The sequence below is a fragment of the Arvicanthis niloticus genome, chromosome 3 (genome assembly GCF_011762505.2).
Source record: "Arvicanthis niloticus isolate mArvNil1 chromosome 3, mArvNil1.pat.X, whole genome shotgun sequence".
Taxonomy (NCBI): Eukaryota; Metazoa; Chordata; class Mammalia; order Rodentia; family Muridae; genus Arvicanthis; species Arvicanthis niloticus.
This window is the reverse complement of record NC_047660.1, coordinates 105,643,136-105,787,314: the sequence shown is the minus strand read 5'-3', so window position 1 is coordinate 105,787,314 and position 144,179 is coordinate 105,643,136. Positions and strand designations below refer to the sequence as shown.

The 144,179-nt window shown below is 43.7% G+C and overlaps 1 protein-coding gene across 1 annotated transcript; it reads left to right on the top strand.

The window, feature by feature from the left end:
- Window positions 1–31,068: 31,068 nt before the first annotated feature.
- Sgpp2 (sphingosine-1-phosphate phosphatase 2) lies at window positions 31,069–141,327 on the top strand. The gene is made up of 5 exons (XM_034497645.2): window positions 31,069–31,297; window positions 77,541–77,699; window positions 109,763–109,942; window positions 112,640–112,729; window positions 136,496–141,327. Exons 1-5 carry the CDS (start codon window positions 31,214–31,216, stop codon window positions 137,045–137,047), a joined length of 1,065 nt encoding a protein of 354 aa, XP_034353536.1. The 5' UTR covers window positions 31,069–31,213; the 3' UTR covers window positions 137,048–141,327.
- Window positions 141,328–144,179: the final 2,852 nt, after the last annotated feature.

The following is a 144,179-nucleotide window of genomic DNA, read 5'->3' as shown; positions in this document are numbered from 1 at the left end:
GTTTTGGTTGGAAGTGAGTCACTGAGGAGAGGGATACAGCCTGGCCCTGCTTTACCTGAATCCCCACTTCTTCCTGACTACTGCATCTAACCAGTCACTGTGGCCTGCACAGTCTCACTTACAAACCCGAAAGCTCACCCAGCACCATGTTTTCACAGCCATGATGGACAGTAGCTCCTGACCCCTGAGCCGGAGTGCATTCTTCCCAGAGGTTGTTTCTGTCTAGTAGTTTGTCCATTGACAACAAATGTAACTAATACAGAGTTAAATCCTCACCTCAGGATTAATCTGGAATTTCAGATAAATTTCAGTCGAATTGATACCAAGATTAAAAAAACCGGACTCTAAAAATGTTAGAAGAAAAGATACATGGATTTTTAAAATGCAGCATAAGCCTATGGAGTACTTTTTTATACACACACACACACATATATAATATAACACATAATCATATAGATTTATGTTATATACATATTACACATATGATTATATAATTATACATTATTTATATTATATGTATAATAATATATATAAAGTAATATATAATAGTATAATATATAATGTATATATATGTATGTATTAAGCAAGGTGACCCAAACTCAGAAAGAAAAACATTGCATATTTCTCTTATATGTGCATTCTAGCATGTAATCTATACATTTACATATGTAAACAGGTATAGGTGTAGGTATGATATAAAATTTAGAAGGGAGATCAAGAGAGAGTGGTATTAGGTGATGAGGAAGAATAAAATGTAAGCAAAAGAGCAAACAAGTCATGAAGGGGATAAAGCTTTTTGTTTGCTTGTTTGTTTCAACTCCATCATAATTTTCTCCCGTCTCTCCCCACTCGTGTGTGTGTGTGTGTATGTGTGTGTGTGCATGTCTTTCCCTCTCTCCCCCGTCCTCCCTCCCTCCCCCCTGCATGTATATTTCCATCTCTCCATCCATTTCTCTCCCTCCCTTACTCCCTCCCTTTCTCAGTAATGGGTAAGTGAATCTAAGATGAAGCAACAAGATCCATTTTGCATTCTATAAGAACCCAACATGTGTCATTCCTCTGAAACAGTGATTGTGACTTGAGTGTTTTCTCTTTCACACCATCAGCCACTACTGCAACAGCAATTAGGCATAACTGGTCAATGAAGACATATGACATATTGCTCCACTGTGGTGATTTGAATGAGATGTCTTCAGTGTCCAGGCATTTGAACACTTGGTCCCTGGTTGGTGGCTGCTTAAGGAAGTTTAGGAGGCATGGCCTCGGTGGAGATAGCACATCACTGATGGTGGCCTTTGAGGTTTCAAGAACATCTCATTTTGCATTTGCATTTTCTGCTTCTTGTTTCTTGCTCAAGATGTGAGCCTGTAGCTCTCAGATTCCGCTCTGTCTTCCATGTTTGCGTGCTGCCACACTTTCCTGTCATGATGATACACATCTTCCAGACTAGGAATCCAGAATCCTCTGGATGAGCAAGTGCACTCTAAGGACCTTATACAGAAAGGCAGACTGAGGTTTGGGTCAAGATGGATGCATCTCTACCAGACAAGTGTCATGTCCCTCTAACCCCATATTGTGATATGTGTGTTTACGAGTGTGTTTTAATTTGAATACAGAATATTCCTCAAGGGCTCAGATGGTAAAGGTCTGGTCCCCAACTGATGGTATCAACTGAAGATGGTGAAACCTAGCTGGAAGAAGTCAGCCAGTGAACACTGTGACACGGACATGACCTCTTTGTTCTCTTTCTGCTTCCTGGCTACCAAGAGGTAAGCATCTCCAACCACCACATGCTTCGGCCTTATGTTCTGTCTCACCACAGGCCCAAAGCAATGCAGCAAGTGACCACGATGGAAATCTCTGAAACCAGAAGTAAATGTACTCTCCTTTAAGTTGATTTTAGTATTTTATTTTTATTCTTTAATCTTTTTTACAGTCCAGCCTTTATCTCCCTCCCAGTCCACCCTCTGACTGTTCCACATCCCATACCTCCTCCCCTCATCTCCAAAACAATGTTCCCACCCCTTACCCCCATCCCACCAGACCTCCCCACTCCCTGGGGCCTCAAGTCTGTTGACAGTTAGGTGCATCATCTCTCATTGAGTCAAGACCCAGCAGTCCTCTGCTGTATATATGTTGGGGGGGCCTCATATCAGCTGGTGTATGCTGCCTGGTTGGTGGCTCAGTGTGGGGGGCAGGTTAGCTGAGACTGCTGTCTTCCTATAGGGTTGCCCTCCTCCTCAGCTTCTTTCAGCCTTTCCCTAATTCAACCACAGAATCACCAGCTTCTGTCCATTGGTTGCATGTAAATATCTGCATCTGACTCTTTCAGCTGCTTGTTAGGATTTTCGGAGGGCAGTCATGATAGGCTCCTGTTTGTAAGCATTCCGTAATATCAGTAATAGTGTCAGGCCTTGAGGCCTCCCCTTGAGCTAGAATGTTTTATTTTAATGACAGACTCTAACATAAATGTATAGATGGACTAAAATTCATCAAACGCTGTATTTCAGACAGATGAATTTTCTGTTATATCAATAAAGTCTCTAAATTCAAAAACCAAATCTAGTTCAGTACTGTTTCAAAATAGAAAGTTCAAGTACTTAAAGCTAACAAGGTGGGTGGAACAGGAGGAACTTGAGGGCTTGGAATGTTCAGGAACCTGACAACTACAGTCACCGGAACCCACAGCAAGGCTCATGGAGGCCAGTGTCTAAAAGGTCTGTAGCAGAAGTTGTGTGGCTCGAACCTTGGTTTCTCTGGGAACTGAATGTTGTTATGTGAATGTGTTTTGTTTTGGTTGCAGGTATGGGATATGGGGCTGCCTTGGACTAGCCAGGTCTGACTATCACGTCTCATGAAATAGGAGGGGTGTTATTTTATCAGCTGCAGATAGTTGGGGTATAGTCTGGAAAGAGTATAAATGGTACAGCCTGGGGTAGGGGCCTGCAACTGCCCTCTGCTGCTCCCCTTCACTTCCCCCCTGCTGATGCCCACCCCTTTGTGGCTGCCCCAGCTACTTCTGGTTCCTGCTGCTGCTTTTACTTATTGCTGGATTGCTGGTCTGCTGTTTTTCTAGATTGCTGTTTGGAGAGTTCCTGATGATGCAGATTGGACTTGTCCCAAAGAGCCTGACTCCCGTACTCAACAAGAAGCAGTCTAAAGAGGTTTAGTCTCCTTTCCCCTCTAACCTTCTTTCTCTCCTACATAGTGATGGGTGGTTGGAAGGGATTGGGGTGGAATAAGGGTTGCAAGGGTAGTAGATAAGAGCACAATAAAGTAGACCAAAAAGGTCATGACCCCTTAGCGGGCTCCACGGGGGCTGTATATTAGATACATATCAGGTGTTTATATTAAAATTCATAACAGTAGCAAAACTGCAGTTATGAAGTAGCAGCAAAAAAAAGTTTATGGTTGGGGGTCACCACGACATGAGGTCTCGGCATTAGGGAAGTTGAGAACCACCACTTTACAGGAACCAACAGCTACTTAGGGTCAGTACTCATGAGCCTTCCTGGAGGCCTAAAGAGTAAACCAGGCTTAGCAATGGTGGAAAAGCTGGGTGAAAATGAAAGATGGTCCATGCAACATCATCCAGGTATTATGCTCAGATAGTTGAAGACGTGATTTTTAGTCTTTAACATTTCTTCCAAAGGCATCATTTCTTGGAAAAGCACACTAGCATTATTCTTACCACACTCCATCTTTAGAAATCCTGGGTGCTGGAACTTTCCAGTAAGTCCACCAGAAGTCTCACTGTCAGGCCCATCAAGTACTAGAGCCTATATTTGTCTCTTACACAGAGCCACACCCATGCATCTGAGTGGGACCTAAACAAAGCTCCTTTAGTATTTCCTGCTAAATTGTGATTTTTTTTTATTTGTTTGTTGGCTTGCTTATTTATTTTGGTTTCTCAAAACAGGGTTTCTCTGTGTAGCCCTGGCGGTCCTGGAACTCATTCTGTAGATCAGGCTGTCCTCAGACTCACAGAGAATGAGAACGGCCTGCTTCTGCCTCACAAGTATTAGAATTAAAGGCATGCACCACCACTGCCCAGTGACTTGTTTTGTTTTTCAAGACAGGGTTTCTCGGTGTAGCCCTGGCTCTCCTGGAACTAGCTCTATAGACCAGGCTGGCTTCAACCTCATAGAGACACTTGCGTCTGTCTCCTGGATGCTGGGACTGGTGAATCAAAGCTACTTCTATGTCCCTAGCTGCATATGAACATGGGTGAACTCAGTATTCGGTTTCTGTTATTTAGGCATTGTGAGGAACAACTCTTGCCCAGATTTAGTTCAAGACATTGATCAATAATTTAATATTTCCTAGAAGTTTATTCTGAGTATCTTTCCTACCAGTTAAAACATTTTCTCTTTTCTAAAAGAACAAATCAATATCTGTTTTCTTAGGACCTGTTATTGATGTTTTTTGTGACTCATCTACTATGACTGTGGTAAGAAATATATTGTGGTCAACACATGTATTTGTGTATGAGGGGCACACAGATAGGATATCATATGTGGAGACCAGACTCTCCACCTTATTTTTGGAGATAGGATGTTCCAGTAAACCTAGAGCTTGAGTTTCAACTAGCATCAGAGACCTACCTGACTATTCTGCCTCCAGCTCTGGAGTTATAGGCACTGACCCTGATCCTGGGATCTGAACTCAGATCCTCATGCTTGCCCAGCAAACACTGTACCCATTGACCACCTTTCTAGCCCCAAGTAGAGACTTTTTGGGGAGACATAAAGCAATCCTTACTAATATTATTTGTACTTCTGTGTAGTCCTCCATTTCTAGCATACACACACACACACATGCAGTGATACAAACCTATGTTTATAATCCTCAGGCCATAGCCTGATTGGTGCTCAACACACATTTGTTGGATCAATGACAATAAATGTTCTTTCCGACTGTGGAGAAAGCCATCTGTCATCTAGTCAATAGCCACTCTTATAGAAAAAGGACACTCTAGCCTCTCTCTATTCTAGGAAACGACCTTGAGGTTTTTTTTTTTTTTTTTTTTTTTTTCATTTCAAGAGAGGGATCTATACCAGCTCCTGGCAGCAAACTGCAATCATGTCAAACGGCCCTTGCAAGCTGATTCCCCAAGGTACTGAACCATAAATACCCAGAGAGAGCAGTTAGTTCTAGCACTGAGTTTCTAAGCTCCTTTCACTTTCTCATACAAAAGATCAGACTCAGTAGGCAAGGCCCTTTGCCCGCCCTCTTTGTTCTCAGCTTTAATTTGTGGAATCCCAGCCATCTTATGATCACAACATATGGAAACAAAACCCAACACATTGAAAATGGAAGAGTCAGAAAATAGAATCCACAGCAACATTATTCAACAACTGCACCAGCTGATGCTGCTGTAAGCTGGTCTTCTCTTACTTGTAGCCAAAGGTGTCCATTACTGAGCCCGCCCTTCAAGAGGCATAATAGAAAATATACCTATCTGGTTATAGGAAAGGCCATTGCTGGCTCTTTCTATCTACCCTCTCATTCTCCACAGCCCAGTTCCTATGCTGGATTTCCTATCTTCTTACGTTCCCTTCTGCTTTAGTTTTCTCCTGCAGCATAAATTTCTCCGAGCTGAGCAGTTTAAAACACCATCAACTCATTCCAAGTTCCCATAGGGTAGGAGTCTAAGAAGAGCTGAACTGGGTTCTCTGCTTAGGCTCCAGTCAAAAGAAGGCAAGGCTGAGACCCTTCTTGAAGTTTAGGGTCCTCTTTCGGGGTCATATGGTTGTAGCAAGTCTGGTTCTCATAGTTCTAAGGTCCCCATTTCCACCTTACCAGGGATGGCCAGCATTTCTGGAGCCCTTTGTTTTTAACCTAGAAGTGAAATTCCACATCAAACTCTTGCCCCACTTCAAATCTCTGGCTTTGTTTATTGCTGGACACTGATTTAAAGGGGGCATTTGTCCTTAGGTTAAACACTCCAGGATAATCAACTCTGTTTCAAGTTCAGGTGACTTGGGACCTTAATTACATCTATAAAATCCCTTCCCAGGGGTACTAACTTAGGATTTAATTGACGAAATGGAAAGCAGTTTAGGATACAACAGGGCTGGGGATCTGAAAGTTATCGTGGAATTCTGCCATCCATGCGTCTGTCTCTCTCTCTCTCTCTCTCTCTCTCTATATATATATATATATATATATATATATATATATATATGTGTGTGTGTGTGTGTGTGTGTGTGTGTGTGTGTGTGTGTGTAAGAGAGAGAGAGAGAGAGAGAGAGAGAGAGAGAGAGAGAGAGAGAGAGACACAGACAGACACATGTGAATGTGGATGTTTGTGAAGCCAGAAGACAACCTTGGATGATGTTCTTTTTTTAAGATTTATTTATTTTATGCATATGAGTACACTATAGCTGTCTTCAGACACCAGAAGAGGCCATTGGATCCCATTACAGATGGTTGTGAGCCACCATGTGGTTGCTGGGAATTGAACTCAGGACCTCTGGAAGAGCAGTCAGTGCTCTTAACCACTGAGCCATCTCTCCAGCCCCCTTGGATGATGTTCTTTAAGGGAACTCAATCTTTTTTTTCTCTCAATGGGGTCTCTTTATTGGCTTGGAACTTATCAAGTAGGCTAAGTTGACTAGCCAATGAATCTTAGTGATCCATTTGTCTCTGCCTACCCAGATTACAAACATACAGCACCACCCCTGGCTTTTCAAATGTGGGTTCTGGGTACTGCACTCAGGTCCTTATGCTTACAAGGCAAGCACTTGCCATCTCTTTCAGAAGACAAAGGAGGGCCTTATGCATCTTCCCTAACTTCCTGTCTTTCTTCCCACTGTATCCTTGGGATGTTGCCCTACTGATAGAAGCTTTGTTAATACTTAAATTACATCAGTGATTTGGGGTCATGTCTTGAAAGCATTATAAAGCACAGGTACCTTTATGAGCTATCCTTGTAAGATATTATTAGCCAGTGACTTGCTTCTAGAAGTTGTCATTTGGCAAATATAAGCAGATGCCAAGAATTTGTGATATATATTTTTTTAATTTTAATTTTATTTCATCTATATGAGTGTTTTGCCTGCATGTATGTTCCTGTACCATGTATGTACCTGGTGCCCACAGTGGGCGTTATATCCTCTGAAACTGGAGTGACAGATGGTTATGAGCCACTGTGTGGATGCTGGGAATTGAACCCAGGTCCTCTGAAAGAGTAGACAATGATCTTTAACAGTTGAGCCATCTCTCCAGCCCAATAATTTCTGATATTCTTAAACAGTACCATTTGAGAGTTACAAGGTAGGAGGTGCCTGGGCCACATGAATCATTTCTCTCCTGCAGAAGGACTACATCAAGCTAACCAGTATGGCCTTTCCAGAGGCAGCCTGTGCCTAGTAATTGAGCTGAGGCCATCTCAACTCAAAAAGAGTCTGAAAAAAGATGCTCTGTGGAACAAGCCATGTCTGTCTCAGTCTCCACAGGCCTGGCTGCAAGGTACCCAGGCTGCATGACAGCCTGACCTCCCCATCTGCCCAGTCCTGCAAAATAAATCACAAAAAACAAATCCATAAACTGATTGGCTGGTCTGAAATTACATGATGAATTAATGAATAAAATCATATGGCTAAAAACATTCGAGACCTGATGCAGAAGAATGAGTTTGGTCACGGGGAGACCCACTGGGCTCATTCCTCTAGTAAACACTCCCAGTGCAATCAGAACCCAAGATACAAACCACATGCAAAGTGCCTGATGGTCAGAGCAACTGCAGTTGAAATCTCAAAAGCTCTTATCATGGTCAGCACCAAAGTTATAACACCTAGGATTTCCTATTGACTGCAAGAGGATTCTCTTATCCGGGAATAATTAAACATTTTATTTTAGAATAAGAAAAACACTAAATTGTATGAATCATAGACAAGTATTTGCAACAAATTACTTGTTTTACACTAAGCTCAATGTAGATTCAAGATTTAAAAGGATAAGCCTAATTTCATTCAACCCTAGGCTAGGTCTCAGAATCATGATGGAGACTTATTCTCTAGGCAGGTAATTCAGCTACTATGATCCTTTGATACTGAATTTTCTTTGTGTGATCACTGGGATGTTCCCCAGGTCTCAATGGATGTCCTCACATACCATACATACATAGGTATAATTAATTGGCCTGAATGAGTTAAAAATACACACACATGCACACACACACACACACACACATGAACACACATACACAAACACACACACGTGTACACACACACACACACACACACACGCACACACATATGCATGCACATGCATACTAACACACACCTGCACACATGTACACACACACACACACACACACACAGACTGGGAGGGGACTATGATAAGGGATCCTAGGGAGCAATGGAGGAATGGCTGAGTGTGGATATAACACGTTGTATATACATGATGACATTTCAAAGAATAAATTTAAAGCTAAAATTAAAAAAGATATAGTGGCTGGTATTTGAGTATGAAGTGACAATAAATCATAGTCAATTGCATCTGGTTTTTTCTGTATCAAGATAAATGCTCCTAGTTACAGTTATCTATTTTGAGGATGAAAAGCTGTCTAAGGTGTCATCTGTCTTCCCAGATTATCAGGTCCCTAATGCCATGAGCATTTTCTCCCACTGTCCCATTGGTGGCTTTGTGTTTATTCCTCTGATGTCATTAGCAAGTGGGAAAGCCATGAGTGCTATTTTAATTTTGTCAAGGGGGGATCTGACAGCCAGATCTGACAGTGGTCTGCTATTCTGACTATCCGAGGGCACCTTGTCACAGCGACTGTGTGAGGTATTATCAGCCTCATGCATATGCTCCTGTGTCAGCCCGTTTGCTATCCAAGAGCCAAATGCTGGTGTGTATTTTTAACAATGTGATGATGCTTCTCCCCTTATCTTCAGAAGCCTATCTCATTGCCATTAGCTGATCAGCTGCTGTAAGAGCTTTGCTCTGTCGCTAGATACTTTTCTTTAAACAATGCAAGTCCTGCCAAGCTATACAGAGATAAATGATTTGCCCATATAACCTTTATTAACCTCATTAAAGTTGATATAGTGAAGGGGGTATTTTCCTGTATATTTTAACATTAATTTTCTCAGATTGGTCATGAGCAAAAGGCTATGATTTGGATGTGAAGTGACCCCCAAAACTCATATGCAGCTTGGTCCTCGATGTTAACAGTATAGAGAGGTAGGGCTTTCAGGAAGGGGCTGGATCCTGGAGACAGGATCCTTGCATTTGTCAGTGAATTAACCCACTGGATAGGCTGTTGTGAGAAAGGAGAAATCTGGAAGATGAGGCTGAGTTAGGGAAACAGGTCACAGGAGGCCTATGGCATCTTTGAAGGTCTTTGCCCTGCCCTTGTCCTGGTATACAGTCTTGGCTTGCTAGTGCAGTGATATTTCCTCTACACCATTTTTTCCCCATGACCATTCTGCCTCATCAGAGGTGCAGTGAAGCTAAGTGACGAAGCACAGTGTCTGTGAATCTGTTAGCTCAAATATAAACCTTCCTTTAAAAATGTTCAAATTCAAACCATCTGAGTAAAAGAACTGATATCTACTCACTTAACGGTGTCATGTGGATTAAATACATGACTATTTTGCTCAAAGTCCTTTGTGTGGGCCTAGAGAGACAGCCCAGCCAGTAAATTGCTTGCTATGCAAGCCCAAATACCTGAGTTCAAGCTCCAAACCCATGTGAAAAGACCCGTGTTTAGATCAACTCTGGGGAGGTAGAGATGGAGGATCCACCACATTAGCAAGTGAGAGATTCTGCTTCAAAACTTAGTTGGAAAGTGATTGAAGAAGCTATCTAACATGAAGCTTTGGCCTCCACACATGTATGCATGTGAAACCATACACAGAGGACATCCATCTATAAATATGCACATACATAAAGAAAATAAAAAAATAACTGAAGACTAAGCATTCCATGGTGTGGCCATCATCCATTGCTGGAGGTTGAACTAAGGCCAAACATAAGAGAATTATTCTTTAACACAGACTAGAGTTATGTATGGTGGCTCATGCCAATGGTCGTAGCTCTCTGGAAACTGAGGAATTACAGTTGTGAATTTAAGACTACACAGCAAGACCCTGTCACAAAAAGAAGAAAAATAGGGTTGGAGAGATGGTTCAGCAATTATGAGCATTTGCTGCTCTTTCAAAGGACCCAAGTTAGATCCCAGCATCCGCATGAAAGATCACAGCTATCGATAACTCTAGTTTCAGGAGATCTAACTCCCTCTTTTGGTATCTGTGTGTACCAGACCGGGTACCACACTGGGTGCACAGACATACATGCAGGCTAAACATAAATTTTTTTTTTCTTTAAAAAGATACTCTATTGGTACATGCCCATGTCGTCTGGCTTTCCAGGTCATAACTGCGTTTACTTTCACTTTTTAAAAACTGATACATGTAGTCTAGTGACTGCACTCTTGTTGAAAACCTTTGTCCTCCGGAATTAATACTTCGTAAAGAGCTAGGAAAGTCTTTCTTCAAAAAATTTGCTAAATATTTGAGAAAAATATTTGAATTATTGGATACAAGAAAATAATTTACTATTTTGACTTCATCTGCATCACCTTCCACTGAGCGCCGACCTTGTACTGGGTGGTGTTCTAACAGCCCTAGCATGGATGGCTTTTCTGCATGCGAGGGAGATGACGGAGTGGACACAAGTAAGAGTGTCTCTAATCATCATGGCAACTGAAAAGTTAGCAAGAAGAACTATTATTACCCTATCTGATAGATGAGAAAACTGAAACTTGAAAAGGCTAAAATGAATGCTATAAAATATAATTTCAACCCATTATTGGCCATCTTCAACTCACTTGCGGCTTAGGCATTAAAGAACACTCATGTACTTTAGAATAGAAATAGCCTTTCTTCCATTAGGCTGTTATTTAAAGGTCCCCCTTTTGGTCTTCTTATTTAGCAATCACCTATGAAATCGTGGAAAGGCCAATGGTATATGCTGGGATAGTGAGTAACTTTGGAAATGAAGTGACGTTGTAGGCTGCAACTGGTCCAATCTGAATGGATGTAGGCTGATGGTCTTTTCTGGTTGCCTCCCTGGCTGGTATCAAATCCCTTCAGGATGCAGGGTCATCTCAGTCCATTTAGTGAGCCTGCTCTCACCTGGTAAGACATTCTCCCAGTGTTTTAAAATGCTATTTTAGCCTGGTGGCAGAGAATTTGTCTAGCACACATGAGGCCCCAGGTTCAATCCCCATGGACACAAAAAGTAAGATAAGATAAAATAAATTCCATTATGATTGCAGGGCTTAAAAAGCCATATAATGGAATTCTAATTTTCTGCTAATGGTTTAAGGGTAGAAAGTCAAAAGAAATCAGAAAAGACATTGGCAACTATGAGCAGTCTGTTTGAGAATGTAGGGAGATAACACAATGACCGGAAGTCTATCTCTGATCTAAGATGCTATAATGGGGAGATAAGACAGGAGACCTAGAATAGTGTAGAAGAGTCTGCCAGGAGTGGAAGACCAAGATACAAGACCAAACAATGTGGTGTAAGACAGCAAGGGCTGTGAAGAAAAAACATGACAGACAATGAGAGGTAAGATGATAGTCAGGCAGTGCCACACACCTTCAACCCCTGAGGTAGGCAGATCTCTGAGTTCAAGGCCAGCCTGGTCTACAAAGTGAGAGCCAACACAGCCAGGGCTACACACAGAAACTCTGTCTGGAAAAAAAACCAAAGATAATAATAAGGTGGTCTCATTAAGGTCTTTTGTCAAGTATGATTAGTGGCTTCAGTAATTCAATCTTTCATTAAACTTAGGCATTAAGTAGATCTACAGGGGACTGGGAGTGAGAGACCATCTTCCTCATTGCAAGGCACATACACACACACACACACACACACACGGACATGTGTTCACATATACAGCATCATCTTCCTGAGGCCTAAAAGTATCAGTGGTTGAACAGAGATAAATCATCATGCTTGCCTCTTATAATCTTAGAATTTTTATATATAATTTGTCAGGTTGTAATAATTTCCTAAAAGACCATTGCCTGGGGCTGGAGAGATGGCTCTGTGGTTAAGAGCACTTATTGCTCTTGTAGAGGATCAGAGTTCAATTCCCAGCACCCCACAATAGGCAGCTCACAATTGACTACAACTCCAGCTCCAGTGAATCTACAAACTTTGTTGGCCTCATGTGCACACACCACACACAGACACACACAGATAAACACATACACACACAGACACAGACACACACACACACACACACACACACACAGACACACACACACACACACACAGAGAGAGAGAGAGAGAGAGAGAGAGAGAGAGAGAGAGAGAGAGACTGAGTTAAAAATAAAAACATTCTTTAAAATAATGTGAAGACCATGTGTGATGTATAATCACTAAGGTCTAGCCTGAGTCCCAGACACTGTATTCTAGATGCAAACTCCCCTTGACTCTGTAGATAGGGCGGTAGCCACAAACTCCCTACAGTAGAGACTAAAAACACTCTGGAGGGGACTCTCTTTTGCAATGTCCAAAAATACATGGTAGGAATTAGGAGAGATAGCATGATAAAGCATATAATTCAAGTGCCACTCTGTGACTGTTGTACATGAATCCAGTCCTGTTTAGTCCCTAACAAAGAGCTTTTTTTTCTTCGGCTTTTTACAAAGAGATGTCCCAAGAACACAGGCAACAGGAAAGAAGGATGCTTAGAATGTAGCTATCCCATTCTCTACTTCCAGGTTCTACCTCAGAACAGGTGTGGTAGATATGTCCTTAGCTTACAAAGGATGCTACATGGACCACATAGGCATACACCTCTCACTGACTTGAGGATGTTAAGGAAGAGAAAAGGTAAGTACGTGTCATGGGTTTTAATGGCTTGGATGGTTCTGTGGTCCTTTAGAAGAAAACTGGCTGGGCATAGTGGCACACACCTTTAATCACAGCATTTGGGAGGCAGGGGCAGGTAGATTTCTGCGAGTTCAAGGCCAGCCTGGTCTACGTGGGGAGTTATGGGACAGTCAGAGCTACATAGTGAGATACGGTCTTGAAAATCCCAAAAGAAGGAGCAGAAGGAGAAGGAGGGAGAGAGAGAGGTGGTGGTGGTGGTGGTGGTGGTGGTGGTGGAAGAGGAGGAGGAAGTGGAGGAGGAGGAGGAAGAGGAGGAAGAGAAGGAAGAGGAAGAAGAGGAGGAAGAGGAGGGGAGGAGGAATACACTGTTCATTAGTGCTTACACATCCCTACTCTCCTTCATCTTTTACTCCTATATAAAATCAATTATTTGTGTTTTTTTTAAAAGTCCTCAGAAATCAAATGTGAGCATCCATGGTAAAGCAAAGAGTTGATTCTAGGTAGGAGGGTGGCTTATCTGTGTGGTACATGAGAAAAGCACCAACCACAGACAGGCCCACATCAGAATCTACTGGAGATAGTTAATCTTATGTGCCAACTTGACTGAACTGCAGGGTCATATTGAGTCAAACTGTTCTGGGTATTTCTGTGTGTATGTTCTATGAATAGGATTGGCTTTTAAATTAATAGACTGAATTAAGGGATTATCCTTCCTCAGGTGGGTGGGGCTCACCCACTCAGTTAAACAACTGAATGAAACAAAGCAACTGCCTCTCTACCTGACTACCTTTAAACCGGTGCCTCTGCTTTTTCCCTTTACCGAGTCACAGGTTTTCCTGGGTCCCACACCCGTTATCCCCCACACTGAAGCTGCAGGTCCCAGCTCTCTGAGCTCAAGGCTTTTGCAGGGTGGTCTAGCACTATGCTTTATGCCCTCCGGAGTCACTGGCTCACTAATTCACCTTGCAGGTGTTGGAACTTGGCAGTCTCCTCCAAAATGGTTAGGGTCAATTTCTTATCACAAACCTCCTTCTAAATACAAACTGCTTCTCCGTGGGCTGTTCCTCTGACTAATAGACCACTCTGGGTATTTGAAATAGAAGCTCGACATGGGGATTAGGCACTCATTATACATTAAGAGGGTGTGGAGAACATCAGTTATGGAATCCACCCCTAATTGCTGCACCATCAGAAAGAAAGGAAATAGGATCGTGGTGAGTCACAGGGAGTGAGTGAGAGAGTTACAAGATGCCAGAAAGCTGCTGGCCAAGCCCCATGTGCCTGTTTCTGCAGAAGCCAAACACATAGCTGGATGTGCAACAGAAGCAGTGTCTTGTTTCCTCTTTCTTTTTAAGTGATTTGTTTATTCTTTTATCTGAATCTGTATTTTTCCTGCATGTATGAGTGAGAGTGTTGGATCTCCTGAAGCTGGAGTTATAGACAGTTGTGAGCTGCCGTGTGGGTGCTGGGGAACGAACCCAGGTCCTCTGGAGGAACAGCCAGTGCTCTGAACCACTGAGCCAGCTCTCCAGCCCTGTCTTGTTTCCTCTTGAATTTGAACTTCAAAACAGCATCTCTATTGGGGGAAATCTAAACCAGAAAATTTGAATAACAGAGCTTCTAGGCCTCCAGGATGTGCAATAAAAAGGACAAGTTTGAAAGGATCATAAACAATAAATGAGAGAAAACACACATGGGACAGTTCAACACAATGTTCTTCATCACTGGACACACATGATTTTAGAAGTGATGATACTGGCAGGTATAATGGAGACCTATTGTCTGTGATGTATCTACATGAATCCAGGAGCCCAACACTGTTCGTGCCCTGTCTGAGGAAAACAGCAAGTTGTTCATGATCAATATTAGACCAGTGGTTCTCAACCTCTGGATCATGACTCCTTTGAGGGCCAATGACTCTTTCACAGGGTCACCTAAGACCGTTGGAAAACACAGATATTTACATTGTGATTCATAACAGTAGCAAAATGGCAGTTTATGAAGTAGCAGTGAAAATATTTTATGGTTGGGCATCACCACAACACAGAGAACTGTATTAAAGGGTCACAGTATCAGGAAGGTTGAGAACCACTGGGTTAGACCAGGCAGCCAATGCAAGCATATAGCTCTCTGTTTTATATAAGCTCATCTCATGTGTTTGTTTATTTTTAAAGATTTATTTTATTATTTTATTTAATTTTATGTATAGAGGCCAGAGTGTGTTTATATGCACCATAAATGTGCTGGTTAGCCATAGAGGCCAAAAGAGGATGTTGGATCCCTTGGAAGTGGAGTTTTAGGCGGTTGTGAGCTCCCTGATATGGGTTCTGGGAAACAAACTCAGGTGCTCTTCAAGAAGAGCAAGTGTTCTTAACCACCGAACCATCTCTCCAGACCCAGCTTCTGATTATCTTTTAATTTCCCAAAAATTAAAAAATGTAAATATATATTAAAATAAATATATTTTATATATTTAACTATATATATTTTATATTTTTGTTTTCTATTTTATATACAATAATTACATATGATATATAAATTATATATATAAATTATATATAAAAAATACACATGATTTAAAATATATATAATATGGAATAGCTAAATCAAGTTAATTAAAATGTGTTCATATATATACATATATTATTATAATATATATGTACATATATAATAATACATGTACATATATACACATATATTATTATATATGTAAAAATATATATATATGATACACACATATATTTTTTTGAGACAGGGTTTTCCTGTAGAGCCCTGGCTGTCTTAGAACTCATTCTGTAGACCAGGTTTGCCTCAGACTCATAGAGATCCATCTGCCTCTACCGCTCCAGAGCTGGGATTAAAGGTGTGCATCACCACTGGCCAGCATCTCATATATATTTATTGTTTTGTAGTGAGCATATTTGAATACATCTTCAGCATTTTTCAAAGCATATACTGTGTCACCGGGAGCCATAGCCATGCGATGTACTCATGAGTACAAACCGTTACTCATGGTTTCAAAGGATTTCAATCTGCTAGAGTAGGGAACTCATGGCAAAGCTGCTCTCTTGTGGGAGCTTGAAGTAGCCGCTGATCACATGATGGCGGACTGGGACTGCAAACAGCACCAAAACTAGAAACCTAGCTACGGTTTCAAAGGCATCCCCAGTGTGACTTAACTCTGTTGTAGTGCATTTTCTGTTGCTGTGATAAACAACGTGACCAAGAGTAACTTAGAGAGAAAAGGGCTTATTTCAACTTCCGGGTTACACACAGTCTAACTGTGAGGGAAGCCAGGGCAGAAACTAAAGCTGAAACTGAGGTTCCCTCTTCAAAGGTGGCCCTAGTGTGTGTCACGTTGACAAAAACTAACCAGCACAGGTCCCATCTGCCAAAGGTTCCACACTCTCCCCGAGTCAGTGCCACCAACCAACATGAGTCTGGGAACACATTTCAGGTCCAATCCAGGACAGGATGTGAAGTGGAAACTCAAGGGTTCTTTGGAAAGTCAGTTGTGTTGGCTGGTGTTTTGCTGGGACAAACACATGAAGAAGTGTTTTTCTAAAGTGGACACAGGTGAAAGGCTAAGGCAGATCCGTGAAGAAACATTTTACTGAAGCAGATACAAGTGAAAGGATGTGCTGCTAAGCAAGTATGTGAATGGGCATGGGATGAAGGATTCCTTGCTAAGGACAGGCATGCATTGGTCCACCCTACATTGTATAGTTGAGCTCCATTAGTCAGGACTCCACAGAGAGAAATGCACCAAAATACTTCTGGTGATGTCCTGAAGTTTCCTTGCCACTTCCCTGGGCTCAGGGATCTTCTCCTGGTGTTCCTCCTGGTCCCTCCTACTGACCTGTGCTAAGGCCTGGCTGCCTCTCCTCTGCTAAGTAGTGCTACCACTGCTGATCTGTGTTTCTATCCTGACTCTACTGTACTGGACTGCTGGTACATACATGAAGTGTTTGCAAGTGGATTGAGCTGCCGCTGCTGACCTGTGAACTGAACTGCCGATTCCCTTACAATGCAGATGGGATTTGTTCCAAAGAACCATTTCTAAACAGGTCCACTTCCCCCATATCCTCTGGTGGGTGGTGGGCTAGAAGGGAGGTTAAAGCGTTTAAGAACCATCATTAAAAATAAAGATTGAAAAAATTAAAGTTACAAGAATGTCTGCCCATCAGCTTCTTGCTTCTAAGGCCTTTGCACTACAGGTCACATTTCCTTTTTATAGATCAGTGACATTGGAACAGGTTTGATTTCTGTTGTTTCCGTTAACACTAACCACCAAAGCCAAGAGTTAACTATGCAGAGAAAAGGATGGTACTTTTAGTCATGTGAGGATGATTTTTACAATCACTGAAAACTAGAACAAGCTTCTGGTTTTTGTGAGCTCTTGGGTTATTTCAGTGAATGTAATCTGAGAGATAACTAGACCTCTCCAGCATTCAGTCTAGGGGTTAACAAATCTGGACTCCAGTTGCTACATGGAGGCTGATGATATTTACAGTGGCGAGTACGCTCAACTCATGACTACAGTGTAGCTTTACTCAGCTCCATAGTGTTTAGTAATGAATCAATACAGTGGTATTTTAATAGGGCATATTGTTAACACTAAAATACCCATAAACCCCACAAACATTAATGAGCATGGTGGTGCGTGGCTTTTATCCCTGAACTCTGGGGGCTGAAGCAGGCAGATTTCCATGGGTTTGAAGCCAGTCTGACCTAATATAGCTATTTCTAAGCCAGCAAAAAAAAAAAAAAAAAGAAAAAGAAAAAGAAAACATAATCATTTAAGATATGCAGTTCAGAAATAGAAGTATATTTCGTTGTCCTGCTAGCCTCTCGATATCACTCTGCTAATTATCATGATGTTATTTTGTCCTGGCTCACATGCTGACCACAAATTTGGTGGCATTCAGCTGAAGCCTTTTATCTAACAGAGTGGCTTTGACTATCAACCTAATGATGTAGATTAAACTGTGTCTATGATGCTGGTGCAAACTGGTAAAAGTTGTTACAGTTACAACAAGGACGAGGCTGAGGATGTAACCCAGTGGTACAGCACTTGAGTAGCATGCACAGGGCCTTGGGTTCATTCCCAGAACCACAGAAGAAAGTGAAAAGAAGAAAAAAAAAGCATCTAATGAACTCAGTGGAATGGTCCTCAAAGTATAGGCTCTGCATTTAATCCAACCTTGTTGGTGGATAAATAGGCACAGAGAAGTACAGAGAATTGCCCAGGGTCCACACACGAGACCTGCTTTGTTTTGTTTTTTGTTTGTTTGTTTTGTGTTTTGTGTTTCAAGACAGGGTTTCTCTGTGTAGCCCTGGCTGTCCTGGAACTCACTCTATAGACCAGGCTGGCCTCGAACTCAGAAATCCACCTGCCTCTGCCTTCCAAGTGCTGGGATTAAAGGCATGTGCCACCACTGCCCGGCAAGACCTGCTTTTGAGTCTCCCTGACTCAAGCCTACAGTGTCAGAGCTTCCAACTCTCAGGATCACTAGTCATAGAAAGGCATTGTTTTGCAATAGAGAAAGTTATTATAGGTAATGAGAAATGAAAAGTACAAAATTACAATACAGAATTCTGTTCATTATCCATTCTGGAGGGTAAATATTTGTTATTTAGGTCAGACAATGTATCTCAATATATATGCTCATAGGTGCTGCAAATAAGTAGATTTAAACACCTTTAAGGAAATTCAAAAACAGAATCATTTACTAACCAACACCAAGCTATGAAAAGCAAGAACACTTGGGTTCACACTATGTTGAATGATATACATCCATGTTCTCTCTCCACTAGGGCCTTCTAGATTCCTAAAGGAGATATCTGTGATTTAGTTTTGGACTGAACATTAAGCATTTCAGATAGACAGCATAGCATGATCTTCTATGCATTAGAATTATACTTTGTAAGTGTTTCTGGGGGCAAGAAGACAGTGTAGTGCAACAGATCGTGAACTAATAGAGAATTGAGGACTTCAGAAAAGCCTGGAGAAAAGCATCATGGAATACAACAGGCACTCAGAGATGCATACAGATTATAACAGGTGCTCAGCTGCAGGTGTTGTTCATGATGAACATTAGCCCAGTGCTGTAGACCTTCCGGCTTCTACAGGATATGAATGTTCACCCACAAAACCATCTCAAGTATTTCACTGGCAAAATCATATACATATATGTGGTATACAGCATGTTTCAAAATATGCATATGTGTGAAGTGGATGAACTAAGCTAATTAATATATACATTGTTTCATATACTTAGCAGTTGTGTGTGAAATGAAAACACTTAAAATCCATGTTACATGCATGTAACATACAACAGACTCTTAGAATTCATTATTTTCATAGAATCAAACTTATTTTGAAGCTAGCCCTTTCATCTTTGTGTGTGTGTGTGTGTGTGTGTGTGTGTGTGTGTGTGTGTGTGTTTCTCTCCTTCCACTGTATGGGTCTATAGATTGAACTCAATTCATCAAGCTTGGCAGCAGGTGCCTTTACTTGATGAGTCTGACTGAGCCATCTAAGTGAAATTTGGCAGGCTTTCATCCCTGTCTTTGCAACCCATCTCTGCCCCAAAGGCTCGTCTGGTAGTTACCACTCTACTATGACTTTAACTTTTTCAGGCTTGACATAAAGTAAAATATGTGATACTTGCCCTTCTGGGTCTAATTCACTCACCACAGTGTCCTCTGAGGTCATTCATGCTGTGGCAAATGACAGGATTTCTCTCTTTTTTAACAGCGAAAGTGTATTCCAGCTTCCTGGATTCCAGTAAAGACCAGAAAGCCTCTCAGTCCAGCAGGAAGTATAAAATACTATCCACAGATGTGCTGAGTTCCAGGGTCTTTCAGGAACTCAGGATTGTGCAGCCTACTGTAACTCTATAAAGGCTGGAGTCACAAAGACTTGGGAATTGCCGTGGTAAACAAAAGAGGGCTTAGTACTGGAAAGGTGGCTCAGCTCTTGCAAAGATTGGAGATTGAGTCTAGCACCCACATCTCAGCTACCTACTGTATCTCCAGGGGCTCTGATTGCCTCTACTGACCCTCATAGGCTCTGCACTCACTCAGCATAAAGGACAACAGAAGACTTAGAGCAAGATCTAAGAAGGGCTTTTGAGTCCAACGTGTGTGGGGAAGGTGGGAAGTGGCTCTGCTTTGAGCCTTACAGTTTCATTTTCAAATTTCTGCCACTTCCTGGATGACTGACTTGGGCCTGCTCATGTCACAAAGAACATAAACTTGTAATTTAGTTTTACATGGACTTAGAGGTAGCTCAGGAAATCCAGGGGAAGGGAGAGCCTCATGGTGACTGGAACCGGATACCTGGAAGTCTTCCCACAGGGGTAGCTTGCTGGCCTTTTTGACATTCTTGTGTTCCTGCCTTACTTCTCCCTTGCTAGCACATGGTAGTCACCTGACTGACAGCACAACCTCTAGTGCTTGTATAATCTTCTGGTTATTACTTCAGTAGATACTGATTGGAGTCTATAAATCCAAACTCTCCAAGAAGCAGCGCTTATGATCTCAACATTGGTCAAGTGTGCAGTGGAACATCAATCAGCTCGGGCCAGGGGTTCATGGCTGAAGCCTGGTGGTCAATGTCCTCTCTGAATGCCTTTCCCTACTAAGGGAAACATTACCTTATAAAACTGATAGAAGGATAAAACATGACTAAATAAATTATGATATGAGAATGTTGATAAATCAGTTCAGCATGTATAATGTTATTTAATTTAGCTTGTGCTGTGGAGAATAGTCATACACAGTTTCCTTCAGTGAGAGGGCTCTCCACAGCTCTGAGGTCAGCCTCACGAAGTCCACCTGGAGCTGGAGCAGGTTTCCACACCAGGTTTGGTCCCTCATCTAACACCCAAAGTTGACGTGTGGCTCTGGAAGCATTGATCCTGACACCTTGGTAAACAATGGAGTAAAGCTTCCTGGCATAGCTGGGTAAATGTGGCATTCCAATCAAGGAATGGGAGTTCTAATGAATTCCTTGCCACTGATTAAACAAAGGTGATGTTCTCATATGTCATCTCAGATATGTCATTCAGAGATAAGAACAGAGCCAATGTTTCTGTGTTGCTATACCACCTCTCTCTTTCTCTCCACTCCTCCCTCTGCCTCTCCTTCCCTCCCCCTCTCTCTTACACACACACACACCCCACACCACACAATAGTCAGCTTTGTATGGTTCCTAACACTTGTAATTACCAGCACTTAGGCTGTAAGTATAAGAAGAACATGGGTTCAGAGACAGCCTGGACTACATTACATGCAAGATCTAGGCCAGACCAGGCACTACACAGCCAGACACTGTTACAGGAAAAGAGAGGTGGGCAAAGTATATGTAGGGGAGGAGGGCCTTGTTGGGCATAGGCAGGAGAGGAAAGCCTTGGTCCCATGAAGGCTGGATGCCCCAGTGTGGGGGAATTCGAGAGTGGGGAAGTAGGAGTGGGCGGGGGTGGGGCACATCCTCATAGAAGCAGGAGGAGGGGGATGGGATAGGGGGTTCCTGGGTGGGTGGGGGAAATGGGGAAAGGGGAATTTTTATTTACATTTACATCTGAAACGTAAATAAAATATCCAATAAAAAATATAAAAAAAAGAAAGAAAGAAAAAGAAAGGGAAGAGGAAAAGAAGCAGGGAAAGGAGAAGAAGGGAAAAGAAAGAAGGAAGAGGATACAAAGAAGGGGGAGGGGAGAAAACCTCAACCTGGCCATCTTCGCTCACAATAAAAGATGTAAAATTTAAGCTACCTTTAGATGCTACACGTAACTTATCCAGCTGGCAAAGCGATAAAGCTGGAACGTATGGTCAAGACCTTAGAAGAATAGGTGGCTTCTCAGAGGAAACTTGACCCACATTGCTGCTGCCCGAGGTACCCACGCTTGGGGGCCAAAATGTTCTGGACCCCTCTATTAGTGTTGGAACCCACACTGCCAAAAGCCTTGGGGGCTAAACTGTTAGAGCCTGCACTGCCCCAAGCTGCTCAGGTCCGAGGGTCGGGGTTCAGCAAGAGAGAGAGTGAGGATGCACTTGAAGAATGGAGACCAGACAGAGTGTGATTCAATCCCGTTTATTCTTCAGTCTCTCTTCTTCTCTCCAAGTCCCTAGTCTTGAGTTCCTAGTCCCTAGTTCCTAGTTTCTTCTTCCAAGTTTTCTGTCTCAAGTCTCATCCAAGTACAAGTGTCTAATCCTAGTTGCCTTTCCAAGTTCTTCCTCCAAGTGCCAAGTGCCTAATACCCAATAACTAACTCCAAGTTGTACTGCCTAATGTCTAATAACTAACTCCAAGTTGTTCTCAACTCTTCTGTCTGCCTCTCACCTTTTATATGTCTCACTTCTAAGCCATGCCCTTAAGTCACACACCTTTAAGTCTCACACACCCAAGGGAAGATCCTGGGTATCTAAAGCAAGATGTTATCAGAGTGTGCTCAGCTGTTGTAGGCTGATGTAATCAAATCTCTTATCAGGGTATATGGCTCAAGATGACTGAAAGGATGATAGCCGCCTTCTGTCGGCTCCCCACACCTCATATCACTCCTAAGGGCCAATTGCCTAGCAAATGTCTAACATTGAAAAATGCTATGCTACATGCTAACATAGCTAAAACAGTAAAACAAACAAACAAACAAACAAACAACACCACACTATGTGCCTACTGACCCAGCAGTCCCAGTTCATGGTACAGTATAGTATACACTAGAGATTCGGGTGAGAACAAAACTTAGTGTGCACTGTTTGAAAAGAGTACATTGGGCAATACCCAAATGTACATTAGGAAAATAAATTTCAGTATGCAGAATGGAATGGCATGCAGCCATAAGAATCATACTTACATGGACCAACCTCTGTGATGAAAGCAAGACAGTGTCCTGTGTAAAGAATATTATTATCTGTTCTATCATGTATGTATGTATGTATGTATGTATGTATCTATCTATCTATCTATCTATCTATCTATCTATCTATCTATCTATCTATCTATCTTTGTGTTGAGTCACGGTTTCTCTGTGTAGCCCTGGCCGCCTGGGAACTTACTTTGCAGTCCAGGTTGGCCTCCAACTGACAGAGATCCACCTGCCTCTGCCTCTGCCTCTCTGCCTCTCCTCTGCCTCTCTGCCTCTCTGCCTCTGCCTCTGCCTCTGCCTCTGCCTCTGCCTCTGCCTCTGCCTCCCCCTCTGCCTCCCCCTCTGCCTCCCCCTCTGCCTCCCGAGTGCTGGGATCAAAGGTGTGTACCACCACTGCTTTGCTTGTTTTTTGTATTTTCTTTTAAAGATTTATTTCTTTATTTTATGTATATGAGTACACTGTCTTCAGACACACCAGAAGAGGGCATCAGCTCCCATTACAGATGGTTGTGACCCACCACCACATTGTTGCTGGGAATTGAACTCAAGACCTCTGGGAGAGCAACCCTGAGCCATCTCTCCAGCCCTTATTATCTGTTTCTTAAAAAGAAGGAAGAAAAAGGAGATACCCATATATCTGCATTTGCTTGTATGTTAAATTTTTTTATTTTGAAATTTCATTTATTCGTCTTGAAATGAGTCCAGACCTGTTGCTTTCACCTGCTTCCAGATACCTTTTACCCCAAAGGAAACATCCCAGTTACTTTTCTGAAAACATTGTTTTCCTTGTGTGTTTTACTTGCTTGCCAGTACCTCATTACCTCAAACATATAGATATATGAACATGGTAAACTTCATAACCAGAATATTAGTATGTACAATTGTGATGACAGGACAGATCTCCCCACACTATCTTTCATTATTCAAATACAGAAACTCCCTACTCAACCCAAGAACATCTGGTTTCAGACACACCAAACACTCCTATTTTACTGAATTATTATTATTATTATTATTATTATTTGCATGTGTTCTACCTGCATGTATGTATGTGCTCCACATATGTGCTTGATGCCTACTGAGGTCAGAAGAAGGTATTGAATCCCGTGTAACTTTAATTAACCAATGGCTGTGAGCCACCATGTGGGTGCTGGAAATCAAACTCTGGTTCTCTGCAAGAGCAGCCAGGGATCTTGACCTCTGAGCCATCTCTCCATGCCCCAAGGAGTTTTAACAAGAACGAGTGGGAAGTTTTTCCAAATGACTTTTCTACATCTATAGAGCGATGATGCATTCATTTCTTAGAGCTACTGTGATAAAGTGCACAAGCAGCTTAGAATGACAGAAACGTGCTGTATCTTACAGCTCGGGAGGATGAAAATCTGAAATAAAGTACCACAGTCCTTCTGGATCCTGGATGGGCATCTGTCCTAGCCTTCTCCAACCTCCTGGCACTTTGCTGGGACTTTTTGGGAGGCGGCATTCTTTAACTTACAAAAATGGCAATCTGATTCCATTACCACACAAGCTCTCAGTCCTGCCTTCCTACAGCTGTCAAAACACCTTAGCACATAGGTCATAATGGACTAAGGGTCCCAACACCCATCTTTTTCTTTTCTTTTCTTTCTTTTTTTTTTTTTTGGTTTTTCGAGACAGGGTTTCTCTGTATAGCCCGGGCTGTCCTGGAACTCACTCTGTAGACCAGGCTGGCCTCGAACTCAGAAATCCGCCTGCCTCTGCCTCCCAAGTGCTGGGATTAAAGGCGTGCGCCACCACCCGGCCATCTTTTTCTTTTTAATTTAATTTTATTTTTATACTTATTCACTTTACATCCCACTCACTACCCTCCTCCCAGTCACCCCTTCCCACAATCCTTCCCCCATACCTCCTTGCCTTCTCTTCTGAGCAGGTGGGGGTCCCCCTGGGTATGCCCCCACCCAGGCACTTCAAGTCTCTGTGAGGCTAGGTGCTTCCTCTCCCACTGAGGTTAGACAAGGCAACCCAGCTAGTAGAACATATCCCACATATAGGTAACAGTTTTTGGGATAGCTCTCATTCCATTTGACCCACTTGAAGACCAAGCTGCACATCTGCTACATAAGAGTGGGGGTGCTTAGGTCTAGCCCGTGTATGTTCTTTGGTTGGTAGTTCAGACTCTGAGAGCCCAAGGGTCCAGGTTAGTTGGTCTTCCTGTGGAATTTCTATCCCCTTTGGGCTGCAATCCTTCCTCCTATTCTTCCATAAGAATCCCCAAGCTTCATTTGCTATTTGACTATGGATGTCTATATCGGTCTGAGTCAGCTGCTGGGTGGGGTCAACATGTTCCTGTTTGCAAGCATAACAGAGTATCATTAATAATTGGTACTTTGCATGGGATGGGTCTCCAGTTGGACCAGTTGTTGCTTGGCCACTCCCTCAGTCTGCTCCACCCGCCCCTCCCCCCCCCTTGCCTGCATTTCTTGTAGACAGGATAAATTTTGGGTTGAAAGTTTTGTGGGTGGGTTGCTCCACTGGGGTTCCTGATAGGCGACAGGAGGTGGCCTCTTTAGGTTCCACGTCTCCAATGTAGTGAGTTACAGCTAAAGTCATCCACATTGATTCTTGAGTGCCTCCATTATCGCAGGCCTCTGTCTCATCCTGGAGATCCCCACCACCCCTCCGCCCCATCTCCTCACTTTGTCAGTTGCAGATTTCCATTCATTTTCATGGTCATCTACCCATCTTTCCTGTTCCTCCCCCCCCCACACCTGATCATGAACCCTCATTCCCCTCCCCCACTTTTCCTCCCAGATCCTTCCCTCCATCTGCTTCTAATGCCTATTTTATTTGCCCTTCTTAACCACTGAGCCACGGCTTCACCTTTTTTATTTGCCCTTCTAAGTGAGATTCAAGCTTCCTTGCTTGAGCCTTCCTCCTTGTTTAGCTTCTTTGGGTCTGTGGAGCCAACACTCCCATCTTAACTAACTGCATTGGCAGCAGCCCTGTTTCCAAATAAGGTGACATTCTGAGGCATTGATTTTAGAATTACACATTATTTTTTAAAAAATATTTACAATTTTTTGGAACGTTTTATTGGTTCCTTGTGAACTTCATATAATGCACCCCAATCCTACTCAACCCCATGCCCTTGTCCCTGCCCTGCCTCCATCCTTAGTCTACCCTTTCGTCTACACTTCTTTGTTTGCAATGACTCATTGCAATGACTCATTGGTCTGATATGAGGCCTCTGGCTTTTGCTACTCTATCAATACTGAAACCTCACTGGGACTCCTCTCCAATATCCTGTTGTTGTCCTGTGCCATGGAGCTTCTGTAGTTTTGAATCTGTAGGACCTGTCTCTTCATGCACTCCAGTAATTCATCAGTGGGGTAGATGTTGGGATGAGCCAATGCAAAGCCCTGGACCTGGGCCTGAGAGGTATCTGAGCTGGTCAGCCCGGGGCTGGCTCACCAGGGTCAGCTCTACCCTGCTGCCCAGGTGAGGGACAGGGACAGGGACAGTTCTCACCCTCTTATGACCCAGGGGTCAGCTTTTCTGCCTGCCATAGATGGCAAGGGATGAGGAAGAAGAGGAGAGGTCTCTCCCTCATCTGTGCCACCACCTAGCAGAAAAGAGGTAGGCCTAGTTCCCCTACCTGCTTGGGGCTGGCTCACCTGCAACCTCCACATCCAGAGCCAGCTCTACTGTGCTGCCCAGGTGTGGTACAGGGCCTGCAATCCTGAATGCTACAGCTTATGAAAGTCAAGGCCAGCTCTCCTGCTCTCATGATCCCAGGGCCAAGTCTCCTGCCTGCCACAGGTGGTAAGGAGTAAGTGGGGAGGACGGTACCTCTCCCTTGACCATGCTACCACATGGGAGATGAGTAGTGCCAGCTCTCCCATACTCATAGCCTCAGAGCTAGCTAACTGAAACTCTGGCGCAGAGCAGGGCTTGCTCTCCCGAGTACTGCAGCTGGCTAGGGGAAGGGTCAGCTCTCCTCCTTTCACTCTCCCAGTGTCAGCTCTCCCACAATGCCCAGGTAAGGGGTTGGGCCAGTTCTGCACAGCTCTCAGACATCAACCTATCCCTGGGCAGAAGCCCAGTCAAGGGACCTGTGTCTGGCCTTTGGTGGTAACAGATCCCTGCTGCTTCAGGACCATGAGCCAGGACCCCACTCTGGTCCCAGGTGGCATCACTAGCTATTCACATCAGGATGTTCCTCACTATGTTCAACTCTCCAGTTCTGTCTCTCTTCATTGTACTCATACCCTTCTGTTGTCGTTTCTCCACCACTTACTTGCTCCTCTTAGTATCACCTGAGATCTCTGAGTGTCTGGGGTCATCTCAGGAATGGTCTCAAGAGTGCTACATCCCACTCATGTATTATGGTGCTGGGCAGGGATCATCTCAGACACAGTCCCTGAGAAAGACCACTCTTTTAAAGTTCAGTAGTGTTCCTCTGAAAACATGTATCTTAGGGCTCTCTAATGTTTTTATATTTTGGTTCTGCAGAACGACCAGGGTTAGGCACATGCTATGCAACCACTACACCACAGGGGCTACCTTTTATGCATGGATAGGGATACTGTCGGATTCTGTATTATAAAGACACACTTACACTCCATATTGTAGAGAGGAATCTACATATCCATTTGTTAAAGGCTTAGCACAAAAACACTGTTAATGGTTTGCTTCCTATGCTAATTTCCTTCCTGCCTGATGCCCCTAGGGGAGGACAAGACTGACACCAGTAGAAAATGACTTGACTTATATTTTGAGAAGTGCCTGGGCCCACACAGTGACAATATGAGGGAAAGGATCCGAGAGGTGACACTGGAAGAAGCACAGATGTCACAAATCCCCCAGATGGGGTTGATCACCTGGATCCAGGATGTGACTGCCTTTACTCCCCCCACCTCCTTCTGCCATCAAAGCCCCCCCCCCCCACTAAAATTCTCTCTCTGGAAGCAGTTCCAAACTTTTATAGGATGTCAATCCACCATCTTCTCTGATTGTCAGCTCTGAATAGAACAGTATTAAGATTCAATTTCTGTCTCTGCAGATCACTTTCTGCAAGCAAGGAAGGCTGTGATCTTGCAGTTGCACCCTGAAGAGGAGCAGACAGACAGACTCAAGGGAGGCCTCTGAGCAGCAGCCCATATACAACTGAAATGGAACTGCAGGGTGGAGATGACCTAAGCCAGAGGCCCCAGCTAAAATCCACATGGGGTGCTGACCCCAGAAACTGCAAGGTGTTTTGGAGGAGATTTGTTATTCTGCGACAGATAACTAAGACAGAGGCCAAACCCTGGATAATTATCTTGATCTGAGAAACACTCCCTGGATGAAACAGTAAGGTCTAACTGCCATTTAAAAGTGACAAATCTAAAAAGAGAAATCTAAATCAAAATTTAAGATGTCACAGGTAAATAATACTTATTTTTTTTTCATTAAAATGTGAGGATAGCTTTATTATTTTTTAATTCCCTTCTTTTAAGTTATATAAATGTGTCATTTGTTCCTTATAATATTTTGTCTCTCTCTCTTTTTTTAAAGTATCTGGTTGGACTTGGTGGCACACACTTTTAATCTCAGCACTCAGAAGGCAAGGGAGACAGATCTCTGTTAGTTCAAGGCCAGTCTGGTCTAAACAGTGACTTCCAGGATAGGCAGGACTCTGTAGAGAGACCCTGTGTCAAAAAAACAAAAAATAAACACACAAAAATATAAGAAATATCTTCCATGCTCCAGTGAATGGCCTCATGCCCATGGGCACACATGGGTAATATATATATGTCATCTTCTCTTTCTATAGAAATAAAATTTAAGCCAGACCCAGGCTTCCCTGCTGGAGGTGACACCTCCAAGCTTCTCTCCAGACTGTAAGGGCACATTTTTACCAAGAGTATAAACTTCTGCTTCTCTTGTTTAATGTTAAAATGACACTTATCATGTGCTCCTTTTTAGGAGCTATACAAAAAAGGACAAAGACCTAGGGTGTGATCCCAGGGCAGGGCTCAAGAAAGCAATTGGATGAAGACAGCTCAAGTCATTGAGTTACTCACCAGCCCTATTGTGGGGCCATATAACAAAGAGAAACAAATCTTCTTACAACCAGTGTCTTTTGGGGGTGTGCTTATTATAGCAACTTAACCATACCCCTAACTAATAAATCCAGTATTGATTCCTCCAACATATGCCACTGTCTGTACATGATATTACATACCTAGAATCCGGCACTTACCAGGCAGAGGCAAACAGATTTGAGAATCTGAAGCCAGTTTGGGCTATATAACAAATCCATGTCTTTAAAAAAAAATAAAATACAAAGGGCCAGAGAGATGGCTCCGTGAATACTGTGAATACGAGCACTTGCTGTGAGCGCATGGGGACCCAAAGATGTGGCTATGTGGCATTTGTAACCTCAGTACTGTAAAGGGCAGAGCCAGCCTAGCTCCAGGTTCTGTGAGAGAGCCTGCCTCAAAGGAAGGAGGCACAGGGGTTAGAGCAGCACCTGTGACACAGTGAATATTGCTGTAACTGGCTCATGATGCCTCTGAAGATTTTCACAAGTGTCTTTTAAGAAAGACAACAAACGAAGATTAGTGTGTCATCATAGAAGAAAACAAAAACCACGGTGACTTATCTCAGGACTCATGAGTCACTAAAAAACTTGAGTCAAAGACAAAAGGCCATACCTGAAAGAAATCTAATTTGGTATTACATTAAGTATGGCATATTTTAGGTTTCTCTTTCTCTCTTTTTTTCCCCTTAAATAGAAAGGTTGGGGCAACACATTTAGGAGACGTGAGATTCAAGAGTCTTCATGGGAGAACATTTTTTTAAATGTATAAAGGCAACAGGTTGGGAGCTACTATAATGTCAGATGTTAAAAATCAAACCTTGGGGAGGCTGGAGAGGTGACTCAGCAGTTAAGAGCACCGGCCTCTCCTCCAGAGTTCAATTCCCAGCAACCACATAGTGGCTCACAACCATCTGATGTCCACTTCTGGTGTACTCATATACATAAAAATAAATAAATTTAAAAAAAAATCTCTGCAGCACTGGAGATGGAGGCAACTGCCTCCTCAGCCACACGATTGAGTATGACGTCATAGGGCTGCGACAGCAGCCCAATGCTTCTTTGAAAGAGGAAAAAAAAAAAAACCCAAAAAAACAAAAAACCCGGAATCTCTGAACAAGTCACTGCTGTCTTAGCCACCTGGACATGTTCTCCAGATAGGACTAAGGAGCAAGAAAATTGGAAAACTGGGATGAGAGGGCACCATATCATCTTTGCATATCAGGAACCAAAGACCTCCCAGCCTAGAAGGACAAATGGATAAGCAAGGTGGCGGCAGGTGTTCATGCACAGTCCTTTATTCAGCCAAATAGCAGGCTTTACAAGAGCAGTTAGTAACCCCCACCCCCACCCCCACCCCCGCAGCCTTCTGCTCCCAACTAAGGATTGGATTATAGTTTTGCTGCAGGCCAATCACCTGGCCCTCATTTAACTGTTGCTTCTCAGTCCCTGCAATGAGGTCCAGAGGTCATCTTAGGACTCAGAGACCCGGAAAGGAGGTTTAGGAAAGCCCAGGAAAAACCATCTGCAGGACGTTTCCTTTGCTGTTCTTAAGCAGTAGCTGGCGCCTTGTAGTCGCTCAGCACCTTGTTCCCTTTGGGTCTAAAGTCTTCCTAAGGCCAAAAGGAAGGGGGGATGTGGGAAGGAGGGAGAAGGAGAAAGAGAGGAAGAGAGACAGAAAGAGACAGTGAGACAACACACACACACACACACACACACACACACCACACGGCGGGTGGGAGAGATTTTTATTTTTCTATAACATCACTCGAGTTGATTCTTCGCATTTTTGCTATTCTTGCACAAGTTTGAAAGAGATGCCTGGCCTGCATGAAGCCCGAGCTTGAAAAGCACTGGGAATTCTCCCTAGGAACCAGACTCCCTGGGAATTAAGTCTTGCAGAAACTAGGCAAAGGTTGGGGTAGGGAGCTGGGATGTGGGGGACGCGTGTGTAGTGTCGACCAGCTTCACCGTGAACTCTAGATTTGAAAGGAGAGTCACAATGCTTCTAGGCTTCCGGCAGCGCTTGGAAAGGTGCGAAGGACAGGTGCACGCGCGACCTCCTCCTTAGTGATTGGTCCGAAGTAGCCTGAAGGAGTGGGGTCTGCGCGTAGGTCAAGCACGTGGACTCGTCCACGGAGTTGTAAGCACACCCTCCGGCAGGCAGGTAGGGCACTGGGGCCGCCGGGTTGGCTAGGAAGGGGGCGGTGACGCGCACTAGGTGGTGGCCGGCACCTGGGCTTGCCCAAGTGCAGGGCGGGCGCTAGGACCCGGGCGGCGCACCTGTTGGCCGGCGCCGCGCCCCGCCCGCCCTGCGCTGGGAGCATCGGGCTGCGGAACGCGAGGCCAGGGCGCACGCCGAGGACACGGACGCGCGTGGCTGCAGGTCGGAGGAACGGGGTCGCGGCTCACCATGGCCGAGCTGCTGCGGAGCCTGCGGGATTCACAGCTCGTGGCGCGATTCCAGCGCCGCTGCGGGCTCTTCCCGGCGCCGGAGGTCAGTCCTCGGGAGAAGGGTGCGGGCCTTTCGGAGTGGGCGACAGGGGTCCCCGAGGTCGCTCATCTCTCCGACAACCTGGGATAGGTGTCTGCCATGGGGAGGAGAGCGACGGCCGCCTGCTTACCTGCGACTCCGGCTCCGGGTGACTCCTGGATGGGAATGGGAGGGCTCCATCCGCTGCCACCCAGCTTCCACCCTAAGGAGGGTACGGTGGGGAACAGTCACCCGATGCCACCCTCTCTGCAGGTGGCAGTCAGCCACGTCTTTTCAGACACCACCCAGCGCCTTTGCATGCATCCGTGGAAAGACTTTCTACTTTAATTACTTTAATGAGTAAGTTCGTTAGATTCCACCCAAAGCGTGAGAGTTACATAACTGAAAAGAGGAGTGGGGACGTCCTTGGTACTTCACTGGGACACAACCTGAGAACTCCTCTAAAGTCCTTAGGTTGCTGCCACATCCCCCTTCCTGCTCCAGACTCTTGAGTCGCGCGCTCTGCTTTGCTGAACCATGGGCTTTGGACTCCTCGGGGAATTCACAGCCCCGCCCCCCAGCTAACCTCAGGGATGTGGGTCCAACACCGTCTCCCTCCCGACGTCCCCCTAGTTTTGGAGGCCCTGGTTGGTCTCTTATGATCGGCTCTCGGCTCTCGGTAGATGCTTTGCATCCCGAGCAAGGTTATACAACCCTACTGCAGCTTTGCGTTATGCGGTGCACAGGGACTCCTCCAGGCTGAAAGGACCAGGCAGGCGGCAGATGGCAGCTTGGAAGGCTTGTCTCCCTTGGGCACCACCAGCAGCTGCCCTTTCCCTCGGCTAAGTAGAAAATAACAAACCAGGACCGAAGCAATTCTACCCCCGCCCCCTTCTTCAATGTTTTGTCCTTTCTGAGAGATTCTGGTGACTGGAAGGTGACACGTCCTTATATATAGATACCTAGTTAAGAACCTGGCGCTTGTGTAGGACAGAATACTAGAGGCATTGGAGAGGCATTGGATTAGAGAATTCATTTGAAAGGTGGCAGTTAGGCTACTTGTGTGTTCTCAGCTAGAGAAATTCTTCTTTATAATATTTTCACTCTATAGTTCTTTCACTGTGTCACATGGCATGTTGATAGCTTTTAGATTAATTCAAGACTTGTGTCTTTTCTAGCACCTTGTCTCAAAAGGTGCTAGTGCATAAGCCCAATCCGGGGTGCCCTCTATCCGACTGGTCTCCCCTGTACCTTTCTCTTTCTAATTCAGGAAACCTAGGACTAAATTTTTCCCGTAGTGTTTCTTAAATTGGTTTTATACAATCCCCTTGATAACTTGACTGCACATTCTGGGGCAGGTTTTTTACTTCTTGCAGTTCCAGATGGCCTGGGGAAATCAAGGAGTGTGAGGTTCTAGTTCCCAGCGCACACCCCACACCAAAGTCCATGAAATAAGTGAAAACTGAAAGTTCAGGATAAGAGATTCCTGTAGTAGTCATAACAGGAAAAAAATTAACTCAAGACCTTTTGATAAGGGAAAGGTTCGAGAGTGGTTTTAAAAGGTTTGTTTTAAAAGATGTCAGAAGGTTAATCCTTAACAAACACATGGAAAGTTCCCCCGTAGAAGTAATTGTATCTCTGCCCCAAGATAACTCACAGAATTTTAAGGGACCATTAGGACAACTCTGCCCCATAGCCCTGTTTTCTTTCTCCCTTGGTTTTTACAAACCAGGTGGTGGCTGAACAGCCCTTTCAGCATTTAAAAAAAAAAAAAAAAGACAATTTCAATCTGTAGCCCAGGCTAGCCTTGAACTGGTAAAATTCCTGCCTGAGCCTCACAAGGGCTGGGATTTTAGGTGTGCACTATCAAATCAGACACCCTTCAACTTTCAAAGGCAAGCTCCTCAAATGTCCTTTGCTGTCCTGGGGCTCTCTCTGGTTCTGGGAATTCTCCCTGCTTCTTGAGGGTTGTTGGCTGCAGAATGGCCTACATTGTATAACTGTGCCTTTGTATGGGGAATCTGATGATGCCAGCTTCCCCCTGTAGATGAAATCTCCAGCATCATCCCCTGGACTTTCACCGACTTGAAGCTCTGTGAATTCTGTGGCTATCTAAGTACAGATTACAGTAGAAAAAAAAATCAATAGCTTTTAAGGTTTTAAACAGAGACTACTGAAGATCAAATTAAAATATCAAATGATTTTTTTTTCTCCATACATAGCCTAGAAGACAGCCCTGGGACATTGATTTTAGGATCCTTCAAACAGTCGAGAAGTTAATTCCTTCATTGGAGTTACTTTAGATCTCAGGGAATCCAATTCATCTTCTGCATTTTCTGTATGTTGTTTAACACTGGGCGAGTAAGGAAATGGATAAGGGTTTCCCTACAAATTCGAGTAATTCCACACACTTTTGGGTTAAAGATTAACTACATCTTTTACAAGCCAGGGTGTGGCTCAGCTTGCATAAAGCCATCATTGAAAAAAAAAATGGATGGGGCCTTATACAGTAGGTCTGAGGCCCAAGGGTTGAGAACAACCCAGATAGCTGCATAGTTTCAGGAAGCCAGATCTGATCTTTGATTCCGAAGTCTAAACTTGAAGCTTCCCTGGAAGAGATTCCAGGGCTTTAATGGATGCACTTTATCAAGAAGTACGAGGTATCAGACCTGGCAGGACAGGGTGGAAATAAGATAGAGATACAGTTCTACTCTTTCTAGAGATAGAGACAGCTGCTAATTGTTACCAAGTAACAATTTTGCAGGACTAACCATTGGAGGCCATGGAGGCCATACTTGAGTAGCCTTGGGAAGTAGTGTCCTTCTCCCATCAGGGATCCTAGGACTGGGCAGGGAGGCAGAAGCCAGAATAGAACTGTGCTTATTTGTTCTGAAGTCAAGCCAACTTTCGATACAATGGTGTTTTGATTTCTAACATCTTGCTTGCCCAACACAGTTGTGTTAGACTTTGTATAACCTTTCTTCATCATTACATTGGACTGGACAAGGACTTTCCAAACCTCACTCTGCTCAGTAAATACTTTTGACAACTGCTCACACATAGTTCTAAAAGTTGGTTGGGGAGAAATCAAAAATAGGCTGTGTTGAGAAGTACTTTGTTCTGAGCTGGGCAATAGCCTTTAATCCTAGCACTCAGAAGGCAGAGGCAGGTGAATTTCTGAGTTCCAGGCTAGCATAGTCTACACACAGAGAGAGAGAGTTCTAGGACAGCCAAGGCTACACCAAGAAACCCTGTCTCAGAAACCCAAAAACCCAAAACCAACCAACCCAGAAACCCAAACAAAAATAACAAAAGGCTTTGTTCCAAGACATCATAATGCTATTTGACACATATGGCAACTTAAAAAGCATGTAAAATAAAAATAATGTAGGAGAGACTATTAATATATTATAAACTTTTAATGTAAATATTGCAGCTCTGAGGGATAAGGTATCCTGGTAGTCAGAAGCCAAGGATTAACCCAAAGTCACACCACATACCAAATCTCACACGTGATTTATTGTAAAAGACACAAGAAGTGACTGCCTCTGCTCAAGAGCTGCAGCAGGAAACTGAGTGGGAGGCAGGCTTGTATAGGGTTTTGTGGGGATGGAGTTTTACAGGGTAGCCTGATCTTGGAGGAAGCTCAGGTACTGGTGGGTTTTTAAAACCCAGAAATGAATTAGGACTTTTTAAAAAATTAAATTACAATTAAAAAGGGTCAAAGGAGCAATGCAATGAAAGGCCACCACCATTGTCATTTCTGATCAGCAAGAAGTCCTAGAAACAAAATAAATGGGAAGATTAAAAAAAAAAAAATCCACACTTCTTACGTTTTTTTAGAAGTAAAGTTTCACTAACAAAGAGAAAACATGTCCTGGAGTGAAGCTCAGACCCACATAAGGGAGTTTCAGAAAGACCATTTTGAGTTTGTTTTTGGTCTACGTGGTCTACTGGTTATCTTCCTGTTGCTATGATAAAACACCAGGACTGTAGCAACTACAGAAGAAAGTGTTAATTTGGGCGTATGGTTCTAGAGGGAGAGAGTCCGTCATGTCAGGGAAACATGGCCTAGGCTGTAGGCTCTGCAGGAGTGGGGAAGCTGAGTACTCACAATCCTTAAGCAGGGAGCTGAAGTAGGACACAAGGCTTTGAACCCTCAAAGCCCGCCCCTAGTGATGTACTTCCTCCAGGAAGACCACTCCTTCCAAACCTCTCCAAGCATCAACTAGGGACTAATATCTCAAATCCTTGAGTCTAAGTGGGGCAGTTCTCAGTTAGATCACTCTTGCGTTCTTGTTACTTTATTTTCAGTATGGTTGCATTGTGGATATATTGTAGTATTTTGAACGGATTTACATTTGCAAAATGTAAAACAGTAAAGCTTCTGTTTTAAAAAATGTGTGGGAGAAAGATAGGTTGTTTAGAGGTCTTTGCAGTTCTGTTTTCTCTCTTCACACTTCCAGGCCATCTATGCCAGCTGTAAATCTACATAATGACTTCATTGGATTATCAGTTTGCTAACTTCCTGGTCAGGAGACTGGGATCTGGCTCTTGCTGTGTCATCTGGACTAATCTGGGCCTCTCTTGTCCCATCTGCACAAGAGCAGGGTGGAACAGAATTGTGTTTTGCTAAATGGCTGTACATTATAGTCACTTAAAGGAGCAGAACTTTAAAAGTGAGTCAAATAAGCAAAATCATATCCAGAGTAGAGCCGAGCAGAACTGCCCCTGACTGAGTGAGAAGCTCTGAATCTCCCTTTCTGACTCACATTCTTAAGAGTATTCAGCATAGGGGCTGAGTGGTCATGAAAACTGGGACATTTTGACTTCATTGAAGCTAATCTGGCCGGCCGGTCAAACTTCAAGTTTTGATTATCCTTTGTGGGGTGGTCAGGCTTGAAAGGGTAAGCGCACCATTTTGAAAATATAGATTTATATGACTTTTTCCCTCCTTCTAGTTACAGATGTTATCATTATTCAGAGGAGAAAAGTTTGAGAAAACACGAAGAAAAAATTTTATCCATGCCCTTGTGTTGCCCAATAACAACTGCTCAAGCCAAGTTCACTGTTTAGTGGCTTGTCACTCCACACATGGGAATTTTGTTGCTCTATTGTTGGGCCTATGGATTATTGCCAGTTTTCATAAATAACAGTATATTTATATAACTGTATTTCCACACACCATAGGTAGTCTCCTAATTTAAATAGATCTATGAAAGATCATAGATGTATGTTCTGACCTTTCATTGACCTTACTAAATGATCCCAGAGGCAGGGTATGATCGGGTGAACAAGCATGAACATACACTACCCTCTCTCCTCGTCAAGGTGACCCCTTCATGACTTCTCTCTTCACTGGAATAAATAAACCACTTATACATGTATCTCCTCTTTGCTTCCCTCGTTTATAACCATTTATTGATCAGCTGCCATGTTTCTGGGACAGTTGTCTATCTCCGAGACATAAAGATAAATGAAATTTAGGTCCTGCCCCTAGGAGAACGCAAATAAAAATGGCAACATGAAGAAAAAAAAATAGAACAGAAGGATGGATTCAGGGTCTGGAAAGATGGCTCAGCTGTTAGAGCACTGCCTGCTTTCCCAGAGGACCTGGGTTCAGTTCTTAGCACTCAAATGGCAGCTCACAGATGCCCATAGGTTCAGTTTGAGGGTAGCCAAGCCCTTCTTCTGGCCACCATGGTCACCAGACATGTGTACTTGGTGCACAGACATACATGCGGATGAACCACCCCCACACATAATACAAAACCTTTAAAAAGAAAAAGAAATGTCTGAAGGAGACAAGGGTCCATGGAACTTGGCTCCCTAGCAGAGACCTTGAAGTCTCCCTTTAGGGCTTAAAGAAAATAGATAAAATAGGTAAAAATAAGAGAAATTCATTTATTTGGAGTTCTTCATGTGCTAAAACTTGACATGTATCACTTTGGGTGAATAATAAGATCAACACAAGATCAGAGTTCCATTGGGAAAAGACTGTCCTCCTTGAAAGGAGTTGTTGAAACACCTAAAAATAGTTAAAATGACAAGTTCTAGGAATATTTTATGTCAATTAAGAAAACACAAATGCTGTACTCCTCATTTAGGGACATAAAACATGGCTGCTTGTATTTTACATTTTTAAGTTGCTTCGCCTTGCTTAAGTTGGAATTCAGGGTTTCAAGTATACTAGGCAAGAACCCAATTGATGGGCTACATCCCCAGCCTTTATGTGTGTGTGTGTGTGTGTGTGTGTGTGTGTGTGTGCGCGCACATGCATGCGTGTGTGCAAGCGCATGAGCATGTGTGTCTGTATGTGGGGGTATAACCCAGAGGTCAATCATAGATGTTATTTCTGAGGCATCCTATGCCTTGTTTTTTAGACAGAGTCTCTTCCTGGCCTGGAATTTGGCAAATAGGCTAGACCGACCAGCCAGTGAGCTCCAAGAATCTGTCTGTGGTCCTCATATACCTACTGAAACCATCGCTGAGATTGGATTGCAAGCAGGCATCAACATGTCCAATGTTTTCGCACGGGTCCAAGGACCCAAACACTCAGAGAACCAGGAGTTTGCAGATAATCTAATATGGAAGGCAGGGGGGGGGAAATAACTTTACAGTGTCGAAATAGCACCAACAGTGAAAGTCATTGACAGTGTGTGCTCTTGGTGGATATCTAAATGATATATTGGAACACATAGTGACTGCCAGTCTTCGAGTCCTGACTAGTATTCTTCAAAACTATCAGGTCATCACAAACAATGAAACTGAACAACAGTCACAGGCAAGAGGAGCCTAAGGCAACCGATGACTGGGATGACAAACCCTGGGCAGGACCATGGGACAGAAAAATAGACCTTAGGTGAAACTAAGAGAGTTTGCATGGAGGATGGACTTCAGTTAATTATAATGTAGCATTCAGAAACAAATGTACCATACTAATATAGAAGGTCAGTACCAGTGGGGATTGGCAGGAGAATGTATGGAGAGATGTGGCCATCCTATTTGTCCTATTTTTTTTGTAAATCTAAAATTGCTCTAAAAGTAAAATCTATTTAAGATTCAGTACATGGGAGGGGAGTTGAAGGGAGTTCAAATGGGGATTCCTTTGTGAATATGTAGGCAGGGACGAGGAAAAGAACCAACACGGGAAAATGAAGTATCTTCAGACATCAGCCTTGGGCTAGAGAGATACTCAGTGGCATCTCACTGGCTGCTCTTCCAGAGGACCTGGGTTCAATTCCCGGCACCCACATAGCAGCTCACAACTGTCTATAATCCAGTTCCAAGTTGTTTGACACTCTCACACAGATATACATGCAGACAAGACACCAGAGCACCTAAAAGAAAAAGAAGTCATTTTTAAAAATTCAGCCTCGGTGTGAAAGGGGAGAGAAAAAGATTTTAGAAACAGAAGATCCAACGGCAGCTGAGATGAAAGGCGGGTCCCTGAGAGCAGCTGAGGCCCTGGGCAAACTGTGGCATGAGGTGGGTGATAATTCCATGCTTGGCTTAGCTTGCAAGTATTGGATCTGATTCCCAACAAGATACACACATGCGCACACGCGCGCGCACACACACACACACACACACACACACACACACACACATTCATACAACTGCATGCACAAACACACTGCTTTTGGAGAGAGAGGTAATCACACACAGCAAGGCAGAGGCTGGGAGAAATACATGCTGAGTTCATCCTGCATCTACCCCATTTATCATGGCCTGCCAGTGCACCCCTTTGGCCAGATTCCATCAGAATATCCAGGGATATTGGGTAACTAGCTGATGCCATTTATAAAGCTGAATTTAGAGAAAAGCAGAGGGCTTTAAAAGAGTGAATGGAAAGTCTTGAGCTTTGGTGCATAAAAAGCTTGGTGCAGCCATTCTGACTGGCATGTTGGGCTAAAGGCAGAGCTTTGGGCTGGAGCCTTAATGTATCAGAATTTGGACTTCAACCCAAGGACATGAGGATGGTGAATCAGTTTCCTTCCTCAGGCCAAAATAAAATCAGTAACATAGAACAGCCATTTAAGAAGGGATTTCAGGGTGTCTCCTTGAGAAAGGGTACGTGATTTATAGTAACACTCACCTGGGAATTAAGAGAGCTGATGCAAAAGCCTTTTAAACAGAGTTTCAAGATTCAAACAGCAGTGCAGACAGGACTAACCTGAATCCAGACCTTAATGTCTGTCTGAGGTTGTTTGTGGTACGTTGTCTTTCTCTTACAAGCGGCTTCTTAAAATGTAGGTTATCATGTTGCCCATCATTATAGCTTTGTGCTAATTGAATAAAGATAAAGTCATTAAGCTTTGGTTTGATAAAGATCAAGCATAGGCTGGATAGCGTCTTATGAAATAGCCAGGCATGAGCTTCATTCACCTGGGATCTGCCTGTTGGTTACTGACTAATAATTCATCAGACTTCTAATGGGGATATAGGTTAAATCCTGCTCACTTGAGGGAGAACACAAGACCCAGACACAAGGACTTAAAGAGAGTTTGGTGCTGAACTTCGGGAAAGAGAGGAGATGCCGATCAACAGAAAGTTTAAGGCTGAAAAGGCACTAGGAAAGCAGGGACTGAGGCAGAGAGAGCCCTGTGTGTAGCAATGGGAAGAGCAGAAGGAGGACTTCAGAATAGAGATGGGAGGGCCATAAAAGCCATCAGAGCTGCTGAGTGTGGGGCACTGGTGGAGACGGAACTGCCGGGTGGAACTCTTCCTTTTTCAGGGAGTTATCTGCAGTAAGGGTCTCTGTAGGCTTAGATTTTTCAAAACCTATTTTAATAAGGGTTCTCAAATGCTAGCCCACCATCCAAAAATAGGGAGAAAATATGGCAAATTGGACAAGGGGATGTGGACCTGTTTAGACATGGCTCTTTGAGGGCAATTCCAATCTCTGTTGTCAGGATACCAGCAGTCCAATTCAGTAGTGTCAGGATAGCAAACAGGAATCACCACCACCACCAGCAGCAGCAGCAGCAGCAAGATCTAGCTAACACTGCCAGGTCGCCACCAGGAGTGACCAGGTTTGCAAGAAGTTCTCTGCCGTGCCTCTCTCAGCGAAGTGGAGATCATCGAAGATGCGAGACCTACGAAGAATTGCAAAGTTAGCTATGCAGGCATCCTGCCACTGTCCATTGAGTCCTATTTATACTCCGGGCATCACCTGTCCTATTGTGGGTCTTGCCTCAGCAAAACACCACATGAGCCTGCACCATATGACACAACCAGAAATTTCCACTTTGAGTCTCCCTGTGCGACCAGGACATGCAGGTCCTTGTGTAGATTTATTTAATTTTTTTTTAAAGATTATTTATTTTTTTTTAAAATATCTGTATCTATCTATCTATCCATCCATCCATCTATCTATCTATCAAATCCCTTCCCTCGGGGTTCAGGGAGCCCTGTAGAAGAGGAGGCTGAATGAGTGTAAGTGCCAGAGGGACTGGAGGACACCAAGAAAACAGGCCCTCTAAATCAGCATGATAGATGCTCATATGAACTCACAGGGACTGAGGAAGCATGCACAGGACCTGCATTGGTCTGCACCAGGTCGTCTGTGTATATATTATACCATCGAGTTTAGTGGTTTTATGGGATTTCTGAGTGTATGATCAAGTAGGTCTCTGATTCTTGTGCCTTTTCTTGAACTCTTATCCTTCTGTTGTTCGTTTTGTCTATTTCTGATGAGTTGGTTTTTCTTTGGTTTTATTTTATTATTTTATATATATATATATTTTAACTTTTTATGGGTTCTTTGTGAATTTCACATAATGTACCCAAATCCCACCCATCTCCCCCTCCTCTTGCACCTGTCTTCCACCCCTGCAACCTCCCCACCAACAAAGGAAAAATATTCTTGCTGTGGAAGCTGCACTGTGTCACAGTGTGTCCCACAGTACACCCCTTGTCTACTCCTCCTTGCTTGCACGTGTTCATTGCAATGAGTCATTGGGCTGGTTCGAGGCCTCTGGCTTCTGCTGTTCTACTAATATTGGATCATCACCAGGACTCCTCTTGGATATCCTGTTGTCCTGTGTCATAGAGATCCCATAGCTTTAGATCTGCAGGAACGGCCCCTTCACACTCTCTAGAACTGGCCATTTTATTTTATTATTACCCCCTACAAGGCCTGCTTGTTTTCTAATGAGAGACATGGTGTGAATCTGAGTGGGAGGGGAGAGGAAGGTACTGGGAGGAGTAGAGGGAGAGGGAACAATAATCAGAATATATTATATGAGAAAAAATCTATTTTCAATAAAAGGGAAAAAACCAGTAAGATTAAGTATATTAAGAAAATAAAAGCTGGCTTATAACGGAATGACACGAAGTTATTGTGCAATCTGAACTCACTAAAACTTTCAGTAAAGTGCAGTTGAAAAAGTGGCGCACGCCTTTAATCCCAGCACTTGGGAGGCAGAGACAGGTGGATTTCTGAATTAGAGGCCAGCCTGGTCTACAGAGTGAGTTCCAGGACAGCCAGGGCTATACAGAGAAACCCTGTCTCGGAAAAAAAAAAAGATTTTAAATAGTATATAAAAAGTAATAACATTTCCCACCCATAAGGAATTTCATGGAAAAGTTTTTGTGAAGCCAGGCATGGTTGCATACATCTTTAATCCAGCACTCAGAAAGCAGAAGCAAGTGGGTCTTTATGAGTTCAAGGCCAGCCTGCTCTACACAGAGAAAACCTGTCTCAAAAACCAACCAAACAAAAGTCTTTGTGAATAAGTGGAATACTATGGTGTATCCATGTGAAAAACTTGGTTGTAGCTACTTGTACATAGAAGAGGACAACCTAGCTTAATCATTGGCTTCTTTCTGTTTTAAATTTTGGTTCCAGGTCACCAAAGTAGCAGAAACAATTCTTCCTAAATTCTCTTTCCTTGGCTATATGATTTTTGTAATCAAATGATTTTATAAAAGAAACTTCTTGAGTAGTATAAGATATATTTATTTAAAATTTATATATATGCATATATGTATGCTTATGTATGTGACCCCTGGAGGTCAGAAGATTTTATTTTATTAAGAGTACTCTGTAAGTGCTCTTAACCACAGAGCCATCTCTCCAGCTCTACTTTATAGTGTTGCGTTTAACTGCTATGGAATCATTTCTTTTCCATGTATGCATGTGTGCGCACGCAGATGTATGTACATGTATGGGGAAGCCACGGGATAACCTCAAGGGCTGTTTCTCAGGAGCCCTCCACTTATTTTCCTGAGGCAGGATCTCTCACTGGCTTCTAGTTAGACAAGTAGGCTAGCCTGGGTGAAGACTAGACTAGCTCCAGCAAGCCCCAGGGACCCATGGTCCCTGCATCCCTCCCACATCTGCCTTTTTATTTATTTAAAGTATGGGTTCTATGAATCAAACTCAGCTCCTCATCCCTGGTATCTCCAGTCCTGCTATCATTGTTTCTATAACTTTTGTTGGAATGGGAACGGTGAAAATGGAGAAAACTAGTGGGAGTCTATTATTCCTCTAATGTGAAATCCCTCTGTTCACCCAGGTACCTCAGGCCTGACATGTACCTGGAATACAGTTAATTCAATACCTCCCCCCACCCCCACCCCACTTTGTGGTTCTAGGGATTAAAACTCAGGCATCCTACATGCTAGGAGCTCTATCACGGGTTCAGGACTACGTAAAGAATGGAAACACGATTGATGGTGAAGCTTACCTTTCCCTGCTTGGTATCAACATAAACATCTGCCTTCTCCTTTCACAGTGGAGGGTGGGACTAACACCGGGCTGCATCTTCTTTTAGCTTTCCAGCAGTTTCCAGTCCCCATTTCTGCCTCTTCAGCCAGGTACCGATGAAGGGGTCTGATTAATGAATGACTTTTAGTTGTTTTCATTTCTTCCACTGGACAGAATGGAGGGGAAGTGTGCACATTGCTGAAACTGTGGATGTGGTGAAACCCCTGTCACGTTGAAAGGAGACGCAGTGACTGTGTTTCAGGAAGCCATTGACAAGCTGAGGCTAATGCTGGTCTCCTTCTTTTGTAATTAAGGTGTCAAGATTTTCACATGTTTAAGAAGCAATTGCATTTTCTGTTGCCATACTGTTTTGTTAACGATTAAACTTATCTCCCGTTGCCCTGATAAGAAAGCTGATCTTAAGCCAAGGCATTCTTGCAGTTGATTTGGTGAAAACACCTTCCTAGTTTCTAGGCAACCCATTGAGAGTGTTCCTGTCTGTGTCAGAGACCTATGAAAAGGCTGACATTTGGGGCATCCACTGGTCTTCATGATGCTACTTACCTGTCGAAATGCATTCCACACTTTAGGAAACTAAAAAACTGAAACAAATTCCAGCCAGGACGTCTCTGGCATTTCTTCTTGCTTCAATTTGGGATGAACTGATGGACTAAGTGTGTTAGAGAGGAAAATTCCCCAGGCTTGGGTTGGACTGGCAGAAAGAGCAGAGACTGCCCATCTGATTTCTTATGGGTGGGCTTAGAAGTCTGGGGAAAGAGAACTAGAGTCGGTAGCCGTTTTGAATATTATAGTCAGTGTGCTTGGAGTTTAGCTGAAGTTTCCTTGTTGTTCCGGTTAGTGCTGGTTGTGTAGTTACAACAACAAAAAGCCCTGTTCATTCTCTGGGTGTGTTTTGATTTCTTGTTTCTTAGAATTTTATGGGTAAGAGTTAAGTAAGTCAGAAATTGCTGGGAGATGGGCGTGGGATGTCCGAGAAAGAGGGATGAAGGAAGAAAAAAAAAAAAAAAAAGGCAACATGGCAGAATGTTGGGAGCTGGAAGCCTGGCACTTAATTCTCAGGGCAAGGATCAGTCCTCTCTTGAAAAATGATGTCAAAGGTCACTAAAATAGAACACCAAAGATTTTCTTTTCAAGTGTGAAAAGTGAATGAGTGCTCTCTTAATGTTTGGTGGCTTGCCTCCTCGGTTTACAATTTGATCTTTGGATGATCTTCAGCTAAGAAGATACCTTTTTAAAAAATGTTGTGGTTGTTTTTTTGTTTGTTTGTTTCTTGAGACAGGGTTTCTCTGTATAGCCTGGGCTGTCCTGGAACTCACTCTGTAGACCAGGCTGGCCTCGAACTCAGAAATCCGCCTGCCTCTGCCTCCCAAGTGCTGGGATTAAGGGCATGCGCCAGCACTGCCCAGCGTGGTTGTTTTTTTAAGATAAACTAGTGCAGCCCAGAGTAGCATCCAACTCGATAAGAAATCCATGGTGTCTTTGAATTTCTGATCCTCCTAGCTCTACCTTCAGAGTTCTGGGATTATAGGCAAGCAACTCCACCCCTGGGTAAGATTTATGGGGTCCTGAGGATTGAACTTGGGTCTTTCCACATGCTGGTCACATCTCTAGCCAGGAGATTGATTTTTTTTTCCAACCACTAAGATAATGCATGTTTATGTCAGATAAAGTGGAAGACACCAAAATATTTAAAGTCTTGTCACAATGGTGTGACAGTTCTTAGAGAAGGGTGTCATGGATAGGTTCTAGACTGCTGTTGTAATGCACAGAACATGTAAGTAATGAACAACTGTGTACATTTGGCATTAACATCTTTTACCTCATTCTTACGTCTTTGCCACGTCACTGAATATTACTTAATTATATTATTTTCATAGTTGTGTAATCATGTCTCACTTTATAATGGTTTCAAGATATGTGGTTTTGGATCATTTCAATGTGTATCTCTGGAGCTCTGCATCCATCTAAAGATCCACAGACTTACCCTGCAGCTCTGGGCTTACCCGCACCCCAGTTGTCTTTTGGAAAATGTCAACCATTGCTCCCAGTTGTCACTCAAGCCTGCTGGCTTCCTGTCAGCTCTTAAAAATGATCTTTTCTCGTTGATGTTATTAGTTAAGGTATATTGTAGCTTTCATGTAAGTCGTGAAGAAGGTAGACGAACAATTTGATAAACCTGCTAGCTGTTTTTAACTCCAGGTGAAGCTGTAGAGCATTCCAGAGTTTCAGATGGCTTCCTGAGGCTCCCATTAGTCACTGCTGTTCTTGTCACCTGGTAGCTGCAGCTTGTCATTCTATCTCGATGAATCCATCTCACCTCATCTTGAACTCGAAAGAAGGGAATTACATGGACAAGGCAACAGTAGTTTCTTTGTTTTTCATGCTGTGTAGCATCCACCGCGTAAATACACAATTCGTTTGTCATTGTGTGAAGTCATTTGGGTTTCTGTATCTAAAGGTCAGCATCATTACCTTTCGTTTGAGACAAATTTTGTGTGGTCCAGATTGGCCTCCAACTCTCTATGTAGGTAGAAGGAGAAAACCAGCTCCAGTAGGTTGTCGTCTGACTCCATGCATACCAAGACATGCACACTTACCCACCCACATATGATTACACACAATAAATAAACAAATGTAATTCTTAAAACATGGTGCAATAATCCAAACAGGGAAGTAGTATGTGGCCTCTGGGCCTTCTTCAGCTCTTACTGATACTGTGTTGCTTCTCTGGGCTCTAATCCAGGATGATAAAAGTCTGCTGTGCTGACACGTCTTTCTAATCCAGTGTGGATCAACTCTCCAATCCTTCCTCGTCTTCTCTGAGTTTGATACTCTCAGAGTCCATAGACTTCCTCAATGTGTGTTTACCCAATGCATTGCTACCCCTGTTTGGGACATGTGCCCTTGTTCATGGCATTGTATCAGGAAGCACATAATATTAATTTAGTCTATGGCCAGGGATGTCAAACATTGTCCTATGAATGACTGTAATAGCCTTTCAGGTTACTTCCCCCCCCCCCCACTTCTTTGCAATTATCATCTTGTAGATAGGTATGCAAGCATAAAAGATATCTTTTCTCTCTGCATATTTCCACCAACTAATTTGGGAATCCATTAGTGAACTGTTATTTTTTTTTTTAAAGGAAAGTAGTGAGCAATTTGATAGCAAAAGGAAATATTCCATGACTTTACTTTCTTATTTCTTTTATTTTTTTGCAAGGTGCAAAACACCTTGCAAACACTTATGTTAGCAGATACTTATGTTAGTCTTTATGATAATGTCCTAAGAATTTCCTATATTCACTCTTTTCTAATGTGTGTATGATTTTTTTTTTGCAATATTTTTCTTATTAGCTTCTTAGATTTTTTTTTAATTTAAAGACAGGGTCTCATTATGTAACCTTGGTTGTCTGTAACTCTCCATAAAGAATAGGATAGCTCTGAACTCACAGAGATCCACCTTCCTCCACCTTCTGAGTGCTGGGATTAAAGGTGTGCGCCACCACACCTGACCTCAATGTTTTGTGTGTGTGTGTGTGTATCATAATTGTTCACTGTACATCACCTAGCCAATCTTACCAGTAATACATTTTTATCCATTTTTTTTGTAAGGATAAAGGTATTTGTAATCTGAGTGGCGAAGAGCGTATGGAGCAGGGACAACTCCCTTCCAGGTGTGTGTGGGCACAGCTTTACTTTTACCATGCTCGACTCCTTTGCTCTTCTTTCCTTCTGTGACTTCCAGGTCAGTCCTGTCATTTGGGTCTCATAAAATATCTGTGTTTTGCCAGGAACCTTGAGCAGCATTTGAGGTATTTAAAATGGCCAGTCAAAACATACATTAGGCAATGCATATTTAGAAGTGTTACCCACAATCTGTAACAGTGAGACAGAAAACTGGAGCCATTTCTATGTATTGCAGAGAAAGGTGACACTGGGGGAATGCTCCTTTGTCCTTGATTTCCTCCTCTAGAGAGCTCTGAGGGTGGCCCCAGAGCTGCCTCATTCCTACGCTTATATCGTACATGTTCTCAGACAGAATGGAGTCATAGGCCCCCTGTGCTGGACTTGTGTATTTCTGAATAATCATTACGTACGGACAGAGAAGAGACGAACACCCACTGACCACTTATCTTTCCTCTGTCTGCATACCTCTGATACCCTGTTCTGTTCCCTTAATATTATCTGAAATTTTGGTTCCACAAGGAGTTGTGTGAAGTTTTTCAACACAATGAGTTATGATTTCCTGCTCACTGCCCGAGTGCGATGGATCGTGGGATGAGAACTAGCAGTTCTCACCCTCATTCCAGCGTTCCCGGGGTAGGCAGGCATAGATTACAGGCCTGAAATGAGTTACGAGGAGGTCCATAATTTAGAAAAACATTTCATAATCAACACTTTTATTCTTCTACTTCAGCCGGCCCCAGGCCTGGTTGACTCACCAGATTCATAACTAATAATGGGAAAGCATTACTTTTGAAAAGAGAAACTTATTTAGTGCTTTAAAAGTTAGTATTGAGCTGGGCTGTAGCTGTATGGTAAAATGCTTGTCTGGCGTGCACGAGGCTTTCCTTTCTAAATGATGTGTGCACGCTGGAAATTGTACAAGTGTGTGCGTGCATGTGTGCGTGCATGTGTGTGTGTGTGATTTAAACCCAAGGCCTTTTGCATGCTGGGCAAACACTTTGCCACTGAGATATTAGCCCCTACCTTCCTTTTGTTTTACATGTATGGATATTTTGCCTACATTTATAGTTGATGCCATACCTGTTAAGTCCGGAAGAGGGCATCAGAGACCCTGGAACTGGAATTGCAGATGGTTAGGAGATACAGTTTGTTGCTGAGAATCAAACCTAGGGTCTCTGGAAGAGCAGCCAGTGTTCTTAATTGCTGAGTCATCTCTCCACCCCACTGCCTCCAACCCCCTCTTTTTAAATTTTAAATTTTAGATAAGAGTCTCTCCAAGTTACACAGGGTGGCTTGAACTCACTCACTTTGCATTTTTGCTTCTGAGGCTGTCTTTGAACCCGTGACCAGCCTGCCTCTGCCTCTTCAACTGTTGGAACTGAAGGTCTGCTGCACCAGGCCCAGCTTTTTTCTGCCTCTCCCACACCCCTTCAGTGCTGGGGATTGAATCTGGTGCCTGGTGAGCCACTGACTTTTCCTTCTTCTCTCCCTCCATCAATCAGTCTGTTAAAGATCCACCCACAGTCCTCTCTGTCTATCCCAGAATATCCACTTGTAGCACTGATACCTGAAATCTGATGTGCTCACTGCTCACCTGCAGCCGTGAAACCTCTTGAAAGAGTGGCCAGGGCTCTGGGTTTTCTTCTATTTGTACCTGTGTATGGCTCCAGCTCATGAAACTTGCTGGTTTCGTTTGAACTAAAAGGATAAAAACAAGGAGAAAGGATTTAGATAGGATTTTTTTTTTTTAAAGCTTGCCTTGCCCATGTATAATTTCATTGAAAATCACTAATTTAAATTACAAATATCATTGTCTGATATTTATAAACCATGACCATTAATTCTGCTTTATTTTAAATGAGCTTTATTTTAAATGGTGGGGGATGGGACAGGGAAGGTTACTCACCTCAGTAGAAGCTTGTTGGGATTCTAAGGTCAACAGAGCAGTCTGCAGGTGGAGAGACCTTGGTCCTTTAATCCTTAGATTTCTGTTCTCCCACAGGTAGAAAGTGTTTATCCATCAAGTAGCTAACAGAGGAAAAATTTTCTTCAACTATATTCTATAAAGGAAAAACATGACCAAAGATTCATGAAAAAAGTTAAAATTCCATCTCGAAAAACCAAAAAAAAAAAAAAAAAAAAAAAAAAGTTAAAATTCCAGGCATTTCTAGGCACAAAAAGAAGAAATTTAAAATGAATTGTATGAATACACTATTAACATGAAACAGGCATGTAGAATGATGGAATGGAAAAACGGGGCCCAGAAATCAACTCACACAACTTCGGTCCTTATTTGTTAACAAAGGTGTCAAAAGTACATATTTTGTATATCATGATCTCCAGCTCCCCTCCCCCGACTTTCCTGAAAACGACATTATTTTGTTTGTCACGGAGATGGCCTCTTTGATAAATGGTGACTGGCGAAACTGGAAGTTCCTGTGTGGAAGATCACAGCTAGATCTCTCTCTCACCTGGCCAAAGAATCAAATTCAAAGTGTGTCAAAGACCTTAATGTAAGAACCCACATTGGAGGCTGCTGGAGCCAAACATAAGCAGAACACTTCAAGATACTGCAGAGGCAAGGACGATGCGGAAAGGGCTCCAGGGACTCGGAAAATAGCCCTAAGTCCTGACAATTGGGATTGTATGAAATTTAAAAACACCCCGAAATCATTCAGTCACTAAACAGGCTACAAGAACTGCTATAAGAAACAAACAGTTCTTAAAATAGGAAATACAAAAAGCTAGTGAATATTTGAAAAAATAGTTCAACACCCTCTATACCTTCAAGGAAATGTAAATTAACATGGAAATTCATCTTACTCCAGGCAAAATACCTATCATCCAGACAAAAGCACCAAGAGACTCTAGCAAGGATACAAAGGAAGAAAAGAACCCATGCACACTGTCAGTGGGAGTGTAGACTGATTGAGCCACTGAGGAAATCAGTGTGGAGACACCAAAAACTAAAAATAGAACCTACCTTATAATCCAGCAGGGGCACTGTTGGGCATGTAGCCCAAATCATAGTACCACAAAGGTAATTTACATGAGTCCTAAATACTGAAGTACCAGTCATAACAGCCAAGATATGAAACCAACCAAGAGGTCCATCCGCAGATGAATGGATGAAGAAAATGTGAACACAGACAGACAGACAGACACACACACACACGCGCGCGCGCACTCGCACGCACACGTACATAGCCATAAGAACAAAATTATGTCATTTTGTTTTTATGAAAAATGGGGGGAGCTAGAGATCATTATGATATGCAAAATAAACCAGACTCAGACAGACAAACATGGTATGTTCTCCAGCATTTGCAGATTCCAGATTAAATAATAATAATGAATATATTTTACATATATAAATACATATAAGTACATATATAGGACTCAAGAGTAGACTAAAGGATATGAGTTGGGAGAAAGGGTCTTAAAAGGAGAAGAGGGAGGAGAGGGCAGTGGGAAAAAGTTTATAATATGATCCAAATAGCAAACCTACATAAATGTGTATTTTATATAATTTGAAGGGATCTGAAATACTAAACTGAGCGTCACCAGTGGCTTTCTTTGAGTATAGGTTATAAAGCTGTTATTTCCGTTTATAGATTTTTTTATATGTCTTACATTTCTGTTTTATTATTTGCATTTGTACATATGATGTGTGTTTGTGTAGATGATGTATGTACCTGTCTGTGAGGGTCCATGTGCACATGTGAAGGTCAGAAGACAACTTTGGAAGCTGGTCCTCACCTTCTACCTTGTTTGAGATAGGATTTCTTGCTGTACCCCCCCCCCCCCCCGCAAAAGCCTATTTACTGGCCTTTGAACTTCAGAGAGTAACCTAGTAACCTGTCTGCTTCTCCCATCTGGACCTAGGAACATGGAAGTTATAGACACACACATTTTGGAGATCTTGATTCATGGCCTAATGCTTGCATGATAAATTCATGGCCTTACCCTCTGAATTCTGTTACAAGTTCAATGTTTCTTGTGTTTAGGAATATTTTTAAACTATTCTTGTTCTATTTAAGCTCTCCTATGAATGGTCTATGCTTTTGAAAACAATTAGGCAGTTACTGTCCAGGTTAGTTTTTTGTCAACTTGACACAGAAAGAGTTGTTTTGAAAGGAGAACCCCAATTTAGAAAATGCCTCTGTCTGACAGCCTGTAGGCACGTTTGTGGGGATGTTCTTGGTTAATGACTGATATGCAAGGCAGTAAGTAAGCACCCCTCCATGGCCTCTGCTCAGTTCCTTCTGCCAGGTTCCTGCCCTGCTGGATTAAATTCTTACCTTGATATTCCCTGATGATGGAATGTAATCTGCAAGCCAAACCATTTCCTCCTTCCCAAGTTGGTTTTGGTCATGGTGTTTTATCACAGCACGGAAAGCAGACTAAGACACTAACATTAATCCACTGTTAGATTAAAAAAAAATTACCGTCGACATCTGTTGTGGTTTGAATGGCAAATGTCTCCTTCCCATGGTCTCAGTCATTTGAACACCTGGTCACCTGGTCTCTAGTTGGTGATGCTGTTTGCTGACTAGAAGCTATGGCCTTGCCAGAGGAAGTACATCACTGGGGGGAAGGTCTCAAAGCCCCTGTCATTTTCATTTCACTTCCCATCATGCTTGTATTTGAAAATGTGAGCTCTCAGATTCGTGTTCCTAACCCACGCCTGTCTCCTGCTCCTATGTCTTTACACCGTGATGTACTCGTATCCCTTTGAAACCATTAGCCAAAATAAGCTCGTTTGTAAGTTGCCTGGTCATGGTGTTTTATCACAGCAACAGAAAAGTGACTAATGTAACATCTTTGCCACAAAGTTCCAAATATCAACTGTATTGGTCATGACCCTAACCTTAAGGGAAGATTCATCTGTCCCTGTGATTTCCTCCTGTAGACTTCCTTAATGAAAGAAAAACATCATCCCTGGTCTTCACATAAAGACCCAGGAAACATTATGTAATGCTGTGTCTCCTAGCTCTTCTAATTGCCACAGGAAATGCCAGCAGCTTAGAAAACATAATGTTCTTCTGCACTAATGGGAATTTCTTAATGCTTCCAAAGATTCTGGTGTCAGAAAGAATCTCTTTAAGCCAAGAGACCATATTCTTAGAGAGCTCAGAAATAACTTTACAAAGGGAGATGCTGATTCCACTCCCCCGCCCTCCAGTCAGTTTTTGGCCTGTGTTCTTGTTGTTGTTACTATTTCTTTAAAAGTTGCTTTAGGGGGTCTCCTTTTTATGGTTGTAGGACCTAGTTAGCTATTCGGTCACCCCCCCCCCAGCCATGTCTGACACATGTTTTGTATTTGATCTTTGTCTCTCTTCATCTGGTGACAGTGAAGAAGGGTTGGCAAAGGACTCAGTTTGGGAGCATCACACCACACTGCCATTGTCAAATGTTCTTCATTAGATGGTAGGAATCTGCTAAGCTTTTACTTTAAAAGAAAATATTACCATTTAAAGAAACTCGAATGGACATTTTCTTTCTCCTAAAAACTGAAAATTCAATTTGAGCCAATTCGGTAATACAACTATATTGTTTTCATTTTCTTAAATCTAAAATAACTCTAGGTAGTATTAATTCTAATGTAATGTCCATTGGGGTTGCATTAACACTGTGGGTTAATTTAAGGACAGTTGAACTCTTCATGGTGTGGACCCTCCTTATTCCTGAGCATGGCCCAACTCTTTAATACCCACCAATAGAATTTTAGTATTTTTCTATAAATTCTTGCTAGATTTTTTTCCTAGATACCTTATTTTCTGTTACTATTGAAACAATATCTTTTAAACCACATTTGCTGTTTTCTGCTGGTGTGTAGCAAGGCAACTACTGAACCTTCCTTCAGTCTTGACTTTGCAACCTTGTTTAACCAAACAATTACCTCTTGTGTCTGTGCTCTTATTCTCTGAGCTTGCTACAGAAACAATAAGTACAAAACCCTCTTGATTCTTTCTTTCAGTTCTGATGCCTTTCAAGCTCTCCTTTTCTTCTCCTCCTCTGCTTTCATCTCCTTTTTCTTCCTTCCCCTTCCCTCCTTTCTTTTTCTTTCCCATGTCCAGTTTTCCATGTTACTGCACGGAGTAGCACTGAGGACGAGCAGCAGTGAGCATGACTGGCCTGGTCTTGACTTTGAGAAAGCAGCTTTAGCATTTCACCACAAAGATTTGTGCTTGATATTTTTAGTATTAGTTTTTTTTCTTTGTGTGTGTGTGGGGGGTGGGGGGGGTGGGATGGGGGGGTGGGTGGAGGGGGCTGGCTTAGTATGATATACTGCCATGAATTGTGATTGGATTTTTTCTCTAGCAAATTGTACTTCTGTTCCCCCTTAACCTGTAGAAATAATAATTTAAAAAGACTTTTTACTATTGAATCGAGCTTCTACATTTAGAATCCATTCTGTTTTTTCATTACACAATGAATAATTATGCTTATAGGAGATATTCGTATGCGATCTAATATAGTTTTAAAATAATGCTGTATTTAAATGTTTCTTCCTTCTCCCCACTGTTTTTTTAGTTACATATTTTATATGTACAGAAAAACAACAAGTTTTGTGGGTATAAGTATGTGTGTGTAGGTGGTATGTGTGCTTATATGTATGTATGTATGTATATGTGTATATGTATGTGTTTATGTGTATATGTATATGCATATGTGTATATGTGAATGTGTGTGCATGTCTGTGTATATGCGTGTGTATATGTGTATATATGAATATGTATAAGTATGTGTATGTATGTGTATGTGACTGTGTGTTTGTGTGAGTGTGTGTGTAAGTGTGTATGTGTTTATGTGTGTGTCTGTCTGTTTGTCTGTCTGTCCAGAGATTAACTTCAGGTGTTGTTTCTTCTGACATTTGCCCACAACTCTTCTGAGACAGGGTCTTTCCTGGAATACATTTCATGTCGTGTGGAGAGTGAGAGGAGGGAAATGAAAGCACATAGACACAAAGTTCACTTCTGCTTTCTTATACCATCTCTGAATAGTGGACCCTGACTCGTGCACCAGTCATGCACTGCAGCATGTTGAAGCACCCCGCTATATTAGTTTCTAGTGTTTCTAGACAGGAATTTTGCAAGTTTTCTCCAGGTGGTCTATATCGTTCAATATTTTTCATAAAAATATTTTCCCAGGTCCAGCTTCTCATCTGAATTCATCGTATTATAGAAAGTATATTTTAGAGCAGTGGTTCGCAATCATCCTAATGCTATGACCCTTTGACACAGGTTCTCATATTATGGTAACCTCCCCCCAACCATATAATTCCTTGCTACTTCTGTAACTGTAATTTAGCTGTTGTTATGAATCATAATGTAAATATCTAATATGCAGGATATCTGATATGCAACTCCTGTGAAAGGGTCAATCTACTCCCAAAGGGTCATGGCCCACAGGTTGAGAAATGCTCTTTTAGAGGCTGTCTCATTCTGAGAATAAATATTCAACTAAAATTTATGAGGTGTCCATAATATGCCAGACCCTGGATTAGAACCTGAGTCTGTGGGGATGGCTAATTGTGTCGCTTAACTGGTCTTCAGAAACACACCCAGTCCATCCAGGGTGCAGATATGTGCAAGGCTGAAAAGGACAAGTTATTCCTCAAAGATCACCAGAGAACAACCGAACCAGCTCTTCCTCGCTTAGATTCCTCAACTCCCAGAGGAAAAACACTAAACCAACATTTTGGAAGAAGTTGATGCAAAGACCCCTGATGGAAATGTTTAGAGGGTTTAAAGCTTACCAAACATAGAATTAGGTACAGCTGAGAGTATGGGCACAGGAAAGAAAACAATAAATGTGGACTTTGTAGGAGGAAAAGTCCTTGGAGATTTTTTTTATTACAGTATGTGACAGATACATTTCATGCTTCGGACTCGAGTATGGTAAGTTAAGAGAATTTTAAAGTGGGAAAAGGAATTGTGAGCATGAATAATCAGATAAAGCTTCAAGCATGTGGGTACTCTGCTCCTGTTGATTCTGGCCAAAACTTTCACCCCCCAAAAGAATTAACTGTTTAATGACAAGTAAAGACGATCCTTCCAGATTCCTGACTACTTAGGAAAAAGGCCACCTTGGATAGTCCTACTTGGAACATGGGCATTGTGTATAGAGACAGTGCTGCGAAGACCCTAACTCACGTGGGGTGGCCCTCCTTGAGACTGTCCAGTGCTGAAGTTTGTTTCACTCTTCCACAAAGTCATCATAGACTCATACCATTTGCCTCTTCGGCTTCTTTGGCCAAAGTTGGGTTGTCTTGTGATAGTAAGTCAGCTCTTGTTGCTTAGACATCAGAACCAAGCTTGAGTTAGAATATAGTGAGAGATGGCAAGCTCTCTCTCCATCTCTCTCCTTTGCTATTAGTTAGTATTTTGGGTACCAAGCTCCTGTTCTAGAACCCTGGCTAGTCTTAACCTCATGATGCTCCCATCTCAGCCTCTTGTTTGCTGGGATTCTAGAAGGTCACCACCACACCTGGTATCTGTATTCTTTTTGTAATGAAACAAAAGCATAACCAAGCATCACTCCCCTTTCTGCTTCTCATTGACAGGACTGGGCCACAGGTTCACTGGGTCCCATCCTGACAGGGAATATGGGAATGTAGAGGTAGATTGTCCATGATTGGCTCAGCTCTTTCCCTGGGACCTGGTTTCAGTGTGAGTTGTGCTAGCAATCAGTGGATTGTATCCAGTAAGCATTTATTTAACGGTGTCTCTGTGCTTTGCTTTGATCAATGAGCTGCTGGGACACTCATCAAGTATGGCTGTCCTTAGCTGGAGCTTGGATATCTAGGGAAGGGGATGGAAGTCGCCATGGAATAACTGTAAAGAAACTCAGCTTGATAAATAAGAGACACAAGACAAAGTTCAACAGGCTGCTCGGGCTGAAAAGAGAAAACTCTGAGGAGTAGGGAACATTCTTTGCTGTACATGGGCTCGTTGGTTTAATCCTCCAAATGAGAGTTTAGTCATTCTACGGATGTTTATTGAGTGCTTACCATACACCAGACGCTGAGGTGCGCAGACAGCATACAGGAGTGAATATGACAAGTGAACCCCCTTCGTTGTTCTTATAGGCTAGTGAATGTATTTTGGTCAACAGAAGACAGCACAGATAATAGTTTCATAAGATAATAATGGCGTTGAGAAATCCCTACCACGTAGAGATCTTGCAACTGTCTTACAAACGGGTGCAGTATGTCCCTTGTATTTGTAATAGTGCTGTGAACAACCCTGCTGTTCACATAAGACTGCCAGGTCCTAATGCTCGACACGGGTGCTAAATGACTTGTTATTGGCTATGTGTTTACCATGATGTATTTTGAGTCAGGAGTCTTGCTTATGTAGTTCAGGCTGGCCTTGAACTCATGATCCTCCTGCTTAGTCTCCTCACTACTAATATTACAGGATTGTACCACCATGCCTGATTAGTGTTTATTCCTTCTACTTATTTAAAAAAAAAAAGTTGACTGTGGGAGTCAGAGAGATGGTTCAACAGTACTGAGTATATAATACACCCGCAGAAGATTAGAGTTTAGTTCCTGTGTCAGGTGGCTCACAACTGCCTGTTAACTTCTGATCCAAGGAATCTGCCCCCATCTTCTGGCCTCTGTGGGCATCTGTGTTCACATGCACCCTCTCATATACAGATTCATGCATAATTAAAAATAAAATAAAATCTTTGCCAGATGTGGTGGCCCTCGTCTTTAATCCCAGCACTCCAGGGCGGAGGCAGAAGCAAACTCTATGAGTTTAAGGCCAGCCTGGTCTAAGTAGTGAGTTCCAGGCTGGCCAGGTCTATATAGCAAGACCTTGTCTCAAACAACAACAACAACCAACAAAGCTGACTGAAGTACAGTATGTGGTACTGTATTAAGGACATTTGTGTGCATCTCAGGCTTAGCAAATTTCATTGAGTATAGAGTATGTGTGTGGTGTGAGCATATGCCTGTGTGTGTGTGTGTGTGTGTGTGTGTATGTGCACATGTTGGGGTCACAAGAAGACATCAGGTGTCCCATTCTATTACTCACCAACTTACCACTTTGAGACACAGTCTCTCACTGACCCAGTAGCTAGGTTAGTGACCACCAAGCCCTAGCATCCTCCTGTCTCTCTTTCCACCCTGCGTAGTGTTTGGGTTACAGGCATATGTAACCATGCCAAGTTGTTTGTTGTTGTTTTTTGCTGTGTTGTTTTGTTTGTTTGTACAACAAGTTCCAATACCCACTGTGCCATCTCTCCAGCCCCCCATGTATTAATTCTCTTGATAACTTTTGGAGATCATGTCCAGTGGTTAAGTTACCCTGTACCTTCCAGGTTGCACTCTATGATGCCCACATGATGAGAAACTTGCCTAATGATAGACGTTTCTCAAAACAGTTCCCTGTTGTTAAAGGATTCATTCTAATGCCAGGTAGAAATAAGTGTAGTAAGAAAAATGTATAGCTGGAAAAGGCTAGAGAAGGAGAGAGAATGTGCCTCCAGCACCATGAGACAGCTACTGTCACTATGATGCTGCCAAGACACTGAGGCAGGACGTCATCCAAAATGACCAGTTAGTGTCTGGCCACACCTAACTTTTGATTCAAGCCTGTGAAGCACATGCTTGGAAATTCCTCCCAGAGCTGAGAATTTGGGAATCATTTAGTGTCTGCATCTCAGTGAGACTGGGGTCTCTTGCTGGATTTTGTATAAAAGAATCCAACACAGCTCTTTTGAATTTTATGTTTGCTCTGTGTGAGGAACACCACATTTGACACCCCACCCCTCCATGACTACTTGGTTTCTCATAGATTCAGGCTGATGACGCAAAGCACTGCATTTCTATCGTGTTGCAAGCCTTGTGACATTTTTCAGCATGAGAGATGGTAAAGAGAGCACAGATATGTGGTCTGACAGGTTGGCTTGGGATATTTCTTGTTTTACTTGGTAGCATATAAACATGGACAGACAGGTTAACCTCTTGGAGGAGACTCCCGCTCCTGCAAGGTGACATTAGTCCTCATTCCTAGTATGCTATTGTGGCGAGTGTGGGAGAAAATGCAGATGGCAGGCACCCAGAAAGTGCTTACTAAGTACTCACTCCACTGCCAGCATTAGGAGACCCTACATTATCTGATGTTAGGTTCACAGCATGGAGCAAGTCTCCAAGAAACATGATGTTTTCTGTGCAGAAGTCTCACACTGGAAATTTTATAGACTGTGAACAGCCTGGTGACATGACGCAGGATGAGGCTCCCCGATGGCTTCTCTCTGAAGCTCAGCACGCAGCATGTTTTATCTCCCCGGTTTACATGTTTGTGCAGACAGCAGAATATGGAACCAGTCAGACCCCTCATTATGACAGTGGTCCAGAGCCAGGAGCCAATCATCCAGTGACAAAGAGCTTGGTGACCAGCTGTTCCCCATCTCCAGTGAGCCGAGAGCAGGAGGAAATGGGTTTAAGCTGCGTGAAGGATTGGGTTATTTACGGCAGAGTTTCCTGATGCTGAAGGTTGCTCAACATTAGGACTGGATTACAGAGAGAGGCTGGAGCATTCCCGTTGGTGGAGATTGTGAAAACATGTTCCTGTTTGTGACATTACTAAGAGGCTGTCTTCCAACTGTGCCCTGTCTTGTCTCTCCCCCTTTAAACCCAGATGGTCCAATGGAACCATCCCTAACGGACTGGGGACAGGGAGGTTGGTGTGCAGAAAAAGGGAAAAGCATAAGCATTGAACTTGTCAGAACATTGTTCACTTTGGGGCACTCTGGTCGTGGGTTTTTAGATTTTCCATGAAGGTAGACAAACAGAAGTTAAATTAGCTGACACCTAACATTGCAAAGTCTACCTACAAGATGAGAAATGAAAGGGCTCGAGTTTATGGCTTTGATTAATGTGGATTGCATGTGTGATTTTTTTCCCATTGCTGGGGGGTTAAATGTAGGGTCCCATGTGTACTGAGCTGGTTCTGTACCACTGAGCCACACCCTTAGCCCACACTTCTTTCCTTCTTGCACCTAGACTGGTGGCATAGCTCTGTATCCCAGCACACAGGAGAGTGGGACAGGAAATCAAATCTTTAAAGTCAGTCTTACTATGAAGAAAGTCTGTCTCAAAAATAACTAGAAAGGCCTGGGGAGATAGCTTACTTACCAAAGTGCTTGTCTTGCAAGCATGGGGACCTGGGTTAAACCCCCAGGACCCCCATTAAAAATGTCAGGCATAGTTATGTGGGCTAGGAATCTCAGTGTTTGCAAGGTGGACACAGGCAGACTCCTGACTTCACAGCCTTACTCCAGCCACCCTTACTGCACAAGTTCCAGCCCAGTGAGACAGGGAGAGATCCTGTTTCTTTAAAAAAAAAAAAAAAAAAAAAAAAAAAGTAGGAAGTGCCTGAATTTATTCTCTGGCCTCTACATGTATGTGTGCATACACACATGACATCCCCTCCCCCCATTCATATACATATGTACATACATGCATGGATAAATGCACACCTGCATACACATGCATATACACTTTCATACACATGTGTACTTGCACACTTGTATACACACACACACACACACACACACACAGAAACAACCCCAACTAAATAAAATAAAAGAATATAGCCCTTACTTGCAACAGCCAGTTCTTGCCACAATTCTGTGAGGGTGTATGCCATTGCCAGAGTTCAGCTTTCAAGAGCAACACAGTTTGGGGAGCTTTTGAGTTGTTGTATCAGTTAATGTTCACGAGCCAGGCTTATGTGCCAGAGTGTGCATGGACAGGCGGCTGTAATTCTGTGGGCAGAGCATCCACTTTTGACCTCTGCTCCGTGAGGTAATGATGATGTCAGGTTGGTGCAAGGAGAGGGTGAGCTGATGGCTCAATTGAAGCACACCTGTGGGCTGCAGAATCCACCCTCCCTTTAAAATGAGAACCCTGTATCTGTGGGCTAAGCCATATCAGTTGCTGTTCAATGATTAAAATAATCAGACGCTGTCAATTTTTATCTGCTTCAATCTAAAATATCCATACACCCTCTTTAGAATAATGAATATATAAACAATGACTGTATATAAAGTATTCCAGATTGTCTCTTTCACTGAGGAGACATTCTCCCTCCTGTATTATAAAGTGTTCACTTCTGCCCCACACCCAGAGTTATTTACCAGCAAGCTGTGCCTGGCAGTAGGAGATGATGTCATCCATAGCCTCCACTGAGTGCGTTATCTTGTTTGCAGGTAACAAGAATCCCGGGGCCCTTGGTTATCTAAATCCCTGAAACTCTTTCAGAGTATTCTATGTATCTGTGGAAATGTCCCCACAAGACCATCTCCCACTCACTGTCTCTTTCCATCCTCATTTAGTTAGAGATTACCATTCTCTAAAAATACCACTCATCCCCAATGAACTGGGGGCATAGATGAGGGTAAAACCTCCCACAGAGAAGTGGACCGCTTTCCCACCACAAAAGTAGAAAGAGTTCCTAGCCAGAGCCCATGATAGAAGTCCAGTTGCTTACTAATGATGCATTTGCATAAGGAAAAAGTTGTGTGAAGGGAGATGGGGGCGGGGAGCTAGGCCTTTGTAGTTTTGATGCAAAAGAGACACAGAAGAACCACAGTATGCTTTCTAACTTTTCTATTTGTCTTAGAACTTAGACCCCAAATGAAAGTATTCTCCCCTTCCTCCCTCCCTCCCTTTTTCCCTCTCTTTCTTCCTCCCACTTTAAGCTCGCTTCATGGTGGTTGAGTATTCTTGACCACTGTGCGTATTTCTTTTACAACTTAGAAAGTGTATTATGACCAAATGCACAGTGTGTTCTTGTACACTCCTTAACTGGAATTCCATCCCTACCTCCCCGCTACTTTACTTTAATTTAAAAAAATGAACAAGTAAATAAAAACCATGCTAAAGAGAAGAGTGTATGGGGTGTTTAATGGAATTGGAGAGATTAAAAAGAAAAACTTCGCACAGAAGCAAAATTTTCAGAGTACTTGTGAAACGGTACCTATGAAGGGGGGGTCATGCTCTTCATGTGACCTCAAAAAGGTGCTAGTTACTCTTTAGATGATCAGTTAACACTTTGAAAGTCACATTGATTACTTAGTGACCACACAGGACATCTTGATGTACATGGGAGCCCAAATCTTATGTGTTTCAGTCCATGCAGCTGGCCTGACACTTGGGCCCATATCCAAAGGCCAGTGTGCTAGGCTGTAGCCATTCCATACAGACCCAAGGACCCGCCTCACATCCAAGGTTCAGAATCTCTTGCTTGCTTTCCTGTTAACCACAATCTCTTGGCACCTTTCCTACACTGTTTCTGATAAGTGGAAACAAAGGACAGAGAGTTAGAAATGAGGATGTGTGTGTTTAAGAACCTGTTTCCATGTTCACTTCCAATAGAGATGAAGCCACGTGGATGCAGCCTTTGCAACGGCTGCTGTTTCCTGAGGACTTGTGAAGAATCATCACCATCATCCACTCGTATTTCCTTAGCATGTCCTGAACATCAGACACTGTCTACATGTTGTGTACGCAACAATGTACTTCATTTTCGCAACTCTTAAGAGATTATTCCATGTGATAGTTACATTGTTTTTTATAGTCAAGGCCCAGAGAGATTAACTCACTTGCTTAGGCATTTGACTAACCGATGTACATGGTACAAATGGCCAGTTTGGAACTCAGTTCACTAGAAGTGAAGTTCCTGGGGAAGGATCCAGATGGTGTGTATATTCTAAAGCTCCCAGGATAATCCTTTATGACCACCCTCCTGCCAGAGTTGCTGGCAGTGGGCTCACCTCTCCACTCTCTGTTCTTGAACAAATGTTTACTGAATGCAACTATGGCTGCTGTACTCAGCTCTGGGGATCCTGTAGAAACGTGTGGTTGAAGTCTGCCTCCCAAGAACTCACTGGCTAACTGAAACTTACAGGCACATGAATAAGGAAGCACCAGTAAGAGGCTTATAATGTGGGAAGTAACACAGAGTATGGAGCAGGAGCCATGGAGGAGGTGGCCAGAGAAGGTGCCTGTGGGGGAGATGTTCACGAAGAGGCAACTCTGCAATGAACAAGTGGCATCAGGCAGAGGACATGCCCAGCACTCGCACGCACGGGGCTGGAAAGTGCTCACCACTCTGAGATCAAGGATTGACAGGAGGCGCGGAGGGTGCAGAATTAAATGGAGGAGGGCAGAGGAGTGGAAGAGATGACTTGAGGCCAGAGCTCAGGCTCTTGTCTGAGATTCTTCATTTGGACTTTATTCTGGGGACAATTGGGAGACATTGCAGGGCTAAGATTGTCTGTCTGTCTGTCTGTCTGTCTGTCTGCCTGCCTGCCTGCCTGAGTTTCCTTCTTTCTTTAGACAAGGTTTCTCATTAGATGAGGTTAGCCAGCAGTGAGCCCAGAGATCCACCTGGCTCTGCCTCCCACCACTGAGGTCACAGTGTGCACAGCCACAGCTAGGTCTAATATGGACCCCAGGGGTTGAAAATAGGTCTTTATGCTTGTGTAGCAAATAATTCACTACCTGAGCCATCACTCCAGTCTAATTAGTGTTTATTTTTTTTAAAGTCTCTTTTTGTTTTGTTTTGTTTTTTTCGATACAGGGTTTCTCTGTGTAGTCCTGGCTGTCTTGGAACTCACTCTATAGACCAGGCTAGCCTCAAACTCAGAAATCCACCTGCCTCTGCCTCCCAAGTGCTGGGATTAAAGGCGTGCACCACCACTGCCCGGATGTGTTTATTTTTTAAAAAACGAGACATTTATATTCCATACAATTTGGCTTTTGAAAATGTATTAACTGGATATTATTAACCACAACTACTTTTAGGGTTTAAGGATAAACAGGCTGGGTAAGGTGACATGCCATGATCAGCACTTAAGAGGCCAAAGCAGGAAGATTTGCACGTTCAGGGGAAGCCTGGGCTACGTAAAGTGTAGGCTGCAAATTTGTCTAAAATAATAGGCTGGGGAGGAACAGTTAAGTATTCGTCTCTAAGGAGGACATTTGTACCATCCCCTCTAAGGCTTAAGGGAAGATCACAGAAGGGTTAGAAAGACCATGAGAGTCACTAGAGGGAGGTGTCTATGAAATGCTGTCTTCTGAGCATGACAGTCATTGTAACCATGAGTTCATAACAGGTGAGGCTGCCCGCTTTGAGCCTGTGTGGAACTGGCTTGGTCAACAGCCAGTCAGAGAGGCTCCTGAGGCCCTGCTGAACTGCTGGCTGCTGATGGATGCAGAGGGTCATCATTATCTTCAAATGTGTACCCACCTATGATGCCAGCAGACTCTACTGTATGTTTCCAAACCTGTGGTCACTCAGACAGCCTTGGGTAAACTCAGCGGGGTCACAAAACAAAGCAAGAAGACACGAACATGGGAAAGGAACCTGCATGGGGTGGAGGGGATAGGACAGGAGTGATAGGGAGGTGGGGGAGGGGCTGAGTGACCAGACATTATGAATGAAATTATATATGAATGATAGGACAAGTAAATTTATTAAAACATCACAGGAGAGTGAGGCAGGGGGATAGCTCAGTGCATAAAGGCACCAAGCCTGACTAGCTTCAGTCCCTAAAATACACATGGTAGAAGGAGAGAATTAATTAGTCCCTAGTCCCCTACATACATGCCAAATCACAAGCACATGCATGTGCCCTCATGTGCGCGCACACACATACATACATACAAACACACATACAATAAGTAAATATAATTTTTTTAAGAAAAAGGATGAATGATTTATACTGGAAAAAAAAAAGTGTCACCCCGAGAAATCACAGCAACACAGTGACTGAAGTCGGCTTTGGTAGAACCACAAAGCATCAATGGTCTCACATGCAGCACACCCTGACTGTGTTCTGTACCCTCTGTCCAAATTGGTAGCCTATGTCCACATGTGGCTGCTGAAGCTCTGGTTACATGTGACAGAGGAACTGCACTTTTTCTCATTGAATTAAATTTAAACAGTCACACATGGGTACCACATTGGACAGCACCGCTTTCAGCAACTTGCAAACCCAGCCTTATCTGTGCTTGCTCCCTCCCACCACTTCTACTGGGCCGGTTTCAAGTCCAGATGGAATTTTGAGGCATGCACTATACAAATTAGTGCATTTAAGTTTAATCCTACGAAGAAAACGTGGCATGTTCTCACAAGGAATCCAGATGACAGAAGGCATGGGAGGTTGGGATGGCGTGGACCGAGGATCCACGAGTGCAGGAGTCAGCTCAGCTAGTGCCCCACATGAGTGACACCTCTCTGCTCACAAGGACACAGAGATGACATGGGCTTGACGCGGCTTCACTGCACACAAGTAAACGAGTCCAAAAGTAGACTATTCTGAGGGAACACAGATGGAGAGGTTATTTTTCCTGCTTAAGTTGTGGGTTGCATGTGACGACAAGAACAAAATTGTCCCTTCTGGGTCCTGTCACCAAATTATTAGTTAAGAAGAATCAAAGAGCCGTGAAAGGGTCTTTCAACTCTGGCGGTTAAACCCATCTCACTCTCACAGTTCCTCTTAAGCTGCAGTGATTAAAAAAAAAAGTCTCCTGGGACCTGCATCTCCTCTCCTCTCCTCTCCTCTCCTCTCCTCTCCTCTCCTCTCCTCTCCTCTCCTCTCCTCTCCTCTCCTCTCCTCTCCTCTCCTCTCCTCTCCTCTCCTCTCCTCTCTTCCTTCTCTCTTTCTTTCCTTCTTTCCTTCCTTTCTTTTCTCCTCTCCTCTCCTCCCCCCCACTCTCTTCCCAAAGGATTTGCTCTCCCCATCCTATAGAAGCCTAGAAGTAGTCCAGGCAGAGCTTTATACTTTATTAACACTGTGAACTATTCAATGGGTTTTCTATTGTTCTCTGCTTCCTATTTCTTTTTAAACTACCATGCTTTCCACATGAGGCATACAGGATGGCAGACAAGCACACCCGTTGTAGAATCCGTGGCTGAAAACATCTATCAAGTGGCTAATTGGTGGTTGTATTATTGCCTTCCTGCCTTAACCTATGAGATCTAGAAAGCTAAGTTATAATTTATAATCCTTGGACTCTAGAATTCTGTGAGGGAATGATGTTGGCTCAGGAGGCAGCCAGGATCACATCTAGGGCAGGACATGGAACTCTCCAGTACAGTCTTCAGGCTACCCATGATCCTAAGAGCAGCGTAGGTCTCGGTGCCTACTGAGGCAAAGCTGTTGTTCATCTTGGGCCTGACCATACATTATATGTATGACATTATAAACATGTATGATATTATGTACATGTAAGAAAAGTCATGAGAGCCACTGTCTCCTTTTGCCCCCATACTTTTAAAGTCTTTCCCTGATTTTTTTTTCTGGGAATATATAAATAAATAAATAAATAAATAAATAAATAAATAAATAAATAAATGTCTAGGTGAGGCATCAAGACTGACCAAAAATAAAATTCCACTCAGGTCTCGCTTGGTGGGCCAATGAATTGAGTTGAAACTATTTACAGGATAATGGATAAGGGGTTTGCTGCAGGACTGTGGACAACCTATGGGTGACCATACTACGAAAGAGTTTCAGTCCTTGCTTTTGTGAACTGCTTGTAAATCTTTAGAAGAGACGTGTCTCTTATATGCTATCTTGTGACCCAAGGCAGAGCTCAGTTTTGGGTGTATTCCTAAGTAGCTGCCTACCTAGGTTTTGTGTTGTTTGTTTTGTTGTTGTTGTTGTTTGGTTTGGTTTGGTTTGGTTTGGTTTGGTTTGGTTTGGTTTGGTTTGGTTTGGTTTGGTTTTTTTTTTGCCAGGATCTCCCATTGGCCTGCAGCTCAATTAGGATATATTGACTGGTCAACACCGCTCCGAATCTGCCACACAGCCTGGCTTTTTAAACATGGATTCTGAGAATCGATTTTGAATGCAAAGAGAGAGCCATTTCAGACAGACAGGTAATTGCAGTTGCTCTAATGACCAACAGCAAAAGCCATACCCAGGAGACAGCTCTACAGCCCATTCCTAGGACTGGGGGGTGTGTATCCCATGGAGAACTTTCCTGGTATGAGTTGAGCCCTGGAGCCCCAGAACTTCAAAAAATGAAAATAAACAACAAAAAATAAATAAACAAAACAGCATCTGTAAGCAGGTCCTATTCACAGCTGTAACAGGATCTCAGTGTGTTCTGGAGTGTAATGGATTCTCAGTAGAGACGGCTCATGCTGTTCTGCTCACATGTTAGTCCTTTCACACTCTAACATGTGATAGAAGCACAAGAGACCCTCATCACAATTCCAGGGGACTGTAGATCCAAATGGGGCTAGGATTCTGAATTCATAAGTGACATCCAAACTGCTGTCTGGAAGCCACACGTCAATGGACAAGGATTTAGATGTTACTGAAGTCATCCTTTTAACTAGAGAAGCTCCCACAAATGGCATCTATCGAGATGAGATGTCTAACTGGTTTAATATGGCAGGCTCTCTGTCATGGGCGTGTGGGTGGAGCTCTGTGTACTTGGACCTCCATCAGCCATCCTCTTTATGTTTTATTTGGAGAAGGGTCTCACTATGTAGCCCTGGCTGACTTGGAACCTGATATGGAGCCCAGAATGTACTTAAACTCTAAAGGATGACCCTTCCTCTGCCTTCTGGGCACTAGGATGAAAGGCATGTGCCACCACCCCTGACTCCATCAGCCATTCTGACATGAGGTTATAAGACTTCAAATGTTCTTTGTCTCCCTTCCAAGTCTCCAAGCCCACAGTCATGGCGATTTATTGTTTTCCTTGTATGTGCAGAGACAACAGAGACAAACCATCAAGGTCTAGTTTCCTTCCATACTGAGAAGTCCTAGTTCTTGGGCCATTTCTGACACCTTGGGGTCATCAGCTGAGGTCAGCCAGTACTTTCTGGAAAGCGTCTTCCTGTGGAAAGAAATGAGAACCACATTTGGAGCACTTGGCCATCCGTGAGGTCTGTTTCTGTAGGTGTAGGAACCGCAGTCCGTGTTTACTGAACAGGAATCCCAAGTGTCCCGTGTTGGTGGTGCTGGGCCTGGTTGAAGCCCAGAGCCTGCGGGTGAATTCAGGGTGGGTTGGCGCTCAGCCTGTGGCATTCAGTTGCCATCCGTGAAAGAAAGACTCACTTTCTCTGGGTTTCATCAAATTGTTTTGGTTCCTGTGGTTTCTGACTAAATAACTGTCATCAAATCCCACATGGCAAAGCTAAGGCCTGACACAGACACAGGCATTACTCATCTTCTGGATGGACCTCGAGGCTCACCGAATTCTCGGTTTTAATTCCAGATAGAAGACGGGAGCATGCAGAGGTCACCCACAGGCAGAGCATCCTTCTCCTTCCTGTCTGTCAGAGTCTGCACCACCCTTCAGGATAATTTCCTTGCTGCTTTCTCTTCCATCCTGGTTTTCCCTCTCTCTCTTCTCTTCAGTTTGTCTGCTTCCTTTGCTGTGTATCTCACCAAGAGCAGAGAGCCTTCTGAAATCCTTTCTCTTTATACTCTCAATAGAAACAATGCAAGCACTCCTACCATTGATTAAGCATGGATCCAGTGTTTGATGCGTTCTCTGTGCATATTCATTTGGTCTTCCTGATGCCTTGACAAAGGAAGCTGCTTTTGCAGGCTCACAGCAGAACATGGCAGCTCAGAGGTGTCCAGCAGATCTGCCATTGGGCCCAGGGTGTAAGAACACCCAGACGCTCTGAGGTTCTCCTCTCCTTTTAACTCAGCCAAAGGTTGCAGCAAGTTGAGTAGGCTTATAGACTTCCAACCCACAGAGGGCTTGGCTCACCTACTGTAAGGTGGATACAGAATGGATCTTCTGCCTTGCCTCATGCTACGGCTCACGCCTATTCTCAAGTCATTTAGACTTCATTTCTAAAGCAGCATGCCTGACTGTGGCCGTTAGACAGCCTTAAGTTTACCCCCAAAGCTTTTGTACAGGATGAAAGAGTCAGGCACGGTGGCACAGGGCTGCACATTCTTACAGTGAGGAGGCAGAAAGCAGGGATGAGAGACTTTAAGGCCTTGGGAAGATTCAAGCAGGGCACACTGTCAGTGTGGACGTGTGAGAGAGTGTGCAGTCGAGAGAGAATAGAAGACACAATGCTTCCATGTGCTCTAGCAGGTGGGGGCAAGGAACTCTAACAGGAAGTGTCTTCAGTGAAAAAGAGTCACGCTCGTGTGTCCACTGGTGCTCAGGGGACGTCTTGGGTGCCCCTGCCAGCCTTTGCCTCCTCCAACACAAGGGTGAAGGAGAAAGTGCAATGCAGCAAAAATGGAGTCAAAACCAGGATGTAAAATATGCTCCAGTACTTCAGAGGCTGAGGCAAGAAGATCTCTGAGTTTGAGGCCAGCCTGGTCTACAGAGTAAGTTCTAGAATAGCCAGGGCTGCACAGAGAAACGCTTTCTTGAGAAAACAAGACAAAAAGTCCTCAGACCTAGTGAGGTGCTCAGAGCATGTTAAGTAATGTTATAACATTTAAGATGAACGCAGTCACAGTTGAGTGAAAACACCTATCGCCACTCAGGGCTCTGCAGAGGGAGGGGACAAAAGCAATGTTCAAAGAGGCTGAGTCCGAGGAGTGGGGCAATGGGTAACTAGGCTTTTGCTTTTGCATTTTCAGATGGTTCCAGGTGAAATGTGTTTATCAGAAAAGAGCAAGTGGTAGTCAGAGACCAGGGAAGAAAACAAAATACAAAAAGCCCAAGTTTTCATCTCATAAATAAAATTAAAAAAAAAAAAATAAGTCACAGGCACCAAGAAACCAGAGGGTCAGCAACAGACTGGGTGGGGAGCCCATTGTTTCCTCACTGTGTGCTGTTTCTTTAGTGTTTCTTTTATGTGTGTGCACACAATTTCAAAGCTCTTCCTGAGTTTATTTTTGTGACTGGTGATTTTAAGCTCCATTAGACCCACCCTTCCGGTGGGGAGTGACAATTTGAAACTGTGGAGAGGTTGAAGGGAAACCTTGGTTACAAGTTTTCCATGTAGGAAAGATTTAGGAGGGGTATGGGTAAGGCCAGACCCTCTGGACAAAATACCCTCTCCCAGTTCCTGCATGTCCTTTCTCAATCTGGTACATCCCCGCTCCCCAGTGATGTCTGCTGCCAAATATGACAAGTCACCTCTGGGAGGGTGGGATGGACCAAGGAGGGAAAACGTTTCCCAAGTCCTGTCTTGTTCTTACTTACCATCCTGGGGTCCTTTATACTTGTAGAAAGTGGAGGGGAGATTGAAAATGTGGGGGAGGGCGTGTCCTGTGGAACAACTACCTGAGTGCTACATCCTTCTCTGTGGCATATATACTTCTCCCAGGAGAGTCTTGGATAGAGAAGGTAGCCAGCCAGAAGTTCTGAACCTCTGTAGAAGGAAGAAAGAAGTCCTCAGATAAAACTTTGACTTGGCATTGAGTTAATTGGGTTTCCGGTTTGTTACTATTAATTTTAATGTTTGCTTTTAACTCCTATACTGGTAAAAAAGATTATTAAGAAGAAAATCTCACACATATCTGAATAGCTGTCTTATACTTTGGTGACTTCTTTGAACGCTTTAGAAAATGTTTTTGAAGACTGCAATGTGATGTTGGGTGCCATGGCACATACTTGTAATCCTCTCACAGGGAGCTGAGAGAGGAGGAGCATTTGGAGCCAGATATGGCTTTTTGAAACTGGAAAAAAGAAAGAAAGAAAGACCTGAAAAACTGAAGGCGAACAAACCCAAGGAAGGAAAGAATGATGGAGGGAAGACAAGGCAGGAAGGAAGGAGGAAAGAGTGACGGAAGAGAGGGTTGGGTTGTGCTCAGTGCTACAACTATTACCTAGCATTGCAAAGCCCTGGGTTTGGGCTTTCGTACTGAAAAAAAAATTCTTTAGAGGGAATTCAGTCTAGATAGGGACATAAAGCAAAGTTAGAGAAGACAGCCAACACTGCCATGTCTGTGTTCTTCATTCTGCAACACCCCAAATCCCCATATATGTGTATGTGCGTGTACATGTGCGTGTGTGCATGCATACATGCTTAAGCATGTTGAGAGGGAGTAGAATTTTCCAGATTCGAACTAATGAACCCACGTTCATACAACTCCTTCTTGAACATCACCTCGATCTTCCAAATGTCATTTTGATAAGTTAATATAAACAAATCAGAAACATCTGCAACACCCCCCCCCCAACACACACACAAGCTTAAAATTAAATGGAAAAAATGTTTGGCACAAGTGTTTTGGGTTTTAGCAGATCCAGAATGTTTTGAAAAATAGTCCTAAGACGTTTTGGAAGTCTGAAGGACAGCTGGCTGGCTCTCCTTTTAGAAATGGCAGTGGTTATTTCTGTTCTCTATGTCACCCCCACCCCCCATTACTCTTCTGATCTGTGGAGGGAATGCTCTTGCAGAGGCTCAGGTCTCCGTCCTCTGTGCGTTGTCGTCCCCTGCAGAAGCTGTTGTTCCTCTCTCCTTAACCCATCTCTTGATTCTGTTCTTAAGCAAACCCAAAACTCTGGATTTTTGTCAGCTGCAGATAGTTTATGTTTGGAATTCTGAACTCTTGAAAGGGTATAAATGGGAGAGCCCTGAGAGGGCCCTGGGTGGCTGCTGCTCCCTCTGCTGCTGCCCCTTGCTGCTACTGTTGGTTCCTGCTATTGTATTTGCTGTTTTGCTTTTTTGTTTTTTGAATTGCTGGCTTGCTATTTGCTGGGTTTCTGGATTGCTGGTTGATTATATCGTGATGACAAGATTGGCCCCTAGGAACTCAGTGACCCTAAATCAACAGAAAGTACTCTAAAGAGGTCTATGCCCCCTTTCCCCTCTAATCTTCTTTCTCACCTACCTAGTGTTGTGGAGTCAGAAGGGATTGGGGTGGAGAAAGGAATATATATATGTTCTTATATAGCTATATAAGAATCCAATAAAGTAGCCAAAGAGTATAGTTACACCCAGCCTCTCAGGAAAGAGGTAGAAGAGTCAAGACTTTGTGAGACGCCAAGTTCCTCACATTTAACCTTCCCCACGCCTGTGCTTTGAGTAGAAATTCTGATTGAAAACAGAGCATGAGCCAGCAAAACCAAGAGGATTTTAACCCTTGGTCTCTTGTTTTGGGGGACACCATTCCCCACAGAAAGGCATTTTCCCAGTGACTTCCCAGTCCAGTGAGTAGTATTGGTGTCACATATGCCGACCTCTGCCTCCTCCCATAACTGCAAGAGTTATGGACCTTGATAATGACCTTGGGTGAGATGAAGCAATGGAACAACCACTGGCCACTGATGATAATGAGTGGGAGGCCCGGATAGATTAAGGTGTATCATCCATCCCTGACAACATAGCTAGAAATGGCAGATTTCCTGCCCAGTCAGCTTGGGTTAGAAAAGGTGAAATTTAGAATTTCCAATGTTGATCTTAATGTTACACTCTTCTCTGAGATTTTTATTTCACCTTGAAAAAAAAAAAAAAAGATTTCTTTTTTAGTAAAGTATAAAAGTAACAGTGTCATAGAGACCCTAAGGACAGACGTTCCTCCCCTATGGGAGGCTTGGCTTTTAGGCCAGGATTAAGGTGGTACAAGTGTCCTCGTTAGGGCATCAGATGAGGCTTATTTTCTGTATTATGCCAGTCTGAGAGGGCAAGATTGACCTTCAAACCTGTGACCCCCACCTCTTTACTAATTTTGGATTTATTATTCAGGAATTATGTAAACTTCCCCAAATCAAGAACAGAAGCTCCAAGCCAGCTTATTTTATTCTGCTAATGAGTCAGTCTTCTGGTCAGACTGCTGTTTCATTGACTGTGTATTTCATGAGTTCTTCCTTTGTGACCTTCTATAGGGAGGAGATTGATTACACTCCATTCTTGCACTTAGCCTATGGCAGGATTCCTCGGAGGCTTCGTTTTGCTCAACATTTTAATCTGTTGCTTTAGTTACAATACCTTGTACTCTTGTCATCAATTGTTGCATCCTTTATGGCTGGAGATTAAATCTGAGTCTTACTTTTGTATTTTGAAATCCTTCACACTTGATCCTTATTACTGAGGGTGTGACGCAGGCCCACCAGTGTACATCATCATCCCCCGGGAGCTGCTTAGACTCCTTCCCCAGCTCAATTTGCATTTTAATGTGATTTGCTTGTCCATTAGAGTTGAGAAACACTTTGCAGAAGGGTTTACTGCTCTCAGTCACCATCATCATCATCTCCTTGATCAGTATTACCACCATCATAACTATCATCATTATCATAGTCATCGTCATGGCGACACCTGGTTTCTAGCTTTCATTGGGAAATTGTCTCCCATTGGTGTGTTCTCTAAAAGACCTTTAGGTCTTAAAGTCATTTAAAATTAAGTTTGTAATGGGTTTCACTGAGAATGAGCTCCTTGTACTGTCCCTGATGAAGGTGGCCTGGTTAGATGTGAGGTCTGTCCTACTGATGTCTTCAACTAAACCTTTGGAAGAAGAAAAGAGAATAGACAGGTAAGATGGCGCTGCTGCAAGGTTCTTAGAGCTCATCAGATGCCGTGGAGACCTCAACGTTGGGTTGGAAATACTACAGCACACGTGTTTGGGGCCAAAGGTTAATACCAGGAAGGTGATATCTGGGCCAAGAAGCAACTAAGCTCAGTGTTTTGCAAACGGATTGCAAACTGACCTGAGAGATGCTGTTGAGGACTTTGGATGCGAAATGTGGCCCAAGACAGGTTCCCCAGGCCCTTCCTCACCTTTAACCTATTAGAACAGGCATCCAGTTTTCTTACGTAACAGCTGCGGGGCAACATACTATTTAAGGCAGTGTTTCCTCTTCCAGTCTCCAATCATTTTAACCATACAATAAAATGAAACTGAGGGCAGGTGTGGTGGTACCCACCCAGGTCAAATGAGGCAGAAGGATTACCAGTTTGAAATCAGCAATACTTGGTCTGAGAGCAATGGTGAGGGACACACCTCAGAGGTAGATGCTTTAAAAATAAAATGACTGAGCCATCTACACTGTCCTTTACATCCTTCACAATCAAGGCCAGCACAGGTCAGAGAGGCAAATGGACTTCCCCAAGGTCACACTTTGTTTTGACTAAAAGCCATTTCTTGTGTTCCTCCTCTGAAAGCCTGGGCTGGCTGCCAGGTCTGCTGGGCATTTGCCTCTCTGCCGTCTGGATCAGCACTCAGCTACGCTGACCTGGGTGGATATTCTTGGCATTTAGGACTCCTGGGTTTGTGTTTAGCAAACAAGATGACGCTGCTCAGATAGTCTGAACATAGCTGAATCAAGAAGCCGTTCATACTGGGCACTGGCTGTCTCCTCAGGCAGCCAGCCCGGTTCCTGTCTCTTTCTTATTATTCAAGCACTGATAGCAGCCATGCAGAAGATGGACTACCTGCACACAGCATCGGCTTCTCTCCAGAGGCATGATGGGAACTCTGATGCAGGAGAATGCACATTTGGAGAACCGTAGCCAAACAGGAAAGGTGTGATAAGAAAACTGAGATCACAGAAAAACAAAATGCCCCAGTAAAAGACAATCAATCTGTAAGATCCACTAAATGTTAAAAACCGATGACGTGGCTGGGCAGTGGTGGCGCACGCCTTTGATCCCAGCACTTGGGAGGCAGAGGCAGGTGGATTTCTGAGTTCGAGGCCAGCCTGATCTACAGAGTCAGTTCCAGGACAGCCAAGGCTACACAGAGAAACCCTGTCTCGAAAAACAACAACAAAAACAAACAAACAAACAAACAAACAAACAAAAAAAAAACCATGACGTTACACAGCCTGGAGTAACGCCTGCGGGGTAATTTCCACTTTATTACCCTGTTTGCCAGACATTCCTGTTCGGCTGTGTGGCAGATGATATGCAAATGAAAAGCATTTGTCCTTTGTTTTAGTCACAGAAAACGTCATAGCATGTATTGAACTGGAAGCGGCAAAAAGATCACAGTACAGAAGCCATATGTCAAGGACAAAAAGAAGTCACAGGCAGTATTTTAAGAGGTGTTCTCTGTCACCCTGCATGTCCCTGTTCAGCATGTGGGCCCTTACATGCAGCAAGCTGGGAACAGGAAGTAGAGATTGGGGTGAGGACTCCTTTCTCTTCCTTGTTCCCCTCCTCTCATTCCTGTTCATTCTCTATCTCTATTTCTAACACTTGTTCTTGTCTCTCTAGTGGTTCCTGAGGAGACCAACATATACCAGAGAATCGGAACTCTGGTTCTTTCCTAAGCTATAGTGAAGCCCTATACACTGAGATCTCCTTCCAGGGCAACTCCTATTTAAAACAATTGCGTATGTGTGAGTGAGTGACCACACCTGTGCCATGGTGTGGTTGTGTGGAGGTCAGAGGACAGCCTTGAGTGTCTGCCTTCACCTTCCACCTTGCTTGAGACATTTCTTCGTTGTCACTGCTGTATACTGTAAGTTCCCTGGCCCATGAGTCTCCTGTCTCAGCCTTCTATCTTGCCATAGGGGTGCTTGCATTACAGATGCTCATTTTCTTAGGGTCTCTGCTGCTGCTGCAACGAAACATAGTGACCAAAAGGCAAGTTGGGGAGGAAAGGGTTTATTTCACTTACACTTCTGTATCACTGTTCATCATCAGAAGAAGTTGGGACAGGAACTAAAACAGAATAAGAACCTGGAAGCAGGTGCTGAGGCCGAGGCCATGGAGAGGTGCTGCTTACTGGCTTGCTCACATGGGTTGCTCAGTCTGCTTTCTCATAGAACCCAGAACCAAGAGCCCAGGGGTAGCACCATCCACAATGGGCTGGGTCCTTCCCCACTGATCACTAATTGAGAAAATGCCTTACAGCTGGATCTCATGGAGGCATTTCCTCAACTGAGGCTCCTTCCTGTCTGATGACTCTAGCTTGTGTTGAGTTAACACAAAACAAGCCAGTATCCTCCTGAAGCGTTTGGCTCTATATGGGTTCTAGAGATCTCTCAGCTCATGTCCTCAGTTTGCACAACAAATGCTTTACCTGCTGAACCATATCCCCAGGTCAGAAACTAGAGCTTTTTGGAAAAAAGATAAGCATCTACCACTTTACTTGGGTACCTATAACCAACGCTTTAGTGGTGAAGTTATTTAATTATGTATCCAGAAATGTCACCTGAAAAATTTCTTTTGTGCATCATTGCCTTTCTTGCTGAGGGTTGCTCTGCTGCTGTTCTCTCCAAATTTATTTAGAAGTAAATTTTATCCCTGTGAGCGAGTACTACTCTCCTTTTAACACATAGGATTCGACAATGGTATGAGGAACCATACTTAGGGCAATCCTTGACTTGAGTCTGAATTCTCAAACTAAAAATGACTGATTCTAATCAATCCAGACCCACCTCTTAATGCAAAAGGCATTAAACTTTCACCCTGTGTTCCAGGGTGCTGTGGGGGAGGCTGAGACACTGGAATAAAACCCAGAACCTCTCAGAAAGGAAAAGGAGAGAGATGTGTACCTGGAAGAGGGCCAGTCATATTCAGTATAGCTATATTTGTGCAGTTTCAAGGTTGTCTTCATTTTAATGCCTAAAATACAAAAGTATTGTTGGCTGTTTTCAAGGGCTCCAAAATACTGGCCCTTTAAAAATCTATTTCCTACAAAGTGTCCTCCACAGTGCCCCTGAGCAGATGTGAGCCCCTCCCACACTTGCTCTCTGGATATCCTCAGGTCACAGTGTATCCTTGGATATAGGCAGAGGATGAATGTCTCCAGATAAACACATATGACTTTTCCCCTTGTATTTCCCTGGGGATTCAAAGACCTCTGACTTGGCATAAAAACAAAACAAAATTGCTGACCTGTAAGTCTTTAGGAAGCTTGCCTGTCTGCTGCTGTCCCCTCCCTCCTATTTTCAGTGTCTGCATTTCAGCTTTAGAGTGTGTATGACTTTCAGTCGCATTAAAATTCTGCATCTGCATCTGCATCTGGCATCATGCCTGCCACACACCTGTAGTCCTAGCACATGGAAAGCCAAGGCAGATCACTGTCAGGTTTGAGGCAACTTATGAAACAGAGAGTTCCAGGCCAGCCGAAGTTACATACATAGTGAAACTCTGTCTCCAAAGAGGGGAAAAAGGGGAGAGTGACAGAGACAGAGAGATAAGAGATTTTTTTTTTTTTTTGGTTCACTTAAAAAGTAAAATATTGTTAAATCTGTCACTAATATGTCATATAAAAGTGTTTACCATGGTAGTTTACTTTCATTTTTCTTGTTGTTACAAAATACTATGACAAAAATCGAATATGTGGGAAAAGGTTTATCTCAGCTTATAAATCTAGGTTATAGTCCATTGATGTGGGAACAAAGTGAAGACAAAGATACGAGCAGAGAGAATGAATGGAAACATACTTGTTTGTGCTAGGTTCTATCTCTTCAGTCCTAAACAGTTCAGGACTCTCTGCCTAGGGAATAGCGCTGCCTACAGTGGTCGTGTCTTCCCACATCAATTAACTTAATTAAGACAATCCCTACAGGCATGCCCAATGTAGATATTTCTGGTTGATACTCTCTTTCCTGATAATCTAAATTGTGTCAAGTTGACAATTAAAGCAAATAGTCATATTGTGTTAAGTGCATTGTCTGCTTGGTCCTGGAACTTCCCCCTTCTCCTCATTCAAGGATAAGGTAAAGACAGGGGATGATAAATTTCGAGAACATTTTGACATTCTCTACATGTACTAGCTATACTTTTTACATCATCCCTGTGGTGTGACTTTATTAATCCTATTTAAAAAGTGAACTAAGATGTAGAGGCACGTCCTTTTCTGCTATCCCTAGGTTAGTTACCTATTGGTATTAAAACAGCTTACTCCTAACTTAGTAGCTTAAAACAATGGAAATGTATTCTTTTAAACCTCTGGTAGTTAGAAGTCTAAAATGGGCATTTATTGACTGAAATCACCAAGGTCATCAAATTCCTTGTCACCAAGGTCATCAAATTCCTTCTGGAGACTCAAGAGAGAAATCTGTTTCTTTACTTTAAGTGTTCAGAGAACAAACTACCTTACACCCTTTGCTGTGGCCCCTTCCTGCATCATCAAAGCTAGTCATGCACTATCTTCACCCTGGTCTTTGATTCCAACATTTCTGACCCCTTCATCCTTTTTATCTTAAATAATAGAAATGGGAAAAGTTTATTAAGAAAGTGAAAAAGACTTGCCCAACAGTGGAAGTGGGCTTCTCAGCTTGGAAAACAGGTAAAAAAAAAAAAAACTTGGTGTGATGCTTTCGCTGTATCTTGTCAAGAATCCCTTTGACTACAGACTCCATGTGGAAGATCCAGAAAAGCATCTTGACCCTCACTTCATTGTCTAATTGTGATCTCAGAGCCACCTTTGCTCTGTAAGGGGATATAGCCACATGTTCTAGAGACTATGGCATGGAGTCTGTCCTATACCATCCTGACTGTGTCTGTTCTCACCTGTCCTCAGAAGCTAAACAGGGTCAGGTCTGGTTGGTATTTGGATGGGATGAGTGGACATCTTTGGGAAAAGCACCATTTTCCCATCTGAAATTAGGAACCCATATGGTACTGGCTCACTTTGGACCTCCTCCAAGTCTCTAGCCTTCTACACCTGCAAGATACAGGCTTGGGTTTGTTTTGTGTGTGATGATGTATGGAGGGAGAGGGGAACTTCTGGTACTTCTGCCTTTGATGCTTTGTATTCAATCTTGCAAAAAACAAACAAACAAAATCCCCAAACAACAACAACCAAAACCCACTAATGTCTCCTACGTTTCTGTGTACAAGTGGATCTGATCGATATCCATCAACGATACGGGTTGCTCTTAATGAGCCAGGAGGAGGCAGCACCCTGGTGGTGAGTTTTGGGCAGGGTTTTTCCAGACATGTTGAATGAACTCACAAACTCCCGGCCTTTGTCTTTCAGGATTCTGAAGAGAAGCATGTTGTAAAGAATTATTTCTACTATTACCTGTTCCGGTTTTCAGCCGCTTTGGGTCAGGAAGTGTTCTACATCACGTTTCTCCCATTTACCCACTGGAATATCGACCCTTATTTGTCCAGAAGATTGGTCATGATATGGGTTGTAAGTACTTTGTCATTACTACTATTTATCAGTCGCAGATACATCTAAGGTCTTGAATACCTGTCTTGGTATCCAAGTATCTTTCACAGGTGGTCTTTCTTTTTTCAAACCACTTATAGGAGAATTTGCTGGCTAGTCTATTTTAGGTAGTACACAGAAAATAAGTGCATCTTATTTGCAAAAATCAGACCAACCTGTGACTTCATGTACTTTGATGTTCCCTATCCTATAAGTAAACAAGACGAGAGAAGAGAGGTAAGATGAACAGGGAACAAAGGAGTTTTGTACGAACCCTGTGGGGATGTGGGGTAAAACCTTACAAGAAGCTATTTTAGTAAAATTTGATTAAAATCTAACTGGAAGTTGTAGTCTAGAAATTCCAAGCACTGGGAAGCAGTAACTCTTCATTCGATTGAACAATCAAAACATCTGAGGCAGAATGCCTAGCTACAGGGCAGCAGTTCTCAGCCTGTGGGTCCTGACCCCTTGGGGGCTGGGGGAGGGATCAAACAACCCTTTCACAGGAATCACGTATCTGATATCCTGAGTATCATGTATTTACATTGTGATCCATAACAGTAGCAAAATTATATTTATGAAGTGGCAACAAAAATAATTTGATAGTTAAGGGGTCGCCACATCTTGAGGAACTGTGGTAAAGGGTTACAACATTAGAAAGATTAGAACCACTGCTGAAGGGGGTAACATAGTGTGACAAGTCCATGTGTTCAGTAGGAAGCCTTCCTGCTGTTTCCTCAGTACGACAAGCTCTTAGCCTTGCTTGGGGAAAGTCCTGGGTGGTTTTTGCTTTTGCATAGGCATGTGTGTGTTTGTATGTGTCTTCTCATGTTTACATGCGTGGGTACATGAATATGGAAGACAGAGATTGTCACCCTCAGTCACTCTACTTTTCTGTATGAGTGTGTTCAACGTCCTGCATGTGAACACTCAAGCATGTGGGGAATATACATGGGTGTGTGTATATATAACTATGTACATGCCTTTTACTATAAATAATAGTACCTTACTTTTTCTTTTTTTTTTTTTTTTTTTTGTGACAAGGGTATTTTGTATCCTAAGCGAGCTTCAAACTCATTATGTTCCTAAGGCTGACCTTTCAAGTGCTGGGATTACAGGAATGCACCACCAGTCTTGGTTCTATTCATTCAATATTGTGGATTGAACCCCAGGGCCTTGTGCCTCTGTATTAAGTGAGCCTTCCTTCCCAACCGGGCTTAGACATCTTCTTTTCTACTTTCCTTGACAAAATGGTATTTTATCCAGCAGATTTAGACAAGCATTTTGTTAAGTGAGCTAAAAAATACCACATCATTGTTTTCCTTTTCTGTTCCATGTAAGTGTTTTTAAACGTCTTGGGCTCAAAAGCATCTTAGATGAAGGGACAAGAGAGTCCACGATCATGTCATCTGATTAGGATTCACACAGGGAGACACAGTGCTCTGGAAGGTGAGCCAACATCTAAAATGTGATTGTCTGAGCTCTTGGCCTGTGTTTGGATTCAAAGACTCCACCCACCCCCTCCCAAGGTATTTCATGGTATTGTTGATAAGATATAAGAGCAAAAGATGGGTACATCTTTAAGAATCAAAATTGGAGCCAGGCAGTGGTGGCGCACGCCTTTAATCCCAGCACTTGGGAGGCAGAGGCAGGTGGATTTCTGAGTTCGAGGCCAGCCTGGTCTACAGAGTGAGTTCCAGGACAGCCAGGGCTACACAGAGAAACCCTGTCTCGAGAAAAAAAAAAAAAAAAGAATCAAAATTGGAATATAGACATAACAAAAGATGAGAGCCCCAGCTAGCCTTTTTAGAGCATGCTAAAGGTGAATCACAGGTTGGTCTTTGACCTTGGCCTTTACCAGGGTTAAAGATGTATCTCGGTGGTACAAGTATTAAAGGTTTGTTGTTGTTGTTTGGTTTTTGAGACATCTCATGATGTAGCCTTGGCCGGCCTGAAACTCACTGTGTGGACCAGACCTGCTTGCCTCTGCCTTCCTAGTGCCGGGATTAAAGGAGTGCAGCAGCACACCTGACTGCTCAGTGGTATGAGTGTCTGCCTGGCGTAAACAGGGCTGTGGGGTTGCACACTAGTGTTAAATAAAAGAAGTATTTGTGTGCCCTTTGCTGGATGTACCCTTTGCTTTATTTATTTACTTTAAATCTTATGTGTTTATTTTTGTTCATGTTTGTATGAACAAAAAGAGGTGCTACAGCATGTGTGTGTAGGTCAGAGGGCAAGCTAAGGGAGCGATACTCATTCCACTCCAGGGGATTGAACTCAGCACGTCAGCATTTTCCACAGGTGCCTTTACCTGCTGAGTCATCTTGCTGGCTCCTTTCTCAGTAGCTCAGACACAAATGTCATCCCTCCCCCCTGTCTTACCCTTTGTGACCTCTTAGCTTCTTTTAAGACATTTGGGTTTGAGATGTCTGTCTTCTGGCACTTAATGTTTCTGACCTGCAGTTTTTCTGTCCCTACATTGCTTGCTCAGCAGGGACCAGCTTTTGGGAAACCTGGTCCTTGCTGTTTGAATTCTGGTTCAGCTACAATTTGTCTTTGTGGTTTTCCTTGCTCCACCCCGTAGTCAATTCTAAAGAACGTATTATCAAAAATACATTCCCACTTATCTAACATATATACATTATTTTAAAGTGCACTTTGTCATAGCTAAACCATTTCAGTTTTTCTGATGATATTATTAAACCCTTTGTTGATTCTGGCAGTTGCTAAGCAGAACCAACTTCTCCCCTAATAATTTGTGGCGTTTGACTATCTCCCTGATCAGAAGCAAGGCCTGGTCCTGATGAAGGGAGAGGAAGGTTTGCCCCCACCTCCATCACAGCTCGGAGGTTGGGGCAGAGGCTCATGGTCCTAAAAGGAGCACCTGGCTACCGTGACATAGTTAGTGTGTCTTTGTTCCCAGCAACACTGGGCTGCTCAGACTCACTCAGAGAAGTAGGGTATGTTCTAAGTTTGCAGGGAATCCAGGAACCACAATCTCAAAGGGCTGACAGTGGGGACTGGTGTGGTTGTCAGGTACAACACAGCTGTAACTGTTTCCTCTTAACTCCTGCTGTCAGTGGGAAGGTTTCTGTCTTGGTTCCAATTTTCAAGACAGTTGGATACAGCTCATTGTAGAGTTCTGTCCCACAAATCCATCCATGTCTGGCCGGTTCATGGTGCAAACAACTGTAGGCAGGGCTGGAGCACAATGACTGACAGGGGCCCCAGTGCCATGGACCAAGCTCTGGAACAAGAGGGACCGGACTGATGAAATACAAAACAGAAACCCCGTTGGAGGCACATAATGATTCTAGCCTGCAGACCCCACTGATTTAAGCTGAAAGGACATAACTAGAGATCCCTGGAGGTTTGTCATGTAGTCACACATGTGCTAGGTATGTCCATCGTAAAAGAGGCCCCTCTGTGGTGTGCAAGAAGGAGAAAAGGAGCAAAAGTCAGTTGAAATGACATTGAAGAAGCAAAGTTTTTGTGCTGTCCTGTGCTGTCCCCACTGGTTTCTGTCAGCGCTGTGAATCCCCTCAGTATCAAACAGTTCTCTTGAAATGACTGCCAGCCAAACCTAGTGTTAAATTATTTGTAGTTTGCCTGCTGCTGTGTGCAATATAATTGAAGGGGCAGTGTAGCCAAAGCTTAATGACTTGGCAAATGTATGCACCTTTCCCCCTCGTAGGTGCCTGGCAATAAGGAAAACCAGAAAAGCACAATGTTCCTTTCAGTGAGCCCTTGAGATCCTGCGCTTTCTCAACAAAGGAGCTTACGATGGAAAGCCCAGTTTAAATTCTGGCTTTCCGTCCTCTGCTTGATCACTTACACCCAGCTAGCTGATGAGAGCATCGCAGAGCAGCGCTAAAGGCCACGTTAAGTCATGCCTCTGAGCACGTTAGGGTCCACCGCTGTAGGATTTGGTGTCTTTTTATGAATCGGGCGTCCCCATACATCACCACAGGGTTGATAATATATCTAAAGAGATCAGTCTTCTCCACTGCCACCTGCTTGTCTCACAAAGGAGCTTGCCACCTGCTTAGAGAGGTGTGGAAGAAGGCCTGTTCCTCACACCCCCTGGCCTGGGGTCAACTTTATAGAGCCAAAGGATGCCTCGAAATGTGATTATCTCCTAATCCTCTGTTTAAACTGCTCCCACCAGTCACTTCAAAAGGTTGCCTGGCTTGTTAAATTGGTTCTCACTTGAGATTAATGAGTCTTTAAGCAGAGCCAACAATGGCCAGATTGAAACCCCCTATAACTTGCCTGGAATGCAATAGAATTGGGCGTCCAGGATTCTGCCCTGTTCCTCTGAAGTAGAATGTGTAATTTAGCCTTAGTTAAATATTAAGTAAATGTCTTGCCGGGGTTGTTAGACTCCGTATATTGGTTTGGTCTTGACACATAATAGAGAAAAGTATTGGGTTTAGTGTAGGTTAACCATGAAAAACAAAAAAGGCCTTAAAACTGACTCATGTGGTAGATAAATACATCCGCCTCTCTGTAATTATCACATTATCTGAAAGTGATCCCTCCTGTCCCTTTTTGTTATTGGTAAATATTCACTGTACATAGTGTTGTGTTTCACAGAGGCGTTTGCATGTAAGTGCTTAATGTACTTTGATCGTGCTCCTGCTGTATTCCCCTCCCTCCCCTTCTCTCCTCCTGCCCAACTCCATTGAGAGTTTCACTATTACCATCATGGTGTGTTTTTGCCTCTGTGTGTGTGTGTGTGTGTGTGTGTAAGCGTGTACGCTCTTGCATGTGGTATGCATGTGTTACTTCATATATCTACATAAAATGTGGCGGCATCCACAAATGATAAAAAAGAAAACATGTTAGCGAACTGCCGGTGGCTCGGCCCTTAAGGCGCCCGCCGGCAGAGGGCGCGCTGTGTCTCTTGGTGCTTGAGTTCGAATCCCGCGCTCCCGCTCCCGCGTCTTGTGGGGAAAATAAATAAATAAATAAAAAACATGTTGATTAGAACTTCCAGGCATGATGGTTGTCTTAGTTTGTTACTGCTGTGAAAAACACCCAGACCAAAAGCAACATGGGAAGGAAAGGGTTTATTTGGTTTACAGGTTACAGACAAAAGGACTCAAAGCAGAACCTTTGAAGGAATACTGATCTCTGATCTCTGGCTCGCTCCTCATGGCTTGCTCAGCCTGTTTTCATATTGCACCTGCCAGAGGTGGCACTGCCCTGGTGGACTGGGCACATCAATCACCAATGACCAAAGTGCACCCATAGACTTGCCCTCGGGCCAGTCCGATGGAGGTATTTTCTCAATGGAGGTTCCCTCTTTCCAGACAACTCCAGCTTGTGTCGAGTTGACAAAAAGTAACCAGTCCAATGGTATAAACCTGCAATCCTGGTGCTCAGAGACAGAAGTAGTAAGACCATGTGTTCAAGGACAGCCTAGGCTGTCCAGTGAGGCCCTGCAGAGAGATGAGGAGAGGGAGAAAGAAGAGGAGCAGGGAGAGGGAGAGGAAGAGAATATGCCCGTGAGATTGAGCGGACAACTGGAAAATGTGCTCGGCTGCTCACTGTCACTGTCCCCCTTAGCTGTTGTCCTCCATCTCCTAAGCCTGGGGTGACAGACATTTCTGCCCAGTGTTCTCAACTATCACTTCTGATGTGTCAGGGAACTTATGTGTGGGTGGGTAACTGCCTGGAAGCTCAGATAAGTATAAAGTCAGGTGAAACTCAGAATCCTGGAGGAAGACCATCTTTAAAACATCAGTTAGGCTAGATCTTTGTGGGAATACAGAGCATATGCCTGACCTCACCTGGATGCAGAGTCGCCCATCTCTTTATTTTGTTTCACTCTGCTTACTGATGCTCTGTCAGGAAAACTAAAGCTGAATACAACGAATGCCCCGTGAACTCAGGAGGCTGAGGCAAGAGGATTTCCATGACTTTGGGGCCAGCCTGGGCTATAGAGAAAGACCCTGTCTCAAAAAGAAGACAATCAAACAAATAGCTGTTGCCAAATCATATTCAGACCCCAAACCAAGGCACATCCTACTAACATGGCAGAATGTCAGGAGTCCCGTTTTCTCTTTTATACCATGGCTCCATCATCTACCTACAGGCACATCCACCCCTCAGCATCTTTATAAACATGCCTTTCTGGGCTGGCTTTTCCCCAGAATCTATTTGCCTATTTGTAAGACAAAAGGAAGAAACTTAGTCAATAGGCAAAGGAAAAGTCACTTTTATTTTCAAATAAAAATGTCAACAACTCTTTCTTAGGACAAACAAAAACCTCAGCTGAGCTTGGTGGTGCCGTCCCATAATCCTATCACCTGAAAAACGGAAGTTGAGGGAACAGAGTTCAAGACCAGCTATGGGAGACTTGTCTCAAAAATCCAAACCAAAACAAACACAATCAACAACAAAAATAAAAGCCAGTTTCAAAATTTCAACAGTTTCCTTATAAAGCTATATGTTTGAGGGGAGATGGTTTCCTCAGGAGCTTTTTACTGAGCACCCACTCTATGCCAAGTGTTGTATATATCCATAGCCCCTTTTTACAAAGAAAACTGACACAGAGAGACAGAGACCTGCCAAAGGAGATACAGCTGCTAAGTACAGGCAGTTGTGGCCGCACGAAGTCTTCCATTCATTGGTTCCTATCCATTTCAGGATGTTACCACATATGGCTGCTAGTCACTCAGAAATCTCTTTACTGGCTGGTTAGAAGGGCTCCACTTACTTCACAGATACCCTGTGTGTTCTGTAGCCACAGGACACAAGCTGCTTTCAATTCTCCTGTGCTCTGGTTTCCTGTGATGTCTCATCCTCAACCCCCCACCTGCTGACTGTGTGTCCCAGATTTTTTTTTAACACCTCTGTTGAAAGACTGGAGCATCCCAGGAATCTGAAGGACAGTGAAGGTGAGGAGCTTTGGTACTATTGGTTTCTGAATTAGAGGGAAGGCTGCCTGCTAATCTTAGGTCCGGCTTCCATTTCCTTATCCTAATTTGCAAAGCAACCAAGTGGAAAAGACTGCCTGAGGCAAAGAATGGGCCCTTTGTCCTTTCAAGGAGGTGGGGCTTTGATCTCTAGGGGACTGGGCATTTTCTCCTGAAGGTAGGACTACTGCCAAGCATCTAGCCTCTGGGTACCTTCATCTTTCTTTATTCTTGGCCACAATAAGAGATGAGAGTGCTTAAATCCCACATTAGTGCTGATGTAGCATGAGATGGGGGACAAGTTTTCATACTGAAGTGGTCTGTCTGGTCATAGCTGAGAGGTTCTACTTCATATTGGCCTCTGGAATTTTCTGGAAGCATAAGAACCTCTAGGCCAGCCCATCCCTGTGAATCTAATGGCTGCCCTCTCTGATTTCTTCTGTCCTTTCACTGTGTAGGATGGGACTTCCCCAGAAGCCTTCTGTGCTCTGGGACACAGCAGAGGACTCTATAGTAAGAGTGCCCGTCTAAGGAGTATCTTCACCGTGTATCTGTTCCCAAACACTAGCCCAGTCTTTTTGATCTGCTAGCCTCTGTAACTACACACAGTGGCCAGAGGTACTGGGTTCTCTATGGGTCATAACCCTCAGGAAACAGAACCTTCCTGACCCTGGCTACTCCTACTTTCCCTCTTGATGTCCAAAGCCCCAGCCACAGCTTGGGCTGAGTCCAACTCACGTGTTCTTAATCCATTCTCCTTGAGACAGAAGGCAAAGCCTTGACTAACTGCTCATGAATAAATAATACTGCAAAATGTGTCAGACTCAGCCACATTGAAGGTATGTGGCCCAGTGGGACTCTTCTTCAACTGGACTATATGCCAGTGTCCAAGACAAGCAGAGCTCTCCCTGCAGTGAGATCTGTCCCTCAGCAGTCCTGATGGATGGTGGGCAGGATATGGAGCTGAGACACGGCACAGAATGGAGACTAGGCCCGTTACTCTCCTACACTTAAAAGTTTTAGGAGCCAAAAGGAGGGAACTGAGATTTGAAATCAGAATGAACTGGTTCTAGACTCTTGAAGCCTCTGTGTCCTGCGGTCACCTCTCTCCTGTGGTTATATTAAGCATACTTTGGTGGGTTTATGTATTTTAAAATGCTCAGTTAATTTTGCTTTTCGTTCTGTGTGGAATGAGGCACATTAGGAAAACATCGAGGGCTGTACTTGTAGCTCAGCGATAAAGCACATGCCTAGCATGGATGAGGCCCTGGATCCAATAGTGAGGAGTAAGGAAGAAAGGATGGAGGGAAGGAGAACCTGAAAAAACCAAAACTCTGTAAATCCTACCATATTTGTTGGTTGAGGGTTACCTACATCTGTCTGTCTGTCTGTCTTTGCAGAGATCACAGTGTATAGGCTGCTTTGTGATAAGGGATTTTATATGTAATTAAAAGCAACTCCCAGTTTGTGATTTAAGAAGTTAAAATGAGCAATGGGATTAGAGAAGAGTCATCAATACTTCAGTCTTGAAAAATGGACTCAAAGGATAGTTCGTGACGCTTCTGCATTAGGGGAGATGGCTTCTAACCCTGGTGACAGTTGCTTGCCCTGTGGTTTGTGTGGTATGTGTTGCATATGTAAAGCAAGATGAGAGGCCTCATAGAGACAGAGCCAGGCCAGGATGAGCTGGTGACTGTCTCAGCTTTGTAGTTAATTGTAGAAATAACTAGCCAAACAGTGTTTGTATTGAGGCCTCAGCTTGATCGATTATAAAATGTATGTCTAGCAGGATGCCCACAGGGCTTTTTGCTCTCTGGTAGTTTTAGGATGGTGAAAATCTTTGTGATTGGGCATCTTTGAGAATAGTCAGATCTCTTTAATTCTAAGTTCTTCAACCATGTATCTACTCTTAAACAAAAGAAAACAACAACAACAACAAAAATTGACCTGAGCCCAAGGGAGATGGCTCAGTGGATAATGTACTTCCCTGTGAAAACTAAAGTTTGAATCCTCAGAGCCCACACAGAATGAGGCAGGCATGGCAGCCCACCTGCAATCTCAGCTTCTGAAGGCAGAGTCAGGGGATCCCTAGAATAAGCTGGCTAGTTAGACTAGTAAATCAGCAAGCTCTGGGTTCAAAAGATACGCTTCAATATATAAGGTGGAGAAGGATCAAAGAAAGCACTCAGCATCACCTCCCAGCCTCAGCCTGCCCACATGTGCCCACATACATACACATTGCCTACATACATACATACATACATACATACACATTGCCTACATACATACATACATACATACATACAATGGAAAGAATAAATTTAAAATGTACTTGCCCTGGGTCATCTTTGTATTGGGTTGGCTTCATAGTCTTCCCATGGGCCTCAGATAGGGAGAAGAATTAATAGTAATATACAAAGGACTCATATGGAATATGATGGCCGGCTCTAGCCTAGATCTGAGTCCCTATGAAATGTCTGTTCTTATGACCAAGGACAAACAAAGGACAAAGGACAGCAGTTTGGCAAGGGCACACTCCGGGGCCTGTTATGTGCAGAGGTGATGTGAGCAAACAGCAAGGTCACAAGCTTCGCTCTCTAGGGTTGGCGGAGGAGAGCAGGAGCATATGCACTCATTGTTTCCCCTGCTCTGTTCAGATTTAACTGAAAAAAGATGCTGCGTGTTCTGTTCCTTTTAACAGTGAGTTTCTTCTGGCATTCCCAGGCACTGAAATCAGAGTGTATGTGTGGGGCAGTATTTTGTTCAGTTTGAAAACCCAGGCACTGAAATCAGAGTGTATGTGTGGGGCAGTATTTTGTTCAGTTTGAAAACGTTCTTCAAACATAACAGCAGTTGGACTCTGCTGGATGGAGAATGACGCTCTGAAGGATTTCCAGAAACCTCTAGCTTGGAATCGGTAGGTTGGGAGCAGCAGTAAGCTTGCCTCCTTTTGTACCCTCACAGTGTAAACTAATAAAAGCAGAGTAAAATGTTAGAGATGATGTCCTGGTGAGCTTTAATCGTCAGCTTGACACAGTCTAGAGTCGTCATCTGAGAGCAGACGCTGCGATTGAGGAAGTGCCTACATTAGGTGATCTGTGAGCATGTCTGTAAGACATCGTCTTGGTTAGTAATTAATACAGGAGGGCCCAAGCTCACTGTGGGCTACCATTTCCCACACAGATCCTGGGCTGCAAACAGAATTCCACCATGGATTTTGGTTTCAAACACCTAACTTGGGTCCCTGCCCTGACTTCCTGAAAGATGATTGTGACTTGGAATTGTCAGATGTCATAGCAATAGAGTAAGACCAGGACATGGGGTTTCCTAGGCTGTAAGAAAGGATCCAGGCAAAAGAGAATGTTGTACCCTCAATTAATATAAATTCAACAATTGATTTTGAATCACCCCCCAAATGCCTGGTAACTGTGTGAGGGCTTCTTGGTAGGTGGTTTGAAACAGAGAGAGCTTGAGGGGTTGAAGAAATGGCTCCGCAGTCTGTGCTTTGGGGCCTTGACACTTTTGGAGACTGGATTCAGAAACTTAGATTTATAATAAGGAAAGAGTTCAGAACGTGTGTCAAAGACGGGTTTTTAAATGCTCTCTGCAAAAGTCTACTAAGCAACACAGTTTGACTCTTTGTCTTAGAGGGCAATCAGAGGGGTGTGGCTTTGACACCTAAAGGATTAAAGCAAGAAAACCCTGCCAAGGTCTGAGTTAAGCTAAACCAGGTGCCTGTCTTACCAAACCAAACCAAACCAAACAAAATAAAACAAACAAACAAAATAAAACCAAAAACAAACAAACAAACAAACAAACAAAAAAAACCAAACAAAACAAAACAGCAGTAACCTAAAATGATGTGTTGAAGGCTGCACCGACTTGCCATCTGGCTCTCTTATGGATGCTAATTGTTGAGTGTGTACGCATTTCTGAGACATACATCTAGGAAATTTTACTAAGGAAAACATACTAAGGGACTTCTTAGGGTGTTTTTCTTTAAAACTGAAACATAAAGTATTGTGTTTTATAGAAATAAAGAGAGAAGGGATGTGTTTGGTGGATGTGTGTGTAGTCAGGTGTGGGGAAGGGGTGCCTCTGTGGGCCCATGCTGAGGCATCCTTTTCCCATGAGGGACCAGCCACACATCTGTATAGTATAGAATAGAGTTTACTCAGGGCACGGGGAGGGGAGTTGAGAGGGTAGTAGAGACAGAGAAAGGTAGAAAAAGAGACAAAGTAAAGAAGTAGACCCTGGCCATGAGCACCTGGAGAGAGAGGGGCAAGTGGAACGGGGAGAGAGGGGGAGCCCGGATGAGAGGACAGAGGGAAAGTAAGAAGGCAAGAGAGAGAGAGGAGGGGCCAAGCAGCCCCTTGTATAGTGAGTCAGGCACACCTGGCTGTTTCCAGGTAACTATGGGGAGGAGCCTAGACAAAATGCTAACATAAAGAGGCACACATGCATTAGAACGTGGTTCAGAAAATGTGCATGATAAGTGGAACACAGGTTTTGTGAGTGTAAAGCTAATTTGGGTGACTAGCACCCAAATTAAAACCTACAGCATCATAAATACGCCTTTGTGGTAATTGGGCATCTATCAACCTTTACGATCTGAAATTGGTGCACTATTAATACTTACGTGTGCTGGGGCTTGAGCGCAGGACACTGAACATGTTAAGCATGCATCTGCGGCTGCACTGGACCACCAACAGCTACATTGTGATTATTTGTGTTGAAACAGTAAATGTTGATACAAAGGAGACGACCAGCAGAGTCATCTTTGAACACATTTCATAGAGTGTTTTCCAAATCTTGTAGTCTCCTAGACATAGCAAGTCTAAGTATCTTTCTGTACTATTGAGGGGGAAAGGGCCACAGAACCATGGGTGTAATGCATTAGTTATCAGCAACGACACTTTTTTTTCTAAACTCTCTCTGGGCACACTGCCACTAAATCTGAAAAGAATTGTAAGAGTGCACTGGCCCTTTAAGATGAGATGTTTATAGCACTGTGTCTGGTGCCAGCTCTTCACCTCTACTTTGGAAACAGATGGCTATAAGCAAATTATGAATAGGTAGTATAGCATTTCTGTCTCACAAGACAGGATATGAAGGACCTGTATAGCATGCCTGTAGAAAAGAATTTGGTAGCCAAAAGGCAATCAGGTCTCCTTTATAAGAGTACTAATTTGGTAATTTCATAAGAGCATGCCCTTTTGGGTATACTGGTAAGCACATTTAGCTTTGATCTGTACACACTAATACTTCGAAGAGACTGGGGATGGGGCACACAGATAGCCCAGAGCTTGTTCCCAAGCCTTCCCTCTGGCTGCCATTATCCTACACTGAGCCTAAAAGAAATGTCTTCAACAGAAAAGAGCTGCATGCTCTGATCCCACCCACTTCAGTTTCACAGAAGCTCAAGATTCTTTTCCAGAACTTACCTTGAATGACTTCTACCAAAACATTTTCTTTTAAAGGTTAAACACAGCAGAACATTTTTAAAAAGTAGTTTTCACTATACAGCTCAGGCTGGTCTTAAACTCAGGATCTGCTTAGCTCAGCCTGCCAAGTGCTAGGATTATAGGTGTATCCCACGGTGCCAGGCCTTGTGCTCTCTATTGCAGTAGACTTGTGATGGCTTCCCTCAGGAATCCTTCTGTATGAGTCCCTCACCTAAATCCTCACTTATTTATGTTTGCCAATGATACTGCGTAGCTAAGCCTCACCCTGTGTAGTTTTCACTGTCAAGAATCATTTGGGGCCAAAGTTATTTTGTGGTTTGTTCTCATTACACAGTCTATAGTCTTCAGTGTTGCGAATGGTCCTTCAGCAAAGCATCTGCAATCTTTCTCCGGCAGAGCCGCACACAAATAACAGAGCCTCCTTGCCTCCAAGCTGGTGGTTAACAGACTAGATGGGAAAATGAAGTAGACACTGTAAGATCGTTGCCTGCATCAGGATGGCTTTCTGATTTCACTGTTGCAGACACATAAGCATTAGGCAGAACTATAATCAAGCATAATGGCAAAAGCTCCTTCCACACAAAACAGTCAGTGGTTCCCCCCATCTTTTCTCTTAATGTATTTTATGGCTGCCTTTTCCAGCTGTAACTGGAGCTGTCCAGTACCAAAGCTGTGTCCAAACAGCCTCCCACCCAGCTTCGTTCCTCTGAATAGCTCATAGGCAATATTAGTTTTGAGAAGTGCTATATTGCCTAAAAATACATGGAAATTTAAATTCTCTAAGTTCTCCTGAACTATTGATTAACTGCATCAAATAACTATAATCCATGTAGCTTATTTGTCTGTTTTGCAGTGGTTAAGAGTTCTGCTCCCAGCTTTACTTAGCCTTCTCCTATGTGTGCATGTATGTGTCTGTGCTAATGTGTATACACACAGTATCAAATGGATATATGTGTCTATACGGATAGTTCAATTGAGGTTATGGAATTTTATTTCTTCATTTGTGCATGTAAGTGTGTGTGTGTGTGTGTGTCTGTCTGTCTGTCTGTCTGTCTGTCTGGGGTATGTAAGCATGTGGAGGTCAAAGGACAATGTTGTGAAGTTCGCTTTTCTTTTCTGCCACCTTGTGGGATTAGCAAATTGAACTCAGGTCATCAGACTCGTTTGCAAGTGCTGCTGGCCTAGTGGTTCTCAAGCTGTGGGTCTCCACCCCTTTGGAGGTTGAGTGACCCTTTCACAAGGATTGCCTAAGACCATCAGAAAACACAGATGTTTATATTATAATTCATAACAGTAGCACAATTATAGTTTTGAAGTAGCAATGAAATAATATTATGGTTGGTATCACCACAACATGAGGAACTATATTCAAGGGTCAAAGCATTAGGAAGGTGGAGATCCACTGTTCTGGCCTCTCACTGAGCTGTCTTACCAGTCCTGATATTATGCAGTTTTAAGTAGATGTAGTGACATATGTATAGGAAGATAGATGGATGACTTGCTTATTCGCATTCGTCATGTGTTTGGTAGATTACAAAGAGCAAGACTTTTAATCTAAAATGATTGAATGGCCTCTCAGAGCACAGGGAGCTGAAACAGAGGGAGTCATGAAACAAACCCAGCCAGCTTGCAATATTCCTGTCCACCATGTCTTTTTTTTTTAACATTCCTTTATTTCTGGATCTGGACATGTGAACATGCATGTGCATATCATTCATTTGAAGGTCAGAGAACAACTTGTGGGAATCAGTTCACTCCTTCCATCATGTGGGGCATAGGGATGGGACTGGGGTCATCAGGCTTGGCAGCAAGAGCCCTTACCCCTGAGCCAACCTCCTAGCCTGGGTCCATATGTTTTCAGGTCTTCTACTGATGTTTTCTGCAACAGTGGCTAACATGTAATTTTCCAAGGAACCAGGGTTGTGCATTTGATCATCTAATAAAGATTTAGTCTGTACTACATAGTAGCAACATTATATTCCAAAGAGTTCTAGAAGCACTTCTTCAGTTGAGGCCAGGATCATTTTTATTCCTAACTACAGTACTTGCCTGCTGGGAATCAGATGCAGGACTTCATGCCTGCTAGGCTAATCTTGTACCACTGAGCCATTCCCAGCTCCATCAAGGGCCTCCTCCAGATTCTCTCTTGTATTTGAAGTCCATCCTTCTCACAGGATCTATTTCAAATGCAAAATGTGAACTTTTAAACACATTTTAATGTCCTGGCTCTTTAAAATTACCTCCAAGGTATTTTTCAGTTGAACTTCAACCTGAATCAAAACCTTTAGTCTTTCCCAAATCTGTCTGCTCTGTGGAATCACAGAGCCACTGATGATACCCACAAGCCACCAACGCTCCCTGGTCCCTGATCCTCATTTGTGTATATTCTACTGCATGCTTCTTGGCTGGTGTTCCCTGCCTTCTAATCTCTCCCCATCTCTTTCCTGCTGCCCCAGGCCCAGCAGAACCATCATCTCTATGAGACCCCTGCATCTACATCCTGCCAGATGACTCATTACCCTCATTTGAAACTGGTACCTGGCAGGAGCTCAGTTAAGCCCTGGGTAAAATACATAAAGGTTATTTCTGCAAAGACAATTTAAGAGGCCGGTGTGGATTACATTGCAAGACCCTGTCTAAAGTAAAAAGTACATAAAATCTTTTTAAGTCTATGCATAGAAGATGGATATGAAACATTTGGGTCTCATCCCCAAGAAATCAACCAATTTCTCTTTCCCTTTTCTCTCTCTCTCTCTCTCTCTCTCTCTCTCTCTCTCTCTCTCTCAGTATCTGTCTGTCTCTCTGTGATATTACAAAATTTCAAAACATTTCAAATCTGAAACATCTATTATCCCCAGCATTTGACATTTGAATACAAATAATCAGCCTAGAGTAGTTCTGTATATTTCCTAAGTGCCATAAGATCTTTAAACCAGAGGTGTCATTGTGTTCTAAAAAGCATGTGCTCTCTGCCAAACTGTTGACAAGCCACAATCTGTTAAATTTATTCATCTACTAAACATTGCGCAAGGACCCACCCTGTACTGATCATTATACAAGATGATGGGAATTAGGAACAGAAAAAATAGATTCTGTCGTGCTCTCACGGGGCCACATGTAGGCAACACAGACAGTACAAGCAATGCAAGCTCCTTGGAGTTATGCTCAGGACATGGTCAGAGCCCCCTCCCCCACTTTAGAAAATTGGGCATTTTATGCCAGCTTCTAAAACTTAAGCCTTGATAGGCCGGGCGGTGGTGGCGCACGCCTTTAATCCCAGCACTTGGGAGGCAGAGGCAGGCGGATTTCTGAGTTCGAGGCCAGCCTGGTCTACAGAGTGAATGCCAGGACAGGCAAGGCTACACAGAGAAACCCTGTCTCGAAAAACCAAAAAAAAAAAAAAAAAAAAAAAAAAAAAAAAAAAAAAAAAAGCCTTGATAGACGAGAAGCACCCAGCAATGTGACTATCTAAAGGGGAGAGAGTCCCAGCACAAGAAAGAGCTCACTGCCTGGAGAACGCTAAAGGGTGATATGACTGGGTAGAGGAGGACGCTGCTTCCTTCAGGAAGCTTTCAAGGTTCCTGTGCTTCTGGTGTGCTTCCCACAGAATTTCTCTTGTCCCCTTGTACCAAGTAGAAGCGAGTTACTTGCAGCAGACCTGAGCCCCGTTTTGTCTCAGTTATCAGCATCCCTGAGACCTTGCTTGTCATTTCCCTCGGTGGGTACCTAGCTTCACAAATCTGTGAAGTGAAAAGGTTAAAGAGATGGTCTCTTCTCCAGACTACAATGCTATTAACATTAATATCTTTGCATGGAAAAGTCTTTGAATTCCCCAGAAGTGTCACTATGTCATTCAGTTCATCAAACAAAATTATCTGAGTGCCTAAGTAGAGCCAGGTGCTATTTGAGACTTTGAACAAAAACAAACAACCAAGAAAACAAAAACAAACAAACCAAACACTCTAAGGCAGGGCGTCCACTCTGGGTGAGGGATAGGATAATAAAAGAAACCTATTACAAACATGGTGGTACACATGCCTGCAACTTCCAGATAGGAAGAGCAGAAGCTCAAGGGTATTGCTGGCTTCATAGAGAATTTGAGAACAGTTTGAGGCACATGAAACCCTGACCCAGACAGGCAAAGAAAGATATAGAGAGGAATGGCTTTGTAGCTCTGTAGGAGAGTCCCCACCTAGCTCCTGAGAGGCCCCAGGATCAGTCTCCAAAGCTGCAAGAAGAATACAAGAGAAAACTCTTACTATGCTGTCTAACATATGTTCTATGAGGAAAACCAAAAGAAATCTGGGGTAGGAGTGAGGTACATGCCGTGCTAAGATGGGGGGGGAGGGTCCTTCCTGAGACATGTTCTGTGGTACAGGCTTGACTTACAGTTTATTTGTCACACTAGAACTATTTAAGCTATTCTCGAACATTTGAAATTTGTGAATATCCTTTTGCACTGATTCCTGTTCTTGTTTATTGGAAAGCCAATCTTCTCAAGTCTTAAACAGCCTGACAGGCCAACCTTAGTCAGAGAGCAAGATTTCAGGAAGGGTCAGGGCATCTTTTAGTTGGTGTTACCAGCCTTTAAAATAAAATGTGTGCTGTAATTCAAATCTGTTAAGGCAAGGCATCCAGCAATGGTTCTGTTCATTTTCCTTCCTGTTACCATTACATGAACCTCAGCCTTATAGTGGAATGTGGAAATGGCAGAAGAATAAGAATATATGTGTGCCCCAAAGGCAGATTCTTGCAGGCTCAAGTCAAACCTTTCTCATTAAAAAGGGTCACGGGGAGGTTACTGGCCTGGCTATAGCCCTGTTTGGGAGATGTGAATGGTGTGACCAACAGACCCCCTAATAGCCTCTCAATAACTAGAGTTAATTACTCACTGGTCAAGTAGTCGAGCAAGCAATGTGTTCTAGCTCTCCCTCTGGCTTTGCCTTGCTGCCCTGGCCTCCTTCTTTGCTCCCTGCAGTGAGCAGGCGTCAAGCTGGAGGTCTTCCAGACGGTTTGTCCCCTCCTGCTTAAGACTGGCTCTCCAGGAGGGAAGTCATCTCACCCCATGGGAGAAGGGCTTTCTTCTCTACCCTGAAAACCCTTATCAGAAAGACAGGCAGCCAAAGAGAGGGAGGAAGCAGGAAGAAAGAGAGGGGGAATGACAGGCTTTCCCAGCAAACATCTTGGCAGCCAAAAGGGAAATTCCAGGGATGCTGTAGGCTAGGGAATGCTTATATGTTGCTAAAGCTTTTTCAGATTCATAATCATCTTCATTTTTAAACTGTCTTCATTCAGAAGGTGGTGAGTTACTTTGTTTGGGAGTGAGCTCTGAAATTTGATGTCTTTGCCCCATCAGAGAATTCTGATACCCCTAAATTAGAATTTATTAGAGCTGAGGAAATTTGACTGAAAGTCTAAAGAACTGGATGCCAGTTCTCTGGGCTGGAGACCTTGTGCAGTTATGTTCTTCCTTTTGTCTTCACTGAAAGTATCTCTGAATCCCTTGGCGGGCAAAAAACATGTTGCCAAGCTGACAGCATTAAGCCACAGGGTGGAGGGCACTAATCTTTCAGTTAATCTGCCTGAGGGAAGCTCATCCCTGAGATATGAGAGCCTCCACTTGAACCTCAGAGGTCATGGAAAGGAGTTACTAAGTTGAGGGAGACCTCAGGAGAGAGGCTGAGTGTTAGCCCAGGAACCAGTTTTGTTAGGTGAGGTGTACGTACATTTGTGTTCCCAGTTGTTCAGTGATGCAGGAATAACATGGGGACCTATGAGAACTGTGGATTCTAACTTTCGCTTGAAGGTCTCTTTTTACCTTTGAAGGAAGAGACGTGAAGTAGAGCCCTGGGAGGAAGGCAGTGACAAACAGATGGAGTTTGATAGACATGTTATTGATTTGAGGGTGACAAAGAAAATCACATATACACCTATAATCCTAGCACTCAGGAGGCAGAGGCTACAGGATCTCAGCAAATTTGAGGCCAGCTGAGACTACATAGTGAGTTCCAAGTTAGCCAGAGTTACACAGTGAGACCCTGTCTTAGAAAATCACATATGTGGTATCTAGATTTTAGGGCACTTTTGCTTCAAGTAGTTGACAGTCACTCATGATTGTGACAGTCCAGTGGTCAGAAATGAGTTTGAAACTGGCTTTTCCCAGTGTTGGTAACAGTCCATGACATCAGGCAGAGAATAGAAATAGACTTAGATAAATCACTAGAGGAGTCCATTTGGCTGTGCCCCTAGATTGCCCGAGCAGACTCACATCCAGGGTACCTCCCCCAAACTGCGTCATTTTAAGTGAATTTTCTCCCCTACTTCCCGCAATTATGTATCTCATAACCTTGTTAGGCTTCATATTGAGTTTTTAATCCTCATATGTTCCCTTTGCTCTCCATTTCCGCTCCGTCTCTAGCTGCTAATTCAGTTTGTCTATGGGCTGCCGATGACTGAACACCTCATCATGGGCTGACACTTCCCCCACATATGTATGGCTATTTTAACATGAGGAGATGTGGCTGGTAACATCCACTTTCTGGACAGAGAATGTGGAGAGCTAAGAGCCTGGGGGCTGGTTGCCTATTGTCTTTGACATTTGGTTCATTGTGAAAATGGAAATCCTGAGATTCTGGACTTTGCTCTACCAAGCCTTTGAGCACACAGGCTTCTTCAAAGGTGTTTCCCTGTTGGAAGTGGTTTTAATCCCGTTGGTTTTAGCAGGAGTTGCATGAGCTGGCATCATCAGTCAAGATTTCTTTCAGAGCAGTGCAGCTAGCTGCTCATAAGAAAAGCAAGTCCCTGAAGCTCTGTGGATGCCAGTCAGAACCAGGATGGGTGGCTTTGCTGTATTCCTCAGGGTCTAATAGTTTAGAAATAAATCTTTCTTTTTCCTTTGCAGTGGCTATCCCTCAAATCTTTGTTGCCTTCCATTAAGAACATGGGTCTCTGACAGCCATTCTCAGGTGGCCTCAGCTTCTACAACTCAGAACATGAAGAGGCCTTTAAAGAAAAAGAAAACAAACAAAAATACAACAAATGAACAAACAAAAACAACCCGCCTTTTTATAAAAGTTCTGTGACTTTACCCTAAAGTCAGGCTCTTAGTTGATGGGGTCAGCAAGACTGAGTGGGCCTCCCTCCTCCATCTGTGAGGGCGGCCTCCTCACAAAAAGATACTGAAGGACTAGAAAGGGACATAGGACAGCATCTCCTCTTGCCCTGAGTTAATTCAAGACTAGACAACCTTGAGGGCTTGATCTGTCCCAAGATGCTCCAGTCAGGAAGCCCATTTAATGATATTCATGCTTTCCCCAACTCATTCTTGCCCCTATCCCCAGCAAACTTGAGACATTTTACAAAAGCTCAAATAATTTAATCTTGAGTTATTTTCTTATTTTGTTAAGGATTTCAGATGTTGGTGCTTCTTTTGGGAGGAGACAGGGGAAAGGAAGAAAATTTATTTTTATGACCACCTTAGAGAAAAATATTTTCTCAGTCTTCACAATGAAACAGAAGTTTCTCTAGGTACCACTGGAATCCATTTGGCTTCTGAACTTTAGATAGCAAGTAGTATGAATTTTTGGTGTTTGAAAACATCATCTTATTATGTGTAAGGCTAGCCCTTCTACCTCAGCTGCCCATCTAATTGCATGAGTTTTAATAACAACAAAAAAGATTTTTAAAATTATTGCACATCAGATTTCAGAAAACAAAATTTGGCTTACTTTCATTAATCCATTCATATTCTGGGCTTGTTGTAGGGATTGAAAAATAAAATAGCCATACATTACACACACTAACTTAAAGACAAGTTACCTATAATTATAGGTAACTGTATAATTGTAATAATACAATTGTGACTTCTAACTGCTTAGTCTGCAAGATTATTTTATTGTGTTTTATTAATTTAAATATGCACATTATAGATTAATCATATTTCATAAATATAATTGACATGGGACTGGGGAGATAGCTAAATAGGTGAAGTGCTTGCTCAACAAGTATGAGGATCTGAGCTTGGATTCCCAGCATCCACATAAAAGCCAAGCATGGGGGTAATGTATCGATAACCCCAACATGGAGGGTAGAGACAGGTAGATCCCGGGAGCTTGCTGTCCTCAAGCTTCAGGTTTAGTGAGATACTGTGTCTGAAAAGACTGAGATACAAAAAGACGCAGGACATTGATCTCTGGCCTCTATAGCTTATGCATGTACATGTGTGAGCAAACACATATGCATCACACATACACATATATATTACATACACACACACCATATATATACGACAGTGGTTTCATGAGTGTTTCATTAAACGTTCCGCCAATTTAAAGAATAATGTTGAGGAATATTGACATGTGTTACATGAGGGGAAGAATCTGGGAAGGGGTTTTGTGAACAACTGTACTTTGGGAAACACTTGGGAACACTGAACTTAGAGCTCATGAGAAAAACCTCTTCAGCCAGATTGGTAGGAGGCCATGGCAAAAGAATCCAAGCCACTTAAAAACCTTTGCCCAGCCAGGTTTGAAAATACATGATAGTGGTGGCTCACGCCTTTAATCCCAGCACTTGGGAGGCAGAGGCAGGCGGATTTCTGAGTTCGAGGCCAGCCTGGTCTACAGAGTGAATGCCAGAACAGGCAGGGCTACACAGAGAAACCCTGTCTCGAACCTCCCCCCCCCCCCAAAAAAAAAAAAAAAAAAAAAAAACCAAAAAAAAAAAAAAAGAAAGAAAGAAAGAAAGAAAATACATGATAGCTACTCATTATGCTGTTCTTGCTCCACCATGACCAAGGATAAACTTGGCTACTCGATGGGGAAGGCAGGTAGTCATTATGTTTGCAAAAATCTCTAATAGCCCTCAAGATGCTCCACGTGCAGCGTGTCTTTTTGCCCCCCCAGAACTCCCATCTAAATCCCATCAGGTTTATCATTCCTTTTCCCATGTGCCTACACACATTTATATGTAAATCCATTTAAAACATGCAAATAGAGGCTAAATATATTCTCACAGCATCTTGGTTTTCTCATTTAGCTGTAATTTCGTTTAAATGTTGCATAATTTGTTTAGTCACTCTTCTATCATGCATATTTACAGTTCTCAGAGTTTTGTTGTTGCTTGGGTATTTGCGTATCTGAAAGAGGTGAGCTACTGCCTGATTTTACTTTTATATCTATTGGATGACTCCTAGAACTGAAGACCCTCAGTGCTGTCTACCCAAGAGGGAGTAAAAGCTTGGAACCATTCCTTGGTGGGACAATGGTGGCATGTAGTATTTGGTGGCAGTATTTGGTAGTTTTTTTCCACCTGAAGAGACATCTTCATCCTTCAGCTCCTAATGGCCTCCACTGAGCTCCAGATGGCTCTAATGCATTAAGATAGAACTTGGACTATTTAAGGACCAGTCTCTGCTCTCAGGTGCCATATTTGCCCCCATCCGACTTACAGGTGTCAGGTGTCAGGTGCTAGATGGTGGTTTATTGTTAAAAGGCAACAATGTTTGAAAGGTCAAGTTAAGCTCCTCTACACAACTCTCTTGTTGGCCTGACATGTCTACCTGTCAGATTCTACATCTATAAAACAGAGGTAATATGAACATTACCATAATATCTATAAAAAAGGCCGCTGGGGGAAAAACTCGTACCTGAGAGTGAGTGTTGTCTCTCGAGGGCTTTGAAGTGACTTTCCTGCGGTACACACCACGTCTATGCATTATTGACTGTTGTGTCTTTAGTGTTTCTCTTCAACGTTTCAGCAGCAGATCTGCACTTGATCAAATGGAGCACTGGGAAGAATGTTCGTCATAACTACATTGCTACTTTTTTTTTCTCACCTGCCATTTGTGCTTTGGCCTTATTTATACATTTTTGTAGAACTTGGTTCTCTAACTGTGGCTTTCTGTTTTCTTCTTTGGTACAAGGTATTTGTTCCATTTCCTTGCTTAGGTGCTTCCAGCTCGAGAATAGGGTTTTTTTTTTTTTTGTTTGTTTGTTTGTTTGTTTGTTTGTTTTTTAAATGACTTGTTTCTTCCATTGACTCATACACACAAACCCACACAACTCGTACAGACCCCAGTCACACCCATAGTTAAAGGGCTGTGGTTTTTTTAAATTATTGTTATTAATAAAATTAAATCCAGAAGTCTGAATGGACATTCACCATTTGAGGACTTTTCTGAGTGGACGGTAGGCCTCTAGCATGCTCCAAAGAACTGCTTTTAATTCATTCTCCGAAACAAAACAAGAGCCTACAGAACTGTGTGTATTCCAGGGAGGATACAACCAAAATGAAACTGAACCCAAGTCGACAGGACCACCAGCTAAGGAAGCCTGGGAAGTTCTGGACTTGGAGACTCCATGACTGCAGCAGAGCATAAGGAAGCTCGCACACTGTGGTCCTGAGGAGATGGATTCCTCAGCTGGTGGGTTCTGTGTGGTCTCAGTGCTCACCTCCTTACTGCTCTGTGGAACAGGGGTCTGGGAGAGGGGTTAAATGGGACCGAGGAAATGAATTTAATAATCCCAATAGCTTGCTTCCAGTGACATCAGGATTCTCAGGCACTGTCAATAGCAACATTGTCAATTTTGGAATAAGGGAATTTAAGAACACATAGAAGATGCCCATTCTGATCTCTGGTTTCTTTCTTCCTATGTTATTATTTGTGCCTGTGCATATAAAGCATGATGACGACTTAGTGGTGGTGGTGGTGGTAGTGGTGGCAGTGGTGGCAGCAGAAGCAGCAGCAACAGTAGTGAGATGCAGTCTGGCATGGTGGTGCATCATACCTTTAATCCTAGAACTCAAGAGGCAGAGGCAGGCAGATCTCTGTGAGTTTCAGGCCAACCTGGTATACATAGTGAGTTCCTGGACTGCCAGGGCTATATAGAGACCCTGTCTCACACTCTCCCCACCCCCAAAAAGAAGTGGGATAGAGGAGCCAGTGAGGTGATTCGCTGAGCAGAAGTGCTTACTGTGCAAGGTTAAGGACCTGAGTTCAGATGCTTAGCACCTACACAAGCAGCTGGGCACAGTCGCACATGCCTGTCATCCTAGCACTGGGGACGTGGAGCTTGGGCAATCCCTGCAGGATTGCTGGCCAACAGGTCTAGCCAAATTGATGAACTCTAGGTTCACTGAAAGACTAATCAAAAACCAAGACAAAAAAACAATAGAGAAAAACAGTAACAATGAGATCTGGCCTCTCTAGGCACATGCACACACCACGTGCATACATACACATGTGCATTTGTGTGTGTGTATACACACACACACACACACACACTCACACACACGTACCTCTACCAAGAAACAGAATGGGTATAAATTGATAGGAAAGCTATCTTTCCAGGTTAACTCTCCCTGTACTCTAGTCTCCAACAGCTGATGAATGATATGACAAAGTCTCCATGTGAGGACACCTGTCACTGTTATATGACCGTGGATCTCTTGGATGTGACGCTCCCGTGGTAGAGGAAACGGTAGACACTGGGTGTAGCCAGAATACAGATGTTAGGTATGTGTGCTTGTGCACAGGTGTCATTTGAAAAGGGCCTCTTGGTTCTTTCTCCAATCCCTCATCTGCTTTGGCTCCCCGATTCCAGGGGCTGGTAGCTCTATGTGAAAGACTGGCTAGGGTGGCCAGCAAAGGGACAGAGTCATCTACCCCCAAAACTGAAACCAAAAGCTGCTTGTAAATTGGAGTCTCTCAGGGCAATGTACAGCCTGAGAAGCCAGTCTTTCCCACAAAATGGAGTAACTTAAAGCAGGGCACACCTGATCGCAGTAATAAAATGCTCGATGCACACACACACAAAGTGACCTGAGCTCAGTCCTCGAACCCACATAAAAGCTGGGTGTGGTGCATGCCTCCAACCCTGGTACTGGGGGCTGGAAAGAGACAGAAAGATCTTTGGGGCTAGATGACCCACCAGTGTAGAAGAAAATGGCGAGCTCTAGGTTTAGTGAGTGTCAAAATATTCTGTGTCTAAAAATAAAATGAAAGCAACTGAGGAAAATATTGGATAGTGACCTCTGACCTTCATATGTGCACACATGTTCCCCCCTCCCATGTGCACACAAATGCATACACTACATACACAAAAAGAGATCACAAGCAAGCGAGAAAAGAGAAATAGAAAAAGGAAGAAAAAGAAGAAGGGTTAATATCTGTTATTAACCCAAACCCTACAAAACCCCTGGCCATCGCAAAACACCATGCAATGAAACCCAGCTAGTTTGCTGAAACCATTAGTGATCTGAAATGCTTCCTGCGTCACCTCCTCCTGGATTTTTGCTTTTATGGCCAGGCCTTTAGGGCCTTATCCCAAAAGAACAGGATGGATGGTGGCAGTTAATTAGGTCCCTTTAGGAAGGAGAGCCTTCAACAATAGATTGAAGTCCTTTATTCATGGTGAGCCCTGTTGAGTTAATCATTAGACTCTTTAACTGAGACATCAATGAAGAAGTGGTTGTCTTCTGACTTTAAATAGTCTTTTTTTTTTTTTTAGATCAGTTTGAGTTGACAATAAAACTGTGCAAAAATTACAGAGTTGTCATATGTCCTCTAGTCCTATAGACAGCATCCCACACTAGAGTTATACCTTTCATGTAACCAGTAACCCCACATTGGCACATCCTGGTCACCCAAAGTTAACAGCTGACACTAAGCTTTACTCTCTGTGGTTTATATCCCTTGGGTTGTAACCAGTAAACGGTGACACATTTATCATCAGAGTGTCCAACAGAATGGTCTCACTGCCATAAGAAGGCCCTTGCTCTGTCCACTCATATTTTCATCTCTCTACCTTCAGGAACCACTGATGTCTCTATGGTCCTCAAAGTTTAGCTTTTTCCTGAATGTAATATAGTTAGAACCACATTGTGTAGCCCTTTCAGATTGGCTTATTTTACTTAGTAATATGTATCTAAGGTTCTTCCATGCCTTTCATCACTGGATCACTCATTTGCCTCTATTCTTAATAATAGTTTATTCTTGGAATGTACACAATGTATGTATATGTGTGTATATATATATATATGTCTCTATCTCTTTATATATACACATATATATATACACAAACACACACACATACATACATACATATACATACATACACGTATATTCTATTAAAGAACATTTTGTTTGTTCCCAAGTTTTGGCCATTATGAATAGAGCTTCTACAGATACCCTTGTGGAGGGCATATGTATATGAATATGATGTATATGTGTAATGTATATGTATATATAAAATTTTCCAACTCACTTGGATAAATGCCTAGTATGATTCTCAGACTATGATAAGAGTATGTTAACTGCCGGGCAGTGGTGGCACATGCCTTTAGTCCTAGCACTTGAGAGGCAGAGGCAGGTGGATTTTTGAGTTCAAAGCCAGCCTGGTCTACAGAGTGAGTTCCAGGACAGCCAGGGCTATACAGAGAAACCCTGTCTTGAAAAACAAACAAACAAAAAAACTATATTAACTTTGTAAAAACTTTTTTTTAGTTGTCTTTCAAAGTGATCTTACAATTTTGCTTTCGCACTAGTGAGGAATGGCTGTTTCTTTTACTCTGCATCCTCACCAGCATGTGGTATTGTCTGGTTTCTGGACTTTAGCCACTCCAATATGTACATTGCTGTGTCTCACTTCTGAGTTAATGTATAATCAGTGACATATGATGTTGAAAGTTTGACATCTCAGACCCATCCTTTTTTCTCAATGGTGTCAAACCTACAGCCTCTATTTCTTTTATTAAGGGCTGGGAACCAAACCCAGGGAACAAGACAAACTCTCTTCCATGGAGCTGGAACCCCTGCACTGGATCTTGGGATGTTCATCTTAGACCTTTGGTTGGGCCAGTACAGCTGTTGTCCTCAGAAGGGCAGAAAGGAGAGGCAGGATGAGGAGAGGAGAGGAGAGGAGGAATGTCTCACATAGGAGAGGAGGAAGCAATGTTACCCTGGAGACAGGGACTGGAACAAACTGGCCACTCATCAAGGAGTGTTTACACACGCCAGAAACTGGGAGAGGCAAAGAAACTCCTCTGCCCCAGAGCCTCAGAGTGAGCATGGACCAGCTGACTTCTGACTTCAGTCATCTGACCTCCAAGCCCTAGGCGACCACTAATCCATTTTCTGTCTCTGCAGTTTCCTAGACTGGACATTTGTATGAGTAGAAGCATTCAGTGTGTTTCTCTTCTATGTCTAGCTATCTAAATAACACACTAACACCTTTTATATTCTAACTACATAATACTTTTACTTTCTTGGCATAGATTTACTGGGTAACACAACTTGATATATATATGTGTGTGTGTGTGTGTGTGTGTGTGTGTGTGTGTGTGTGTGTGTGTGTGTGTTTAAAAGTTCAGTATGCCTTGAATCACTTTAAACTCCATCATTGCTTGGGAATGTCTACATGAGAATACCTCATAGGGTAGCCGAGCCTCTGAACCTGCTTTTTTGATTGGACATCCCTAATGTGCCAAGTGTAGTTCCTGGGGCACAGAAGTGTTGTGCAGAAGCCACAGATCTAACAGGCTGCATTTGTCCCAAACAGTGAGAAACCCCAGTGAAACACAAGCTGGGACCCAACCTTCCTTCAGTTCATACCAATAGGAACAGCCTTGGAAATGCGGGTGCCTGTTCAATATTTTGAAATATATTTAGTATTTGCTTGTTCAACAGAGGCTTCAGACCAGAGTACTGTGTTGAGGCCCGAGCTGCCCCACTTTGGGCGGCCAAAAATGTTTCGGCCCTCTCCACTTCACGCTTGGCGGCCACTGTATCCCGGCCCAAGCTGCCGCTCCGGTCTGCGGGTCAGGGTTCAGCAAGAGAGAGAGAGTGAGGACGGACTGGAAGAATGGAGACCAGACAGAGTGTGATTCAATCCCATTTATTCTTTAGTCTCTCTTCCTAGTCCAAGTCCCAAGTCTTGAGTTCCTAGTCCCTAGTTCCTAGTTGTACTCCTTGAAGTGTCTGATTCTCTGTTACTCCAAATTGTACTGAACTCTCCTGTCTGCCTCTTGCCTTTTATATGTCTCACTTCTAAGCCATGCCTCTAAGTCACACCTTTAATCATGCCCTTAGGTCTTGTCTCTAAATCTGATCTCTAAGTCACACTCTTAAGTCACACACCTTTAATCTCACACACCCAAGATATCTAAACCAAGATTATCAGAGTGTGCTTAGCTGTTGTAGGCTATTGTAATCACATGTCTTATCAGGGTATAAGGCTCAAGATGGCTGAAAGGATGATAGCCGCTTTCTGCTAAAAGTCGGCTCCCAACAGTACTGCAAGAGGCTTTTTAACATGTCAGAAACTCAGGGGACACCTGAAACCAGTTTTCACAAAAAGCAGTATGGTTCTGTTTATTAGAAAGCAGTTAGTATCCCCAGCCTCCTCCTCATCCATGCTAGTGGCACCTATGGTCATGACTAACCTGCAGAGCATCCATTGCTGGTAAGAACTAGCGGCTAATTTGTCTCATGAAGACTCTGGGGTCACAGTCCATCAATTTCTTCTGTCTTATTAGTTCGATTTCTCACTAGTGGTCATTCTCCCGATAGTTATGAATCTACCTGATATTTTTACATTATTAAAAAGAAAAGGAGGGGCTGGAGAGATGGCTCAGTGGCTAAGAGCACTGATTGTTCTTCCAAAGGTCCTGAGTTCAATTCCCAGCAACCACATGGTGGTTCACAACCATCTATAAGGGGATCTGATGCACTCTTCTGGTGTGTCTGAAGACAGCTACAGTATACTCCCTACATAAAATAAATGAATAAAATCTTAAAAAAGAAAAGGCAACACAAAACATCTTTCAAATTTCCCTTCACTGCTGGCCTGTGTTGCATCAACATCTCTCACCTGGAATCTACATTATTTTTGTAATTTCTCTCCTTCCAGCCATTCCTGAGATTCCCATCCTCGATGTCTCCTTGGGTATCAGAAGGATATGTTAGACATGGAGGTTAGGTCAAACTGTGCTTCTGCCAGGATCTCCAAGCAGAATCTCATCACCAGCCAGCCCTAACCTAGACATCTGTTCTTTACATTCCAGGAAAACTGGAAACTACTTTTTCAGACCCAGTTGACAAATGTTACAGCCAATTGCCTCATTAAGAAAGAGTTCACATAATACTCAATTACCCCTGTAAAGAACAGAATCATCTTCAATGTATTCATAATATTTGTGCATATTGAAAATATCCAATTTGGCAAACTCTGGCATGTGTGCCTGTCCCGGCGTCACCACCACAATCAGGATAGCTAATGAAAACATCCAGGGATGGAGAGTGGTCCAGGGCCTAAACGCCGAGTACTGCTCTTAGAAAGGATCTGAGTTCAGTTCCCAAGTATCCACATTGGGCAGCTCAGAACCATCTGTAACTCCAGCCCCAGGAAATCATACACCTTCTGGATTCTGTGGGGACCTGCAGTAGTGTGTGTGTGTCCCAACCTCCTCATATTCATTTGTGACTTCTCCCCTTCCTAGCAAATAAATATTCACTTTCTCTCACTATGAGGTAGTTCACATTTTTAAGAATTTTATGAGTAGAAGCATTCAGCCATGCCGTTCGCTTTGCGTGTTGCTTCATTCTGCAGCATTGTTCTGAGCTTCATCTCTATTTAACTGTCTGTCAACAGCTCAGGGTTTTGTTGTTTCATAGTAGTTTTCAACCGAATGATGACAACACAGTTTACTCACCTTCTGATGGAAGTTGAGCCGTTTCCAGCTAGGGACTATTAGACAGACAAACAAACAAACAAACAAACAAACAAACAAAACCTGCAATGAACATTCATCTGCAAAGCTTTGTGTGGCATATGCTCTCTCTCATTGGTTGTGAGTAAATGTTCAGGGTGGCGTGACTGGGTCACATGACTACAGTGCTCTGAACATCATTAGAAGCTGCCAGACTTTTCCAGAGTAGCTGAGCACTTAAATTTTCTCAGTGCCTAAGAGAGCTCCAGAATTTTTTATCCTTACCACTGCCTGATGTGGTTGGCTCCATTTGTCTTAGCCATTCTAGTGGATGGATGCTACTGTAACTCATGTGTTACAAATGGACAAAGGTTGGAGTCTCCTAGTAAGTTGCACTCCCCACTGTCACTTATCCAAGCCTCTGCTTCTGATGTTCTTGCAACCAGAACACCTCTTTCCCTTCATTCCTCTGAATTAAGCCATTTTCCTTAATACTCAGCTCCAGGGTCTTTAGACCCAAGTGGCTTCCTACACGTACTGTTCGAGCCGCTTTGTAACAAAATGCCCCCGAGACGCAACTTAAACAAAAGAAATAGCCATTCTGACTCACAGTTTTGAAAGTTTGAAATCTATAAGCCCTGTTGTTTAGACCTTGTGGTGGGTGAGGCAGCTTATGCCGGTAGAGGAAGCTGTTCCTCTCATGGAGTCCCAGAAGTAGAGAAAAGACAAACAAGCTTATGGCCTGCCTAAGGTCCCAGTGACTCCCATTAAGATCCAAACTAAAACGTTGCACCCACAGAGCTCTGTCCCGTTGAATGTTTTCCTGTGTTTATAATGAGACTCTGCACAGTCAATTTCCCTACTCAAGGCCAAGGAGTTGATACAAGGTTGGCACATCATAGCTTGGCTGTCCTGACCAGCGGTAGGTAGCACAGACAGAGCGTCATACTGTGAGTCCACCCTTTACCTGTGTCTCGAAGATTTCAGGTCAGTTTTCTCTTGTTTAAAGAGAGCTGTTAATGTATCCATTTTCGTTTGGATTTTTAAAGTTGGAAACAATGTGTAGGTGTGGCACTGTTTTTAAGTGACCTGAACAATTGTCCTAATTCTAAACATATTTTGAGCATGGAAGGGAAAATAAAAAATGTAGTCAAAGGGACTTGTAAACTTCAAGAAAATTAGATTTGGTTCAAGTCTTACCCAATCTCTCTTGATGTTATGATTTTAAGGCTTCTGGTCTATGAGTTTTCAGTATTTTGATTGAACTAAAATTTGTCATCTAAGACTGTGACATTTTGTTTACTTTGGTGGTGAGGAAGGGGCAGAGGTGGAGTGTTTTTAACAGCTTCTGAGAAATTCTTGGTAGTTGGTAGTGTCCCCAGATAATTAGCTGGATGTGGTTTTACAGGTTCCCAGAAGGGAGGTGGAGACATAAAAAGAGTGTCTCCAGGAGACTCATTCTGGTAATCAGGGATGGTAAAGGGGCTGTGTTTCAAAGTTCATTGGAAATTGCTGTGATGGAATTCAGTGGCTGAGGCTTTACTGCCTGGGGATTTGTCCTGCTGTGCACCATAGCCTCTGCAGGGTTTTAACCCAAGCACTGTGCCTCCCTGGGGGGATACATCACCAAATTAACCTGCCACTTGAAGTGTGGAGAGAAAGCATCAGTGTGTGGAAATTCCTGGCAATCCACTGGCTAGTCTAAATAGTTTTGAAATAGTCCTTCATAAGAGTTCCATTCCAAGGCTAGACAACTCCATCCACCAGAAGCTAAGCAAAGCCCTGGCGACCATGGATACTCTTGCCATAGTTAAGATGAGAAGGCTCATGACTAAGGTCATTGACACACTGACCTGTGCAGGAGAGTCTCCTGTCAGAAAGGGGTCCTGAGCTCCTGCACCAGACAGAGGCCTGCAAGGGAGGGAAGGAGACAGGCAGACCATCTCAGGTAGACAGACTGGAGAAAGAGAGGGAGGAAAGAAAGAAGAAATAAAGAGGAGGGGAAAGGGAGAGTAGAGAAGAAAGGAGAGGTGAAGAGAGGCAAAGAGAAGGAAGGGAAGGGAAGAAGGAAAGAAGGGAAGAAGGGAAGAAGGGAAGAAGGGAAGAAGGGAAGGGAAGGGAAGGGGTTGCCCTCTGGTGGTACAGTCTGCCAACCCTAGGCCATGAGTTGAGTTACAAAGGTAGGTCCTTGGGTCTCATCCCCAGTTTCATAGATCATGGGGTGACCATAGAAAGCTCTTTGAGAAAACAAATGAGTCTGTGGTTGACAGCCCCATCCATTCATTTTTGAAGATTATGAAAAGCAAATCCTGGTTTCTAGCTTCTACTTAGAAGAAAAGATCGTGTGGGGGTTGGATAAATGGCTCATCAGTACATGCTGCTCTTGTGGAGGACCCAGGTTTGGTTCACAGCATCTACAGGGCAGCCCACAGCCATCAGCAACTCTAGTTCTAGGGAGTCTGATACCCTTTTCTGAACTTTGTAATGTAGTACACATATATACATGCAAGGAAATCACTCATATACATAAATTAAATAAATCCAAAATTTTAAAAAATGTTTTTAAAAGATGAGGGAAAATTGCTCATGAAATGTCCTCATGGGGGGAAAATCTTATGATCAAATTCCAGGCTGGCCTCAGATAGTAGTTTAAAGCATGGTCTCTGAAGATTCCCTACTTGGCTGAGAGTGGCGCCAGACACATACACAAAGCTACTTAACTGTTTGTTAAGGATATGATGAAGAGGCTTAGGGGATGACTCCATTGATAAAGTGCTTGCTGTACCAGTATCAAGACCTGAGTCTGCCCTACAAGACATTCCCAGTACGTGTCAGGGCAGAGGGAAAGGGAATACCAGGTGGCAGACTGAGAACTGCAGAGAAAAGATATTTAGAGATTTAGTTATCATACTTTTTAGGTTATACTTACCTCAGACCTTTGGCTTTTCAGTTGGTGATGTACATTGGCCAGGTGGCCAAGGACATCCTGAAGTGGCCGCGGCCTTCCTCTCCTCCCGTTGTGAAACTTGAGAAGAGAGTGATTGCAGAATACGGAATGCCATCCACCCACGCCATGGCGGCCACGGCCATTTCCTTTACCCTCCTCATCTCTACCATGGACCGGTACCAGGTAAGGTTGGGGGAGGCATTCATATCCCCTACCACTCACCTCTAATTGTAGAATGAGGGAGCAGAGAAAGGAACAATTCAGAATTTCTCTTAAAACTGCTCTGAGGGACATTATTTATGAGGTAAAAATGAAGGGACTCTGAAACCTATAGGGATGTTGAGTAGTTTCTTCATGAAGTGAGCATCTAACTTAGCCTCCAAATTAGATATATATGCCTTTGAGTGAGGATGGGCCCCAGAACGAAGAGCATAGTGTGGGCTGCCTGACATTGTCCTCTCCCTGAGGAAGTGTTTATCTGAGCTATTGCCTAGACAGACGGGAATCTCTGCTCTCTGGGTTTGCAACAGACACAAAGGGTTTACAATCCTTATAAATGATCCTCCAGGGCAGAGATGATCCCACCAAATCCCTCTGCCAGACTCTCCTAGCCTGGGGCAGAAGAGAGTCGGGTACCCCCAATTACCTTCCAAGGATGACTCTGCCCCTGGTTAGGGACCTACTAGAAATGATGCTTCTTTTATTCTAGAACGATATAAATGACAGGAGATTAATAAATGTTGAAAATAGAAGAATTTCATATCTGCTTAGATGATAATTATGGTAAGACCTTTTCAAAATTACGTGATTGCTGCAAGGATTTTTTTTCCTGCTCTTTAGACACACCACCTTGACTTGGTGTTTAATTTCATAAACATTACCCACTAGCTATTGGAAGTTTCAGATTTCATCAAATCTGGTGGTCTTATGGACCTAAATGGCAGCAGTAGGTCCCCCTGCTTTTTATCCCAGATATCCTCAGCCGCTTCATATTCTAAGTTAGACAGATGCTTCAGTCGTCCAGCATGGTTGGAAGAGGTCAGAACTGGGTCAGATCGCAGGTCCACCTGTAGAGTAGTCTTCCTGGCCACACAGACATAGATCTGTTTTCTCACTAGGATGTTCATAAGGAATGTATCCAACTAGGTGCAAGTACTATGCTGTAACTTGTTGAAATGCCATGCCAGGACTCAAAAGTATATGAGGTCCCCGGTACTGTCTTGAGTTCATGCTGACTCTTGAGCTGGATTTTGTCTATACTCCACTGCCCAGCAGGGCACAGTGGGCCCAGGCCCAGCTGAGTCCACAGAGCATTCTCAGTACCCAGAGAGACCTGTAAATGTGCTGTCCTTTAGGAAACAAAGTCACTCAGGACAGAACATCACAATGGCAGGAGTGTGTTGCAGTGCTAGGTTTTTCAGATCCTGATGGACGGGAGGCATAGGGCAGACTTCATCTTTAAAGGGCTGCCTGAGGGACCTTGGTCCACTGGGGGGCACCTCCTAGTGTTTACATCACCAAAGTTTACAGCAAACAGAGCCAGACTACGATGACCAAACAGTCACCTGTTGGGGCATTTTATGTTAAACCCAAAATACATTCTTATTTCCCAAATCAAATGCCAGTCTCTCTCATGCCTTGTGAGGAGAGGCCGGCTGTAGGAAGAGAGCAGTAACACTTGAAGCACTCACTTTAAAACATTGCTGTGCCCTCTGCTTCCACAAGTGTGATCATTCCTTCATTCTGACATGGCTCCTGGGCCATGAGATCCCTAGAATCTCGCCTAGAAGTCCAAACACTCCCTTAAAGCTATCCAATCACAATACCCTTTAGGGCTGGTACAGTATGGTAGTATCCCTAAGGCCTGAGCCAAAGTATGATTTCTTTCCTATTTAGCCTTTTGTGAGGAATCCATGCAGCTATTGGGTTTATTTACTTACAAACAGCTCTAAATGTGGATTTGCTAATTTATTTGTGCATCGGAGCTAATATCTGGCTGCAGGAGCGTATTCACTTTAAATACCTTCTGGTGAAAATCTGAGGCTGGGTCGATGAAGATCTTTAAAGAGAAACTGCTAGTTGTGGTACGTACACCTATAGCCCCAGCACTTGGGAGACTGAGATAGGATGATCACACATTTAAGACAAGCCTGGGCTGCATAATGAAATCTTGTAATATATATATATTTAAAGGGAATTTTTCAACACTGGACTCAGTGTTACCTGGGAATATTGGCTTCTGGTTCTGAGAGATCCACTGACTGTGTGGCTTTGTGTACATCTCTCTGGCTCCTGTTGTGAGGAGCAAAACATGATGATTGACAGGAGAGCATCCTGTGTTAATGTGGCCATGACTTACTATCATGTTGAAAAGCATCATCGTTTATAAAACAGCACTGATTATGGACCCAGAACTGTATTTCTAGGCATTCCCTCCTTACCTGCCCCCATTTTAAAATGTTTTCAGATGATTAGATTGCTGGTCTGTCTAGGGAATATAAGGTTCAGACTGACAGTTGTTTACAATGAATCCCATTCCCAACTGTGATCCAACTGTGATGCCACATAAGATAAATCTGACCAGTTGGGTGGCGTGAGCCTGGAGCCTTGGCTACTCAAGAGGATCAGACAAGAAAATCATGAATTCAGGCCCACTGCCAGTAACTTAGAGTCTGCCTCATGGTGAAAAAAAAAAAATCTAATAAAAGGGGACTAGTGGCAAAATGCCTACTTAGCTCTAAATCAATACACACACACACACACACACACACACACAGAGAGAGAGAGAGAGAGAGAGAGAGAGAGAGAGAGAGAGAGAGAGAGAGAGAGAGAAACATTCATCCGTACATGATCTAATGTCCTTATTTCTGTCCTCTACAGTACCCTTTCATTTTGGGTCTGACAATGGCTGTGGTGTTCTCTACACTGGTGTGTCTCAGCAGACTCTACACAGGGATGCACACGGTCCTGGTAAGGCTGCGGGGGGCAGGCTTTGCGACTGAACAGCATTTGGTCTGAGTATTCCTATGCTCCTTGAGCTGCGTACTTAAGCTTGGCTCATTGGAGTATATCTATAATCCCAGCTGCTCAGGAATCTGAGCCAGGAGGATCACGAGGTCTATGCAACACAAGAAGACTATCCAAAACCATTAAAGTATAAAGAGGGCTGGAGACTGCAGTGTCCTGCAGGATTTGTTAAATGAGTCACTGTGGGAATATAGAAATGACAGACCCTGAAGAAAAAAAAAAAGACACCTCTACAGAAGAGCTGGGAGTGGGTGGGCTCTGCCCACTGTGATAAAGGGCACCTGCTTCACTCAGCACATTTATCTGGTAACCCTGGAGGAGGAAGAGGAGGAGGAGGAGGAAGAAGAAGAGGAAGAGGAAGAGGAGGAGGAAGAGTCAGTCTTAGTGGGAGGTCTCTGTAGGGAACAGTTTCATGGGGGTGGATGTGTGGTTACTTGGTTTTGCACCCATTACCAACATCAGCGGAAGGCTTTGGTGTTACCATGGGTCTCAGGCATTGGGGTCCTGACTTGGCTTTACCAATGTCAAAACACACATCCACCCGGTGCTTCAGTGGCTCCTTACTCAGGACTTCCATTTCTCCACACAGGAGAAGTGTCTCTATAGCAGAGCCCTTGTCTTCCATGTTCAAGGCTCTTGGTTCAGTTCCTGGCACTACAAAATCCATCCATCCATCCATCCATCCAATTATGGAAAGTCTCAGAATGAGTGGGGAGGAAGGAAAAGGAAAGCAAATATTAAGATAAAGCCAGACTTGGCAGGATCCTGTAATCTCAATACTACTTGGGAGATGGAGACAGAAGCTTGAGGTTAGCCTTCAGTACACAGTGAGTTCCAGGGCAGCCTGAGGTGCATGAAGTTCTGCTTTAAAACAAAACAAAACATATTGGTGTAATGACAATAAAGTGAAATGCATTGGTTGTCACTATGACAGAGATATCTTTCTGGAACAACTGACAAGAGAAAACAGTTCTGTTGTCTCATGACATGGGAGAGAACATTGCATCATGGTAGAAAAGGCATAGTGGGACTTATGGAGGCAAAACTGTATGGATTGGACCCAACACCTCACCCCAGCATACCAGCAGTCAGGAGAGAGGCTAGTCAAGGAGCAGGCTCAGACTACAAGCTTCATGACTGTCCCTTCAGCAGCCTGTCTCAGGCAGCCAGACCCCATCTTCTAAGAGGTTCCACAGCTTCAGAAAATAGTTCTATGTGGAACACTCCACTACGAGGAGACCAAGTGTTCAAACCCATGAGCCTGTGAGGGACATTCCATATTCAAACCACAGACAGAGCTACACTGAATTCAGAAACTGAAGACAAGCTAAGGGCAGCCGGGACTTGTGCAGTTTCTTAGCAATTGGGTCACTCCTGACACAGCAAACAGGGCAGAGCTAGCATCAAAGCTCAAGGATACAAGAGAATTCAAATGGGCCCCATGTAGGTCCTCCCAGACTTGACGTGAAATCCTAGGGTTCCTGTTGTTCTCAGCTAGTCAGATGGGTTGGAATCATAGCTTCCTTTCTTTTTATACTTTTCTGGGTTAGAGCCATTGGTAGGATCAGAGAAAGAAGCATATTCATTTGGAAGTTGACCCATCCTCCTACCGTATTACAAACAGTATGGTTAAAAAAAAGTCCTTGAGTATTCAGGGTGTAACATAGCATCCAGCCAGAGAGTTATGAAGCACAGAGCTGGTTGTGGTTTGCCACAGGGACACCATTTCTCACACCACTCTGTACAAGAACCATGTCTTTAAAAAGACATGGGCCTTTGACAGCAGTATTCATCTCTGCTGTGAAACTGCAAGAGACATTAGCAAAAGGCCTTGTCAGGAAAGGCCATCTGCCCAGGCCTTCTTGAGTCTCTCTTTGGTGCCAGGACTGAATTTGCATGTAACAGTGGAAGAATAGGTCATCACAGGAGAATAAAAAGGGGGTGCCAATCGAGAGCAACTTGAAGCCTCACTATAGGCAGGTAAGGCATAATATTAAGAGCATATAAGGCCGGGATGAGGCTCAGTTGGAGAAATGCTTGCCTAACACGCACAAAGCCTGTGGTTCTATTACCAGAACAGAATGAAACCGGACACGATATCATACAGCTGCAGTCCCCAGCCCTTGGAAGGTTGAAGCAAAAGGATCAACGTTTAAGGTTTATTTTCAGTACATAGCAAGTTTGAGACCATCGTACGTTATATGAGATAATGCAGCAGGTTCCATAGTAAATAGAATGTCTAAGTATAAATGAAGACATCTGCCATGTTTTCACAGGTATACCTCCCCTAACCCAGACCCCAAGCAGTTTACTGTTTGAGTGAAAGGGGGCCCATTCTTAGAAACACCAAAGAGGCAGTTACGACGGTGCTGTTCTACCGTCTAAGGCACAGTCCTGGCTTCTCTGTCCCAGCGCACACTGCATCTGCCGGCTTCTGAGATGGAGGGGAGGGGAGCAGAGCATTCTCAATTCGCCACACCACTTCTCCACATGACAAAGCTGTTCTCTGTAGATCCCTTCCTAGACCTCAGTGTGGAGCTCCACAGGACTCTCCTGGGTGTTTTGGCATTTCTTTTATCTAGTGCTACTTTTTAATTTCCATAGGTTTCCATTTTGGAAGGAAAAAATAGATCTCAGGTTAAAATTAAAACCAAAGAAAACACAGGAATGCGGAGCTCCAGACACACAGAGAGAAAACACACAAATCCACTTCAGTGAAACATAGTTACATTTTTTTTTCTCTTTCCTTTTTAAGTGGCTTTTGGAGATGGAGAGGCAGATATTTTTGGGAAGATTGATTGGGCCTCTCATTAGATGAAGGAATGGGTTGCAGCCATTCTTTGGAAAGGATGGAGTGAGGGCCCAGGGTAGCGCCTCTCCTCCCTGGTCTTGTCCGCTCTTGGAGCCCACAGGCTTTCTCTTACTCAGTTCTGCCTTGTCTTGCAACCCGACACTGGCTCAGGCCCAGAGTGCATCAGGCTGCAGGACCAGAGCCTGGCTCAGGGCACCATGAGTCATGACATCCTAGTAGCAAAGGGAATGGCTGTTAGCAAAGTGAGGTGGTGGTAAATTATAGATTACTGCAGTTCTGTATTCAGCTCGATAATTTCTGATGGGTGGAAGGCTTGGAACAAGATCTAGGGATATCTTGATCTCTAGAAACAAACCCACCTGCTCTCCTGGGTCTCGGAGTCTACTGAAGAAAGCAGATGTGTGAGCTAGTGAGAACTTGGCACGAATGCTATAATTAGCAAAGGTACAGCTGGCCTGAGCCAACTAAAATAATGTGGTTTCTTCCCAGGACCCTTCAGAACAGTCTACAGGAGGCAGTTGCCCCACCATCGCTGCCTGTTCAAATCTAGAAATTTTTGTCTTTCTTGTTGTCTGACGGTTTCATACCCATGTATAATACATGTTAGTTGTTTTCACCTCTCTTCCCTCTCTCACTCCCTCCAACTGAAACCTTCTCCCTGAGAAGTCTCCTTCTTACTTTCATGTCTTCTTCATGTGTAGCTCTCTGAATTTAATTAGAGTTTCGTGGTGGTTTGAATATTCTTGGGCCAGGGAGGAGGTGCGGCCTTGTTGGGGTAGGTGTGACCTTGTTGAAGGAAGTATGCCACTGTGGGCGTGCTTGAAGACCCTCATCCTAGCTGATTGGAAGCCAGTCTTCTGTTTGCCTTTGGAACAAGATGTAGAACTCTCAGTTGCTCCTGAACCATTTCTGCCTGGACACTGCCATGATCCCGCCTTGATGATAATGGACTGAACCTCTGAATCTGTAAGCCAGCCCCAGTTAAATGTTGTCCTTATATGAGTTGCCTTGGTCATGGTGTCTGTTCACAGCAGTAGAACCCTAACTAAGGCAAGCTGCCTGTCCAAGGTAGAAGGCTATTTATTGGAGCACTGGACAACTTATCAGTGGCTACCTGACTGAAGAAAATGACTCCTGCTCCACCAGCAACCATTAGCAGCCAGTAATCCCTCAGGAGGTGTGGGACCATGTGGATCCCTCCATAATCCCATGGAGATCTTAAAAATACCTCTGACCATATCTGTATACCCACAGCTATAACAGCATTAGTCACAATAGCAAAAGAAAAAAAAAATGGGAGCAACCTGTATCTGCTGTTGAATGAAGAGGTAAACAAAATGTAGTGTATACCTACAGTAGAATGTTATTCAGCTTTAAATAAGCAGGAAATTATGATTTGTGCTGTAATGTCAATACCAAAGGTATCCTGTTAAGTGAAATAAACCATTAGCAGAAGGACAAAAATTGTAAGAGTGCACTTAATTGAAGAATTTTGGGTAGTCACTTTTAAGTGACAGAAAGTCAAATATAGTTGTTGCTAGGACTGGGGGTAGAAGGGCATAGAAATTATTTCTTGAGTATAGAATATAGATTTTGCTCTAGAAAGAGTTCTGGAGATGCGTGCTGGGGGTCATTGCATAGGCCTGTTGTATTTGACACCATTTTAAGTTGGTTAAGATAGTGAAATGTATATGGTGCTTGTCTGTAGGAAAATTAAATTAAAAGTTTTACTCAGGGCCGGGCGGTGGTGGCGTACGCCTTTAATCCCAGCACTTGGGAGGCAGAGGCAGGCGGATTTCTGAGTTCGAGGCCAGCCTGGTCTACAGAGTGAGTTCCAGGACAGCCAGGGCTACACAGAGAAACCCTGTCTCGGAAAAAAAAAAAAAAAAGTTTTACTCAGGTGCTGGGAAGATAGCTTGATAAATAAAAAATGTTTGCCACACAAGCATGATGACCTGAGAAACCCTAAAACCCAGGTAAAGCCTGGTATAGCAATCCCAGAACTTCTGTGGGAAGATTGGGGAGAGAAATGGAGACTCCCTGAAAGCCCACAGGCCAGGTAGCTTGGTGTAGGTACCCCCAAAACCAAGAGATTCTGTCTCAAACAAGGCGGAAGGCCAGGACTGACACAAAGGTTGTTCTCTGACATGCACATGTGTACTATGTACACATAGGTGCACCCTCATTCACACACAAACACACACACACACACACACACACACACACACACACACACACGTGAGCTCATGTGCAAGTGATCTGTTAGGGGCATGAGTCCTTATCTATGCAAGCACCTCCCTGGTTGGTTTTAATTCAGAGTTGAGAGGCATTGACTGGATCAAGGATGATCCTATCAGGTGTGGTGTGGATACACACACACACACACACACACACACACACACACCTGAACAGCATCAGTTGTAAGGTGGAGGGGAGGTGGAGACAGCTGTGGTTCTCTGGGAACATAAATGTGTCATTGAGGTGGCTCCTGCTTTATATTAATGGCCCCAAAAGAATGACTTCTTTTGCCGGACCTCCTTCTCATCAAGTGTGAACATCTTGCTGTCCAGGACAAGTTTTGGTTGACAAGCCCCAGTTAGATTCCTGGGTAGTCCACATAAAGCACGGAGAGCTGTAAGCCTGCTTAGCTATGGCACCACCCTTGCCAAACCACCTCTAGCCCTGTCTCAGAGAAGAACCTCCCTATTAGCAATGTAAGCAGGATGCTAGCCCTTCTCTCCCACCTCTGACATCAGGTAGTCACCATGATGTGTCAATTCTGACTCCTACATTTGTCCTAACCCCACTGATAGGATTTTATTTCTGATTACCTGTTCCATGCACAGAGAAGTTGCTCTCTGATACAGGGTGTTCATGATGACATAACCCCATCTGGGCTGGGCAGCTATAACATACCTTTAGGGGCCTTTGGAGATGTCAGCACTGTTATACCAAACATGTAGATAAAACACACGGTCACCATGGACATCCTTGACTGACTGATGGTACCACACCAGGGCCATCCTACCCCTAGGTTCACCAGTCAAGAGAAGACAACACATCTAGGTTCCTTCCTGTTTAAGGCAGTTTGTATTGAGTCTTACATTTCCCATTTGCTACTGTGATACACAACATGCAGACTTACTTTTCTCCCTTGGTGTTTAATCTCACGTTCTCTTGGTTGGAAGAATAAATCACTTATAGCAAGATAGAGGCAAGGGAGGAGGGAATAGAAAGAAAAGGAGAGGAGATGTCTTGAAGTGTCATAGACAACTGCTTCACCCAGCTGAACATCGAGGACCAGAAGCAGATGCCATGAGGAAGGTAGCTGCTATCTTTATAATGTCACTCTTGGTGTGTTCCATCTCTTAGAAGCTCCTGAATCAAAACTTTGGACACATGTAGGTGAGATGCTCCTTTAGCTGTGGGATGGGGTCCAAATGCAGAGATGGGACCCTGGGATACAAAGGAGCACTCAGGACAGAGTCTGGAATGAACCATGTGAGATCAAACATCATCTGATCGCCATCTGCCATCTGCTCTTGAGGCAGAGCTTTAAACACTTGGCAGTAGGGTCAGGGTTAGAGCCATCAGGCCCAAGCAGGGACAGTTCTCTCAATAAAGAACCCTCAGTTATCCGGAGATGGGGGGCAACGTCCAGTGTGATGTTTTCCTGCTCTGTCAAAGGCTCAGAAAATAAACACGGCACAGTGTCTGTGCTGTGCGGAAGGCTGGCCACACTATATTATCTGTGATGCCCCAAATGGTGCAACTGCACAGGACCAGCTTAAACCCACTGAGTGATGAAGCAGCATCCAGCATTCTAACAGTGAAACCAGCCCGGCATTGTTGTTGATGGATCAGAACATAAGAACTGTGAACCAATGGTGGACAGTCTCTTATTTTGACTTGACCTAGCCAAAGCGCTGCTGTTCGAAATTGTCCTCGAATTGTTTGATCTGTGGGTAATTATGTAGATATTAGGTTTTATTTGCTTATTTCTCCCCACCCCACCCCTAAGTAACGGTTTAGTTTTGGTTGGAGTTGGAGGATGTTGAAAAGGATTGTCAAATATTAAATTATCTGCAGACCATAAGGAGCTGTGTTCTGGCTCTGGCTGACAGTATTCTGGGTGTGTTTTTCAAGTCGTTTGAAACCACTTATAAAACAAGAAAGAACTCACTTTAAAGCGCTTAAAAAAGAACTTTGGTTGCATTTCTGAGCCTCTGTTACCATGTTGGTAGGTCTGTTGTCTCTCTTTACCTGGGGGTGGGGAGGGATGAGAAGAGACAAATATTTTTATTGTTTTGTAAAAATAAAGAACTATTTCTGGTCTCAAGAGTAGTAAGTGTTCACGGTACTTCAGTCTCTGTTGTTTATAAAGTTTTGGGTTATTCGTTTTTTTCTTTCATTAAGAAAAAAAAATTTAGTAACCAGGAGATATTCAGTGAGTTGTTGGGGACAATGGGAAGGTAAATTGAAGTCATTTTATGCTTCTGCATCAAAGAAACAAAAGTTAGCACTTAGTACAGTTTCTAGCAAGAACCACCCATGGTGTATATCCCTCACAACAAACGTAGACAAACTAATATTTTTTTATGTTGCTTTTTCAATACTGTTCCCAAAGCCACAGCTGTGGCACAGTTTTCTGTTCAGTGCATGTGGGATGAGCAGGCTTCTGACAGTGCCTTGACCCTGGGGAGAAGATGGGCAGGAGCCCAGTGTAGAAGGTTGGGAGCGGGGCTCTCTGACCGCATGGCTGGCCGACAGCTGGGCTCCAGTTAGACCTACTCTAAGAATGCTGAGACGAACCTCTGGGGTAACTATTGGGAAGCATGTAGTTTGTGCTTCTTAGGCTCTGCATTACTTCTAGGTCATCCTGAAAACGTCCCTAGTATCCCCCAAATAAAATGTAAAAATCCATGTTCAGCGGCAGAGCATGGATTGGGATCTAGCGTTTCTATATGGTTTGTCTGGTGATTAGGTGAGTCCCAGTTACTGGGAAAAGAAATAAGAAGGGATTGGATGGACTTTTCACAGACTTGAACGTTAAGTGTGTTTGTTGTCTTGTCAGGCACACCCTTTAGGATTGTGTGTTGTGCTGCAGATACTCTGCAGCTGGAATGTCTCTGAAGCCCATGCATGGGCCTCTCCAATGGAAGGTGCACCATCCTTGTATTTTTGTAAAGTTAACTGTTAAAAAAAATTAGTATGGCTTTTTTTTTATGGATATAATTAAGATAAAAAAGGATTCACTTCCTCAACTCTCTGGGAAAACCAGCTCCTGCTTGTGGTACTCCCCCTGGTTGTCTGGACAGTCAGGAAAACAATACTGAAATGAATCTTAACACCTGAACTTGCACGAAAGTCAATGTTGGTTTGTTACATTGGAGGGATGAAAGGATAAAACACAAGCACCGGGTTCAGTGCTGGGTTCAGTTACTCCTAAAACCTGAAAGTAAGGCCAGTTTCTAAATCACATCAGATCTAAAAGCAAACTCTCATCTTTGTTTTCTGAAGCAGTGCCTTACCATCTTCCTGCTTCAATCCGAGCCCTGAAAGCTAGGTTTACAGGCTGGGATTACACCACACCCATCTTGAGGACAAACGTCAACACAGTATCCACTTTTCAGAGGTCAGACATTCTTTAGGAGAATCTCAAATGGTTTGAGACTTTTTGAAAAAAAAAATATTATTTTTATTATGTGTTGGGAAGGAGGTGTGTGCGCATGAAGGTGCCAAAGTCAATAGATCCCTGGAACTGGAGTTATAGGTAGTTCTGAGTCACCCAGCATGGGTGCTAGGGACCAAACTTGGGTCCTGTGAAAGAAGATTACAGGCAAGCTCTAAACTGCTGAGTGATCTCCCCAGGGACGCGCGCTCACGCATGCACGCGCACACATGTGTTGTTACATGTGTGCAGACTCCAGAAAGGGTCTTGTTTGTATCCCCTGGAGCTAGAGTTAGCCATTGTTATGAGCCACCTGACATGAGTCCTGGGAACCTAACTTGGGTCGTTTGGAAGAGTAGCAAATGCTCTTAACTGCTGGGCTCTCTCCAGCCTCTCCAATGTTAAAGACCAGCAATTCAGTGCCTTGAAGGCAGAAACAGAGTCAAGAGTAAACTGGTGCAGAGACACAAGTCTTTAATCCCAGCACTGCAGAGACAGAGGGGGCAGATCTCTGTTAGATTAGAGGCTACATAGTGATACTATATCTCAAGAAAAAAAAAGAGAGAGAGAGAGAGAGACCTCTTTGCCTCAGGAGGAGGCTTCCCCAGTTCTTCATGACACCTCAAAAGCCACTTGGAAAGTGGATTAATATAAAGATCAACCAAGGAAAGGCTAGCTTGCCAATTAGCGAGAACAGACAATCCCCCCCCCCCCTGCAAAAAGGAATTTAAATATTCATTGAATATTGTAAGTCCATTTGTATTTTCAGAGATGTTTTAAAAATAATAAAAGAGGGGTCAGAGAGATGGCTCAGCAGTTAGGAGCCACTGACAATTTGAGTTCATACTGAATCTGCATCTTGTTAGCATCTTGTTAGGAGACGTGCAGACTGTGGTGTAAGCATGTGCCTGGGTTTGGGCAGCCTGAGATCCACTAGGCTGTGAATCCTTTGAGGATAGCAGTCTTTTTTCTTTGCTTTTCCTTGCCATCACCTTCACCCTAGTTCCCAGCAGGATTCCTGGCACTGGGCTCCCAGTAAACGGTCACTGGATGACCACCAGTATGAACAGATTACCGGCTAATAATCTATTTTTTCCCAGTCATTTCTTTGCACTTTACTGAGTCAGACTTGGAAATATTCAGCTACAGGTCTGAGCTCATCAGATCACAGAGTACTTTTTCTTTCCAGTGTTTTTTTGTTTTGCTTGTTAGAATAATCTTTATCTTATAAGAAATATAGAATGGGAAGTGTCAGCATGAAGGCCCATATTGTAACTTTCTAAGAGTATAGAGTGGCAGATTTAGTGACCTTGGAGTGATGTGTAGGGAATAATAATTTTAGCTGTCTGGAAAACCAATTCTCTTTCTTACTCCCTTGCTCCTCCCTCCTCCCTCCCTCCTCTCTCTCCCCTCCTCTGTCCCTCCTCCCTTTCCTTCCTCCCCAACATGCTGTCTCCACCTCCTCAGCACTAGGGGTATAGGCACTCACGGCCATGCTGAGCTTTTTACATGGGTTCTGGGATCTGCACTTGGGTTCTTGTGCTAGGACAGCAAGCATTTAACCCTCTGAGACAGCTCCCCAAAACCAGTTCTTAGGAGGGAAGGACGTCTCACAAGAGGTCCTCAGAATATTCCAGGTACATCTCACTTAATCAATGGGATGACAGAGCAGCTGGGAATGGGGAAGGACATTCCATGTCTTCTTTTGGACTTGAATGTCATGACAACAGACCCTGCTACCTAATCCTTGGACATGAATGTGTAAGTAGTACCAGAGGATGAGGTATATGGGGTCTAATCATAGAACCCTCACTTTTGGGGTTCAAGCAAGAAAAAAAATTTACAAAACATTTATATGGATGTGACACATATGGATGTGTCAAATTATACTGTGCAGCTCAGAAATTTTCTAGCAAAGAATGTGTGCTTTGCTGCATGTGAATATAACCCATGTCAGGAGACAACATCACCAGCCCACGTCCTTGTGGTCTCAATTCTGCATCCCCCTAAAGGCACTGCTGCTCAGATCATCAGCTCTGTCCACTTGTTTAATGGCATGTAGTAACCAGGAGTGCATTGGCGAGATTCACTTTTCCTTAAGCCTTTCACAAGCTTAAGGAAAAGTGAATTCCTTAAGGAAAATGATTCACCAGGCCTTGCTATACTACCCACTCTGCCTTCAAAACTCGTAGGCTCAAGCAATCCTCCTCCTTCAGCCTCCTTGACAACTGAAACTGCAGGCACATGCTACCATGTCCAGCAGAGTTTGTGTGTGTGTGTGTGTGTGTGTGTGTGTGTGTGTGTGTGTGTGTGTTGTGTATGTGTGTCTTAGTTAGGGTTTTACTGCTATGAAGAGACACCACGACCAAGGCAACTCTTATAAGAACAACATTTAATTGGGGCTGGCTTACAGGTTCAGAGGTTCAGTCCTTTATTGTCAAGGCAAGAATATGGCAGCATCCAGGCAGGCATGCTGCAGGCAGAGTTGGAGTTGAGCATCTTCATCCGCAGGCTGCTAGTGGAAGATTGACTTCCAGGCAGCTAGGAGTAGGGTCTTACAGCCCACGCCCACAGTAACACACCCACTTCTCCAACAAGGCCACACCTCCAAATAGTGGCACTCCCTGGGCTGAGCATACACAAACCATCACAATTCAGTATTCAACTCTGTGAAGATGCTCCACTGTTCCTTCATGACTGATGTACATTTGGGTCAATCCAGTGAGACAGTTATAAACAGTACCACTTTGAACTTCCCTTTACACCCTTTAGTGCAGATAGATGGGTTTTATCAGAGCCTGAATGCAGGAGTCAGGGTATCTCATAGGTGTGTGGGTGTTCATCTTCGAGATCGAACATTCGGTCATGTCAGTTCCTGCTCTCACTGGAGGCATATGGCAGGTCCCCTTCTCCACTGTCTCCCCCAGTGACATGTCTCAGTATCTTATTTGATTTTGGTTTCTCTGCATGATGATTTGTTAACCCCCCTTATATGTTTATTGGCTATTAGATATCTCTTTCTTTGTGAGGTCCCAGTTGTCTTTACCCCTCCCCACTTTAACTGGATTGCATGTCTTTTTGCTGGTACTTATCAATACATTGTTAGTCAAATGTATTATTAATTCTCTTCTGTGCTTTGTAGCTTCTTTTTTTGACTCTTTTATCGGCAGTTTTTTGGTGAGAAGTTTAAAATCTCAGTGGAGCCCAGTTCCTGAATCTTTAGCTGATGGTTATAGTTCTATGTCCTAAGATATTTTTCTGCATACCACAAATCATGGAAATATTATTTTATATTATATCTATGAACATTTAATCATTTTGCTCTGCTTATTTATAGCTATGCTCTACTTGGAGTTGATTTTGTGACTTTTCTTTTATATGAATGCCCAGTCCACTGTGCACTTGGGAGCGTTGTCCTTTATGCAAGTAGGAAAGGGTCATCTTCATAGTAAATCCTGTGACTGTTTACATCCGCTCTGTACACATGTACACCATGCTCTTCCATACTGCTCTATCTTCTTGCTAAGACCACTGTTCTGTATGTTTACTGGCTGTTAGATATCTTTTTCAAATATCTAATGTCTGACATGTATTAGATCTGTCTAACCTCTGATAGATCTTAGACTCACCATCAGAACTCTCTGGGATTGATATGTCCAGCCTCACCACAGAGGGAGCATGCCATATATATATTTATGGAGTGTCTTCTTGACACTCCATAAAGCAAGATGCCAGGAGTCTGGCTTTCAGATGAAGGGAGAACTGCACAGTACTCCCTTGGGGGAGCTTAACTTTTGCTCAGGGAACCAACATCCAGGGCACAAGCCAGCATTCCCCAGGAGCATGGAAAAAGGACAATGGCAGACTTCCTTTTCTTCCAGGTGTGAACCGTTGTGGCACCAGGGCCACCAAGAATTCCCAGATTCCCCTATGTGTGCATAAGTATTACTCTATCAGAAATTCACTTTGAAAGATGACTTTTTCAGTACATTCTGAAGCTTTTATTCTCATGTGTGTTTCACAGAAGAAAGTGGGAGGCCCCACCATGCTGCATAAACATGACTGTGCTGGCCTCTGCCGTCTAGCAAGCTGAGGTGGACTTGGTCCCTCACCAGTGCACCCCTTGTCCCTCAGCATCATCGGAGAGTTTGTTAGAAAGGCAGTCTCCAGTGCCACCTGGACCCTGTGTCATTGGAAGCTGCATTCAAGAGCTTCCCTGTGGGGTTCTTACATGAGGTGCAGTTTGAAAGCAGTCCATTATCGTCACATCTCCTGACAAGACAGTGGCAATGCCAGTTACACACAACCTGCATGGACCTGTCGGATACGTACGTCCCATGGAACATGACTCTGCTCTGTTCTCTCGTTACTCAGAGGCCCTGCTGCCCACCCAGGCTCAAGAAAGATCACTTAAGGGTCTGACAGTGTCTTTTGTGTCTCCCGGCAGCTCGGCCTTCCCCTGTACCTGCCAATCTCATGCACTTCTCAGCAGTTGTCAGAGATGATGATAAAACCTGCCTGGAAACATGTCTGAGCTGCTGTCATAATCCTCCTGGCCTGCCAGGCCCTGCCATGCATCACAGATAGATTGTTTGTACACATGGGAATTTGGGGTGGGGAGTTTGGTGTGGTTTGTGAACAACAACTGCTGGGACTTGTTAGACTCTGAGGAGCCAAGAGAAGTAAGTGATGATTTTCTTTTTCTTTGTTTCACAAGATCCCAGGCTGGCCTCAAACTTACTATGTAGCAGAGGATAATCTACATCTTTTTGGGGGGGAGGGAGATATTTTATTTATATTTCAGATGTTATCCCCTTACCTTATTCCTCCCACCCCCCGCCCAGGAGCCCCCATCCCTCCTCCTCCTGCTTCTATGAGGATGTGCCTCCACCCACCCACCCACTCCCACCTCCCCGCCCTCATATTCCCCCACTCTGGGGCATCCAGCCTTCATGGTACCAAGGATCTTCTCTCCAACCTATGCCCTAAGGCCATCCTCCCCTACGTATACAGCTGGGACCATGGGTCCCTCCCAATGTGCTCCCAGACTGGTGGTTTAGACCCTGGGAGCTCTGGTTGGTTGGTATTGTTGCTCTCCTCATGGGGCCACAAACCCTTTCAGCTCCTTCAGTCTTCTCTCTCACTCCTCCATTGGGAACCCTGTGATCAGTTCAATAGTTAGCTGTGAGCATCTGCCTCTGTATATGTCAGGCTCTGGCAGACCTCTATGGAGACAGTTATATTAGCCTGTCAGCCTGCACTTCCTGGCATCCACATCAGCGTTTACCTTTGGTGACTGCACATGGGATGGATACCCAGGTGGAACAGTCTCCAGACGACCACTCCTTCAGTTTCTGTCCCACACTTTGTCTCCATATTTGCTCCCTTGAGTATTTTGTTACTCCCTCTAAGAAGGACTGAAGTGCCCACACTTTGGTCTTCCTTCTTCATGAGCTTCATGTGGTCTGTGAGTTGTATCTTGGGTATTTCGAGCTTTTGGGCTAATATCTACATATAAGTGAATATATACTGTATTTGTCTTTCTGCATCTGGGTTACCTCACTCAGGATATCTCTAGTTATATCCATTTACCCATGAATTTCATGATTTCATTTTTTAAATGGCCGAGTGGTATTACATAAGTGTGCCATGTTTTCTTTATCCAGGTAGAATCTTTTCCAATGAACAGAAATAATATACCTTTTAATAAGACAAAACTCAACCAGATAGCTTGTCCCTTCAAGGGAGATTCTGAGGATAGTAGTGTGAGAAAGTTTAATGCTATTGGCATATTTTTGTTGATTATCTATAGAGATAATATGTTCAGTATATTAAATAGATGAATAAAATGAATTTCTTTTTACCTTTCTTCAATCACAACTAAAAATCATTTTTTTTAAACAACAACAACAACAAAAAATCTTTTGAGACAGGATCCTGCATTGCTCAGACTAGTCTGAGGCCTTGGTCCAGTAAACAGCGAGGTGAGCAAAGCTTGCCCTCCTGTGACCTTCAGGTGACCTTTGTCCTTGTGTGACATCAGAGTGAGGTTTTGTCTTACATCCACATTCTTGAGACAGGATTTCACATAGCTCAGGAAGGTCCCTAATCACTGAGTAGGCAGGGCTCATCTTGCGCTGCTTGGTTCTCCTGCCTCCGCTTCCCCAGTACAGGATTACAGGCATGGACCATCGCGGTCAGCTTAAGCTTTAAGCTTTTATTATTTATCAATTTAAGGGAAGAGAAGCACTTGCTACTCTGCCCCGCTCTGTTACATCCATACTTTGTAATATTTTAACCCCCACAGAATATTTAATACCCACAGAATATTTAACACCCACAGAAATCCATTCCTTGTCAAAATTATCAACGTCATTTCTATTGAATCTTTAAATAGCCTCCCTTTGCTCCAAAACTACAGCCCCGATGAAGCTGGTGTCCTCTTTTCTGCCCCGTGTGGCTTCTTCCCAGCATCAGTGAGTTTTCAGAAGGTCTTTTCAAGCCTCTCTTTGTAGCCACAGAGTACCATGCTTGTTGGTCCTTAGTCCACATAAAGTGGCTGGCTTCAAGGACAGCCATGGCTCACAAAGGAGCGGCCAAGCATGCACCACTCTCGGATCCCACGACAGCAGATCTCACTGTTCGTGTCACCGGGGGTGGAGCAAGAGTGTTACTTGGCTTTCTGCTTCTGATTGAGCTTTGTTTCTTTTTTTGATTTTTATTTCATGGGTGTGGGCACATATGCCTGTGGTGCGCATGTGCGGTGCCACAGGTTGACACTGGACATTTCCTCCTTGATTGCCCTCCACTTTATTTAAGAGACAGGGTCTCTCATTGTATCCAGAGCTTCCTAATTCAGCTAACCTAGCCAGTTTGTCTCAGAGACTCCGTGTTTGGGATTACAGGTGGGTGACCACACCCACCTGGCATTCATCTGGGCACTGGGGATCTGATTCCCAGTGCTTATCTATGATCTACTAAACTCTGTTTGAGACAGATTCTCACTCTGTAGTCCAGGCTGGCCTGGAGCTTGCAATTCTCCTACCTGAGTGGTAGGGCTTACAGGCTCAGGTGTGTCTGTAGACATTGATGTATGATGATTGAAAATTAATACTTTTAAACATATATATTCACTTTTCTTCCCCATACAAATGCTAATTACATAGCACACAGGTTTCTCTCTGAAATCACTAATATGTATATTCATGAGCACTGTGGCCTCCCGCTTGCTGGGGCCGCCACTGAAGCCTGTCTTCATTATTCTGAGAAATCAAATTAAACCTACACTAGCACAGGAAAACATCAAAGATGTTCAGGAGGAGACGCTGACAAATTTCCAGCGGCTACCCTCCTTACTCTCAAGAGGAAGGCCAGGTCTGGCTTGGGTCATTGTCAGTTTCGTGGCATTCAGAGCAGTCTGTGCATCTTGGCTTTGCCTGGGTTCCTGGATCCAGCTCATTCTGTGAGGCCCTCAGGGCTAGAGCAGGCCCTTCATGTTCTCAGCAGGGGATCTGGCAGAGGGGAAGATGCCTGAGCCAGAGTTCCCCAGCTTACATGCCTAAATGGTCCGGGGACCTGAAAGCATTCTTTGCAAAATTGAGCGAGTGTCTGGATCTGCCCCTCTTTCTAGCCAGACAACCTGGGGCGGCCCTAACCCCTCAGTAGTGTTCTTCAGGGGAGATGCTGGGAGATAGGATGAAAATGTGTCCCAGTAAACCACACATGGGAAAGGAATGGAGGGTCAGAACTCACCCATGTAGACAGACGGGTAAGGGCACACTGTAGAACTTTCCAGAGATGTTCACCAAAACTGAACAAGTCCTTTCCGTTTGGCTAATGATAAGAATGCACAATGTCATATGTTAATAGCCATTGTCACTAAACTCTGCCCTGATGTTCCTGTCCTTGGAGGACTCCTCTTTCACTTCTCAGGTTGTCTGTTTTGTTTTATCCTCCCCGACGTGTGGCAGGAAGCTTGCCATCCTTGGCTTTCCGCATCTGGCTTTTCCTGCTCAATGCAGTGACATCGATTCCCATCCACTGTCCTGAAACGACATGATTTCTTTCTGCCCTTTGGCTGGATGAACCTCCACTATATATACGTAACTCATTTTCTTTATCCGCTTATCTGTTGACAAATACCGAGGCTGATTCTATAGTGTGGCTATCGTGAAGAACGAAATGGTATTTTTATTAATATAAAAATACTAGCCGGGCGGTGGTGGTGCACACCTTTAATCCCAGCACTTGGGAGGCAGAGGCAGGAGGATTTCTGAGTTCGAGGCCAGCCTGGTCTACAGAGTGAGTTCCAGGACAGCCAGGACTACACAGAGAAACCCTGTCTCCAAAAAACAAAAAACAAAAAACAAAACAAAAATAAAACAAAACAAAACAAAAAAAAACAACTAAGCTTGACATAGTGATGTGCATGGTCAGGATAGCACTCTGTAGGCAGAGGCAGGAGGATCAGGAGTTCGAAGTCCTCTATGGCTACAGTCAGAAAACACTGTCTCTAAATAAATAAGTACTATACTGATAGAAAAAAAGGCAAAGGTATCAACTGTATAAAGTCCAGGAAGATATAGCAGTGAGTCAGTAGAGCATATGGAAGACAGAAATCATCTGGAATATTCCCACTCAGAAAGCCCAATTCATTTCCTTCTGCTATTTCACTCATGCATGAGTGTCTGTGTGTGTGTGTGTGTATGTGTCTCTGTGTGTGTGTGTGTGTCTCTGTGTGTGTGTGTGTACTTAAGATTAACTGTGCTCTCTTCATTAAATCTCACTTATTGTTAACTTTGAAGCCATAGGGAGGGGCATGAGAGTTCCAGACATGTGTCTTTTCCAATGGAAAATGTTCCTCCTCTATTATTAAATAAGGAAGCAGCATGCTTCCTCATCTCATTTTTTGTGTGAGCCGCAGGGCACGTCCAGCCTGTGCCTTTTCAGCCTCGCTGTGATACGGACCCCTTTCTTTAGAATAATTTTTCTTGCTTGCATTTTCGGGTTTTTCTCTAGTGGAGCACGTTACCTTTGGTGTTAGTTGCATGAACTGAAATAGCCCAAGAACCGTTTTCAAGTGTAAACTAATCCTTCCTTCTTTCCTTGCTTCCTGAGACCTAGTCTCCTGTATTCTAAGCTGTCATCAGACTCACTCTGTGGCTGGAGATGACCTTGAACTTTTGACCCTCCTGCCTCGGATGCCCTGAGTTCTAGGATAACAGGCGCATGGCACTATGCCCTAGCTGTATTCTATGCTGATGCTGGGGGTTCCTGCATGTTAGGCAAGCACTGGACCAACTGCGAAGTGCTCCGAGCACCATAGGTGATGGGCACTTTGTGAATAGTTTTACTGTCTTCATTTTCTTCAAATTCCTTGAGTAGAATCACAGGTCTGAGTGTTTGTGTAATGTTGTCATTTAATTATCTTCATAACAATGACAAATGCTTTGTCATTTAATTATCTTCATCTCTGGAAACGTTTTTGAAGGTTTCTGTTTTGTCGGGGTTTTGTTTGTTGGTTGGTTTGTTTTGGTTTTGGACCAGTGCTAGGGCCAGCCTGTGCTACAGAATAAGCACTTGTTTCAAGAAAAGTTATTTAAAAATAAAACTTAGAGCATTTATAGTTCTTCTATTTAGAACTATTTACAAAATAATTTTGTTATAAGAAAATTTACAGTTCCCAACTTGGAAATCTCACCAGTTATGGCTCAGGTGTTTTACTTATGAGAATACCTAAATACCTTTATTATAGTATTACTTTTCATGGATGAAAATCCAAATGTATGACTAGAAGGGAGGGGGGAAACTCCATCTTCAGCCATATTGGCTAAAATTGGTTTTGCCTCAATTGATGGGGCCATGGACCAAAATAATTTAGTTTAGGTTGAAGATGAACATAATTAAGTTTATAAAGACTATTCCAACCAGATGTCATGGACTTTGGTAACTGTAATTACAACAGAAGACAGAAGGAGCCAGGGTAAATTCTTATTTATACTTTGAAACAATGGGTAGCCAACACCCCAGCCTCCTAACTTTGCAAGCGAGTATCTGCTCTAGCCCAGACGCTTTGAGAAAGACTGCAAATAAATCAGCAACCTTGGTTCAACCTTGACTTTCTGGCCAGACACTTTTAATGAGTCCAGAGGAAAGTATCTCATCACAGCAAGGGCAAAATAAGGGAAGTACATGAAGTAAGTTCCTCACCTTCTGCTCAGGGGGGAGGGAGATCACTGCCAGCTGTGGAGATACATGACAGTGTGTGAGAGAGGCATAGCCCTAGAGCCAAGCCTTAGAGAGGAGAGAACTTGCCAGGTAGAGATGGCTGGAGCACACTATAGCTAAATGGAATACAAAACTGTACTTGGTTGTGTTTAACAAAAGGCAAGTGGGCTCAGCCTTGACCAGAGAAGCTTCTGTTTGCAGTGGGCAGCGGTTCAGTGAGCAGAGACTCAGAACTCGTCAGAGTACTGGAAATGTGTCTGTTGAGAGCACAATCCTAAACAGGACATCTGCTCCACCCGCTCCAAGTCTCAGGGAACGTTATGAAAGAGAGAGCAGAAAGAATGACCGAGCCACAGGATGGGGAGGAATGCTGTGAAAAGATGTTTTCAGGACATGGCCTTGCACTCATGAACGTATATCAGCAGAAGCAATCTGAACAAGACCTATGTTGCAGCCCGACCTACCCCACGTTGGGCGCCAAAAATGATGCGGCCCTAGCTGCTCCACACTTGGGGGCCAAAGATGTCGGGGACCGCTCTATCAATATTGGGACCTGCACTGCCAAAAGCCTTGGGGGCTAAATTATTAGAGCCTGCATTGCCCCAAGCTGCTCCAGTCAGCAGGTCAGGATTCAGCAAGAGAGAGAGGACAGACTCGAGGAATGGAGACCAGACAGAGTATGATTCAATCCTGTTTATTCTTCAGTCTCTCTTCTTCTCTCCAAGTCCCTAGTTCCTAGTCTAAGTTCCAAGTCTCGAGTTCCTAGTCCCTAGTTCCTAGCTCCTAGTCCCTAGTGCCTCCAAGTTCCAAGTTCTTTCTCCAAGTGCTAAGTGCCTGCTACCTAATAATCTTCCAAGTGTTTAATAACTAACTCCAAGTTGTACTGAACTCTTCTGTCTGCCTCTTGCCTTTTATATGTCTCACTTCTAAGTTACAACCTTAAGTCTCGGCTCTAAATCACACCTTTAAGTCTCACACACCCAAGGGAGATCTGCCTGCATGCTTCCTAAGTGCTAGGATCAAAGGTGTGAGCCACCACACCTGGCTTCCCCATCCCCCCCCCCCCCCCCCGCCAAAAAATTTTTTTTTTTAATTTAAAAATCAAGCAGACTCATTTGAGAGATGTGGGAAAGCATTAAGAAATTCCTGGAAAACGTTGAGGATTTTGACTGTGCTCAGGGTCTAGGCTGCTGTTCCTGAGTTTTATTTTGTTTTGTTCTAACTTTACATTCACTGAACCCAGATTATGCTTGGGAGGCAGGGTGTAGATTCTTGGCCGCACTCTGGATCAGATAGGGGAGAGTGTCTGTGCTGCCTTGTTTTAATGGTTCATGACATAACCTAGGACCATCTGGGAAGAAAGTTTCAATTAAATCTGTCAGGAGTCTCCATGAGACCTGTAGCCATCCAGGTAGCCCCATAAGCAACCATGGTGGGAGGGCCAAGGAAGAGTGAGTGATCTGTCCTTGGGAGACTTCCTTCCAGAAGGGACCTGAGCTGCTTTATCTCTGTGGATGAGGTAAATGCCCATTTTGTCCCTGTTAACTTCCTTGGGGGGTCAGACATGTGACTGGTGGAGGTGACAAGGGGCCCTCCAAGTGGCAGTACCTCCTCTCCCCTGTGAGAGGAAGGCTCCTTTGTGGTGTTACGCTCAAACAGTAATGTTCCTTTAAGCACATAGACAAAATACTGTGAGATGACCTCAGCAGGCCATCTGCACAGAGGTCCTCACTCATGTGGTTGTGGATGGGCAGATCCCATCTGGAGAAGATGCTAAGTTTAATTTCACTTATTTACAAAGGAAATAATAAATGCATACACGTGATACAAAACTCCAGTGTGAAAAGTCCCCTTCCCCACTGTGTACCCAAGTGCACTGCTCTGTAAATATCTACCTGCCTGTGTTACAAGCTTTTTGTCAGTCAAAATGAAACTATATCTTACCCATGCCATCCAGCACCTTGCCTTGTTACCAAAGAATTTAACGTTTCTATGCTCTGTGTCATTTTTAAAACATCATCCTCTTAAACCGTGTAGAAATCAGCAGGTAAAAATTCTGCTTGGGGCTGGAGAGATGGCTCGGTGGTTAAGAGCAATGGCTGCTCTTCCAGAGGTCCTAAGTTCAATTCCCAGCAACCACATGGTAGCTCACAAGCATCTGTAATGAGATCCGATTCCCTCTTCTGGTGTGTCTGAAGACAACAACAGTGTACTCAAAAAAGTGTATACAAAACAATTAAATAAAACTCTGCTCAACAAAGTGTCTCTAAATCTATGCAAGGAAATATATTATCTGAAATTGGGATTGTCCACTCACTTCCTTAAAATGTTATGGCAGCCAGGGGATTCTTTAAATCCAGGTGGGCAGAGCCACTGAAAGCTGGCTTCCACACTGATCCCAGCTCCTGTTGACTTCTGTCACCTGCTGTTCTTGGCAGGTAAGACAGCTGCATGAGTGGCGTCCTTAGGTTGGAGGTCCCCTTTGTACCTTTTTGGAGGGTAGATGTTCTCACTCACATAGCTCTTCCACATTGCTGGGCTTTTCAGGGACAGAAGCTCTACCCATGATGGAAACACATATGCTCACCCCCATTTCAATCACAGAGAAACCTGAGCAGGACAAACACCACCTACTGGGGTGATCCTGCAGCCTGAGTTACCCGCTGAGCTGTGGGAATGGGTTCTTGGTAAACAAGAGGATTGTTGGATAGCCTTTCGAGTTCTGCATGTAACCTCTGTGCGCCTGACCACTCCACACAAACCTGAGTGCTTCTCTGGTACCAATAAAACAGTGTTGGCAGCTTCAGTTCTCACTGAAGGGGCTCTTCTCACTAAAGCAGTTAGAGCAGGCTCCATCTGGATATGTCACCAGAGGGGTTGAATACAGTCAGCCGAAAGCTCTGCTTAGTCATAGTTAGCCTGACAGCCCAGGCCTACCTTGCCTTTTGTAAACTGCTTGGAGTATCCTCTTGTCACAGCTCTGTCCCATGGTGTATCTATACCACAGTTAAATGCAACACTACTCCTAGAGAGGGACTTGGTGAGTTACTTCCAGCATCTTGCCATTACCAGCAACACCACCGTGAAGAACATGATGACCTTGATTCAGCTGTGGGCAGTTACGGCCCCTGGGTCAGGCCCCTGGGTGAGTTATCTTCTGCTAGTTCAGGAGATAAATGTGTACCTTTAAAAGCTACTGACAAGTTTCTGCCCCATAAAGCATGCAGTATTCTGCACATGGCTTAGTGGAAGATGGCTTCGTTAACAGCCTTAACTTTCCCTTTGGGTCACTGAATCAGATTCTCACAGTAGAGCCCAAACTGGCCTAGAACTCACCATCCTCCTGCCTCCACTTCCCAAATGCTGAGATTCCATACACGCACCACAATGCATTCACCACCATGCCCAGCTAACAGAACTTTGTCTGAAGGACTGGTTGAGGAACAGATTCTAGGAGATCCTCAGCATAGTCTGAGAAGATAAGGGTACAAAGTTAGGGGCCTCTCTAGGTCTCTGGGGGCCCCTTAAAATGCAGCAGCTGACACTTGGCAGTGTTAGACAGGGACAAAGGAGCCCACAGGCATTTCCATTTTCATTTGTTTGTAATGTTTTTTAGTTTAAAAGTTGACAGTCATTGGCATAAGTTTTTGTGAATTTGGGGTGGTAAGATGGCTCGACAGGTAAGCCAAGCCTGATGATCTGAGCAATCCTTAGGAACCACATGGTGGAAAGCACCCAACTCCCTTTGACTTCCACAGGCCTGCTGTAGCAGGCACATGTGCACATACATATAATGTAACTGTTTAAATTTTAAGAAGTCTGGCACACATATAATTTTTAAAATTTATTTATTTATTTATTTTAAACTCCAACTTTTATTCCTCTCCTGGTCCACCCTCTGACTGTTGCACATCCCATACCTCCTCCCCAAGCCCCTGTCTCCAAGAGGATGTGAGGATGCTCCCGCCCTCCCCCACACCCCACCTGACCTCTAAACTCCCTATAGTGGCCATCTCAGTATGAAATAGTGCCATGTCCCTAGACTGCATCATGACATAAATCAAGACCTCTAGGCAATGGCTGATAACTGTTCTCTGTCCTTGAGGATTTGTTTTTTAGAGAATGCCATATAAATAGAACCAGGCAGTACGTAACCCTTGGAGCTTGGCAGCTTGTTCCATTCAAAAGCATTTCCTGGAGATTTTATCCAAGTTGTACATTGCCGTTTTGATTGCTGAAAAGTATTCCAGGACATGAATATAACACGGTTTTTGTTTGTTTGTTTTTTTGTTTTTTTGTTTTCTCTTTCATCCAGTCAGGAATCTGGGGTTGTCTCCAGTTTGGGGTGATTATTAATACAACCTCTATAAACATTCAAATACCAGCAGTCATGGAAACACACGTTTTCATTTCTCCCCAATGACTGGACTCTTGCATCTTATGAGTAAATATTGGAGTATTTTAAGTATTGGGAAGCAGTATTAAACAGTGTATTTTTAATAGCGTTTCTGCTGTAAACTGTCCAGTTTCTGTACTTACAGGGATGTTCATTTCTCCTGTGATACTTATTCTAGTCAAGTGGGGTTAAGGAGTTAATGGGTCTTTCATCTGGTAATGTTTAATATTCAGAGTTTTTTTTTTAATGCAGTAAAAAAAAAGGCATTTAGAGCCTTCATAACTCTCTGCCAAGAAAGGGTAGTGCCACCTCTATGAAGACTATGACAATGCTTGAGACCTAACATGTATATAACAAAATAAGATTAAATGGCCATAAAACTATCAAACACTCACTCAGAAAGAAATTGAGAATTTATTCTTGAAATACAGAAATGCTCTTGTAAGAGAATATGTGACACCTGTAGCACGGTGACTATGTATATTATTTCCTATTTTCACTTTAAATTCTTAGCTTTATACTTTCTTTAAATACATACTATAAACCATACAGTGATTGTGCATTCCCAGTCCTAAGCAGCCATTTTCCTTTTCTCTCCGGCAGGATGTCCTGGGTGGTGTTCTGATCACTGCAGTCCTCATTGCCCTGACCTACCCTGCCTGGACCCTCATCGACTCCCTGGACTCTGCCAGCCCCCTCTTCCCTGTGTGCGTCATCATTGTGCCATTCCTCCTGTGCTACAATTACCCCGTGTCTGACTACTACAGCCCCACCAGGGCGGACACCACCACCATTGTGGCTGCTGGGGCTGGAGTGACCCTAGGATTCTGGATCAACCACTTCTTCCAGCTCGTGTCCAAGCCCACCCCGCCTCTTCCTGTGATTCAGAACATCCCACCCCTTACCACTGACATGCTGGTTCTAGGTCTGACCAAATTTATGGTGGGGATCCTGTTGATCCTCTTGGTTCGCCAACTGGTGCAAAACCTCTCCCTGCAGGTACTATTCTCATGGTTCAAGGTGGTTACTAGGAACAAGGAGGCCAGGCGAAGACTAGAGATTGAAGTCCCTTACAAGTTTGTCACCTACACATCTGTTGGCATCTGTGCCACAACCTTTGTGCCAATGCTGCACAGATTTTTGGGACTGCTCTGAGCCCAAGACAGTTGGGAACTAGTCCACTAATGTGAGATGCAAAACGTGAGAAAGCTGTTGATTCAGGTAATCTCAAGGCCTCCTGTTTAAGGAAAATATATGAGTCATATTTTTGTTTTGCTGATATAACATAGATACTACTGCTGTGGTGCCAGCCATGTTATTCATCTGTGAGGACACCAGGGGCAAACCACACCTGAGGTCTGCAAGCTCACCCCTCCCCTTTCTGTTACATGGACTTAGGACCTGGTCTTGGGTAGAGAGAAATTGTGGCCCAGCTTGGAATGGCTACAAGCCCCACCAAGCTCCAGAGACCCAGCAGACTTGAGGTAATATGAAGGCAGGATAGTTCTTTTCAGTTACAATCTTGCCTAATGCCGAGTCTCAATCCCCAAACTGGAGTTTGGTCTGGGAGTAGGGTGGGCACCATGGAAAATTGCAACTCCTTGGACAGAATGACTTCTTGTGCTGTGACCAGACTGGACTGTGCCTGAGTGGGTGGCAAGACCATTCTAGAATAAAGTTTCCTGTGAGGAGACTGAAGAGAGTAGCAGAGCCATGAGGCCACCGGAAGAGCCTGCTTTATTTACCAGCTCATCTCCAGGCACTGGTAGTGAAGCAAGACGCTGAGCTTCCTTGCATATAGTCTACAGCATCCCAGGATTCGGTTTCTACACTAGTGTCAGCAACACATGACGGGCTGCCAGCTTCTCACAGGCGGACATGGGGACACGCTGAGACTCCTGCACCCTCCTGCTTTGCCTTCAGCACCTTCAGTTGTTTAAGCTTCCATAGAAGCCTAGAAGGCACTGGCTCAGCACAGGAATGGATGAGCTTCGTCCTCTGGAAACCTGACCAAGTTAGGCAGCCCTGACATTGTCTCATCCCGGTGACATTACCTCATCATTGCTCGGCTACTTTGTATAAATGTTTTCAATTATTCACCCACTAGGCAGAATCAGGGATTCCCTCTCAGTCCTCCCCACCTCTTCTTACCTCTTGGCAGTTTTAAGATTTTCAGTTAAGAACTTTAAGATTTTTAGATTTGAAGAATTTTAGTGCAAGAAAAACTGCAGTCTATTTTGAGGGGGGAAAAAAAAAAAAAGCAAGCCAATTAACTGTAACACCTGTGGTCCTCCTTAGCAAGAACAAGGTATTCCTGGTGCCCACAACAGAGAGCTTTCCCTGCACTCAGAGTTTCAGAATAAACAATATGCTGCCAGGTTGGTGTAAATGGTAGTTGTTGACCTTTTGAGGGATAGTGTCAGTAAGCCAGTGTTTCACTATACACACACATTGGACAAAATTACACACACACCCTTAAGTGCTGCTGAGGTTCCAACTTGTTCATTCACACCAAGGCCAACATTTTCTCTGATTTTAAGTATGTCCCATGGCCTAGGTTGGAATGATGTTCTTTGGTACTGAATATAGTGTTTTAATTTCTGAAGAATAATTCTTAGGCTGGGCATGGTGGCACATGGTTTTAATCCCAGAACTTGGGAATCATAGGCAGATGGATCTCTGAGTTTGAGGCCAGCCTGGTCTACAGAGTGAGCTCCAGGACAGCCCAGGGCCACACAGGGAAATCTTGTCTTGAAAAACAAACAAAAGGAATAATTCTTAACAAAATGCCCATTTTTAACTTAACAATTCTTCTCTTATTTATCATAGTTAAGAACAGGGATGGAAAGGGTCCAGCACTTGGCTGGTTTTGCTGACAGTATTTCAGCTCCATGGCTGGGGAGCCGCAAGCCCTGGCTTACAGGTTTGCTTGCCTAGGCCAGGCTCTCCAGTGCATGGCTGTTGATGGAGCACTTTCAGTTGTTTCTCCCCCAATCCCCAAGCTACCAAACTAGAGCTTGTAATGCTGGTTAATATTCCCACAGGGTGATTTTTAGTTGGTTTGTCTGAGGCCTAATGGCAAAAGCTCAGCTTCTTCTACATGTATCTGCAAAGACAGGCCGTATGGATTGTCACAGCAGTGGGTGTGGTGAGTAGGAAGTTTAAGGCCCAACAACAGGGAAGTTGACAACTGAGTGAATGCATTCAAGGCTGTGTTTACATAATTTAGATGGAGGATGAATATATTAGCCACACAACATTAAACAGCGGCCTAAGAATTTGTCCTGACTGGTCACTCTTGGATGGACTTGATAACAGCAACTGGAGGGAGAAGGTATTCACTGAAGATGCCAAGTTTAGTTTTGGATTCCTACAGTATTGGTTTTAAATGCTGTGGCCTGACCATGTTTTGCCTTTGGTGAGCCTTCTCAATTCACCGAATTCACTTCTTACAGAGAAGCACTTCACCCTAGTAAATTCTCTCTCCGGTCTCCTTTCACAACACTTCTGTCAGTTTCTCTTTGGAGAGAGAGTGCCCCCTGCTGGCTTAGCTTGTCTTAGTCCAAAGGCCCTCTTGCTCTGGGCTGGCCGGTCACCAGAATGTGTCCCTGTTAAGTCTAGGACTGGCCCGCCCGGAAACCAAAGCTTTTAGGCTCCTCTGGGAATCAGGAAGAATAATACATCCTTTTCCCATCTTGCTACTACTCTGGGTCAAGGCATCAATCTAGAACCGGCTTTCTAAACAACTGTCCATTTTGGGTCATTTTTGCTCAGACCTGTACCATATGCTGGAAAAAGACATAGGCAAAACCCTTAAACTAATACCCTTTCATGGCAGCCACTAAAACCACTCCACACTGTGCCTGGTAACTTGGGGTTTTCTTGCCCAACTACACAACTCATCTTCCTGGGATAATCACAGCATGTGGTATTTCAGACCATATGTTTCAGGTTTCTATTTTGGAAGCCTTCAACTGTCTTGCTTATGCAGTGTATGTAAATTTATTCTTTTTAAAAATAAAATCATTTTTTGTTTGAGTATGATTATTAAATGCTTTAAAACCTAATGTTTTCTTTCCATGATTTTTTTTTCTTTTTCATTTCTTTTTTGAGACAAGGTCTCAGTCTGAACCCAGGTTAGCCTAGAATGAAGAGAACTAAATTCAGACAACTACCCTGGAGTCTGAGCTGCCTGAACACTTTTCCTGAGCCAAGTCTCCTAGCTGTAATGCTCTATCTTTAAGCACCTTGATTTGCTCTTTGAATTAGCAATTCAGAGAAGACTGCTTTTAGATTAGCCAGTTGTGTCCAGGGTTGCGTGAATATTTATACTGTGACCAAGGTATACTTGTCACTCATGGGCTGAGCACCTAAGGGATGTAAAAGCTCCAGTCTTTTCTGTGGAGTTCTCCTAGGTCAGAGAAGACTTAGACTCAGAGAATTTTAAGTCAGCTCTAAAGTGTCAAGGTTGTGTGGAGAAGACCAAGCCATGGGAGGCAGCAGGACAAGGACTAATTTGGGCATGAGGACAAGAGCAAGTCCAGGCTTTATACAGGGCATTGCAGGAGCCAGACTTAGAGGGGATGCCAGGTTGCCTAGGCAGTGGGGTAAGACGGTACAAAAAGATATTCCACATCTAGGGACCAGCTGGACAGAGGCACTCCCCCGCCTCTTAGAGAGAAGTCAAACCAAACCTGCATGGTAACTATGTGAGAAGTGAGGGTTGGATATGGTGTTTTCATAGGTTCTTGTCATCCTGATTCAAATATTTCAGTGTGCTCTGGATACCGTCACCCCTGCACTCTGAACCACTTGCTCCCTGGTCCCCTAGTTAGAAAACATGTAGCTATGTCCCTTGTGCACACTGTGTTCCTTAGGCTTCTCCAATCGGTTCCCCAACTAGTCCTCAGAAACAACATTCATAAATTGTTTTGCTGTGAACAGGGTTTCTTGTTTCTCCAATGAATGGATCTATTTCTCCAGCACAAGGTTACACAGACCCAAGCCAAGAACATTTTATTTTATATAGGGTTCTCCAAGCCACGTGTGTTTATTTTGCTGGCATGGGTGTGTGTGATGGTGAGGGTGCCTGACACATCTTTTGCTCTCCACTCTGTTTAAGAAAGTCTCTCACTTAGCCTGAAGCTCACTATTTTGACTGGACTTCTAGGCCAGCAAGCCCCTTGGATCTTCCTGGCTCCACCCCCTAGTACTGGGATCACAGACACATGACGTCATGCCCCTTTTATACGGATTCTGGGAATTCAAGTTCAGATCCTCTGGCTTTCCCAGTAGCCACTTAACCCAGCAAGCCATCTGCTCAGCCCCTTGCTCATCTTGTAAACTTTCAGTGTGCCTTGCTGTACCAAAGTCATATGGCAATTCTTTCTTCCTCACACACATAAGACTTTAATAAATTAGCTTGGTCTTACTATACATCCGTTGTTTTCTTGAAGTGGGGCACACCTGTAGTACAGCCTCGCATACTTACATGCATACTAAGAGGGGAGCTGAATGTGGGCCATGAATAGAATGTTAAATTTCTAAAACCACAGCCACATGGGACAAGGGGGCTATATGAAGCCAAAGAAATTCCTCTTCCTTCTCCACGCCTGTCTATGTGGCATGTGAAAACAAACAAGAAACGCAACGGTGGCGTGCTAGGAGTTCGGCCGGTGCCACATTTTCCACACTCAACACATCTGCCGGCCTTGCTCTCTCCTCTTACTGTGACATCACGATCTCCAGTGAAGGTGTTCAAAGAAAGCCAAACCTTTCGGTAACAAGCCCAACACCACAAGTGGGGGTGGCAACCTGATGCTGCCTTAATACATGTAATTAAGAGTTTATAATTTTCCCAGAGAGGAGAGGGGTTCTGGGCTGCAGCTTTGTCACCTGGAAACCATATGAGTAGCCCTGAGGGAACAAATTATGCAGAGCCCACCAAACACAGACCATCTCAACCCATCTCAGTTCGACACTGATAAAAACCTGTAGAAGGGTCCAGAAGATCAAAGACATCCATTAGGCCCTTTATAAACCCTACCCCTGAGCCACCTAGTGACCCATATACTTGAGTTCTCCCCACCTGAGCTAGCTTCCTACAGCAGTTTGTTTGTGGGGTACCTGTCTGTCCTGCTTCAGGTGACCCCAAGTGCTCCTGCTATAAATGAGCAGCCAGACTCATGGTTGAGATCTCTGGCGCACCCATCCCTGTCTAGGTGTGCACTCCCTATCACCGGAACCCAGTGAGTACTTTACCCAGGCTTGCCTCCAGCAGAACCACATTCTCCTTGGCTTTTAGGAAGAGCTTGTTTGAAGGGCTAGCATAGTATCCTCTTTCGTGACAGAAAGTAGCAGCTTCTGGAATGTAAGTTCCTTAGCCACCAAGTTTGGCATCAAAAAGGCACATTGTATCCTTACTGTCACTCCTTCTGAAAGGGCTCATTTGCATAAAGGCCTCTGATTCCTCTCTCAGCCATGCCCAGCCTCCTCACATTCGCTGAGCTGTTTCAAACATTTTCTAACACACAAGCACGCCTCAGTCCTAGCCTGGCTTCCTTAAATAGAAGTGAAGGGCAATGCTGAGAGAAAGACACTTGACTGAGCACTGAAGCAGTCATAAGAGACAAAAAAAGCACAAGGCTTTCCTCTCAGCCCATTTACTGGAGATGCTAATTCAACCAAGTGGGGCTGCCCACATCCACAGCCATCCTTTCTGTCTGATGGAAATTCAAAGCCAAGCAGAGGATCTGAACTCACTCATGCAGGCGGTCATGGACACTCAGCCCGCCGGGTGCCCACTTTTCCTTCTTGTCATGTAAGGTTATTTAGTTCCATGTTCTCCACAGCAAGGCCGGGAGCTGCTGGTATTCGCAGAGGTGTACTGACACCCTGGATTGTTACACACGCCAGTCACTATTTCCTTTTATTTCTTCACCTGCTCAGACTACCAAGATAGTACAGGCACAGTGGCTCAGAAAGAACGCAAGTTTATTTCTCACTATTCTGGAGAATATAGGTCCAAAACTAAGGTGCCAGAAAGTAGATTTAACCATAAAGGCTCTTCTAGTTTGTAGGAGGCTACCATCTGGCCCTGAATCTATAGGACCTCTTCCTCATCTATGCACTAGGATGGGAAAGGAAGCTTTCTGGTGTCTCTTCTGGAAAGCTGCTAATCCCTTCCTAGGCTTCATCCTCATAACCTCATCTAGCCCCGACTCCTTCCCAAAGACCTCACTTGTAAGGACCTTCACACTGAGTATATCGGAGAAGGGCATTTGGTCCACAGTAATATACATCAAGTTACTTAAAAGTAACATAACCATACGCTTTAAATGAGGGGTTCTATTTAGCTTAAGACAGTTAATATGCCTTTCCAGGTCATTACTCGCCTTCTGGTAAAATGGATGAAAGAAGCAAAGTCAATAATACCAATGCATCATCAATACCAAAAAACAAAACAAAACAACAACAACAACAACAACAAAAAAAAAAAAAACAAGACAAAACAAACCACAGACAGAGGTCACCACAGGATGACTCAGCAACATTTCCCTCTGGAGCCAGTGAGTCTCTCTTGTTTAGAGCTGGAGCCACCATGAGACTGGCAAGTTTTTACTCAACCTGCTCCTGTTTAAAGATTTAAATATCGATCATGTGTATCCCTGGCATCCGAGCTGGTGAGAAGGTACTGGATTCTCTGGAACCAGGGTTACAGTTGTGAGCCATCAAGTAGGTGGGGATCAAACCCAGGGCCTCAACAAATGCAGTCAGTGCTCTTAGCCAGTCACCTCACCAGCCCCCACAATCTCTTCTGACTTCTACATCAATGGGACCATGTGTAGTCTTTTATGTATGGCTTCTTTCTCTTAGCATGCTTGAACCCATTTGTGTTATCAGCAGTCCATTCCTCATAAGGAATGCATGCCCTTCATAAAAAGGCTATGTGGTCTGTGGCTACTATAAATAACACTGAACATCTGCATAAAAACTGTTGTGTGAGCACTCGGGTCAAACAGCTAGGTGGTGTTTCAGATTCCAGGAAACCACCAAACTACTTTCCTGGATGTATCATTTTACATCGTCTCAACAGCAGAATGCAACAGTTCCACTTGGACCACCAAGATCCAATCCATCATTTAAACATGAGCCCTTTTTACATTTTTTTAAATATGTATTGGTGTTTTGCCTACATGTACATCTGCATACCACTTATGTGCCTGGTGCCCTTGGAGACCAGAAGAAGAGTGTCAGATCTGGAATTACAGATGGCTGTGAGTTGCCA

Coding starts and splice junctions, on each gene's coding strand:
- Sgpp2 (XM_034497645.2), top strand. CDS start 31,214: ATGGCCGAGCTGCTGCGGAGCCTGCGGGATTCACAGCTCGTGGCGCGA. Junction 77,700..109,762: donor GATTGGTCATGATATGGGTT/GTAAGTACTTTG, acceptor TTGGCTTTTCAG/TTGGTGATGTACATTGGCCA. Junction 109,943..112,639: donor CTACCATGGACCGGTACCAG/GTAAGGTTGGGG, acceptor TGTCCTCTACAG/TACCCTTTCATTTTGGGTCT.